The following is a 121,896-nucleotide window of genomic DNA, read 5'->3' on the forward strand; positions in this document are numbered from 1 at the left end:
AGTGCAAGTAGATAAATAGGTACCACTGCGGCAGGAAGGTAAACGGCGTTTCCGTGCGCTGCTCTGGTTCGCCAGGAGCGGCTTAGTCATGCTGGCCACATGACCCGGAAGCTGTACGCCAGCTCCCTCGGCCAATAAAGCTAGATGAGCACCGCAACCCCAGAGTCGGTCATGACTGGACCTAATGGTCAGGGGTCCCTTTACCTTTTATTTCGAACAACAACAACAACAATTTATTTGTACCCCGCCCATCTGGCTGGGTTTCCCCAGCCACTCTGGGTGGCTTCCAACAAAGATTAAAAATACATTAAAATGTCACACATTAAAAACTTCACTTACTGAGTACTCATCTGCCTGCTTACCCTTCTGTGGCATCTGAATAGCTGGGTCAAAGGCCACTTGTGGTGCCAACAAAAACACTATGACTTCTGCTTGCAGAACCCCATGGCAGCAACACAGCAGAGAAGAGAAGGTCATGACCAGTGGCGTAGCATGGGGGGTGCAGGGGGGGCCGGCCGCACCGGGCGCAACATCGGGGGGGGGGCACGCTCGCCGCCTCCGGAGTCGCCAAAGAGCCTCGGGCGCAGGCTGTAGCAGAGCCCCATGTCTCGCGGAACCGATGAGCTGTGCGCGCGTCCGGGCTGAAGGCGTCCGGCAGGCAGCGGCTCTCAGCGCTCGCCATGGTCCCCGCGCGCCAGGCAGCCCCTCCTCACAGCCCCCCCGCCGCCGCCGCTGCTGCTGCAGCTGCTGGGCCATGTTGCATTTTCCTCGTCTCTCTGCCCTCCTCCTCCTCCGGGCAAGCGGCGTCGTTTGGGCGGCAGCGCCAGCGGCAACTCACCTCAGATCACCTGACATGGACCCGCCGCCGCCGCCGTGGCTACCTTACCGTAAATACCCCAGCCCAGGCAGCAGCAAGAAGAAGCTGGCAGCGGCGGCAGGTTAGGGGTTAGGGGGCGCAAATTACTTGCCTTGCCCCAGGTTAGGGAGCGCAAATTACTTGCCTTGCCCCGGGTTAGGGGGCGCAAATTACTTGCCTTGCCCCGGGTGCTGACAACCCACGCTACGCCGCTGGTCATGACAGGCAAATAGGCCAAGCAGATAGAATGGAAAAGGCATAATGATAATAATAATAATGGAGAAATTTTGCTTTGCTAAGAGTCCACATATTAAAACCTCAGCTGGTAACATCACCAAGATCTGCTAGGAATCTAATGCTTTTAATACTATTTTAATAATATTTTCCTAATGAATGCGTTTGGTATTGCTAGTTTGTTTAGTATAATTTTAAGAGCTGGATTATTTGACCTAAAATCAGATCTGCATTTTCTTAAACTGATTTGAATTATGGATGTTGTTGTTTTAGATACTTTGATATCTCCTGAGCATCTTGTTCTGCACTTTTGCACTACTTTTTCATATATAATTAAAAGCGAGCGTGGGGGTGAGGAGCCAGGAGCTGACAACCAATTTAGTGGGGCTGTAATGTGATACAGGCCACATAGTCCAAGAAGCCCATTATGAAATTCTTAGCACTCACAGAGTTTTCTAAGACAATCCTTTTGGAATGCACTCAACTGTTCCAGTTTGCTCAAGCTCATTACTGATTTTCAAAATGGAACATTTTGCTCAAGTCCTATGTAAGAAATAGCTGGGACGACGGTGCTTTACAGCTGTTTTGGAAGTGTGTTCCATCTCAGCTAGAAGGTTCAAAGAGTTGTTTATTAAGCTGGAGCTTCTTGTTTTCGCAGGCTTTGAACTCTGCTGTTCTGAAGCTAACTAGATTTCTTTTTCGGGTGGGGGTAGCGAGTGAGCGCAGGGGAAACAGAAACGTGTGATATGCTGTCTCGTGAGACACGGTGACATTAACAAAAAGAAAAAGGAATCTTAGCTTCGGTGATTCATTAATATTGCATCCATATGCTATTCCAGTTTCAGAACTTCAGTCAGGGGGAAAGTGCATTAGGAATAGTTTGCCCTAAAAATTATGTTGGAAATGCAGAGCAAAGATATATTAGTTGAAGCAGCTGCTCCATGTGTAACATCAATTGTCTTGATAGGAATCTCATTATGAAGGCATAGTCCTCTGCTTAGTAGACTTAGCAGGGATTATGTCTTAGGCACAGTGCTTCTTCCAGTGGAAATCCTCAAATTTACTTTGTTGTTAGGGGTCCACAAAAAAAAATAAAAATAAAAATATGTCCAGGGTAGCAGGCGTAGGTCACTGGGCCTGAATGAAAACCCAGCAAGTGTGTAAGAAAATGGATTAAAGGATTTTGATGACCAAGCAACAGTTATGAGAGAAAATGCAGGAATAGGAGATGAATTTTGAAAATCATTAGACGGGATTGATGGAAGTCATGGGCTAACTATAGCCATAAATGTATAAGATGAGAAGGGATGGTTGTTTAGTCTGGAAAGTATGTTAAAACCAATAAAAAATTTATTGAAAGAAAGAAAGAAAGAAAGAAAGAAAGAAAGAAAGAAAGAAAATCCAGCAAGTGGCTATAGAAGATGGTCTAGGAGCAGGATAGGGGGGGAAAAACATGTTTAATACATTCAACTTGGGCACATTTCATATCCAGTGAATATCAGAAAAGCAGCGTCAGCAGAATCCCCTAATATAGCGCTCTACATGTTTTGGACTACAATTCCCATCAGCCCAGCCTGCGTGGCCAATGGTCAGGGATGATGGGAGCAGTATTTTCCCAGAGAAAAGACAAATCTAACCTGGGAACATTTTCATCTAGGTCAAGGGAAACCTATGGGCATCTTGAGTAAGGCAGTGTCACTTTTAAAGCACGTTCTCCTCCTCTGGAATCAGTAATATCACTTAGGAACAAGGTGGGCAGGCAGCGAGAATAGCCTCTTCCCTGTCCTAAGACCTTTCAACACCAGTATCAAGAAAAAAGCAAACTGCAAAGGATGCTGGATAGCTGAAAAGCACCCTGGGACATATTTTATTTTGGGGTGGGTGTGGGGAAGGGGACTCCAAAAGGCAAAGCACTGCCTTCAGAATAGATGTTGCAGTTTCTTTGAGTTGTCACAACAATTTATATGCTGTATAATTTTTCACTCTGCCTTCCCGGGGATGGAAATAAAGGAATAAGCTGAAATGACCCAAGTTCAAAAGCTGACCACAGATTTGGTTCCAAAAGAATACAGTGGTACCTCGGGTTAAGTACTTAATTCGTTTCGGAGGTCCGTTCTTAACCTGAAACTGTTCTTAACCTGAAGCACCACTTTAGCTAATGGGGCCTCCTGCTGCCGCCATGCTGCTGCAGCACGATTTCTGTTCTTATCCTGAAGCAAAGTTCTTAACCTGAAGCACTATTTCTGGGTTAGCGGAGTCTGTAACCTGAAGCGTATGTAACCCGAGGTACCACTGTAATTAATTAATGCAGTTACAAACTGTAACATAACATTCACCCCACTACTGGCTCTTCTAAACATCTTTGAAGTGAATGATAAATGATTACAGTGTAATATGTTGATTATCTGTACACTAACTCCATAATGGCCTAATTTTGGAGGGATCTAGTTGGAGCCTATATTTCTCACTGGTACATGTGACATGTTTATGGGAAGGAGCACTGCTAGAAAAATTCACATAACCTGAGACCTTCTAGAGATAAAATAAGTACTGTAAGTACAAATTCCTTTCTTTTTGGTATGATTTTATTGTTTATGTTAATAATGCAAAACATAACCAATCTCCCCACCGCACCTCAACCTATAGATGACTGTGGATAATACAATAAAGTAGCAATATGTGCAGATCTTCAGAAACAAAGCTTTGCTGGCAATGCATGCAACTCATCCCCCTGGAAAACAAAGGATATCCACGGAAATGGATTTTTATAGACTTGGTATAATTTCTATTATTTTCTTTATATAAAAAGTCTGGAATTTACTACAGTTTTCTCTGGTCCTCTCTTTGTTTCTGCTTCAATATTTCATTCATATTTTCCGTGATATTTTTGTTCTGTGATGTTTTTGATTTTGTATTTTAATATACGTATATATTTTTCTCTCTTTTTAAAATAGTTTTTATTTGACATTTTCAACATAACACAAATTAAAACTAATCAATTATTTATGCCTTCTGGACTCCCCCCTCCCCCACCCCCCGGTTTCCAATATCTCCCCTTTGTTCCCTTACACATCTTATCTTTTCCATTCAATCTCAAATCCATTAATAACCTTAATACATGTACTTCATAGATGCTATATCAATCCTGCTAACGTTTTTAACTCTTTACAATGAACTTTAAGGTATTCTATAATTTTCCCCCAGTCTTGTACGAACTTTTCTTCATCTTGGTCACGGATCTTCCAGGTCATCTTTGCCATTTCAGCATAGTCTATCATAGGACAGATGATAGAATATATATATATATTTCAAATGTTCATGTTCCCAGTGATTCCTCTTCCCTTAGGGGAACCAAACCCCTAAACACCACCAATGAAACATCTTCTCACTGCGCAATAATATGTTCTAGCCCTTCCATTGAAATCCATGGATCTTCAAAGTGTTGATAACCTTGGCAGAATTGTGCTCCTGCTGTGAAAAAGGAATGAGATTTCTCACACTTCCAGCATATGTGGGGTGCTTTTTCTGAAACGAGTTCAGATAGGTAGAGTTGCAAAGAGGAAAGTAACTCATCTGACAAGATATCAACTAGAACACTTTTTCATACTGTGAAATTATACACATCCTCTTCAGCTTATTGACCCAAGAACTACATCTGGGATTTCTCTTGTCAGAATGAACAATGGAGCCCCCTCTCCCACGCCCATATCCAATCCATTCACACCCCAAGCTTCAACAGCAAGGATTACAGTGAGAAATAGAAGTCTGGGTCATTTCCAAAGCATAAAGTATTAGATTGTCCGTTTTAAGTGTTCATACTTTTTCTTTCAATTGTCTGAAATAGGAGGAACCCGTATGTCAGAAAGCAATATGAAATATAGAACTGAAGACCATCTATTATGCTCCAAGTGGCTGTGGTATTGGGACAGCTAGCCAATCTTAATCATTTCCTACTTGAAATCAATGTGCAGTAAGTGCTGGACTTTGATAGGATCATGTCCATGCTACTGAATGTGTTGTTCTTTAATGCAGACCCTACAAGTTTGGTTAGGCTAAGTGGTGAAAAGTAGGGGACCTTGTGCATGAATCAGATTATGGTGGGTTTCCATGTTTTTACATCACTGTGTCTCTATTGTGAGGTGGTGGGGATGGGAAGAGAGGCCAGCAACTGCTGATATTTCCGAGTCTGGTCATTCTAACAGCAGGTGAAAAACAGAAAACAGAAAACTGATATCCAATTTACTGAGCTCTGCTAATTTTTATTTAAGTGTGGGTCCACAAACTGCATCTTCATTTGCTGGAGCAAAAATAAAAATAAAATAAAACCCAGTGAACAGATGAAGAAGAAAGAGAAAGAGGGACCTCTAGTCACATGAGAACTTAAAAGCAAGGGAGCTTTTAAAAGCAATGCAATGGGAAGAGCACAGGCTGCTTTTAAAAAATGAAAGGAGGAGAAGGGAAGAGCACATTTCATTTTTCTTTCCTCTAAAAGCAAGAATATAGTGGATGAGATTATGAAAAGTACCTGCTTGGCTTGTGTTTATAAAGGGAATCAGAGAGCCAATTTTCTCTCATGTCTCTTCTACCATACTCACAAAGCAGATCAGTGGTCTCTCTCTCTCTTTCTCTCTTTCTCTCTTTCTCTCTTTCTCTCTCTCTCATGTGGATGATTTGCCTATTTGGATCGCAGACATGCCCAAAGCTCTTCTGCTCTATTAGACTTTGCCACAGTTCTCTTGCTGCTCCTTATGAGACTTCCTCCCAGAATGCCTAGCAGCATCACCTCTTTCTCTTCCTTCCCTCCTTTTGATGTTCAGTTTTTTTGGCATAATCCTTAACACAGAGATGGAGAACCTCCAGGCCTTTTTATCTTTCCCTCAGGACTCTCCCCAGCTGCACCCCCTCCCCAACTTTACTCCCTAAGCCACATCCCTCAACAGCCCTGCTTTGCACCTTCCTTGATGGCTTTGGGCTGGCTGGAATGTGTCCTTGAACTCTCATGGTGCTCCTGCTTGCCTGGAAGGAGGATGGAATGGGATGTGTGAGTGTGTGTGGAAATTAGCCTACTGTACAAACGTAAAATTTGCATTCATTGCTCCACCCACTTTTTCCTCTGGCTCTGCCCACCACTGGCATGTGGCCCTCAGACTGAAAAAGTGTTCTGGTCCCATGGGTTACCTGAGAGGCGAGGTCCAGGTCCGGTCCGTGGTTAAAGGTGCAACATGGAGGCAGTCCGTAGTAGCTGAAGCTGGGTGCAGGGCAGGGAGTCGGGTGAAGTCAGGAACAGGCATACAAGCAGGGAGTCGGGGTGGGTCAGGAGCTCTGGCAGAAAAGCAGGACAGAGTTCAGGCAGGAACTAGCAACCAACAATGATGCTCCCGCAACTTGGGACTGGGGCTGGCCGGCTTTTATCAGCCCCGAGGCATAGCGTGGCCCTGATCCTCTGGTGACTCGCCTCTCCTGGCCTGGAGGCGAGCACTCCTCCTGCGGGAACTTAGTTCCCTCCGCCTCTCTGCCCTGAACCTCTGCAGCTCAGGAGAGGGTTACCAGACCCAGAGGCAACCTCAGCTTGCTCTGATGGGGCTGAGAGTGGAGCACCTGCAGGCAATGGGTCCTCCATCACCTCAAGAGCCAGAGCAGACTCAGCTGATGCCTGCACCTGAGTATCCAGCACAGGTGAGGACCCTTAGGCTCATGCCCCAGCCCCGGCTCACCTGGTTCTGGAGGCGGAGAATCCTGTGCAGGCTGGGATCCCTCAGGTTCAGCATCCGAGTCCGAATCCCAGGCCATCACAAAAAGTTCCCCCATCTTGGCCTTTACTCTTCTTCCTCAACTGAAACAAAACTTAAAGACGGCAACTTGTTCCATTTGAACTATGTTATCTTAACTCTCTCTCTCATTGTTCTCCACTGCCTGTTGTTTGTTACCCTTGCCTCTCCCTTCCCATATCTTCCGCTCCCTGGCTGAAATTAAGATCGCAAATTTCTCATAGTAGGGACCTGCCTTTGATGCTGATTTCAGTTCAGCACCTTGGAGAGTACCACTGCTGTAGGTAGCCCCTTGTCAGAGCAAGCCAGCTGTAAACCACACTGTGCAAGCAGGAGCTAACTCTTTTATCAGCAAAAATACGTTCTGCACAGGCGTGTCACATCTCTGGTAGCTCTTGGCCCCATGAAGCAGTTGCTGAGACTGAAGATCCTCATCTTTCTTTCTTTAGTCATGTAGGAGTGGATGGAACAGACTATTTCTGGTCTGTGTCAATTTCACAATTTCACATATTTGTAACTCCATTTCTTCATTCATTAATATATATATATTTTAAAACCCCCTCATAGTATTCTTATCCCAGTGTACATACTTTTCAAAGTATTTTATCCTAAAAGACACATTTTTAATGGCTTTAATGCCATTTACAGTCTCTCAGCCTAACCTACCACACAGGGTAATTGTGAATATAAAATATAAAGTGGGGAGGAACAGAACCCTGTTAGCCATCTTGAGTTCCGTGGAGGAAAGGTGGGATAAAAATGTAATAAAATGTAGGGAAGTTTTTAATATTTAATGCTGTATTGTTTTTAACACTTGATTGGAAGCCGCCCAGAGTGGCTGGGGAAACTCAGTCAGATGGGCGGGGTATAAATAATAAATTATTATTATTATTATAAAGTACTCTGCTAATGCCATAGATCATGGGTAGGCAAACGAAGGCCTGGGGGCCCAATTGCCTTCTAAATCCAGCAAAATGGTGTTTTTACATGAGTAGAATGTGTCCTTTTATTTAAAATGCATCTCTGGGTTATTTGTGGGGCACAGGAATTTGTTCTTATTTGTGGGGCACAGGAATTTCACAAGGTCTGAGGAAGAGTGGACTGGCCCCCTGCTGAAAAGGTTTGCTGACCCCTGCCATAAATTCTGCATGATTCAAACTTATTGTTAACTCACTTGTTTCTATATTCTGCCTTTTTCCTTTATGTTTCAAATTATTGCTCCATCTTAAGCATTGCCTTCCAGTATTGCTGCAATGGTGTGGGGTTGTTTTTTTTTAATGCAACATAAATTTGGTTCCTTGCAACACACCTTTGTTGTAAATATCTCCTCAAAGCTCGCATGACTTGCCAGGTGTTAACCCCAAATTTGCCAGTTTTATTCTTTTCGGTGAAATATTTTAGAATCAAGCCCCCAAATCTAGACTTTGTACTGGCATAAAATCTACTACCCACTCTCCCAAGGAAAAAAAAAGTGTTCCCATTCAGAATGTCCTGCTTTTTCAATATGATTGCTGATAAATGTCAGTGGAATATGACCCCTGCTAAATGGCATAGCAAGGCTCAGGTAATTCAGAGAAACTGAATTATACATAAGTCCATTACCGATGATTGATCCAAATTCCATTATGCTTCTCCATTGGATTTAATGTGTTTATGGAAGACCGTGGTGTACTGAAACTTGCCAGCGCTTTTGTCTCCCAGCACCATTAATACTATGCTGAAAGCACATTTACCAGCAAAATCTACACATTATGAACGAGAAAGCACCTGGAGGATATTTGGCAAGCAGTGTTCCCTCAATGGGCTCTTGTTCTTGCTCCCTTGCTGCCTCGTATTCTTGGAGCTGTTTCTCAGAACTGTCTGATGCCCCCCTCTACTTCATTCAAATCATCCTTCTAAAAACCCCTTTTCATGGACCCCCTAGTTCCCACTGTAATTAAGCCTAAGTCCGTGCAACTGAAACAATGGGATATTATTTCTCTATTTTCCCATCTCTCCACTTTTGTTCCCTCTGTGTTTAATTTTAGATGGTAAGCTTTTTGGTCTCTGTAAAGCAGGGGTCTGGCCAAGTTTGACAGAGCTGCCCACCTGTTAATCACCTGCTGACACAATAATGTCAGGTGAGCATTCTATTATTATTATTATTATTATTATTATTATTATTATTATTATTATTATTATTGCATGGGACTTGCAGAGTGCTTTGCAAAGCACTGTACACGTTAGCTCTCTAAAAGGAGCTTAGTATGACCCAGTTATCACCTGGTTGTCAGGTCTTGAGAAGCCCATATACAAGCATTCCACAAAATAGGTGGGACATGAACACAATAGCCTTTTCCTGCTGTTCCTATCAACTGGTATTCAGAGTTATGCTCCTTCTGACAGTAAAGAAGCCATTGATAGCATTATCTTCCATGAATCTGTATAATTCTCTTTCAAAGCCATCCAAGTTCATGGTCATCACCATTGCTTATGGTACCAAATTCCTTATTATGTGCAATTGGAATATTATTTCATTTTGTCTGTCCTGAATCTTCCACCATTCAGCTTCTCTGGATAACCCCAGATTGTAAGATTAAAAGAGGAGGGAGACCCACATCTCTGCCCATGCATATTTTTTCTATTCCTCTGACATGTCCCCTTTGCTGGCCTTTGTTTCTAAATTAAATAGCCGCCAATGTTGTCACCTTTCCTCTTAGGGGACTTACCCTGTGTCACTAATCACTTTGATTGCCCTTCACCTACACTTTATACCTCTCTAAAATATCCCGTTTGAGAGGTGGCAACCAGAACTGCACACAGTATTTCAAAGGTGGTTGCACCGTAAATTTCTATAAAGGCATTGCAAAATTGACAGTTTTATTGTCAGTTCTTTCCCCAACAGCTCCTAAAATGAATTTTGCCTTTTTCTTTTTTACAGCTGCAGCACACAAAGTTAATGTTTTCATTTAGCAATCCACTTTGTTCCAAGATCAAACTTGTTGCCACTGACCTGGAGTTGGAATGCAAGATCTGTCTGTCACTGTCTGGATAAGAAGAGGGTATGTTGGGTTACAGGGAGTTGGGGTTATGGGGTTGAGGGATAGAAATGAACAGGTGACTTGTGCCCTCATTTCCTGATTGCTGACCTTCAGCAGCCTTACAAAGACTGGTTTTGAGTTTGTCAAGGGCTATCTAATAGATGGTGAAAACGGTCTTTGGTAGACTAGATTGAGTTTTGGTTGCTGGACTTAAGAAATCAGGTGAAGGATACAGCAGTAAACTAACCATTATTATGGGGTCAAGTCTGTAATATACCCACTTTCTTTGAATTCATATTAACTTGACATGTATAGGATTGTACTATTATTGCATTATTACAGACTAGACCAGAACTTCAGCCTTTCCAGTTCCTTTCAGTTTCCAATGTTGTTCCAACAATAGAAAAGTTAATTTTGTTGGGCTGTAAATAAAGTGTGAATATATAAGTTTGCATGTGTATGTGTTCGATAGAAATGGAGGAAGGTACAGTGAGGCGATTCAATTCTGATCCTAAGAGGTGAGATTTATAAACCAAGATATCTCAGGAACAAGTATTTCACCTACTGTAATTGGAAATGAAGCCATTATTATCACAAAATTATTATTACAGAAAATCCCACCATTAGCTCCATTTTTAACATCTTATTTCATTCAGTTTGTTAAAAGATTGAAACTGTGGGACATTAACTGGTAGAAGGAGCACATTGCAAAGTTGCCATTTTTAATAGTGATTGATAATATTACCGTGAACATCAAATTAACTGTTGTCACTTAGAGAAGAATTAATAGATATTTTCCTTGTAACACCTCAATCAGTTCCACTGCAGTGATTATGATTTTAATGCAGATTATTCCAATTATCTTTTTAAAATGTTGATATCAGTGTGTAGTAGTAGATTTTGAGTTGTGTGTGTGTTCTGAGAAGTGGGGTGAGCATAACAAAATATGTTGATATACATGGAATTATGCTTACCCCACTTCTCCAAATGGTGAGATCTTCCAAGTGGTGATCTCCACAGAGAGAGAGAGAGAGCTTCCCAAGAAGGCTCATCCTCTGAGTTTGTAGATTCCAAAGCTGAGCTCTGTTCCTCACATGAAAGATACACACCCTTAGTTTACACCAGGGGTCAGCAAACTTTTTCAGACCTCGTGGAGGGCCAGACTATATTTTGAAAAAATAATAATGAATGAATTCCTATGCCTCACAAATAACCCAGAGATGCATTTTAAATAAAAGGGCATGTTCTACTCATGTAAAAACATGCTGATTCCTGGACCATCCACGGGCCGGATTTAGAAGGCGATTGGGCCAGATCCGACCCCCAGGCCTTAGTTTGCCTGCCCATGGTTTACATCAACTTTTGATGTGGGAGGAAAAGTATGCCCTTCCCCCTCCCTTTTTATCATTTTTCCTATTCTGAGCATTCCAGAGTGGTCCTGCATGAAGAAGCAATTATCTAAGAGTTTGCTCTGATGGAGACACATCACCTGAATATCACAGGCTATTAACATTCCTTTATCAAGTTCAAAACTCTGGTCAAGTATTGCCATAAGGGAGCTCACAGTGATAGCCCTAATTGCAGAAGTCTTCTACCTACCTGGTTACCAACCCAACCATCCATCCACCTATGTAATTATGCAACCATCCAGTGAGTGGTTTTACTCCTTGATTCCAAATGCCTAGGAGAACAAGATTGCTTTTACTTGTTGGCAGAATCCCAATAGATTTCTACTGTTGGGCAGGGACACCATGCAGCTCTATGTAGCAGGCCCTCCATTCCCCTGCTGACTGCAGAGTCTGGGGCAGAAGAAATGGGAGAAGGCACTTTGCGGACCACATGTGGTTGAAATTATTTTTTACCATAACTTTTAAGTTGCAGGCTGTGGCGTTTGCCCTCCTAGGTGTGTGACATCATACTGGGTTCATAGGGAAAGGGTTAACTAATTGTAAAATGACTAACCAATGGGAACCCAGGGGGTGGAGTTAACTGTGTATAAGGTTTAAGCACAGGGGTTTTTTGGGGGAGAGTTAGAGTTAAGGTGGAGAAGACAGTCTGGAGTTAGAAGAGACAGATAAGTCTGTGGGTTGGGCTAGTCTGGTATGAGAGAGTGAGAGAATTTGTTAAGAGGAGTCAGTCAAACAGTTGAGATAATCAGTCAGAAGGTATTAGGAAGGTATAGGCTGGTAAAGAAACTAAATTTAAGATACTGACAGGAATATTATCGGAGAAACCATAGGCTTGTTAATGTCTGTAAAATAAACTGGGGGGGGGGGTTGGTTCACTTTTAACAACTGTCTGGACTCAGTGCTTTACCAGAGAGTAACTGGTTGGAGGCAGCGGGGAAGCGAGCACAGTGGTGGCACAGGGATCAATAGACCTTTAAACGTCCGTGGACCCTGTGTGATCACCACACAGGCATTGGGGACAGAGTAAGAAAAGTAATCAGATATCCAGGATAATGTGTAATATTCATTAAATTGTTGGTGGAGTCAGAAAACAAGCACAAAGCCCACATTTTACAAGGGGAAACACTTGCAGAAAATGTCCTCAAAATCACTCACATTTTATTATTCACTATGTCAGTCCCACACAATATGTGTTCCAAGGGGCTGAGCACAGCCTCCCTAACTATTTACGATAGCCTGTCAGGGGCTCAGTCCAGGTTTCCACTGCCTGCCTTCAGCTGCAAAAATCCCGTCTCATTGGTTAGAGTGAGTGGCTAACTTGGAGCTGTCCATGGTTCAGAAACATCTGGCCGGGCTTTCCCTTGCCACTTTTCCCATTGGATCTGGCATTAGACCAGAAAGTGAGATTTGGTTACTGTCCTCTTGTATGCTTGGAAGCTCTATGTACATAGATGGTGCTATCACTCCCTATAATACTGGACTCAGTGTCCCCCATGCCAGATTGGGCCACCAACAAAGAAGTGGGAAATATCACTCTATCCAGGTGAATCTCAAGTTATGCAGAAGTACAAAACTGCCCACTCCAAATAAATAAATAGGAATGCTCCAAAAACAGAAATCAATATGCAAGACACACATGAGCTTTCTCATTAGCCCCCAAAAGCCACAGAAGTTTGAGTGTCAATGGGAAAGGAAAAGTGGAAAATGGGAGATTAGTGGAGAAAAGTGATTTGGCTTACTTGAGTCCTTAACTGCTTGTGCCATCCCAGAAAAACAATGGGGTACAGAATTATTCCAACCCAGCAAGCAATGGAGATCTAGCAAGCTGGTCATGCTTGTGGTGATATTCTTGCAACCCACATGGGGTGAAGGTCATGCTTGGTAACCTACAGTGTGTGCTGGGCCTGGGGGTTAACCCGAGCAACGCAGTCCAGGTCCAGTCCCAAATCCAAGGATTCCACGAGGAGTCAGTCCAACAGGGCCAAGGCAGGAAACCAGGCTAGGTCAGGCACAGGGTAACAGGCAGGTTCCAGCAAGCAGCAATGTTGCTCCCGCAACCTGGGGCAGGGTCCTGCAGCTTTTTATCTCTGATGGGGTAACGGCCGGTCCTGATCCCCTGGTGACTCACCTCCCTGTATTGCCCGAAGGCGAGCACTCCTCCTGCGAGTACTCAGGTCTCTCCTTCTCTCAGACCTGAGTCTTTGCAGCTCTGGAGATGTCGGTGGGTTACTAGACCCAGAGGCCGCCTCAGCCTCGCCTGACCCAACCGGTAGTGGAGCAGCTGCATGTGATGGCCCAGCAGAGGGCAACGAGGTAATTCCCGCATCTGGAGCCAGGGCAGGCTCAGGCCCCTGACTCGGCTCTGCTGGTGCTTGTTGCAGGGGAACCTGTGCAGACTGAGACTCCTCCGGTTCAGAGTCCGAGCCCTAGTCCCAGGCCATCACACAGTGATTACATCAGCCCCTCTGCACCTTGTAGAATCTATTCACTTTCTTCTGATCTGCAGTCCATGGTTTACTGCCCAGCCTGACAACCAAGATGGCTGCCAAGAATGGAAAACTCTCTGCCAAGAGGTGCTGTTCTCTTTTGCTAGTAGGGATTCTCTACATCTGCAGGCCAACTTTGTTTTTCTCCAGCTTCTCTGTCTCTCTTCTTCCCCCTTTTTTTGTACTGTTGTTAAATGGAATGAAATTGCTATGAATTATTATGTTTGTCTTGTATGTTATGTTCTTGACTTGGTTGTAGTTGAAGTATTTTGCATAAGGAAACCACTTTGAGGTGGGCACGACATAAAGTGGGATATAAAAGGTAAAGGTACCCCGACCGTTAGGTCCAGTCGCGGGCGACTCTGGGGTTGCACGCTCATCTCGCTCTATAGGCCGAGGGAGCAGGTGTTTGTCCACAGACAAACCAGAGTAGTGCACGGAAACGTCATTTACCTTCCCGCTGGAGCGGTACCTATTTATCTACTTGAACTTAATGTGCTTTCGAACTGCTAGGTGGGCAGGAGCTGGGACCAAACAACGGGCGCTCACCCAGTCATGGGGATTGGAATCGTGGCCTTCCAATCGGCAAGCCCTAGGCTCTGTGGTTTAGCCCACAGTGCCACCCGCATCCCCTAAAGTGGGATATAAGACTTCTAAAAAACCCCCCACTAAACAAACACTGAGCCTGTGGCAGGCCACAATAAATGCCCAGTGGACTGCATTCAGCTTGGTGGGTCACCTGTTGCATAGGCGCACACTGTTTTGAGCCTTCTAGATAGGCTAGAAGAAACTTTCACTGAAACTTTGTTCCAGTGAAAGTCCTTTCACATCAATATTTCAACACTAGAAAAAGTGTTTTACACTGCTGCCGAGACATAAATTAATATCATGCTTACCGGGATTTATAATTTTCAAGGTGAAATTGACTTAGCATGCTCTACCAAGTGCAATAAATTTATAATAAAGTGCCTTATCCGGTCTCCAATTTGTCCTTGGTAATGACACATATTTTAAAGGAAAGCCAACCTTACTAGTTTCCTCCCCTGCAAGGAAAAAGCACTTTCATGCAGTATTCTAATTTTGGATATATGTTCAGAATACTCAGCATATTTACTGTAACCCCAATCTGTGAAACTGCATGTGAAGCTGGAGGATGAAATTCTTTCCTTCAGCCTTGCTATTAATAGTGCTGCTTTAGGTGTGGCCGCAGGTGGGGTAGCCTTCCACACACACCTAGCAGGTGATCTATTAACAACAACAACAACAACAACACTTTTATTATTTATACCCCACCCATCTGGTTGGGTTTTCCCAGCCATTCTGGGCAGCTTCCAGCACATATAAAAACATAATAAAGCATGAAACATTAAAAACCTCCTGATACATGGCTGCCTTCAGATGTCTTCTGAAAGTTGTGCAGCTCTTTATCTTCCTGACATCTGGTGGGAGGGCGTTCCACAGGGAGGGCACAGTGAAGGCCCTCTGCCTGGTTCCCTGTAACTTCACTTCTCACAGTGAGGGAGCCACCAGATACTCCTTTAACCTGAAACACCAGGACTGAACTTGGAAATTTTGCCATGCAGAGCACATACTCTACCATTAAGTGATGGTTCCTCCACTTAAAAGAAACAATTTTGGCAGATAAAGACTACCCCATGAGGTAGGGGGGCTGCAAAATTTGAGTATTTGACCCCACGGGCAAAAAACTATAGAGACAGCACGGTTGAAACCTCAGCCTGAGTTGCACTTTCTAAAGTGAAATAAGTTTTGTGAAGTGTTGCTTCAGCGATCTGGGATGTAATTTATTCATTTTGCATGCTCACTGACAAATAAATCAGTGTGCACCGTATAGTAGTACTTCATGACTTGCACCAGCTGTGATTTTAACTCAAGTTTTCAGTATAGATTCATTGCAATTGCTCTTACACAAGGGATGAGCTTAGCCCACAGGCCAATATGCCAGCACATAACTGTCACCAAGATCACATTTTCTCTGTAGTTTATAGTTAGAAGTCAAGGAAGGTCTAATAAGGAGATATTAGAAAGCCAGGAGAAATATAGTGTGGAAAATATTTGACATATAGCTGGAATTAATCTTCTCAGGATTTGAGCATTTACATGTCCATGCTGTGCAAACTTGAATACTCATCCACATTTCTCACATTTGATTCACAGCAGAAACTCCGTTTTCAATATCCCTGTTATTCAAAATTCTTTGTTACTTTTATTAACTCTGAGTATTTTATTTCTCACATCTCCAAACTTTCTTTCAAGGAACTTCAAGGAATCCTGGGTTAGGCTCAAGAGTCATCTGCAATTTCAACCCACATATCTGACATCTAAGTCCATCACTCTCAAGTACACCATACTGACTCTCTAGTCATCCCATGTCAAGTTAAATAATTAACATTTCAGACCAATTGCCCAGGAAACCCTAGGGGAAATTGATTCCCTTTTTTATCCACCCTACAAATGTAATGGTTGCCCTTGCTGGGAAACCACTGCAGCTATCCTTCTGAAGGCCAGATTCAGAAGGTGTCCTCAGAAGGTATGGCCATGCCTGAAAATTTCATTCCAATGTCACTCTCTTGATTAATTCAGCGGTGTTGACTTAATCCTCCTTCTCCAATTAATGGTTACTGCTATCAGAGCTGAAAGCACTGACTATGTAAACTGGTGGCATGTCGATAGCCAGCTAGTGCCTACAAGTCCTCCAGGGGACTATATCACACCTATATTTTTTGGACAATAACTATCTCACAGTGCAATCCTATCCATATTTACTCAGAAGTGTGCCAAGTTGAGTCAAATGAGACTTATTACTGTACAAGGTAAACGTGTATAGGACTGCAGGCTCAGCCTGGTAAATAAATGTTAGATGTTAAGAGTACAGTAGTAGAACTTAATAACATTGGAAGAGTCTTGCTCAAATGCCCATCTAGTCCAGCACCCTGTTCTCTCAGTGTCCAAATAGATGTCAAAAGGAAGGCCACAAGCAGGAAGGACATCTTGTGATTCCCAGGACCTGGCGTTTGGAAACATACTGTACTGTCTCTGATGGTGAAGGTAGAACATAGTCATCATGGCTAGCAGCCACTGATACCCTTCTCTTCCATAGTTTTGTCTAATCCTCTTTTAAAGCCATCCAAGTTGGTGGCCATCATTACCTCTGGTGAAAGTGAAGTCCATAATTTAACAATGTGCTGTGTGAATAAGTACTTTCTTTTGTCTGTCTTGAATCGTCCAACGTTCAGCCTCATTGGTGTTAGGATCATCCTACTTGCATGTAGGACCCTGGTAGAGACACATGCCCGACTAGCATATTCTCTCCCTCCTGGTCGATCGTTCGGGAGCTTCAAAAGCTTTCTTCAGCCCGAACATCACAGCGACCGATGCCAAGAGCCAGTGTGGTGTAGTGGTTAAGAGCGGTAGTCTCGTAATCTGGGGAACCGGGTCCGTGTCTCTGCTCCTCCACATGCAACTGCTGGGTGACCTTGGGCCAGTCACACTTCTTTGAAGTCTCTCAGCCCCACTCACCTCACAGAGTGTTTGTTGTGGGGGGGGGGGAGGGAAAGGAGAATGTTAGCCGCTTTGAGACTCCTGAAGGGGAGTGAAAGGCGGGATATCAAATCCAAACTCTTCTTCTTCTTTTTCTAGCACGCTTTAGGATCCTGCAGAGTATTGGCGGTTTGCGTAACAGACTCAATAGCTCAGCATTTTGGCTAATCTACTTTATTTACATATAATACACTTGGAGCATTCTGACTTAGCTCCTTCCTCTTTCTCATCAGACAGCAAAAAGAGGAAGAACAAAGGACAATAGTCCCACTTCACGGAACACAGTAACACAAAACATCCTGTCTCCGTCACTTCCCACACTGTGGAATGAAAACATACACCGTCATGTGATAGACAACAATCTCATGACTGCAAACACGGAGAAAGAATCCTAACAATTGGATGGCCCTGAGTTGTATCTAGCATTATGAAGCAGTGCTGAAAATGGCTCCCTATCCCGTTTCCCACAGCACACATAATTTTATACACCTCTATCATGTCCCCTTTTACTCACATTTTTGCTGAACTAAAAAGCCCCAAATATTGAACTTTACCTTGTAGGGGGAGTTGCTTCAACTCCTTGATATTTTTTGTTGCCTGTTGAACATTTTCTACCTCTGCAATATCCTTTTTGAGATGAGAACTAGACACAGAGTTCCAAGTGAGATCTCACCATAACGGCATGGTGATATTAGCAATTTTATTTTCAATATCCTTCCTAATAATCTCTAACATAGAATCCTCCCCGCCCCCCGCAGTGGCCATACACTAGCAGCAATAATAGTAAGCAGTAGTAAAAGCATAGCTGGGTGGTTTTTTTTTTTAAGCTATTGGCACCCATTTAGTTCAAGGTTCAATTATATGAAAGTGTGATTAAGTAGAAATGATTAATGAATGCCACATTCAGTTCACAGATGAGGTTTCTGAGTAGAAAGAGAATTCCCTCAGGAGGACATTAAATGTGACTCCTATTATAAATTATGACTACCATTGTTGAGACCAGAAGATGTCTGTTGATCCAACAGCCATGCTAACATTATGAGACAAGCATGGGATTGTATTATTGTCTAACCTCATCTTGCTTGGGTGCCAAAGGGAGGGGGAAAAAACAATGTGCAAATGAGGAAGACTTGAGCAAATACATGTTAAGCTACTTTCAGATTACAGTTTGTGTTAAGAGATCTTGCTTTGACTCTTATGTATTAGTTATGGTATATCACAAGCCTATGCATCTCAGAAGTATGTAAACCTCATTGAATTATTGCCCAGGAGGATCCAATGGCTAATCTGGGTGAGCGGAGTCAGTTCAGAACTGGAAGAATTCTTCACTGAGAAGGCTGCAGTTCATTGATTCATCACACTTTGCAACAGTTCCCAACAGGGAAATCCAGATCTTCAAAATATCTTCAACGGTTTCCTCAAAAATAACCCTTAATCCTATGTCTTTTTTCACTACTGCTCATGGCTGTTTCCCCTGTCTGCTATTTTGGAATAGCAAACTTTTGTTTTTTGGGTCACATGATCCCAGCCAATGAGGGGACCATGCAGTTATCATGATGACGTCACAACCCTGCAAAGTCATTCATGGCTATGGAAGAATGTCACTGTGGGCAAACAAGACAGATTAAGGGCAGGATGAAACAGGAAGCTATGTCTACATGGCGTGATGGTTGTTTTTATAGTATTGCGTCGGAATAGAGCAAATGCTCAGAAGTCACTGCAATATTTACCAGAAGTCTTCCCTCTGGTCAGGGACTTATTGTTTCTTCAGATTAACTGTCAGCTGGTGAGACACTGGCTTTAGTTCTTCCCAAAGGACTGCTGCTGGAGTCTTTTTTTTCTCCTCTTGCAAACATTAGCTTTTGTTTTCAGTGATTTCAGCTTGAAGACTTGGCTCCTTCCCCTTTATCAGCTGCCTGCTGCCACAAGGATTCCTCAGCTCCTAGCCCCTCTCTGAACTTTTAACTGCTTCCAGTTCCAGACTCTTTCCAGGTTTACCTCTTCAAAGTCTCTTCTTAAACTGCTTGATTATTTTTTTTCACAGTCTCCCAAAGACAGGGGCAGCCCATCCCTTTTCACCGCCTGAGGCAAAACAGGAAGATGCTACCCTACATGTGTGCAGTGCACCATGTGCTCCTTGCTGCCCCTGCCAAAGCCTCATCCACTTAACAGGGATCACACAGCTGCAGCTTCTGGGTTCCAGTGAGATCTCACGTGCAGTTTCATGGAGCTCTTGTGAGATCATGCCAGAACCTGGAAGCCACTGCGGCTGCATTTCTCCAGTGATGGGGGAGGACACACCCCTAGAGATGTTAGAATTCCTGCTCTATGATTGCAGTCATGGGATTTTTGTCTATCACATCATGGTATATGTTTTGACTCCACAGAGTGGGAAGTGACGGAGACAGGATGTTTGTGTTCCTGTGTTCTGTGAAGTGGGACTATTGTCCTTTGTCCTTTTTCTCTTTGCTGTCTGATGCTAGAGAGAGAGGGAGCCATGTTGCAGTGCTCTGTGTGTGTGTTTATATGTAAATAAAGTAGATTAGCCAAAATGCTGAGTTGCTGTCACACAACGTACGCAAACTCTGTGGATCCCTAAGTGTGCTGGTGTCAGTTGGCATCAGTCGCTGTGATGTTTGGGCAGAAGAAAGCTTCTGAAGCTCCTGAATGATCGACCAGGAGGGAGGGAACATGCCGGTTGGGCATGTGTCTCTGCCAGGGTCCTACTCAAGTGTAGGCTGAGCTTCTCACAAGAGGTGCCCCTTGGATTCTGCCACCTGAGGCAGCTGCCTCAGTCTGCCTCGTAGATGGGCCAACCCTGATCAAAGGCTGCCCGTGTGAGACAAGTCTCCCCATTTATTTTCTACTCCTCCAGCCAATAAATAACAATGAGGTCATTTAGAGTGCGGATTAATGAGGACAGGTTACTTCAATCAAGAACAGCTGTTGCTGGCAAACTTGGGAATGTTGGGCATAGGAACTCCTTGCCACTGAGTGCCAGCCTCAAAGAGAGCCTCCAAGCTATGTACTTATCCTTCAGGGGAAGTGCAACCCCATCCAGGACAAGCTGCCTTCCTAATTCAGAGTCTTGAGAACTTCCTACCCATGACGCTTCCATCTTCTTGGGATTCAGCTTCAGTTTATCCAGCCATTTACTGGTTCCAGGTATTGGTCCAGTCTTTATTGATTCAAAGGAAAAGGAGAAATTGAGAAGAGTATCATATACAGTACATATTGACGGGGCTTTTTTTCATCCAGAACCTACTGGAACTCAGTTCCGGCCCCTCTCAGGTGGATGCCATTGCCATGATAAGAGAACAAGTGACATGTTCAATGTGAGATCTGACACTTCTTTTTCTAGAGAAATAGCATATTGCCTATTGATGACACTATACCCCAGATCCCTGGGTGACATCTTACAGCGGTCTCATATAGAGGTCAACCAGCACAGGGGTCAAGATGATCCCTGCGGGGCTACCAGCACAAGAGCCTGACAGAAGCCCTCCAATGCTATGGTTCTGATCGAGGAGGTGCAGAACATGTATTCAATTTGAATTTTAATGAGAACCCACCTAATTGGCACTTGTCCCAACAATATGCAAACCAAGGCATACCTATCCTTCAAATTTTGCATTCCTCCCAATTTTGTGATGCAGGTTTACAGCCAAATAAAATGTGTATATTAGGAGAAAGTGTGCATCAAAATTCACATATTAGTGAATGTAGCCTAAAATTCATTACATTAGGGGAAAGAACTTGCAAAGGTGTGTCTATTGCATCCAAAATGTGTATATAAGAACCAGTTTGCTCCAATACGTTGCTGAATTTCCATTAGGTCTTTTTTTTAAAAAATCCCAAACTTATGCATAAATGTGGAGAACTGAATTTAAGATTTGAAAAAAATGAGAAGCTGAGAGAAGCTGAAATTGATGGGTTCATCCATTCTCACTCTCTGGTTGTGACATTGCAGAGCAAAGCCACTTTGATACAGGGCCACCAACTCCTGGCCCATTGAGCTGTTCTAGGAAGATATCACAGTGTGGCACATCACTGAGGAATCCACAACAATCAACAGGATGCTGCTCCTCATCTCTGCCTCCTGAAAAAAAGTCATCTATCAAGGAGAGTAAGGTGAACCAAACCAAAGTCTGAAGCCAGGCTAAAATGGGTCTAGATATTCTATATCCTCCTGGTGTGTCTGCAGTTGACCTGCCACCACTCTCTCAACCACCCTGCCCATGACTTCTGCCAACCTGTTCCTTTATACCAAGAGAAAAGAGCACACCAAGAACTCGGGCCAATATAAGTTTCAATAGTGGGAGTGGTCCCTACTCGCAAATCAATAGTCAATTGTAACAAAAACTAATCCATTCAAAAGTATGTGTTCTGACAAGGATTACAAACTCGAATAGAGATTACAAACTCAAACAGAGATTACAAACTCAAACTCATAAGGATATGTATATCCAATTATGAATCAGAAACCAGTAAGTTCATGTTAGTCCATAGTCAGATTCAATGTGGAGGTCTTAGTTTCAATCATTGAGCAGAAGTTAGAAGTCAATTATGGATCAGAAACCAGGACAGGGCCCTGTTTCGATGTTTTCACCTTCATCAGCTGGAAGTATCAAATATTACATGCAAATACATTTAAATTCTAAAGTATCATAGATTGTAAAACAGTCATAAATTGTAAAACAGTATTATATAACATTTGGTTCCTTACCTAATTTTTAAAGGGTCGTGCAAGTTTGAAGAATTCATATAAATATATCCTGTTATTTTCTACGTTTCTCAGAGATAACAACAAGTGTGGAAGGGTACGCAAGCCAGGCATTCTTGCTGCAAGGCTTCAATTCTATACCCCCTGAAAGGGGGGTATCACCTGGCAGGCCAGAGCACATGACTGGTGGCCTTCATTTGACTTGGTAAAGTAGCAAATTGTTTCAGCTAGGTGTAAAGGTAAAGGTAAAGGGACCCTTGACCATTAGGTCCAGTCATGACCGACTCTGGGGTTGCGGCGCTCATCTCGCTTTATTGGCCGAGGGAGCCGGCGTACAGCTTCCGGGTCATGTGGCCAGCATGACTAAGCCGCTTCTGGTGAACCAGAGCAGCGCATGGAAACACCGTTTACCTTCCCACCCGAGTGGTACCTATTTATCAACTTGCACTTTGACATGCTTTTGAACTGCTAGGTTGGCAGGAGCAGGGACTGAGCAACGGGAGCTCACCCCGTTGTGGGGATTTGAACCGCCGACCTTCTGATCAGCAAGTCCTAGGCTCTGTGGTTTAACCCACAGTGCCACCTGGGTCCTAGGTGTAGAAAGACAAATATGTATGGCATATAGATGGCCATGCCAATCTCTGCTGCTGAAGTGGAGTTCTCTGCAGTTCCTCACCATGAAGGAAGAAGGGATTAACACTTGACAAGGTTTGTTTTAAAGACTTGGAGAATCTTGCAGGAAATGAATAACCGAGCTTTGGTGGCCCAATGTAACTTTGATACCACACCTTTTCCCTGAAACTTGGTGGGTTGACAAATGGAATGCAAAGCAACCAATTACTGGAAATGGCAAATAATACATCAGTACATGAGAGACAGCTCTTTGAAACAAATATTGACAAAGGGAAAGCTTTTTTTGCCCCCTGTAGCCAGCCAGACTGAATCAATGATTAATAAAGACCAATAGACTTGTACGCTAGATGGAGTCAGAAAACAACATGCTGCAAGGCGAAACAATTCACTTCTTATTCTTGCTGAAGGCGAAGATGATGAAAGCAAGCCCCCCGGGTGATTAGCATTAACTTCACACAAGCGTGTAAACGCCCAAGTTTCAGAACATGCAGTTCTGCTATTATGTATTTACAGCTTCTGTTATTGAATTTATTTCTACTTTTCTTTCTTTCTTTTAAAGCTGTGTTAGAGCTGATTCACGTATGCATATTCATCACTGGATGACTACAGAAATCAATGGTTGCTAAGTGGCAGGGGGAAGGAGGGGAGAAGGATGGAGAAGAAGGCCAGCCCAGTATACTCTCCTTCCCAACCTAGCTCACTGGGAAATCAGTTTCAGAACTGCTACTCTTCTGTTCCACAAACAAGCCTAGCACACATCCCCTAGCAGCTGCTCCTAACAGGCTCAAGGTGTATGAGTGAGGCTTGGGACGCCCGCCCAAATAGAGAGAGGCCACATTTTCTTCCTTTATTAAAAAAATGTTTCCCTGTTTCTGTTCAACTGTTCAAGGTGGCTAACGAAATCAAACTGTATAAAATAATTACCAAGGCAGCAATCTTAACCCCTGGGACTAGGTCCTATTTAATTTAATGAGACTTATTTCTAAGTAGAGGACATAGGTGGTGCTGTGGTCTAAACCACAGAGCCTAGGGCTTGCTGATCAGAAGGTCGGCGGTTCAAATCCCCACGACAGGGTGAGCCCTCATTGCTCGGTCCCTGCTCCTGCCAACCTAGCAGTTTGAAAGCATGTCAAGTGCAAGTAGATAAATAGGTACCGCTCCGGCGGGAAGGTAAACGGCATTTCTGCGCGCTGCTCTGGTTTAGCCAGAAGCGGCTTTGTCATGCTGGCCACATGACCCGGAAAAACTGTCTGTGGACAAATGCCAGTTCCCTCGGTCAGTAAAGCGAGATGAGTTCCGCAACCCCAGAGTTGTCCGCAACTGGACCTAACGGTCAGGGTTCCCTTTACCTTTACCTATTTCTAAGTAGACATAGCTAGGATCACCCTGCAAGTTAGTGCAAATTAAGAAAATGAGGGCAGCCTCCTTTGGTAGCTGGCAGCTGATGATGACTAATATTTGCAGACAGCATGTCAAACTGGGTTTGGACATAAGCAGGCCTAAGTCTATGGTGGATTGGGTCCATTGCACACAAGTCTGATTATATATTTTGTACGTTACAGCTTCGGTTTCTTTATTTTCACTTTAGGCACTTGATCAATGAAGTTGCAGTCTTAGCATGCTTTAGTTCCTAGGGGTTTTGTCCTTGCTCCATAAAGATCACTTTATGTGGATTGCCCATGAATACCAATTGCTGGGGATCACAAGTTGGGTGAGGGCCATTGCACTCAGGTTCTACTTGTAGGCTTCAGAGAGGCATCTGGTTCATAGCTGTCAACTTTTCCTTTTTCTTGCAAGGAAACCTATTCGGAGTAAGGGAATTTCCCTTAAGAAAAGGGAAACGTTGACAGCTATGATCTGGTTGGCCACTGTGAGAATGGGATAATACACTAGATGGGCCTCCAAAGTATTGGAGCCTCAGCTTCACGATCTGTCCTTCCAGTGAGCACTCAGGGCTGATTTCCTTCAGAATGGATAGGTTTAATCTTCTTGCAGTCCATGGGACTCTCAAGAGTCTCCTCCAGCACCATAATTAAAAAATATACAGTAGTACCTCAGGTTAAGTACTTAATTCATTCTGGAGGTCCGTTCTTAACCTGAAACAGTTCTTAACCTGAAGCACCACTAATGGGGCCTCCTGCTGCTGCCGCGCCGCTGGAGCACGATTTCTGTTCTCATCCTGAAGCAAAGTTCTTAACCCGAGGTAATATTTCTGGGTTAGCGGAGTCTGTAACCTGAAGCATATGTAACCCGAGGTACCACTGTACTGAATCCTCAAATCATAGACTAGCAGAGTTGGAAGGGAACACGAGGGTCATCTAGTCCAACCCCCTGCATTGCAGGAATATATTTTGCCCAATGTGGGACTCGAAGCCGCATCCCTGAGATTAAAAGGTCTCACGCTATACCAACTGAGCCTAAGCTTGTGTTTTGGAAACCACAGGACAAATTTCTTCAAACTTAAAAAAAGGGCAGGGAATTATTTTTTTTTAAGAACCAAATAAAATATATTCCTTAACTATGAATCCCCTTGGCATAGAGCTTGATTATCAGTAGTTAGGCTGGATGGTCACAAAATATACATCGGAAGCTGTAATGCACATATGGGCAATAGGCTCTAGAATGCAGAAGTTGCTTAAGGCTAGAAGAGTGCAGGCCTATGGAAGGGGAGAGAGAGAGGGAATTGCCACGTTTAAATGTCCAGAAGTGTCTGTCACTCCAAAGGATTACACTTTCTTCCACAGTGGCCAGGAGGGAGCTATTTAAGTGCCTGGAAGTGTCAAGCAGAAGAAGCACGGGGCCTTCAATAAAGATTATGATAAAGCAATGGCCAGAGGCAACAGCCCAAAGAGATGGAAATAGGGGGCAATGTAGGGCAAAGCCAACTGCGAAAGGAAAGAAGGGATAGTTAGTACCCCAAATACTACTCAGCAGCTTTATGGCTACATTTGAATACACATTCCCTCTGCTTGGTGGGCATCGTGTGTATGTGTGTGTGTGTGTGTGTGTGTGTGTTGTCTCTCTCCTGGTGATCACTCGTGGCCAAGTAAGATTGTCTTCCATGAACGCCGTCTTAGCAGTGTGTCCGTAAATGACTGTGGAGGACAATTCTGGATCCGCACATCCTTCCACAGTGGGGACATAGGTTTCTGGGCAATCACAATGAGGATTTGCCAAACATGCCTTCCTCTTAATTCATTTCTCCCATACATCCTGAATTCGTGTGTCTTCAAAATCCATGACGCCTTTAGTCGAGACTATTCTCCAATTGGAGTGCTTGCAGTCTAAAGGTAAAGGTACCCCTGAGCATTAGGTCCAGTCACGGACGACTCTGGGGTTGTGGCACTCATCTTGCTCTATAGGCCGAGGGAGCCAGCGTTTGTCCGCAGACAGCTTCCAGGTTATGTGGCCAGCATGACTAAGCAGCTTTTTGTGAACCAGGGCAGCGCACAGAAATGCCGTTTACCTTCCCGCCACAGTGGTACCTATTTATCTACTTGCACTTGATATGTTTTCGAACTGCTATGTTGGCAGGAGCTGGGGCCGAGCAATGGAAGCTCACCCCGTCGCGGGGATTCGAACCACCAACCTTCTGACCGGCAAGCCCTAGGCTCTGTGGTTTAGACCACAGCGCCACCCGCGTCCCAGCTTGCAGTCTAGTGTTTCCCAATTATTGGTGCTTATACTGCATTTTTTAATTTTTTTTTTAGATTTGCCTTGAGAGCATCTTTATATCTCTTTTGTTGTCCACCAGTATTTCGCTTTCCATTCTTAAGCTGGCAATAGAGTAGTTGCTTTGGAAGAAAATAATCAGGAAGCATATAGCCCAGGCACTGAAATCAAGGATTTTTTGGGGTTGGACAAGGTGGATGGGGTGAGCCTATTCACCTTATGAGTGCCTAGGTTCCTAGTTCAGTACCACTAAAGGTTTAGTTAATAATAAGAATAACAATTTTACCCCATCCACCCTGGGAGGCTTCCAGCATATACAGAAACATAATAAAACATCAAATATTAAAAACTTCCCTATACAGGGCTGCCTTCCGATATTTTCTAAAAGTCAGGTAGTTGTTTATTTCCTTGACATCTGATGGGAGGGTGTTCCACAGGGTGGGTGCCACTACCGAGAAGGCCCTCTGCCTAGTTCCTTGTAGCCTCACTTCTCGCAGTGAGGGAACCACCAGAAGGCCCCTGGAGCTAGATCTTAGTGCCTGGGCTAAATGATGGGGGTGGAGATGCTCCTTCAGGTATACAGGGCCAAGGCCATTTAGGGCTTAAAAAATCAGCACCAACACTTTGAATTGTGCTCGGAAATGTACTGGGAGCCAATGTAGGTCTTTCAGGACTGGTGTTATATGGTTAATGCAGTTATTGTTACACGTATATCCCAACTTTCTTCTAAGGAGCTCAACCTGGCATACATGGTTTCCCCCCCGCACCGTTTTATCCTGCAAGATAGCTTAGGCTGCGATTCAGAGATGTAGTGACTGGCCCAGTGAGCTCTATGGTTCAGTAGGGATTTGATCCATGGTTTCCCTGGTCCTTGTCCAATACTCTAAATGCCACACTACCTCCTGGGTGGAGCTGGTGAGAATTCCATCTTCCTGTCCAGGTAACTTGTTGTTGTCCACCACGCAAGTGGCAGCAGCAGCAATTCTCTCTTGTACCTTTGAAAGTCATACTGCATTTGTAAATGCAGAGGAAGAGATTCAGAAATAGTGAAAGCTGATTCTCTGCCTCTTAAAATTTCTGTTTGTTCTTCATGACTGTTGAATGCCCTTGTAAATGAGGACACGCTGAAATAAAAAAGGAACCAATGTACGGCTCCCAGACTTCTGCTTTATAATCCACATGGGCATGGATGTAAGGGGGGGGGAGGAGAAACCAGAAAGAGAAGAAGAAAAAGAGCTGACTTCTGTTCAAATGAGACAAAGCAGAAGGCAAAGCTTTTATGAGGCTGCTGTAGTTAGAGCCAAAGCATAAGACAAGAGAGAGGTAGCAGAAGTCTGAAGCAGCATAATAATCAGACTAAGTGCAAGAACAGGGGTAATAAAATGTATTCACCCTAGTCAATGGTGACAATAATTCATCCTGAGCTCTTGCAAAAGTAAATGCCTCTGAGTCACTAGATTAACACAAATCATCCAGTAAAGACCATTATTTTGAGAACTTACAGTTATGTGGGTAGACATTTTTTGATGCGCCCTCTTTCCCAATCACTTTTCAATTGGTCTTCAAAGCACAGGTTATTCTGCAAGATCCAAGTGCTGCTGCAACCTGTTGTTTCATTACTGTAATGGTATTTGAAGCACATCTGCACAACTTGCGACCCTCTCTGTTAGATGTAGGCCAACAACCATGTATGGTGCCTCTCCAGGGTCTACATGGAATATTTCACCTTGCCTACCTAAAAGAGCAAAATTATGTTGCAGGGGGCACCTTCAAACACCTGAGATGCCACAATGCATGAATAATGGGCTACATTCTGGCTGGAGGTTCATACATGGAGTGGTCCTGTTTTAAGGTAAACCAGCACAGCCATCTGGACAAAGGGACTCCTAGTCACCAAGGTCACCTGAACCTCCAGTGACAGGGCTGAATCCAGGAGCAGCCCCAAGCTGCAGCCCTGCTCCTGCCAAGGGAGTGCAACCCCATTTGAGCAGGCTGTCTCCCTACCTTCCTAATGTAAGACCCTGGGGCACATAACCCCTCTGTCTTTCAGGATTATGCTCTAATTTATTGTCCCGCATCCAGCCCATCATCATGTCCAAGCACCAGTCTAACACCTCAACCACCTCTCCTGATTCAGATGGAACAAAGAGATAGATCAGGGTGTCATTTGCATATTGATGACACTTTACTCCAGATCTCCTAATGACAGATCCCAGTGGCTTCAAATACATGTTAAATACCATATTTTTCCATGTATAAGCCTATATTTTTTCCTAAATTTTTGAAGTTTAAAATAAGGGGTCGTCTTATACATTGATAGTGCATAGTGCATTTTCTTAATTTTGGGTTAAGAAAATAGGGTCGTCTTATACATGGGGATGTCTTATACATGGAAAAATATGGTAGCTTGGGGACAAGATGGAACCCTTTGGGATGATGAAAGACCATGGGGCCAAGCAATAAAAGGATCTGACAGTTAAGTCCAGTCGTAGACGACTATGGGGTGCGGGGCTCATCTCGCTTTACAGGCCGAGGGAGCTGGCGTTTGTCCTCAGACAGTTTTTCCAGGTCATGTGGCCAGCATAACTAAGCCGCTTCTGGCACAACGGAACACCGAAACCAGAGCAGCACACGGAAACGCTGTTTACCTTCCCGCCGGAGTGGTACCTATTTATCTACTTGCACTTTGGGTGTGCTTTTGAACTGCTAGGTTGGCAGGAGCTGGAACTGAGCAACGGGAGCTCACCCCGTCCCGGGGATTCAAACTGCTGACCTTCTGATCGGCAAGCCCAAGAGGCTCAGTGGTTTAGACCACAGCGCCACCCGCGTCCCTGGCAAAGCAATAGTGCCCCCTAACTACTTTTTGGAAGCAGCATCTAAGGTAATAGTGAAGACACTGTAAGTCAATACCCCATCTCCCAGAGCTGCTCCAAAAGGATGCCAATAGTTACTTGATTTCTGATTATAACTTTTTGATATGCTTTTAATTTTACCAGTTTTATTTATAAATTTATAAATATATAAATAAATAAAATAAAATAAAATACCATGGGCAATTGTCTTAAAAGCCACTGCAAGATCAAAGAGGACATGCCCTCCTGTCCTGATATCCACATCTCTGTCCAAACAAATGTTTTCAATCAGGGTGACCGTAGCAATTTTGGTGCCCCAATCTGGCCTGAAACTGAATTGAAATAGGTCCAGATAATAGTTTATTGCACCAGGAATTCCTGAAGCCACCCTTCCAAGCACCTTGACCAAAGTGAGGATATTCACTTTGATAATTGTTAAACACTTCTGGATTCCGTGGAGAAAGCCCTCTCCAGGACCATCACTTTCTTCATGAGATGGCAATATGAGCAGCCTCATGGGGATAATGATTGAGACCCCAATAGTGAGGAAATTCAGAAGGTAAGCTGGAATCAAACTAGCATATGCAAGTGAAAGTGCCTATAAGATTACACTTCGATTTACAAAGGCTGGGGCCAGAAATGCATAACAAGTCACCTTTCTGCATTATGTTCTAAGGGTGCTCCAAAGAGATATATTTTATAACTACTGCCTCCAGCGGTTTTGAGATTCAAGTGTCCTTGTGTTAAAACTATTTACTTGTGACCTGAATGTTGCCCTCCTCATACAAAATTAAGTAATTTTTACATTACAGACTCTCGGCTCATTTTAAATGATTCCTGTTGAGTTAGAGGTCAACGTTATTTCTAAATAGCTCAACTGAGAAACATTTTACAGTTCTTATTACTCGATCCTAATAGCAGAGGTGCCCACAAAATGGAATTGTGGCAATTTTTCTTCAAACTGGAAAGATAGCAGATCCCCTCAGAGCCACAATGGTTGAACTGGGTAAATTACTTTCTGTGCAAGTCTTAAGTGGAGAGATGGAACAAAATGTACATAATTCATACCCTACATTATGATTTGTTTTATAATTATTTTTCAGAGGAAGCTTTATCACGTATCTAAGGACACCAGATCAGTCGTGATATTCTAGTGATTCAGCTTGAACTTAAGATAACCGTGGTGAATAATCACTGATAATTCAGAGGATGCTTCATACTCTCAACCGAGCATGCGATTCCAGTGCTGTGTGACACACCATAACAAAGTGGGCTGGGTTCAAAATGCAGGTGAAAACGTGGCTTGAGCCCTCAGTCTAAAATGCTTTGTGTATTTCCCCTCGCACATTAGACAAACAATGTAAAACATTTATACTGGAATCATCTTACAGGTTCAGATGCAGACTGATCCAGTTGTTGTTGTTGTTTAGTCGTTTAGTCGTTTAGTTGTGTCCAGAGCACGCCAGGCACTCCTGTCTTCCACTGCCTCCCACAGTTTAGTCAAACTCATGCTGGTAGCTTCGAGAATACTGTCCAACCATCTCGTCCTCTGTCGTCCCCTTCTCCTTGTGCCCTCCATCTTTCCCAACATCAGGGTCTTTTCCAGGGAGTCTTATCTTCTCATGAGGTGGCCAAAGTATTGGAGTCTCACCTTCAGGATCTGTCCTTCCAGGAAGCACTCAGGACTGATTTCCTTAAGAATGGAGAGGTTTGATCTTCTTGCAGTCCATGGGACTCTCAAGAGTCTCCTCCAGCACCATAATTCAAAAGCATCAATTCTTCAGCGATCAGCCTTCTTTATGGTCCAGCTCTCACTTCCAGTAGACTGATCCAGTAGACCCATCAAAATCAGTGAGCCCACTCCAACTATTATGATTAAATCTAGTCTCAATTCAAATGATAGCCACATACAGCAACATGCACTGACAACGTTCAGTTCTATAGGCGGTCCATAAATTTAAAAGAAAAGGTAACTCAAACAGGATAAGCAGTGAAGGATATAATTCCCTAATGATGTGAAATCCATACCAGAAGATAAAATAAGTTATTTGACTCCTGAGCCATCTGAAGGCAGCCCTGTATAGGGAAGCCTACCTATTTGGTAATCCGGCACTGCCGCAAATGATCACAATAACAGTTGGCTGTAAACATTGCTACAAACTCTGGTCAACACTTGTCGTCGTCATCACCATCATCATCATTTATTATTTCAACCCCCCCATCTGGGTGGGTTTCCCCAGCCACTCTGGGTCGCTTCCAACAAAAGATTAAAGGTAAAGGTACCCCTGACCGTTAAGTCCAGTCACGGTCGACTCTGGGCTTGCGGCACTCATCTTGCTCTATAGGCCGAGGGAGCCAGCGTTTGTCCACAGACAGCTTCCGGGTCATGTGGCCAGCATGACTAAGCCACTTCTGGTGAACCAGAGCAGTGCATGGAAATGCCGTTTACCTTCCTGCCGGAGTGGTACCTATTTATCTACTTGCACTTGGTGTGCTTTCGAACTGCTAGGTGGGCAGGAGCTGGGACCGAACAACGGGAGCTCACCCCCGTTGCGGGGATTCGAACTGCCGACCTTCCGATCAGCAAGCCCTAGGCTCTGTGGTTTAGACCACAGTGCCACCCGTGTCCCTAACAAAAGATTAAAAATACATTAAAATCATAATGCCATATATATTCCATACGCTCCAACATTTCTCCAATGAAAATTTTACTATTTATATCCCATACATCTTACTGGGTTGACCCAGCCACTCTGGGCAGCTTCCAACATATATAAGAACATAATGAAACATTAAACATTTTTTTAAAAAAACAACACCTTCCCTATACAGGATTGCCTTCAGACAGTTCAGGGGTCAGATAACTCCATACCCTCCAACATTTCTCCAATGAAAACATGGAAACAGGGACATCCTAAGGAAAAGTGGGACATTCCAGGATCAGATCAGAAACTGGGGCGGCTTCTCTAAATCAGGGGCAATCCTGGAAAATAGGGACACTTGGAAGGTCTGCTGTAATCTTGCATTGGCCACGTCGTAGTCGCCTTGAGTTTAAAGCTGGTATTGAGGAAAGGTAAAGGGACCCCTGACCATTAGGTCCAGTCGTGACCGACTCTGGGGTTGTGCGCTCATCTCGCTCTATAGGCCAAGGGAGCCGGCGTACAGCTTCCGGGTCATGTGGCCAGCATGACTAAGCCGCTTCTGGCGAACCAGAGCAGCGCACGGAAACGCCCTTTACCTTCCCGCCGGAGCGGTCTCTATTTATCTACTTGCACTTGGCGTGCTTTCGAACTGCTAGGTTGGCAGGTGCAGGGACCGAGCAACGGGAGCTCACCCCATCACGGGGATTCGAACCGCCGACCTTCCGATCGGCAAGCCTAAGGCTCAGTGGTTTAACCCACAGCACCACCCACATCCCGGTATTGAGCAAAGAGGCTATCAAAAGAACAAGTGCATAGGAATGTCTGATCATGTTCCTTGGATGGAGTCTCCATGCTGAACTGGCTTCTTATTCAGTGTCGCTGATACTGTCCTTATCTCCCACTGGCCTGTTCATCTTGAGCAGTGATGGGAAACATTGGCCATGCCGGCTGGGGGTGATGGGTGAGTCCAATGACAACTGGAGACCCACAGCCTCTCCATCTTAACTCCAGAGATATGCAGTGACTTGAGAACTATATTTTAAAAATCCACATTAATGGTTGTTTTTTTTAAAGAAAAAAAAATACAACCTCCCCCCACCCCAAATCTGCCCCTGATATAGCAGCAGTATTTTAATGTTTTAGTGCCATAAAGGAATTTCCCAGCTGTGATTGATCTGTTAATGTTTTTATTTTACAGTCCTTTCCCACCCAATACAGAGATTGCCAGAGATATCAGCAGATTAACAGCTTAATAAATGCTACAGAGAGAACTTTGCAACATTATGAACACTGCAGTTTCTTAATCTGTGTCACTTCTGTGATTGATTTTAAAGACTGATCAGTTGCAAGCCATTAGTGTCGTAGTTACATAACATTAACACCTGACATAAAAATCCTATATGCTGCAAAAAAATTTAATCTAGTTCATCAACAGGGGATTTTGCACTGATGTTGGAAACGACCGAGGAGACAATGGCTTTATATCCTAAAATGGCTTGTAGAAAATCCTAACTGGGAATTAAAGTTCAGGTTACGATCTCTTTTAAGTACTCTGATGAACTAGATTTGGGAATGAAGGCTTACTCTGCAGTTATATCTGGGGCACACTTTCATGCAGAGCTTTTTCATTGTGCATTAAAGGAATATAGCACGATGCTGAGGTCCAACAGAGGAAACGAACTAGCTCCTTTGAACTTTTATGACTTTAAATATCATCTTGGACGTACGTAGCACCAATGAGTTTAGGTTCACAGTTTTGGCCTTCCAATGTGTAAGGACTTACCGTATTTTTGCTCCATAGGACGCACTTTTTCTCTCTTAGAAACTAAGGGGGAAAGTCTATGCATCCTATGGAGCGAATGCGGGGGGAGGCAGGCAGGAAAAGCCCCCAAGAGCCTCACACAAGCTTCGTGCAGCTCTTGCGGGCTTTTCCCCAGGAGGGAGAAGGGATCGCCGCTCCCCGACCTGTTCTGTGGGCTGGGGTCGGGGGAAGCTCGGGCTTCCCCTGCCCCAGCCCCGCGGCTAAAAAGGAGAAGCCTGAAGCCCCCGGAGCGCAGCGCAAACTGCCGCTGCACTCCGGGGGTTTCAGGCAGCTATCCACAAGCCCTCGGAGCACATTGGGAGTTCTCGCTGCGCTCGGAAGGCTTGCGGATAGCTGCCTGAAGCCTGGAGAGCGGGAGGGGTCAGTGCACACCGATCCCTCTTGCTCTCCAGGCTTTGCTTCGCTGGAGAGGCGCTGCACAGTTTTCCCTCTCTGCGCAGCGCCCCTTCAGCGAAGCGGGAGGAGAAATGGAAGGGGCTCTGTTTCTCCTGCCGCTTCGCTGAAGGGGCGCTGAGCAGAGAGGGAGAGAAATTTTTTTCCCCTGTTCTCTCCCTCTAAAACAAGGTGCATCTTATGGTCAGGTGTGTCCTATAGAGCGAAAAATACGGTACTTCTATTCTGCTGAAAACAGAATTGAACGTAGTAAATAAATTGACAGGTTTCTGCACACGCCCAGCATGGCAAGCAATATTTTTAAGCCCATGGCCACATTTGCAAATGGTCGAAAGTGATATAGGCACCATATACACCCCACAACCAAGCATAGGCTGCAACTTATTATATTGCTCACTCTAGAATTCTTCTTTCAGCTCCAACTTCGGCATCAGGGGAGCCCCTGCAGACTCCAGGGGGGAACTCTATGGCATAGAGTATGTATTAATAATAATAATAATAATAATAATAATAATAATAATAATAGATGCACTTGCATACACCATGTTGGTGAGCCATGGCTCACAGTAAAGGAGAAGCCTCTAGAGATTTCAGACTCTACTGCATTTCAGTAAGAACTGGGGAATCTGGAATCAAGAACAGATTCAGGAAGAGAGGCTGAAGAAGTGTCAGGTTTTAAGAGATAAAATGTAAGACAAGTCTGAATAGATCAGAGTGGTTCAAAGCATTGACTGCCCACATGCTGGTACAGTGGTACCTTGGGTTATGAACTTAATCCATTCCGGAAGTCTGTTCTTAAACCAAAACCGTTCTTAAACTGAGGCGCGCTTTTCCTAATGAGGCCTCCTGCCACCGGTGCCCTTCTACCGTTCGGATTCCGTTCTTAGACCGAGGTAAAGTTCTCAAACCAAGACTCTATTTCCAGTTTTGCGGAGTTTGTAAATCAAATCGTTCTTAAACCGGACTGTTCTTAAACCGAAGTACCACCGTACAAAGAAAACAGAGATGAAATTATACATGCCCAAATGATTGGTCAAAAAGCAGTTTCACTAATTCACCGATAGGCCATGGTAAAATCTGAATACAGTGGTACCTTGGTTCTCAAACTTAATCCGTTAGTCTGTTCCAAAACCAAAGCATTCCAAAACCAAGGTGTGCTTTCCCATAGAAAGTAATGCAAACAAATTAATTCGTTCCAGACTTTTAAAAACAACCCCTAAAACAGCATGGATTTTACTCTCTAACGAGTCCATTGATCCATAAAATGAAAGCAATAATCAATGTACTGTACTATAAAATAAATAGGACAGTATTGTAGATGATGAAAATTAAAATTATTATTTTTTCTTACTTGCTCTGATGATAGTCATTGTTTGGAGGGGAAACTTTTATCCATTTCCGCAGTCACACAATCAATAAATCAATCAGCTGAACTGGGTTCCACACAGTCACAAAAACAAATCAACCAAAAAAGCCTCAAAAACACAAACGCAAAATAAATAGCAAAACCAAAAGCGCCAAATACAGTGGTACCTTGGTTCTCGAACTTAATCCATTCCAGAAGTCCATTTGACTTCCGAAATGTTCGAATACCAGGGCGTGACTTCTGATTGGTGCAGGCGCCCCAGAAACAATAGCCGACAGCTGCATCGGACATTCAGCTTCTGAAAAACATTTGAAAACTGGAACACTTACTTCCAGGTTTTCGGTGTTTGAGAACCAAGGCGTTTGAGAACCAAGGTACCACTGTATAGCCTTCTGTAACAACATAGTTGATAATGGAATGTAGTTTTGTTTTATGACTTCTCAGCCTGGCCTTAACATCTATCCATTTAGCTTAGGAAGACATTTTGAAAAACACAAAATAATCTAAAATCTAAAAATAATGATTGATAATCAGCTGTTATCTCTTTTCTTTCAGCTTGTATGTGGGTAGCAGTTGGGGGACTGTAGTTACAATGTAAAGACATAGGATTTTGAATCAGTGGGATATATTTTGTGTTGTCCAAAAAACAAATTGTCTCCACCCTAAAAAGAACATTCACAAAGTTAAGCCAACAGCAATTCTTCAATGACTCTACGAAAGAAGTAGATATATAAATATATTTTTATCCTTTGTGTTCAATTTGAAAAAAATGGATTACCCAGCAAAATGAAGCAAATCATGAAGGCTGATTCTTCCTGATCTGTCGTGTGCATCTCAGATAAGAAGCTTAAGTGCAGGATTATCCTTTTTGCATCTTTGAAATAGAGATTGTCACAAATCCTTTTGTCCACCATGTATATATGCACCATATTGAATCAGAGCATATAGTAAGTTCTTCATGTTTTGCAAGATGAGCATCCTGGTCCTTTGTTGTTGTTTAGTCGTTTAGTCGTGTCCGACTCTTCGTGACCCCATGGACCAGAGCATGCCAGGCACTCCTGTCTTCCACTGCCTCCCACAGTTTGGCCAAACTCATGCTGGTAGCTTCGAGAACACTGTCCAACCATCTCGTCCTCTGTCGTCCCCTTCTCCTTGTGCCCTCCATCTTTCCCAACATCAGGGTCTTTTCCAGGGAGTCTTCTCTTCTCATGAGGTGGCCAAAGTATTGGAGTCTCACCTTCAGGATCTGTCCTTCCAGGAAGCACTCAGGGCTGATTTCCTTAAGAATGGAGAGGTTTGATCTTCTTGCAGTCCATGGGACTCTCAAGAGTCTCCTCCAGCACCATAATTCAAAAGCATCAATTCTTCGGCGATCAGCTTTCTTTATGGTCCAGCTCTCACTTCCATACATCACGACTGGGGAAACCATAGCTTTTACTATACGGACCTTTGTTGGCAAGGTGATGTCTCTGCTTTTTAAGTTGGTCCTAGGGATGGACTAAACATTGAACTTAGTTTTATATTTCTGTTTTTACTTACTTTTGTTGCACTTAAGCGGCAAATCTATAGCTGGACTCTACCATTTCAGACTATAGGTGAGGGATCATGGAAGTAAATGCTCATCTAAGCAAAAAGGTCCTTCCATCCAGAAAACTGTTCTTCAGAGAGAAGAGTTTCAGACACATAGCTGAAATTGACGATTGGTAATTATTTTAGGCGCAACATACAACTGGATCCAAGAGGGGCTAGTGGAAACAATGAAAACAATGTTGTTGTTTTTACAAATATTTTTACTGTTTCTCCATAGATAGATGGATAGATCGATAGATGATAGATAAAATGCTAGGAAGTGGGCTTTTAAAAAACCAATTTGGGCTTCATTTGCACTATGAAAAGGCATCTTAATGCTGTAATTTTACATCAAAATGTGCCTTGGTGTGTGGGCTGCCTAATTACAATTCCCTGAACTTTATTTGGTATGCAAGTGTAAAAAGTAAACAGAGAAATATTTAGATGAGAATTTACAGGTCCACCTACTCTCTCCCATGCTTTACAGGAAAGACATCTGGGGAAATCAATTTGAATCAAGGAGGTTTACCCAGTTGTCTTTTTCACCACCCTTCATTATGGTTGGGGTGTGTGTGTGTTTGTGTGTGTGTGTGTTGCACTGCCCTCTACTGCACAAAACGTTCACCATTTGACTTAAATTGCCAGTGCTTGGAAAACTGGTACATTGGCGCATCATATAAGTCCCTTGACTGCTAATAGCTGCTGAAATTTGTCCCTTGCCTTGAGACAGAGATGTCTGGAAGAGATTCTGAGCCCTGATTTATTTTATTTATTTATTTATTATATTTTATTTATTTTATTTTATCACCTTATATATTGTTGGGGAGAGGAAGGGAAGAAAAACACCTTTCCCTTTCTCCAGCCAGTGGGGTATGGTGACCAGTGAGGTCATGGGAGAGGGGTGAGCGGTGAGGGGGTGGAGTTGGTGGCTGGGTGGGATGAAAAGGGATGGGAAGGAGACCTGGCCAGGTGTAAAGGAATGAGGGGTGTTGGTGGGGTGGGGGGTTGGCAAGCAACATGAGCAGGGGTGGGGGCTGTGTGTGTGTGTGTGTGTGTGTGTGTAGAGGGAGGGAGAGAGATTGCAACAGTCTCTTGGAATTTTGTATAAGGGTTTTATACAAATGCAGTTATTTCTCTAGGACTCATACTTTTAATGTTATTGATTCTATTGAAGTCCATTATGTTTAATGCATCTTTGCTAATTGGCACAGTAAGTTTCATAAAAGATGAGAACAAAACCTTTCGGAACCATTTTAGTTTAGCTAATTATAGAGCATCCGTCTTTTTTTTTTGCTAGACCATGTTGCACAGGAATACAAAAGGCCAGTTTAAGGTTAAAGGGAGCCCAGGATGGTATTATTATCAGGGACCACTCTGAGTACTATAACCCACCTCGGTGTGGAAAGAAGTTTGTCAAATCACAGACAAATAGATACAGGAGTTTTTGTGCTAAACACCTTTAACGTTTGTAATTTAAAAGGAAATGTCTATAACTATGGGGGGGGGTTGGCAGAACTGGATGAAATTTGCAAGCAAGGTTGTCCATTTTGCAGGCATGAATCACTTCCAAATTTCAGAAGGATAGCTGCCATGGTTTTTCCACATGGGCAGCCACTACAGTTTTTATGGTTGGTAAATCATAGTGTCTCTGACTGCTTTGTGGGCAATTGGTCTGAAAATTGCAACCACCAGACAGGTGTCCTGGGGCAAGAAACCGGCCAGTAGGAAACAAATAGGTCCGCCAGTTTTAGTGCTAGCTGCCTTTAAAGTTGATTTTGGATTGGGAAGAACAGAGAGAGATTGTTTTCTGGGTAAAGTCATTATCTCAGGTTACAAGGTTGACTTGTCTGTTATAATGCAGCTCTTCCTCTGCCCTGTTCTCCCTTTCCCTAGCTTTCCATCCTGACATTATAGTAAGCTTTTAATAAGTGATATGACTTTCACTTCCAGCAATCACTTATATGTATCTCCTCCCCACACCTTTCACCCCCTTTTTTGCTACCTGCAATGTACCAGATCCCAGATTCTGCTTCATCTCAGAATTTCTCTATATCCAGTGCATATCCTTAGTACAGGGCTATGCATACAGGTTTCTCTGCTGCACACACCCACACTCATCGCAACGCGATAAACACATGAACAAGGCTCATTGATTTTGTACCCTTTTTTCAGATCTATAATCTTCTTTGAAGTGGGAAGTTCAGTTCTTTATTTCAAATGTAGCAATTTATATTTTAGCTATTATTCTTCTGGCTGCTTTATAATCCCAAACACGGAATTTTAAAAAGAACCCCTAACATGGAATTTGCTTTTTTCATGACCAAGACATACCCCAAGATCACAAGGTTTCATCTGTGATAATTCAGTTGCTGTTAGAAAAGATCTGGCCCTTAGAGCAAAGAAAGTGGAAATACAACCGAGAACACTCTCAGACAATAATCCAATACTAGTTACGTTCCAGGGAGAAGAACTAGCATATAAAAGATGGAGGCTACAGGAAGATATATTGATTAATAAAGATACGATAGAGAAAGGCGAGAAAATTATTAAAGAATATTTTGAATTAAATTGTAATCAAGATGTTGACTTAAAAACCATTTGGGATGCAGTTTTCAGGGATTATTTAATCCAGCAAAGTGCATACCAGAGGAAAGTAAGGGAATGTAAGAAACTGGAAATATCTGACAAATTAATAAAGAAAGAGAAAGAATTGGTTAAAGGCCCAGGAAATAAAGAGAAACTCCAATAGATTACGTTATTACAGATACAATATTCAATGCTTGTAAACCATGAAATAGAAAGGAAAATTAAGTTTGTAAAACAAAGGAATTCTGAATTTGCAAATAAACCAGGAAAGTTACTGGCCTGGCAACTTTAAAAAGAGGGTAGACAAATGAACTGATAAAGGGACGCGGGTGGCGCTGTCGGTTAAACCACAGAGCCTTGGACCTGCCAATCAGAAGGTTGGCGGTTCGAATCCCTGCGACGGAGTGAGCTCCCGTTGCTTGGTCCCTGCTCCTGCCAACCTAGCAGTTTGAAAGCACATCAAAGTGCAAGTAGATAAATAGGTACTGCTGCAGCGGGAAGATAAATGGTGTTTCCGTGTGCTGCTCTGGTTCACCAGAAGCGGCTTAGTCATGCTGGCCACGTGACCCGGAAGCTGTACACCGGCTCCCTCGGCCAATAAAGCGAGATGAGCACCGCAACCCCAGAGTTGGCCACGACTGGACCTAATGGTCAGGGGTCCCTTTACCTTTACACATAAACAATCCAAAACAAATCAGACAGGAATGTGTGAGGTTTTACACAGATGTGTATAAAAAAGAGAAATAAGACTTTAAACTTATAGAGAATATAGTGGGAAGTAAGTTGGGAAATATTTAGAGTGAAAGTACAGAGCTATTAAATATGCCCATCTCCATGATGGAAGTACATCAGGTAATAAGCCAGGGGAAATCTGGAAAAGCCCAGGGACCAGATGGGCTCTTGGTGGGCTACTACAAAAAGTTTTGAGAATCCTTTCCTAAAAAACCCTAAGCATTGTTGTTGGGGTCAATAACAACAGAGGTTACCAAAATACAGAGAATTCTGTTCCAATACGCAGCAACGGCTGTACGTTATTAGCACAAAAGTGGAAAACAGATAGGGTACCGACAAAAGAGGAATGGCACATTAAACTGTTTGAGTATGCGGAGCTAGCAGGGATGACAACTAGAATAAGAAATCAAAATGACGAAAGATATAAGGAGGACTGGATATTGTTTATTGAATATATGGAAAAGTATTATAAGCAAACAATCAATTTAGCAGGATTTCTAAGGTTTTCAGCAGTGCAAGAAATAACGTAAGTTTACAAAAGTAGTTGCGATAGAGGGGGTGAACCAAGACAACGCGAGAAAAAGAGGTGATAAGAGGAACCATGGAAGGAGGGGATGGGAAGTTGGTTAAGGATTTTTTTTTTTAATGCATGCAGGTTCTTTGATATTCTAACAATGCTACTTCTTATTTACTTTAGAGATACTTTTCTGTTAGCACTGTTTTAGTTTGTTTTGTTGATATGGAATTCCTTAAAAAATGCAAAAAAAAAAAAAGATAATTCAGTTGCCGTTCTTCTTCTTATTATTAAGTTTGTAAGTTGCTTTATCCTGCCCAGGGCAATCTACCTAGGTACATTAAACTCCACCTAGGTACATTAAAACCAAGAGTAAAGATAAATACATTAAAAATATCCCACCCACTTCTAAAAGGCCTGGTTATAGAGAAACAGTTTCATCTGGTGCCTAAAGATATGCAATGAAGGCATCAGGTGAGCCTCACTGGGGAGTGCTTTCCATAAGAAGGGAGCCACCCTCTGGACCTCTTGCAAAGGAGGCATGTGAAGAAGGGCCTCAAATGATGATTGAAATGTCCATATAGGTTCATATGGGGAGAGGCCATTCTTGGTGTATTGCAGTACTGAGTTGTTTAAGGCTTTATAGGTCAAAACCAGCCCTTTGAACTGGGCCCGGACACTAATTGGCTGCCATTGCAGTTGGGCCAGGATCGGTGCTATATGTTCAAACCATCTTGCCTTAGTTCAGACCCCTTCCACTTATATGTGAAGCTGGTGTTTTTAAAATTTCACTATGAATCTCTTTGCATCTAGTTACAATCCAATCTCATTTGCCATTTTGTTGCCCAAACAATCCAGTTCTGCTTGGGGTTTCCATTTTGAGTACTGGTAATTTGCTATCATCTTCAAATTTGGCTAAGTTACTCCTGCATTATGAATAGATTGAATAGCCCCTGTCCCAACACAGCGCCTTAATCAACTTCAATGTTTACTTCCCTCTATGGACAGGAGCTTTCCTCAGCCCTGCTCAGAACTGGCTCAGTATTTACAAGCTGTTCCAGTGAGTATTCAGAAAAGCAGCTCATTGACTCCTGAGGATTCTCTTCTGGTTCATAATATTGGCACTGATGAAAATCCAATACTGCTCGGTGCAATGCAACTGAGTCATGGTTGTAACAGTATTCCAGGGATCAGAGATCTAAACTGGGGAAGAATGAGCTGGAGAATACCAGCCAGGTTAAGAGGGTGAGTGTATGTGTGGGAGTTCTTCTCCAGATCACTGTAAAGAGCTCTAGGGGCATAATAATCCATCTTGTTTTTAAGGTAAACATTACAAATCACTGTGTTTCATATTCTCAGTCAAAAAATTATGAAACTTGGTGACATCTCTGTTCCAAGTGTATGTATCTTTCAAGCTTTTTTCAGGCAAAAAAATAATGATCCAGCTTCTCTGCAATCTCCCTATCCCATTTCATCTCACCACATTTCACATAATGGTACTACTTTGCACCTACCCCACCGATTTTCTGCTTCATATATAAAACATTTTACTGCTTATGTTAATGTTTTTGGTAAAGTGCTCCACAAATTCTATTTTGCTTCCTTTAACATTTATTTACATTGTTTTTGCCAGAGATTGTGCCCCTTTTGATTTTCTTCATCTGGGCAAGACTTGCTAACATCCTATGTTTAATCTTTACTGATTTTGTTTAACCTTTTCTAATACTGTTTAAATAGCCTTCAACCATTCTGAAGAGATTTAAGTATCCTAACACTTTCAGTCTCCTTCCTTTCAACTGTTCCTTCATATTAAAGACCTTTTCTTTGATATGGAAAGCCTTAAACTGTTCTTAAACAGAAGGGGGGGGGAGAATTAGAATTCTAAACTATAATCATAATCACAGCAGCATACAGATACAATAATAAGATAGGAGTCAATGCAAAAGACAAAAGGAATCCAATGTAATTCAAATGATGTTTTATTGGAATCAGTGGCGGGTAGTAAATCTTTGAGCAGCACAGAGCCGTTCCCCCCAACCTGCCTCTCCGTGAACAGTTCTGTGAAGTTTGAAAGCTTGTTGGCCAACCCTATCAAATGTTTGCTTTAATAAACACTAACATCTCAGCCCAAAAAGAAGCTGGTGTTTCCTCTTTTAATTTTTTTAAGAAGGTATAATGCTAGAGTTCCTGGATTATTTTCCATTTACATATATGTTGAACTTGACAGTACTATGCTCATCATTCCTAAGTAACTGGTTACATGTACATTTCAGTACCAGACCCTGGTTGTAGTTAAGATTATGTCAAGGAATATCTCTTCCTTTCATTAGTTCCATAAGTCACTGTTCTATGGAGCACTCATACTGTAGCCTTATTAGACTTTACTGACTGGTGGGGTCTGTGTTGCTCCCGGGAGGGAGGAAGGAAGTCAAATGACACCGAGGTTGATTCAGAGAAAGAGTTTATTCTGCTCTCCAGATAGCAGAAGGCACTTGCATGGTCAGGCCACAGCAAGTCCAAAGAAATGAGAAATTTCATGCAGTATATATATCCTTCAGGCACCCTCTCCCCCCTTCCCCAGGAATCCAACCACGTCAGCTCATACACGTAAGTTGACATCCATGACCATAAACAGATATTCCTGTTCCGGTACTCTTGACCATAAAAGGTTGCTCCTGTTCCTATACTCTTATCTTGGGGCAGGAGGTCACCAACTCTAAGAACACTCCTGGCACCGTTCCCGGGTCTCTTGTCAGACCTGACAAGGTCTGTGCGTCTTTTTGTGGTCAGGATGTAAGATAAGACCCAGACGTGCCATCCCTGCTCCATGGAACTGGCAAGGTCATCCATTGCCGTCACGGACTGATAAAGGAGAGGGCTTTGAGCACTTGTTTATACAGCTGGATTTCTGTTTATACATTGACTCAAGAGCTCAAGTTAATGCATTTTAGAAATGCTCCCTTGGAGGAGGAAAAATGTGGATTTTGAATGAACATTTACCCAACATGTGGGTAATTGAAGCCACCCATCATTTCTTATTTAGTTACCTCCCTAATATGTTTCTCCACAGTGACACCACCTTGAGAGATTGGGTTAGGGGGCAATAATATGTTTCCAGTACTATATTATTTTTTAGGCTTAGTATTTCCACCCACGAAGATCACATGATGGTATTTGTTCCCTTTTATGGGATTCCACATACCCTTTGACACACAGAGCTATACTTCCTTTAATATGCACTTCACACTTCTTTCAATAGATTTCATATCGAGGCACAGCTGTATACTCAGTTTCTGATATACACACTTTGTAATATTTCTGCATTCTCTTTTACTACCAAGAGCTCCCAATTCCATATCCTTGGCCTTGAGGCTTCTGGAATAGGAACACCTAACACAAAAGCTAAGGAGCATTAATAAGAATTAATTCCTGCTGCATCCAAATTTGTTGCTCTTGACTTAAAGACGTTGAGGGGATTGCATCCAAGTTTAAAAGCTAAGGGGATATTTTATTATGAATTTGTGTTTGCTAGACTCCCCTGTGTTATGAGTTTTAGACTCCCACGTTATGAGTTTCTGGGTACCAAACACTGAACCCCTGGATTCAGCAAAGGTTAAAATATAAGCCAGGCCAGTTTTCTGAAGAGGTAATGGCATGGGAGATGGTCCATTAAGAAGACAAAAGGAAGGTAATGGCCCATTAAGAAAGCTACATGAGAGGGGCTCTGTGACTGGACAAATAGGAGGGGCATCTCCCTCCACCTGTTTAGTTAGTTAGAAAGACAAAAGCTGAGAGTCCTTGGAGTTTTTGCTGGTGTGTCAGGTAGAAGCCGAAAGCAAAAAGCTGCAGGTAAAAGGGAGTAAGCTGGAATAGAAGGTCAAGGGTACAATGGCTGATTTCTGTTTGGATTCAAGACTGCAACTATTGGATAAGCAAGACCCTTTTTGGGTGTTAATGCTGTGAACCCCTCCATCATAAGTTGTATATACAATCATACCTCATGTTACGTCCACTTCATGTTACGTGTTTTCGGGTTGCGGACCGTGAGAAACCCAGAAGTACCGGAACGGGTTACTTCTGGGTTTTGCCACTTGTGCATGCGCAGCAGTGCTAGATCATGCTTCGCATATGCGCAGAAGTGCCAAATCGTTCCGGTGCCTGTGCAGCCACGGCGCTTCAGCTTTCGAACGCTACGGGTTGCGGACGTTCCTCCGTCACAGATTATGTCCGCAACCCGAGGTTCCACTGTATGTGTAAATAAACCATGATTCATAAAGACACCACAGTCTCCACTGTGCCACATTTCCAAAAGGAAGCACAAACCCTGGGTAAAGTGCATCTGGAATCCTGCACCACTCAGAGATTGTGGTGGAGTGCAACAATATTATTCCATTTTATACAATGTTCATGGTTTACTAGATTGATGAAGAATCAGCAGCACTTATGGAGGTCATAACGACCTGTTTTTTATGGGGAAATACTTCTTCTTTTTTCAAGTCTTCTGTTCTCTCATCACCAGCATGTTTTTCAGCTTCCTGTTATGCTGTTGGGGGATGAATGAAAGAGGCAATGGAAGCAGCTCTTTCTATACTTTGCTCACCCCCCTTCTGAGTGCACCTTATGAATGCCAGTCTACATTGCTGCAAGCAAGACCCACTTTCCCCTCGTTTGCATTTCATCACCTGGGGGAAAAAGCACACAAAAAACACACCGAGACTCCAGAGGAGCGAGATCAAAGAGAGGCAAAGCAGAGGAGAACAGGGTGGCGGAGACCCAGAGAGCCTGAAACAGCTTCTCTGGTGCACATGGATCTGACAAGTGAAAGGCTAAATTAAGCAACAGCCCCAGCCGCCGCCTCCTCCTCCTCCAGCCCATCTATTCTCCAACATCTCCAGCAACTGCTGCTAGTGCAAAGCAGGCACGGAGAGGGACGTCCCCCCTCCGCCACCTTCTCCCCCCTTGCTTCCCGCCGCCCGCCCCAAATCTCGTGCCGATGCAAACTTCTTGGAAGAGCACGTTTCTTGGGTGTGTGAGCGGCCGGCCGGGATTGCAGTAACCTGTCTGGATAGATCAGCCAGAAAAGGGATGCGCGAGGAAGCAGCCGAGCAAGCGCCAAGGGGGCTGGGGGTGCGGGGCGAGCAGCTGCAATTGGGCAGCGGTGGGGAGCGCAACTCTCCCCACAGGCCTCCCCATCTCTCCCTCCTCCCCCTGGGAGGTTAACCCCGTTGTCTCTGCCCGCTTTGCCACGGGCTAAATGAGTGGGTGGGAACGGCGCCGGCTGCTTCCTCCTTCCCTCACGGGGAGACGACGCTCGCCTCAGGCCGGGCCGTTGCCACGCGAGCTAGAACCACGCACGACGCGGAGGCGTCTACCTCACCCTCACAACCGAAAAAGACCCCCCCCCCAAAAAAGAGCCCCGCCAGACGGCGACTCCACCGCCGCCCGGTTGCTAGGCAAGGAGGAAGGCGGTGGGGGGGGGGACACGATACGACGCCCTGCGTTAGGGCCCGGCCGAGCCGACGCCCCGCTCCCGGGTGCCTCGGGGCTCCTCCTGCCCCGCGGTGCTCCAGCTGCAGCAGCAGCAGCGGCGCCGGTGGACCACAAACGGCTCTTTCCCCTCACGGTGTCTCTCCCTCTCTCTGCGGCTCCGCCCCCTCACTGTCCCCGTCCCCCCCACGCCACGCACCCTCCTCCCTCCCGCCTTTCCTCGCTGGAGCCCCCGGGGGCGCGTGCCAGCTGCATCCGCTGCCTGCGCGAGCACGCGTTTGGCGCGCTCGCCCTCACTCCCTCACACACACACACGCACGCGGTCGCACACACGCAGAGAGGGAGACATACCCATATACCCCGGACTGACTGACTGACTGACTGCTGCTGCTGCTCTACGCCCGCCTCGCGCTACTGCTCGCCTGCTTTGCGCGCGCGCGCGCACATGCACACACACACGCAAACACACCGCCGCTCTGGGTCCGCTTCTCTTCGCAGGGGCTGCTGCAGTCGTCTGGAAGCCTCCCCCCTCCCTCTGCCAAGTTTCCTTCTTCTTGAGCTTCCCCCCCACTCTACCGAGCCTCGCTAAGGAGGACTCCCTCCTCAAGCTCGCCAAGTCCTTATTAATATTATTATTATTATTATTATCCTTTATGTTTTGGCTGCTCCTTTGAGCGCCTCCTGGTGCTCCCAAGGTAGGCTCCCTACTTGCTCTCCCTCCCTTCTTCTTCTCTCTGTCCCTCTCCCTCCCCTCCCTTGGAATGAGTGGAGAGTGAGTGGTTTCCAGGGGTATGTACCAGAATGAAAAGGAGATGGGTGTTTATGGGTGGTTTGCATTGGGGAGGGGGGGGTGTGATAGAGGATGCTTTGGCTTTGAACCTTTCCTCCCCCCTTCAGCCTATTTGAGTGAGACATTTGGAAGCGGGGGGGGGGGGGAGGAGGCTTCTGCAACTTTGCGCTGCGCCGCGACTGTTTTCGTTGTTGTTGTTTGCAAATTCCGCCTCTCTATGAATTCTCGCTCTGGACATCTATCTCCGTGGCTGTGGCAGTTATTATCTTTAAGCAGCTGTCAAACATGTTCAGCATTCGGAAAGAGCTGGGCTGCCTCGGTTCACGGCAGTGTCAGTGAACCCCTTTGCAAATGCCTCTCTCCAACCCCCACCTGACACATCTTCCTAAAAAATTTTTTGCTTGAAGATGTAGCGAAACCAGCCGAGGAATTACTGATGGACTTTTTTTAATATATGAGAAAAAGATAGGGGGAAGTCTTGGATTTCTTTCTATTGCATGGGAATGAGGAGGAAAAGGAACATTTGCTGCATCTGCTCATATGTCAGTTTTGATTATGCACTGCATGTAGAACAACACATGATCTGGGAGGAGGACGGAGATGTAATAACTTGTTAGTGTGGGGTGGTGGTTGTTTTTTTAAGCGGGGGAGTGCTTCAGCGACCCATGGGTCCAAAGTCTTCATTGAAGTGGCATCTTTTTGTTGGTTTGAATTGAAGGCATCGCTTGGTTGGAAACTGATTCAAAGCCAAGTGTTTTTTTTTCTCTCTCTCTTCTCCTCTTACATCGCTAGGAAAAGGAAAGGAAGCAGCTATGAAGAGGAAACTGATGTTCTACATGATGCAGTTGGTTCTCGTTTTGTTGGCGTGCTTCTCTGCAAGGTGAGAGGAGGTTCTGCTTCTTGATCAACAGCAACAGAGATTGCCTTGTTTGCTGCTAGTTGGCACCGCTCATGTACACTGGGGTATGGGCAAGAAAGCTGTTCTTTACATATAAGATCAGTTGGTACGCAGCACAGGTGAAGTAAAGGAGGAAGTCCTGAGGTTGTTGAAATGTTAATAACTTGTGTCAAACAAGTCTTTCTGAAAACCAAATGACAGTTTCGTGATTGCCTCTGGAAAGAAGAGCACTGTACGATCTTTCTGTGCAGCCTTTGAAGCCATGCAATATTTTCCAGAGTCATTGTGTCACTCTAGTTATATCACGCCAGTCCTCATGGAGAATAAGGAACAGGAAAGAAACCAAAACACTGAAGATAATGGGATATTTTGCATGTGGACGTGGGTTGGAATGGGGAGTATTTTTGGTCAACATAACAGAACACGGAGACATTTAATCTTTAAACCTCTAGGTGGAGATAGTATACAATTCCACAATCCCATAAAATAAAACAATAACCTGATACATTAATCAACTTTTGATGTTGCTTAATAAACTATATATCTAAAGTGATAGCATTATAAAAGGCAACCTAAAATGCATGCTTAGGTTTGATTTTACCTGGCACCTCTATGCATCCAATTAATGATGATTTCTAACTTCATTTTGCTCATAGATCACAGCTTGGGCTGCAGTAGCATATAACATATAACATATTTCTGTATTTTATTTTCCTCAAAATCATAAGAAACTCATCTGATAGTGAAAAGCAATGCATCCAATTTTAGCCAAGTAATTGGCAATATATTTCAGTGGCTAGAATTAAATGCTGCTTTGAGGTTTTGATGTTTTCGGTTTATCTAGCCAGCAAGGATGCTGCAGTATTAGTTAAGCCACAGTGGGCCTGGTCCTTTTACTCAAGTGAGTAAGTCTCATTGCTGCCAAGGAGTCAACATGTGTACCTAAAGACTACTACATTCTTCTACAATTTTCAGGATTAGACTCTAATAGGATTATCAGTGTTAGTTTTTATCTAATAATTTGCTTACAAAACTAGTATTTCTTTAATACTGGTAAAAATATCTGCTTGTATACAACATGCAAGTACTAACAATAGTATCTTAAATCTTATTGACAGCTCACATGTGAAATACTAAAGTCAAATAATTACTTGTAAGCGAAGGGTCCTGAAATACCACAAACTGCAAAAAACAACAACCCATAAACATTTAAATGCTTTGTCCATGTTGTTGAATATTCCTATTTTCTTAATTTCTCAATAATGCTTTATCCATATAAAAGTAATATTGTCTTTCTTGATTATTTATTTTGTTTTAGTTCAAACTGTGTTCACATTACAGAAATTGCCTCAGAAGGAGGATAGCATTAATCATGCATTCAAAAAACCCAAATGTCATAAATAACTGTAGATTGTTGGGGAAAGACAATGTATATCATATTCTTTTAATGCTAGCTGAATACTTGGAACTTGTAAGAAAGGGGCATCTAAGCATCATAAATTTCAAGCAAAAATTTGGTTGTTACTGCAAGGTTCATGGGAAAGATCCATACGGGGAGCAGAACTGACATCCAAAGAAATACTACAAGGCCTTGGTTTGGATTTTCCCAGTTTAAGAGACATTTGCTTTTCAGCACCAGTCTTAAGTGGACAACAAATGAAGAAAGTCACTGTGTTTGCTGCTGATTTTCAGAATGGGGTGAAGGGGGATCAGATTACTTTTCATTCCTTTTTTTCTCTATGGCATCTTCAAAACTGAATTTTAAGCTTTTTCTTCTTCTTTGCCACCAATGTTTATTATCCTGGAAATCCGTTGAATTAATACTTTTACCACTACTGCTACCATAATTTAACAGGATTCGTTTTAAGATCCATACGTATTTTAGACTCTCTTGTGGTTTGCTGCTTTTCTGTCTCATTGCAACTACCCACAATTTACAAACATCAGAAGCCAGTTTTATCACGACAGCTTCTCTCCATGTTTTGTGTGCTACATGGTCACTGAATGCCTAGTCAGAATGCCTTCTCAGAAGATGGCAAAGGTGGTCCAGGATGAAAACCATGCTTTTCACATCCTGATATTCCTTCCCATGCAAGTGTTCATTATAAAGAAATAGCTGCAGTATTTTGTTTAATTGTATTTAATGGTACAATTGTATTTAACCATAATGAAGAAAACCAGAATTTTCCAGTCTTTTCCAAAATTCCAGTATTTTATGTTTTTCTCATCAACAAACATAGTATGTGCGCCAGTTACATTGCAATTCTGCTTTATTTTTTTAACTTTTTATAGAAAAAATAAGCATGTAAATATTACCTGCTGGTCCGCCCCGGTTTCCCAAATATATTTATATTTCTCATCTCCTTGTGAAGGAGCACCAATAGCAGGTGTCAATGGCAAAGACCTTACAGTTTGCAACCCGTGTCATTGGGATGCATATGAATTGTTGTTTCCGAGGCCTTGTCACTCAGTGAATGCATCAAGGCCTATGAGTCCTATAAGGTGCCTACCAGCCAGTGTTCATTCCCTGCTTTGCTACAAGGTTTCTTGGAAAAGGAAGCGGATAGCAGGAGGTCCTGACTGACAGTGATCCAATTCTTTGAAGGACCTGAACTTTTATTAGAAGAGCTGTGGCTTAGTAGTAGAGCATCTACTTTATGCAGAAGGTCTCAGGTTCAATCCCTGTAGGTATCTCTAGATTGGGATGGCAGAATCCCCATTGAGCTAGATGGACCAATGACCTGACTCCATATAAGGCAACTTCCTGTGCCCCATGGTGTATTGGGCTTAGTGCACAAAGATCTACTCTTGAGTTTGCTGTTACAGGTTTCACCTTACTCTGTGCTTCTGGTATTGCAGGTACATACAACTGGATGCATCTCTTGTTTGTAGCACTTATTTCAAGTGTTGGCTTGTAATCTTGGTTGTAAGGAAGTGGACAAAAGTGATATGGGTTGCACCAGTGATTTTGCCACTATTTTCATTTGTTTTAAGTTTTTTAAACACACACACACACAAACACATGTTGCCTTGCTAGATCATACCAAGGGTCCAAGTTGTCCGGTATTCTGTCTCCAACAGTGGTCAGCCACTTTATTTTCTTTGATTGTCAGAGAAGAAATTGGAAGAAAGAGAAAAAGCATATCCACCTGGGGTGGGGATTTAAATATCTAGTAGGAAAGTTTTGGATAGGCTTGGCTGAGGAAGCAAGCATACATAAAACAGAGAAGGACATGGCGAATGAATAAGAAAAGGGAAATGGTAAATATTAACATTGCTCACATGATAAAGCATGGTGGCTAAAGTTGGGTCCTAAAAGTGAAAAGCTGATTATTCGCTAAGAAAAAGGTGGCATCTTCAAATAATTTGTATTCATTGCATACACAGAATATTCAAAGCTAATCAATACTAACAGTGTAGTAAATGTACACAGAACATACTTAACAGATTTTTTTTTAAATGTCTGTTTAGATCAGCATCGGTTGACCCCAATGAAGATGAAGCAAAAAATAACATCACCATCTTTACAAGAATTCTAGATAGACTTCTGGATGGTTATGATAATCGTCTGAGACCTGGTTTAGGAGGTAATGAATAACACTTCATTTTGAAAAACAAAAGACCTCATTGGGTAATTAGAATTCTGGTGCTTAACATGTTGATAATTTTGCCTGAGAATATTGACCTGTTCTTCAACCCAAATAGTGTCTACTGTTTTGATACTAGGTTTAGGAAAATTGATTCTGTTTATATTTCTGATAGTGTGACATTATTGTAGCATTTGATGTTTGCCATTTTGTTCATAGCCAGCATTATTTTGATTGGTGTTTTTTTTAAGAAAATAGTTTTTATTAAGGGATTTTATGTTACAAAACAAATAAACAGGGAAAGTTACATTTATTTGGTTTTGACTGCACCGGAGATCATTACAGCTGAGTAATCCTATATAAATAGTATAATCACCCCAAGGGTCTGATGTGGGTACTTTGTATTATACAGGGGTCAAGCCTCTGACCATTAAACTGCCACTGAAATCATTGGAAGGATTCCCAATAACATCATGGTGAAATAACAGTGTGGTTTTTTTCCTTTATAAGCATTTGTTAAGGTCAATAAATGGCAGCTCTGTTATGGGTTACCTTTGCCTGAGCTCAGAAAGAAAGAGGGTAAAATTTGGAAATGGCTCCTACAAATTATTTACATGTCCATCTTTCTCCTAGATGTCAAACAACTTTTCTTTTTTCTTTTTAAAAAGCTAAACTTTCTTAATGGCAATCTATCTCTTGCTATTCAATCGCCTCCATCAATTACAATGGTTAATAGTGTATAAACATAATAGCTAATGGCACAGACTGTTCAAGAAGATCAACTAGGTCACTCCCCCCCTCCAATCCTGTGGGACTTGTGTATCCAAAGCAGGATGTTTAGGTTACCCAAACCTCTTTCTTCTTGAGGACACAGAGCTGCTTGTGCCATAGATTCAAGATCAAAACTACTTTGAGCTAGAACTGCAGAGCTCGGTGTCAAAGCATCAGGTTCCTCAGATTCTTGTCACAGGCTCCATAGGTAAAGATCTACATAACAAGAGCCCTTCGGCTCTCACCTCTTCCTCAAGCAGCTCTCAGATACATACATACATGAGTACCTACCTACCTACCTGCAGGGTGACAGGAGCAAGACAAATAAACTCAGCTTCCAGGTTCAAAGTGTTTCCACTCCTGCCCTTTCCACACCAGCCTCTGGCCCAAGCAGCTCTCAAATCAATGCAAGGCAGACTGTTGATGGCAGCCCTGGAAACAACAGTCATCCCCAAAAGCAAAGCAAAGGAGGGGAGGGAAAGCACAGAATACAGTTGCAGCCAGCAGAAGAGTCTTCGAGCAGAAAAGAGCTCCCGCTGTTGTTCTTCATCCTTGTGCAAGGATCAAAAGCAAAGCAGCCGAGGCACAGTTAGCTGAAACAAGCTAATCTACCCCAGCTAAGTAGTTTTCAAATGGTTCCAAGGAATCTTAGTGTTCCTCAGAAGTTGATCAGGAGTTTCTCAATGTGAAGATGAATAAAGCTTCCCTCAAAGACGGTTGCCCACCACTACTATCAATTCCTCCCTTGCAACACACAGCTGCAGTTGTGCTGGGTGTGTTCTCTTGAACGCTCTTAATTCTCATGAAGCAATGGTGACACTCAAGATATATGGCCCGCACTGCACTTGACCTGAGCACGAACACTCATGTGCCCTTCCAGATGTTACTGCTTTCATTCCTCACCATTAACCATGCTAGTTGGGGGTCACAGGAGTTGGCATGAAACATTACCACAGGTTCCCTTCCCCGGTGTACCAAAGACACAGATCCCTTTACTTTAAAATGAATGACTTACTGGTGCTTATGAAACCATTACAGTTGTTGCGAGGTGTAGAATAGTAAGCATAAAATATACTTTAAAAAATGCAGTGTGGCTTGTTTGTTGCAAGTTCATCTCGAATATATCCAAAACCAAACTGCTCCGAGAAGCTTGCTTACCACAGTCCGCAATCAGAAATGTACAAGAGGACTATCTGTCCCCCACCAGATGCTGGGTTCACCAGCTGTTATAATAGAATGCAGGGGTGAAAGCTGGTGGTTTTTTTTTTTTTGGAAGTACTTAAGTTGCAATGAATGAGCATGTCAAGATGATGATACCATAAATGTGCAAGGTGGGCAAAAAGGGATAATGATCATATAATCACTTTTGCTATGCTGGCTTAAATAAAATTTAGATAAATTGCTATGGTTAGGTGAATTTTCTAACCCAGGAGTACTTAAAAAAATGGGGGGTGGGGGTGGAAACCTGAAATGAAATGCCAACTCCTTATATATGAACCTTCCTTGGTTTTGATTTTTTTTTTTTTTTGCTTATTGATGGAAATCCTGCAATGAAATCTAAACAGAAAAATTGTAAGCAACCTCACTTAGATGCAGTCTCTGGAGCAGTTTTGCTGAGAATAGAACTGAAACCAACAAGTGCTATTTTTATGCAAGGAGGCGAGGCAAAAGCTATTCTGCATGTGCTGGAAATGCATAGCATTTAGCACGGTGGGGGAAAATAAAATAAACAGAATATTTTGTTGGTGCACAAATTTGAAATAGCTGATTGATTTCTTCTTTGATGATGGGTGAATATAGAAAACCAGTTTTCCTTGTGGGGAAGCCTCCTCATCCTTTTCTTAGAAGTGTGCCAAAGCATGTTACAGTGCAGCAATATAGATGACTATGCCTGTTTTTGTAGTATTCTGTGGTTGCTTTTGCTCACTCCAGTTACCAAGTAGTTCTGTTGCCATGGAGAACCGATGTATTCTTCCATGTATTGCTGCAGTACGGCTTTGTCACAACTTCCTGGTTCTTTGTTTAAGAAAGTAGATGGTTTAATATGTTCTCACAGCCTTAACGTTTTGTTCATACTGATAATGGTGTTACTACAAAGGGCTCAGTAATTTCCTCCCCCCCCCCGTCTCTTTGGATTTATTCTCTTTCTGTAGGGAGGGGGACACCCAGTTTCTTTAAAAAACAAAAACAAAAAAACAGAAGCTTGCCTTACTGTTAAGTTCTAAAGCTAGATATTTTGTGCTATCCTAACTATTCATGGCAAAAAATTAAAATTGCGATTGAGATGGATGTGTGAATATGGGCACACCCAGGCCTAGCACTACCATCTGGAGGTGCCAGACAAATGTCTGACACCAATACAGTGGTACCTTGGGTTAAGAACTTAATTCGTTCTAGAGGTCTGTTCTTAACCTGAAACTGTTCTTAACCTGAAGCACCACTTTAGCTAATGGGGCCTCCAGCTGCCGCTGCGCCGCTCTTCCTGAAGCAAAGTTCTTAACCCAAGGTAATATTTCTGGGTTAGCGGAGTCTGTAACCTGAAGCGTATATAACCCAAGGTACCACTGTATGGCACTCAGCACTAGATAAGTGCCCCACTTTGGCCTTCTTGATAGCTCCAGTTGTAACCACCATCTTTATATCCACGAAAATGCATTTATTTATTAAACACATTTAGAACCTACCTTGTAAAAAAATAAAAATAAATGTGAGGGTGGAAACGAGAAGTGCCCATAGCAGCTGAATACAAAAAGACACAGGACAGCTTTAAAAACAACTACAAAGCAATCTTAATTCCAGGGTGGAGCAGTGTAGCTGCACTGCATCTGTAGCCCCATTGCTCACACTGACTAGGATGGAGGTTGGGTTGGGAGGCAAAACACTTCCATGGGCTGTGCCAGCCTGGAGCTTGCATGCTGGCCAGGCTCACATCCAGCACATTGCTGTCAAGTGGTGGCAGTAGGGATGGCTCAAGTTCCAGTAGATCAGGCTTCCTCAACCTCAGCTCTCCAGATGTTTTGAGACTACAGTTCCCAGCATCCCTGACCACTGGTGCTGCTAGCTAGGGATCATGGGAGTTGTAGGCCAAAAACATCTGGAGGGCCAAATTTGAGGAAGCCTGCAGTAGATCCTGGGCTGGGTCTAGCCTCATAATGCCTAACTTTGGAGCTTTCCATGGGCTACCAGTAAGGGGGATTTCAGCAGCAGTAAATCTACCTACCACGTTTTTGGAATGTGAAAGGGAGAGCTTTACATTAGAGGCATGGGGGAGGCCAGCGGAGGTTGACAGAGCTGTTTCTTCCCCTATCCAACCACACACAGATACATCACCAGCATGGTTAATCAAGCTGTAGTCTTAAGAAATCACCAGAGCAATAAAAACAGTTCAGTACAACAAACTTAAAATACCAAAACATATCAGTACAGGAACTAAAAGTCCTTCATGGCCAGAAAAGCATCCTAAACAGGATGGTTTTAGTTAGAAACTCAGATATATAATCTAGGCACCAAATGGCTCCTCAAACCAATGTTACAGTCACCAAAACAGAATGTCTAGTTGCCATTTTTGCGCAGGTCTTATTTTTCAAATGATGGCCTGATTGATTGATTATCTGATTGATCAGTTAAACATATGGCTAGTTCAGAAAACAATCTTGATCTAGGTTAAGAGCTTTGAGAACTTGAAGAAGATCCAGGGACAGTCCACATATAAATTGGCCTATTCTGACTTCTTTTTCTTAATGGCAATTCAAACCATTCATAACATAAGAATATTCTTCACAACTGTGAGCAGGGCAGTGAACTGGGGTAAGTGAACCATAGAATTATACAGTTGGAAGGGACCCCAAGGGTTGCCTAGTCCAACCTCCTGCAATTCAGAAATCACAACTAAAGCACCCATGATAGATGACCACCCAACTTCTGCTTAACAATTAACTATAACGGTTTTCACTGCTCTTGCTCAGGCTGCACAGAAAAAAACCACATTTTTAGTTCCTGAAATTCATTCTTATTGTGCAGGTAAAACACAACTGGTAGAATTCTTCAGGATGAAGTATTAGTGTATGAAAACAGTCAAGATCCAATGATCCCCAGGCATGCACCTCCAGATGGTGGAGGTGTCAGGCACCATCCTGGTGCCCAGGCATCTTCACTTCACTTCACCAGTGTTCTTTTGGAAGCAGCTTAGTTGTTTTTTAAACCTTTGCCCACATGGCCTATGGCTTAGGAAGGCTTGCTTTGCCGCTGTCTGTGTTGTGTTGCATTATACACAGATTACTAGGTGTCACTATGAGATGGAAACTTCAACATGAAATGTCTCCCAACTGTTAAAATGCATCCTTTGATAATGTATGCCAGGGTAGCCAACATAGCAACCTCAGGATGTTTCAGGACTACATTTCCAATCATTCCAGATTGTTGGCCATGGTGGCTGGGGCTGATTGGAGCCTGGCAACATCTGAAAGGGACCTCATTGATTGTCCCCTATCTATGGCCCTATGCCGTAAATTCTATCTTTGAGTAGGCAATAGGATTCGTTTTAAAAATGGCATTAGCTGTGTTTTGCTGATTTATTTTCTCCCTAATCATAACCCTTCAGAAGAGAAGTCCAATAACTTTCCCAAAGAGCAGACCATTATCTTTTCCTTACTATATGTATACATTCCTCTTATTCCTTGCTGCTGTTTGTCTTCATAGACAAATTTGTCTCTGGCAGATGAGAGGTGATCACATATTGAAGCAAACAGATGAAAATGTCAAACTGGAAAGTTTAGAGAATCTGTATGATAAGTTCTGAATATACATTTTCATTTTTGCCATTGACTATTTTTTTACGAAGGCGCCTCAGTCTCCAAGCAGCTGTGTAAGATACAATGGCTGAACTGTTGGGTTGCTCTACAACACACTGACTATGCAATAACCTGTTTATAACAATAGGCAAGGCATTTTGGAACTAAATTACTAAATAGTCTAATTATTTCTAATTATAGGATTCTGAGAATTGCCATCTTGTTCTGTGTTTTGCTCATGTTCTTTAATGCATGACTTATTTTATTTTTTAATCAGCTAATAGAGGAAAGACTTATTCTTGTTTTTTACACTTACTCAAAATCCACCAAAGCCAGTTTTGTGAAACTGGTTGATGATACGTAATTCCGCCAATATTTATCTAGTGAAAAACATTGTCTAAGAAAGGATTAGATGTGTTCAAGTGTAGGACATATCTGTCCATTGCTAACAGTTAAAAGAACACTCTACATTCAGAGACAGTGTATTTCAGAGTACTTGATGCTTTGGGCATGCAAAATGGAATGGCAATTTCCGTCTTGCTCTCTTGTGAGCTTCCTATGGGCATTTGGGACAATTTGTGTCACAGTTCTAGGCTCTTGGTGTGGTCAGAAAAAGGCATTTTAGTTCCAGAAATCCTGGTATGAAGTAATTTGTTGCAAGCACGCTGCTGTACACAAGGCCTTCCCTGTTCAACACATGGTTAGTGCTGGTGCTGTCAGCTTTGACGATGCCAAACATTCTGAAATGAATTTGGTGTCCAAGCTGATATCAGTGTTCGTATAGATCCACCTGAGGAGTCCAGAGCTAACATTCCAAGTTAAGGGAGATATAGTGAGAAAGAAGTTGGCTGTACAAAGGTCCACACATTTAAATTAACAAAAAGATGTGTGTAAAGTTTAGCATGGCACGCCTACATGCTGTTTTAGTCAAATCCGTGTTGCTGAAGCTGATGGGTGAATTTAGAGGTTATTTTCCTGAAATGTCATATTTTTTACTTTTACAATATTGCTAATTTTAGAAGTAACAAATGAAGCCAGCTTTAAAGGCAATGGTATCTTCCACTCTTCCGCATTTATTTATTTATTTGCCTAAAATACGGTCAAAATACTTTTGCTCTAGTTGAAGCACTGAAATAAGATCACGCACCGATTTATGAGTTGCGGTGTACTGATCAATGCAATATCCAGTTCCTAAATAGACATATTAAAATTGGCCTGTCCATAGGACATATGATCACTGAAGTTGTTTTCCTTAAGTGAGGTTTTCCAGAATAGGATCTGCAAGCTTTCTAAAGATGGGATTAGTACTGTATACAGTGATCTAATGTTGTGCTCATGCTGACCTCTAGTGACAGGAGATCCTTCACGTGAATGGCTATGATAAGACAAGTGTGGGCTTCTTTTATTACAACCACAGTTAGCTAGGCGTGACACATCTCTACAACAACTAGGATCACAGTCCGGCAATATTTACTAACCTGCGAATACTATTTCTTCAGTAGGAAAAAAAAATTAAATTCTATTCTTGTCACTATCGTTCACTTTCAAGATGGAATTAGTCTCAATAAAAGCAATAGAGCTGTGATTCTTTGTACATTTAACTGAGTGTATGGCCTATTGAACATAATGGGATTTACTTCTGAGAAAACATGCATAGGATTGCATTGCTAATGTTCCATAAGACAATAACATATCCTCCAACATTTCTCTAATGAAAATAGAGATGTCCTAAGGAAAAATGGCACATTCCAGGATCAATTCAGAAACCAGGATAGCTTCTGTGAATCTGTGACTGTCCCTTGAAAATAGGGGCACTCGGAGGGTCTAGAATAAGTATGTGAAAAAGAGTTCAAAACATCAGTGACAGGCACAGAAAGCTGTAATGAAAGCTCAGCAGGAAGTAAAAAACAACAACATTCTGTCATACAAGCCAAAATCTCAACAAAATTGTAGAGTGGTATGTCATCAAAGGAGGGGTCATCTGGGCCTCTTGGAGCAAAATGCCATATATAATACCACTTGATTATCTACTCTTAGAGGCAATGGCTTTACAGTGTCTAAAGCAGAGGTCTTTCCCATCAGTTGCTATGTGACCTCCTTGAATTTGGGGCCTTTCATGTTAAAATACATGTGTTCTACCTTATACATAATTGGAGAAGCCCTCTAGTTCAAACGAATAGGTCTGTTTCCATCATAAGTAGTACCTAATGGATGTTCCTTGATTCACGTTACTCCATCCTAGTTAAACTCTGTTAATGTGCCTATGCTATTTCTCAAACTTCAGTATGGCAGTATTGCATACTGAGCATTAGGCAAATATGCTTTCAGCCATCCCACTTCATATTAAAGGAGCTAATATTTTTATTTCACGGCCAAATTGAACAGGGGCCAAGTAGCCACCGTAAATCTTGGAATGATAAATCAGTATATAATGGAAGTTAGTTAGCCATAAACACACCAAGAAGAAACACATTTCTATTTCTCATCTTTTTTTGGGGAGATATAAAATTGAAGTTCTGAAGGATTATAACATTCTCCATCTTGTGGATGATATAGGCACACTGACATTCCAAAGAGGATATTTATTTTTGATCTAAACCCTGATCCCAAACATATTTATTGTAGTTCCAGTGTCTTGCTTCCTGCTATGTTTAAGCATTTTCTTTGTACATCTGTGGTACATGTATATCACAGCAATATGCTGTCCTCAAAACCTTGTAGGAAAATGTCTTAGAAAAAGACTGTCATACCTTTCAACAAGCTTCTGCCAACTGCATGATTCTCCTTGTTAACTTTTGAACATTAGTTCTATGTGAAGTGAACATGGAAGTCACCAGCAGTGTAGCACCCTTCCCTGACTCCCACAGAGCCCCATGCCACACTGAAATTTGGCTTAAAAGAATTATTATCTTGCAGCCAATAGAATAGCTTGTGCCTTGCCCTGCGGTGCCAACACCAGTCTCCCCAGTTTGCAAATGGACCCGGAAAGGTTGGCAACCCCTGATTTAACAATATTTTGCATGTGAAGCTTTTCATTATCCTTGTTTTCCTCACCATTTCAAATTATCTGATCTATTTACTGTGGTGCTTGCAAATTGCTACATGCACAGCTACACTCACAAATCTGCCAGATGGGCATTGCACATAGTGAACTGATTCAGAAGTAAGTTTGGGAGGGGGAATCTGTTTTAAGGACTGGACTGTTGCACCTGTACAGTTTTGAGAACATATTTTGAGAGACCTTTTTCACTACTTGTAGGCAGAATTAGTGAAGTATGTCCATGGAGATCATATGACAATGTCAGAACAATGTCAAAGGAACTTAAATAGTACTTGGGGATTTGAAAAGAAAAATAATTAAAATGGTATGAGAAGTGGAAGTGTCTGCAAAAGCCTGGAGAATCCTTTGATAGGGTTTTACCAGCCATTGCAATTTTTGGTCGGACAAAATTCTTTGTAAGACTTCCACGAAGCTGTAGTTGTGTGATGTTCATCCAGATGTTAGTTTGCCATCATCCGTACCTTATTAGAAGAAAACGCGGTACTCTTCAGCCATAAAGGTAAAGGGACCCATGACCATTAGGTCCAGTTGTGGCTGACTCTGGGTTGTGGCGCTCCTCTCGCTTTATTGGCCGAGGGAGTCGGCGTACAGCTTCCGGGTCATGTGGCCAGCATGACTAAGCCGCTTCTGGCGAACCAGAGCAGCTCACGGAAACGCCGTTTACCTTCCCGCCGGAGCGGTACCTATTTATCTACTTGCACTTTGGCATGCTTTCGAACTGCTAGGTTGGCAGGAGCAGGGACTGAGCAACGGGAGCTCACCCTGTTGCGGGGATTCAAACCGCCGACCTTCTGATCGGCAAGCCCTAGGCTCTGTGGTTTAACCCACAGCGCCACCCGCATCCCACTCTTTGGCCATACAAAGATAGTATTTGTTCTTGCTTCCAAAGCTGTGAAGTGTATGCCCCACCTTTTAACCAAGAGATGCAGATACAAATGTCAGGCCTTTATTTGTGAGGATGAGCATCAAGAATATAAATGGATACAATCTGGCAACAAAGGCTTATTACTTCATTACTGATTTATCTTCCACTTGAAAGAGAAGAAGGAGTCAGTCCAAATGTTAGCATTTGCTGGGCTAGCAATAGTGTGTAAACTAATTGGAAATAAGCTTTTGAGATGCACAGAATACTCTGTGTACTCAAGCAGAGGCAGAAATATCTCATCTAAGCCTGAAGTCTTCTTTTTTTCTAAAAGGCTAGCTTTTGATATTGTTTGAAGGTACAGTGTTTCCATGCTTCCAATGACAGGAGATCAGTAGAAATTTTATGATTTGTTGAGAAGTTAAACAACAAGACCATGCAAGGATAAGCAGGTTCAAATGTCATTATTACAGATGATGTTTCTGATTTTAATCCAAACTTTGGGTAAATAGTGATTTTCTGGGTAGGACAACTTGAACCACAAGTCCCTACTTTGATTTTTTAATATAATTTTTCAAATCTGCACATCAGCAACTAGACTTTTCTAGCATCATTTTGCAACAAAAACAGGATAATTCATTAACATAGATATTTCATTTTCATAGTTTAGGGAAGCTTTTAATGTTTAACAGACCATTGTATTTTAATATTTTGTTGGAAGCCGCCCAGAGTGGCTGGGGTATAAATAAATGAATTATTATTGTTGTTATTGTTGTTGTTGTTGTTGTTGTTGTTGTTGTTGTTGTTATCACTTTGAAATATATTTGGGTATCCATTTCTCAAAATGTTCTTTCCAGAAGGGTCATTGATTGCTTTTCTTCATTTTTTAAAAAGAGCTTTTTTTGGTTATGTATTTTAACACCCACTTTCTTTGTTCAGTGAATTCTGTGGAATATATGTGTGATTTCAATAACAGTTTTCCAGTGTACCAAATGTTAGGAAGGGAACCAAAAAATAAGTATAATATGGCATTATACTATGTTAAAGTATCTATGTTAAAGTATGGAAGACTTCGAATCTTATTCAGAGGGAAGTATTTCCAATCAGGTCATTCATAACATTTTAGTAATCGTAAATATTTTTTGTTTCTCAAGACATAGATGTTTCACATGTTTCAAGACATCAGTAATATCCCACTGATTTTTATCAGATACAGCAGAATATATGCTACTCTTGAAAGGCAGATTTTTTTTCTAAGGAGAGACAAAAAGCTGAGAGGCAAAAGTGGGGCAGAACTGCACTTCTGTGGAAAGAGGTTTTTCAAAGACATCAAATCCAACTGTGTCCAGATTGCATAACAGATTGTTAAAGCAATGAAACACTACTGCAGTAAGGCATTCTGCATTTAGAGTGTAATTTGGGAGAACTCCCCCAACCCTTAATTGTAAAAAAACCTTTAAACTATGCTTTGATATAGTAATTCCCATTCAGAAAGAATCCTCTTTCTGAAATTTTACAGTCTTTTAAAATGATATTTAAAACATGATGATTATGAAACAGACAGATTTCACATGTGCCCTTTAAAGCACTTATGAGACTTCCTTCTGTTATAAATGTAATTTAAAATGTATATGTTTCAGGTTTTTAAATTGATGTGCATGAAGGAAGGACACTTTATAATCACATTTTAAACATCTTTAATTTTGGTTGCCCTGTGAACAGATGCATTATCCCTAAAAGCACTTCTTCTATCCACCATCCTTCCAACAGACTTTCACACATTTAGGAAGAACTTTTTCCCATGTTAATTTTTGTCTCTATAGAGAAGTTTCTCTTGGCCACTATTGCAATGTACAGCTCCCGAGTTTACCCAATTTCCCCACCTTTTCCATGCTCACTGGCATTTATGGTATGGCCATTTACTTCCACTGTCTTCCACTGTCAGTAGAACTGACAAGATTGGAGAAAAGGCTTGTCAGTATAATTTATATAGAAATGCATGTGTCCCTATGTATCAAAAGTGTATAAGCACACCATGTTACTGCGCTTAGTAGTATTTTCATTTTTAAAAAAACAAAACAAAACACTGGTTGGTGAAATTAATATAGCTTTCCATAACTCTTAGAGCTATAAGATAGACCAGAGAGACGGCATTGGGTGAAATGTACATGGTTTTCTATGAAATTTGTCGTTGGTGTTGTTTAGTCGTTTAGTTGTGTCTGACTCTTCGTGACCCTATGGATCAGAGCACGCCAGGCACTCCTGTCTTCCACTGCCTCCCACAGTTTGGACAAACTCATGCTGGTAGCTTCGAGAACACTGTCCAACCATCTCATCCTCTGTTGTCCCCTTCTCCTTGTGCCCTCCATCTTTCCCAACATCAGGGTCTTTTCCAGGGAGTCTTCTCATGAGGTGGCCAAAGTATTGGAGTCTCAGCTTCAGGATCTGTCCTTCCAGTGAGCACTCAGGGCTGATTTCCTTAAGAATGCATAGGTTTGATCTTCTTGCAGTCCATGGGACTCTCAAGAGTCTCCTCCAGCACCATAATTCAAAAGCATCGATTCTTCGGCGATCAGCCTTCTTATCAGACCTAAATAAGGGATAGTGAAGGAAACGGTAGAACAGGCTGGTGGGAGTTTCAGACTATTGTCAATCATTATGGGATTAAATCCAATACTAGTAGCAAGGTGGCATGGGCTAATATCCAGGCAGGCAAGCAGTGAAACATATTTTCTCACACTTGCTGAAGGGGTTGCTGTGAAATATGAAACAAACCATAACTTGTGAAAAGTGATGCTCTGCATTAACTGCAGTGGTTGTCAATGCCTGCGTGATAATTAAAACTCTTGGAAATCTCTGTGTTATTTTATTTTAGTTTAAGTGTATGTTAAAAAAGCGTGGGGTGTGGAATCTTGCTTGTCTGTTTCTCTATTTCCTACATCGCCTTTTGAAATTAGAACTCTCCATTTCCTAGTGCAGCATGAAAAGTGTTTGCCATCTTTGCTAAAATAGGGACTGAATCTTCTCCCTAAGATTTACTTAAGTTCTTGCTCGTACTAAACAACTTAATCACAGGCATAGGGTGGGCACAGTTGTAAATCCATTGCATTTAATTTTCTAGTAGCATAGCAAAACAATTTGGGCACTATTCAGAAAGCAACCATTTTCCTTCACAGTGAATATATTTAACATAGTAAAGGAAACAGTGTACCAGGCACAACAGTTCTAATTCTGGAGAGTGGGGAGGAGAAATCTCTATGGAGGAGGCTACAAGATTCACAGGAAGTATCAAAGACCATTCCTGGTCATATGTTATCATTATTTAAAGCTCAGGTGTTGCGTTTATTTATTTATTTTTTAAAAAATGAATTATAATAATTCTAGCAATAGATGCAACAAGAGTCACTCCGTTTTATAGCAAATATATTTGTGTTTTGGGTATGCATACATAGGTCTGCTTTATTGTTTCTTACAATAGCCATTCAATGTGCAACACCAGCGTGATCAATATAGATCTCCCTGACAAATAATCACACGTGATTTGAAATACCTGTTTCCCCTGCTAAATGGTGCTTTTACGCATACAGTACAACGCTGTTTATTTAAATAATTGTGGAGTACTGAGGAGCAGAGATGTATACCTGGCACGCTGCCTCCTCCTTTCCTTTGTACTTTCCTCCTTTGTTCTCTTTTGTTTATTTCTTGATTTGCCTCTTTCCTCTCTGTATCTTTTAACCTTGTTCCCTCATATTTCGTGTCATGTTAGTTTACTCTCATCTCTAATTCCTTGCCACTTGCACTCACCGTGAGTGAAATTAAATCGAGCAAGTGCAACTGTGTCATTGGCCTTTAAGTCTGGTTGGTAGGGGCTTGTGTTCCATAGGAACATAGTTGGGTGCCAGCAGACAGGGCTAGAATTAGTGGTGCCTGTAAGCTGATTCACAAAGGCATGCCCATCACCTGATATCTCGTCATGCCCTTGAACTCTTTCCATCGGAAAGTACTGTTTTGTGGTGTTACGAAAGCTCCACCAGTGAGGGAAGTTTTCATACATCATCATCACTGTGGGTTAAACCACAGAGACTAGGACTTGCCAAACAGAAGGTCGGCAGTTCAAATCCCCGTGACGGGGTGAGCTCCCGTTGTTCGGTCCCTGCTCCTGCCAACCTAGCAGTTTGAAAGCACGTCAAAGTGCAAATAGATAAATAGATACCGCTCTGGCGGGAAGGTAAATGGCGTTTCCGTGCACTGCTCTGGTTCGCCAGAAGTGGCTGAGTCATGCTGGCCACATGATCTGGAAGCTGTACACCGGCTTCCTCGGCCAATAAAGCGAGATGAGCGCCGCAACCCCAGAGTCGGCCACGACTGGACCTAGTGGTCAGGGGTTCCTTTACCTTTACTTTAGACTTGATTTACTAATCACCTTCTAAACAACAGAAAATACCGTATTTTTTGCTCTATAAGACTCACTTTTTCCCTCCTAAAAAGTAAGGGGAAATGTGTGTGTGTCTTATGGAGCGAATGCAGGTTGCACAGCTATCCCAGAAGTCAGAACAGCAAGAGGGATTGCTGCTTTCACTGCGCAGCAATCCCTCTTGCTGTTCTGCCTTCTGAGATTCAGAATATTTTTTTTCTTATTTTCCTCCTCCAAAAAACTAGGTGCGTCTTGTGGTCTGGTGCATGTTATAGAGCGAAAAATATGGTAATTAAAAACAGTTCAACACACAAAAGCAACAAATACCTTCAAAGCAAGATTAAGTCCCTAACAAGTTCACACTTGTGGCAAAGTCCCATTTACCCAGCTAGGAAAGGCTGATGGAAAAAAAAAGAAGAGGTCTTCAGCTGTTTACAGAAAGCGAGGATAACGGGCACCTGCCATATCTTGACAGGAATGCCATTCTACAGATACATGCATGTCATCATTTGATAGCCAGGTCATCATGTAAAGAATGCATGAACTTGCAGCCTGTAACACTGAGGTAGCTGGTTGATGCAGGCTGTTTCAGGAGGCAGATATTGAATTATTTATTATTTTTAAAATAGTCTCCCAGCAGTGATGTCTTCCTTGAGTCTGCTACGACTACATCACTTCTCAAATAGTGTTCCAGATGTTCCATTTTAAATTTCTGTTTTTAAAATCATGAACAGCACACACAGTGCTGCACGGCAGGTGGTGAGTCGCAGAATCATGGATAAAGGTAAAGGTAAAGGGACCCCTGACCATTAGGTCCAGTCGTGGCCGACTCTGGGGTTTGCTGCACTCATCTCGCATTACTGGCCGAGGGAGCCGGCGTACAGCTTCCGGGTCATGTGGCCAGCATGACTAAGCCGCTTCTGGTGAACCAGAGCAGTGCACGGAAACGCCATTTACCTTCCCGCCGGAGCGGTACCTATTTATCTACTTGCACTTTGACGTGCTTTCGAACTGCTAGGTTGGCAGGAACTGCTAGGTTGGCAGGATACTAAGCTTCTAATCCATGAAGCCTGATGGCTCACTCTTAGCTCGCCATCACTTCCCTGTCCTGTTGGAGGCTGCTGTGCAGGCAGAAGGTGGAAATAAGTGTTAATACCATGAGTGTTAATACGATTGAGCTGCTCTCTTTCTTCTTCAACACCACTGACCGATGAACCTGCAGATCAGTACGAAGGCTGCCAAACTCCTTTGACTTGTGTGCTGAACAAACAGAATGGGGTAGTACATCGGGAAGAGGCATTGCCCAGAGGTAGACCACATGCTTTGTATGCAGAAGGTCTCAGGTCCAATTCCTGGCATCTGTGGTTAGGGCTGAAAGAGAAACTTGCCTGAAACCCTGCAGAGCCAGCACCATGCGGGAAAGACATACACAGCTAGATGGGCAGTTGGTCTGGCTTCGTTTAGAATCATAGAATCATAAAATTGTAAAATTGGGAAGGGACCACGAGGGTCATCTAGTTCAACCCCCTGCAAGGTAGGAATATTTTACCCATTGGGGGCATTGAACCCATGACCTTCAAATTAAGAGTTGCATGTTCTACTGACTGAGCTATTGAGGCAGCTTCCTATGTTCCTTCAAGAACTCCCTTTGGGGTAGCCATTTGAGCCACATCACCCAGTGTGGCGTAGTGGTTAAGAGCGGTGGACTCGTAATCTGGGGAACTGGGTTCGCTTCCCCGCTCCTCCACATGCAGCTGCTGGGTGACCTTGGGCTAGTCACACTTCTTTGAAGTCTCTCAGCCCCACTCACCTCACAGAGTGTTTGTTGTGGGGGAGGAAGGGAAAGAAGAATGTTAGCCGCTTTGAGACTCCTTTGGGTAGTGATATAGCGGGATATCAAACTCCTCTTCTTCTTCACCCCCAAAGCAGCTGCAGATTGGCATAAAAAATTACATGTGCTTTTTTTTTTTAAAGAAACAATGACTACAGGTATTGTGAACTTCAGATGAAGGATAGTATATAAACTGAATAAAAAACAACAAATTTATTTCATAAAATTTATATACCACTTGATTGTGAAAAAACTCAAAGTGGTTAATAAATACGAACTCACCATAGTGGGAGAAGACTTGTATGCCTGATGTTTAAGCATTAACTTTGGATGGGCAATTTCAAAGCCCCTGATCTCCTTTCTGATGGTTCTTTACCTTTAAACCGGACAGTACTTTAAAGAGAGGAGTGTCTTCTATAAAGTAGGGCACATGCCCACCCTGACCCCCTCTGACATATGCTGCTGTTGCCTTTCCCTGCAGACCCTCCTTGCTCCCACCCGGGGTGGGATTTAGGTTTGATGAGGCCCTAAGCTACTGAAGGCAATGGGGCCCTTTATATGTCCAGCTGTCCTTTGTCAACAACAAATTGTCACTGTTTTTTGTGTTGAATATATGGTAATTTATGGACCTCACAGGTATCTAAAGCCATTTGCACATAACAAGTAGGATCCTACACAACACAAAACACTGTTGCTGTATGTAGGTTTTATTTTATTTGTTTTTTATCTTATATTTTGGAAATGTACATCCAGGTTTTTTTCCTTTAAATTTTTTGGGGGGCACCCAAGAGAGTGGAGCCCTAAGCAATAGCTTGTTTAGCTTATACGTAAATCCGGCACTGCTCCCACCAGCACTTCATGTTTCCAGCTGCGCTGCTTGCCATGGGAAGTGTGTCTTAGTGGTTAGAGTGTTGGACCAGGACCTGGGAGACCTGGGTTCAGTTCCCCACATGAAGCCCACAGGGCGCCCTTGGGTCAGTCATTATTGTTGGGATACTGCCGGGAAGATGGCGGCATCAGGCAGGCCCCCAGCTGGCTCCAGCCACCAGCCGGCAGCTGGGCAATCACCGGTCTCCCTTGGAACAGCATCAATCAGCGACACGAGCCTCAGAAACGTTTAGAAGCTGTGCATGCTCTATCAGCAGAGTGAATAAATCTTCTCACAACGGGAGTGGCGGACAGAGTCATGTGTAAGCATATTTACAGCATTTATTCAGCATAGTTCAGGAACAAAGGAAAAAATATGTCTGCTTCCCTTCGTGTCCAGCTAAAAGCAAAAGCAATATACAAACAGAAGTTCCCAGCAGACTGCTGGAATGTAAACAGGCATGTGACACACAACAGTCATGCCTGTTCCCTTTTAAGGTGGAACGGAACTATATCCTAACAATTATCTCTTGGCCTAACCTACCACAAAGAGGTTTTTTGAGGGTAAAATGAAGATGGGGAGAACCACGTATGCTTCCTGGAACAACCCCCCCCCCCCAAAAAAATCCCACCTCCCTCTCCTTTCCCAACTGATATTACTTAGATAAGAAGTGAAACAGTGTGTTTGTTTCTATAATATAACACTACTTCCCTGCAGTTCCAAGAGGTGAGCAGTGGAGGGGTACTCCGCAGCAGTCCGAAAAACCTGTTCTCCCTGCCTTGCTTCTTCATGCTATGCTTGGCTTTGCCTGGGAGCCAAGAGGCAAAGGGGGAAAGTTTGATCACCAAGCATTATTTTGAAGCTGCGGTATGAAAAAGAAAATTGGCAACTCTCCCCCTTCCCTCTGTGTTCTTCCCTTCACTCCACCTATTCAACCCTAATTAAAACCAAGCTGTGAATTTAGCACCAGTTCCTCCCTTTGTACTACAAGCTGCAAATTGTGCATTTGTTCTTCTTCAAGAGCTCCAGGGACATTGTAAAAAAGGGGGGTGGGTTCCATTTTTGCTTCTGGGTTGAACTCTGAAGTGGCTGAAAGGAAATTGACAAACATTTTCACTCCGTGTGAAACGTTTGTCACTTTTTGATGATTTTTCAGGAGGAAAGAAAAAAGACTATGAACAGAGGTGGAAGTCTTCACAATGCAGCAACACAATGCTGCCTCTAATATAATGCCAATTCATAACATGGGCAATGGTTCCTTTTCTTACTCTGAATTGGTAACAAAAACAAAAACCAAGGAAGAATAGATGTTTGAAATAAGATTCATTTCAGAGCCCATGTGCATTTGGTAAGAATTGCTGCTAAAAATGTTCCCCAAGGGCAGATTTGCTTTGAAACGCTTTGGGCCTGGCATAAATATCATTTCAAGCACCTGGAATTCCTTCCCTCTACTTCCTCCCCCCCCCCTTTTTGCCTGCGTTCCAGTTTTGTGATTGGTTCTCTTACTCTGAATTGGCTTCATTATGTAACTAAATCTGATTATTTGGTTACTATGAGTGCTTAGCCAAGAATGATCTTCGTGGTTTGTGTGGAGTGAGACAAACTATGACCCCAAGTTCAGAAGTACAGTGGTACCTCGGGTTACATACGCTTCAGGTTACATACGCTTCAGGTTACAGACTCTGCTAACCCAGAAATAGTGCTTCAGGTTAAGAACTTTGCTTCAGGATAAGAACAGAAATCGAGCTCCAGCAGCGCAGCAGCAGCAGGAGGCCCCATTAACTAAAGTGGTGCTTCAGGTTAAGAACAGTTTCAGGTTAAGAACGGACCTCCGGAACGAATTAAGTACTTAACCCGAGGTACCACTGTAATGCTAAACCACACCTTGGCTTACCTCTGGGTAGCATAGTAACAGAACAACTGGGGAAGAAGCAAAGTGCCATAATTATTATTGTGAGTACTCTCATGCTCACACATTCACAGTTTGGCTTAGCATTGTAGGTTAACTGGACAATTGCCATAAGTTGGTGGCCACAGCCTTTTTGGTGGTGGCCTCTAAGCTTTGAAACCCCATCTTCTCAACACTGTGTGGCATGTGTGGGAGTGCACCCTTTTTAAGCAGGCACATAATATCTTCATTTATGGTCAGAGTTTGAATGATAAGTTTTAATGCTAGGCTATGGTTTTATTATGTTCTTGTATTGTATTTTCCCCCATTTGTTTTTATTTTTAATTGTTCCCTACTTAAAAGATAATTTTGCTTGAAAATGATATATAAATAGCCCAAATAAATATAATAAATAAATCTGTCGATCACCAGATCTGACTGGCTGTATGGCAATGTTGTGATGTTTCTATACTGGCTTTGCGATCCGTATCAGGTAGCAAGAAAGAAGGAGATGCTGTTTCCTAGGCAACCCAATTTAGTTTCTATTGACTTTTTACCTAGTGAACACCTGAAATTAATCTCTAGCTTTGCTAACATAATGAATACTATGTTAATCTTTACTTACCTTTGTTCTCTGCCTCTCAAGGGATCTCTGTGTTCCGATTACTGCTATAGGCAGATCTTTAAAATGGCAGAATCAGCCTTTTGTGTTTGTTTGTTCTAGTAGCCCTTCGTGCAACCTGTAAATCTGTTTATCACCCAGCAGAGGCTAATCTAATTAGGTCTGCACAACAACTGCTGGAATCCATTTTAAGACTGTTTTAGTTTGCAGAGTTGTGGCTTTAACATCATGCCATCTTTTTATTCATCCTTCTTGTTAGACCAACATGTAGGAAAATGAACAGTTTTGAAAAACTCAAAAGTTAGTTGACTGTGTTGGGACTTTTTGTAAGGTCCTAATAAAGGTATTGTCCTATTGTAGATTTTTGGCATTTTTCTATGGACCAGCATAATTTCCCTCCCTCCCTCCCTCTGAACAGTGTTAGCCACATAGGAAAAAGCACATGAACAAAGAGAGAGAAGTGTAGAAAGGAACATATTGGGAGTTAATGTAGATTTCTTGAGAACAGTTTTATTATTGCCTGGAAAATGTTTGGGGATGTTCTGTTTTGAGTGACCTGCAAGGGAAGGGAAGGCTTCAGTGGTAACCTGGACAGCTCCATGCACCAGAGGTCAAATCATCATCATCATCATCATTTTAATTGTATGCTGGGTATATAAATGTAAGGCTTCACAAACAAACAAACAAGCATGTTCCTTGTATTTGAAAAAATTGGTCTTTAGGTATATACAACCCATAGGATGGGTGTCCTTTGAATCCAATTCCCCCCAATTCTTTAAAGTCAGGGATGAGAGCCCTGTTGGATTCCAGCTTTCATCAGTCACACCAGCCAGCATGACCAATGGCCAGAGATGATGAGAATTGTGGTCAACAACATCTGAAAGGCCGCAGCTTCCCCATCTCTGCTTTAAAAAGAGAGACAATCATAAATCCATTGCTGTTCAGTAATCACTGAGGGACAGTCTATCTAGCCCAGGCTTCCTCAACCTCAGCCCAGATGTTTTGAGACTACAGTTCCCATAATCCCTGACCACTGGTCCTGCTAGCTAAGGATCATGGGAGTTGTAGGCCAAAAACATCTGGAGGTCCAAGGTTGAAGAAGCCTGGGCTAGATAGACTGCCCCTCAGTGATCTAGCCTTGTCCCCCACCACCATGGACTTTAAAAGTATAGGCAGTATTTTTTTTTTTACATCATATCTGTGTTATTTTGAATTTGTTGATTTCTTTATGTGGAGCTTTTGTGTATCTAAGGTATCTAGAACCTGTGGGTAAGGTAGAGGCTCAGTTACAATTGAAGAACAGGGAACCTTATTGCTCCAAGTCAAATCAGACCTAAAGACTAATTGATCCTCATTTGGCTCCTCATCATGGTTCTAGAGGGCTTATTTGTAATGTAAAATTAGTGTCTTATTTTGGGAGATGTGGCTGGATGCATTTTATCTGTTTTTACTGGCTCATAAAACACATGGAGAGAGAGAACTTTCTACTGTGAGTTTTTTTTACTGGGTCATGTTCAGATTTCATTTTACAGTGGAATCTTTAATGTAATTTAATGTTGAATTATTCCATTCTCTTTTATGGTTTTGCTTAATATTACTGTTCTAGTATGACGGCGATAAAATTAAATCTGCTTGCTTTACTTCCTTTCTCTTGCATCCAGTCGTTAGGTAAAGGTAAAGGTAAAGGTAAAGGACCCCTGAATGGTTAAGTCCAGTCAAAGGCAACTATGGGGTTGAGGTGCTCATCTCGCTTTCAGGCTGAGGGAGCCGGCGTTTGTCCACAGACAGCTTTCTGGGTCATGTGGGTCATAAACTGCTTCTGGCACAACGTAAACGTGACGGAAACCAGAGCACACAGAAATGCCATTTACCTTCCCACCAAAGCAGTACCTATTTATCTACTTGCACTGGCGTGCTTTCAAACTGCTAGGTTGGCAGGAGCTGGGACAGAGCAACGGGAGTTCACTCTGTTGCGGGGATTCGAACTGCCGACCTTCTGATCAGCAAGCCCAAGAGGCTCAGTAGCTTAGACCACAGTGCCACCCACATCCCTATCCAGTTGTTAAGCAGTATAGTGAACTGTGCCTACAGGAGAAGACAGATTTCACAGTCTCTTGTGCTCCATTCTTCCCCCCTGCCCTTTATTGCCATTTTCATACATTTCCTAGCACTTTGTACAGCTGCTGGTGTAGAACGTTTTCTCTGTGCTAATGAACTATCATAGATGATACAAATACTCTTCATTTCCAGTATATATTTGTGGCTCCCATATGATAAGTGCAAATACTCATAATAAAATATTGGCATCTTTGGGAAAGGAATTAATCAGTTATTTGTGTACAAAGATAAGAAAACTGTGGCATGCTTTAAATAAACGTCTATGCATGCCTGTTTCCAACTGTTTCCCCTCCCATGGGTAGGTAGAGGAGAAGGGAATTGCTCTATAGTTGTTGCCTAGGTGTAACGTCATTTTATCTTACCATTTAGATTAGCTGCTTCCTAAGTTTAGGGGCTGGTTTTCTCCTTTCACTACAGAAAACTTCATTCTTGTGTGCGGTTTAGGTTGCTTCGACTCAAAAGAATGACTCCAAACTGAAAAAGGTTTAGAAAAAGGCAATTGATCCCAGAATGTCCCGCTTTTCCTTAAGATATCCCTGTTTTCAACCTAGAAGTATTGGAGGGTATGGTAGGACCACCTTGTTTTCATCAGAGAAATGTGGGTGAGGATGGAGTTGTCTTCCCCCCAAGCCATTTGAAGGCAGCCCTGTATAATGATTTTTAAAAATGTTTAATGTTTTATTATGTTTTCATATACGTTGGAAGCCGCCCAGAGTGGCTGGGGCAACACACAGTCAGATGGGTGGGGTATAAATAGTAAAGTTGTTGTTGTTATTATTATTGCTGTATTATTGTTATTGCTATTAGTGAATAGAACATCCCTATTTTCATCGGAGAAATGTTGGAGGGTATGCTTAGTGAAAATAAACAACAAAGGCAGGAAAAAGGGAGGATAAAGAAAAAGTAAAAGCTCAAAAAATGAATAGAACTAAGAATCCCAACTAGAATGGTCAATGTGACTTGTCAGTGTTAGCAAAGTCTTATCATCAGTCTCACCAAGCTACATGTAAAATGATGAGTTGCTTTTCTCTGTGTATCTACCTCATAGCAACATCTCTTTCTGTAACACTGAGGTCCAGTGCTGAGGGCCTTCTGGTGGTTCCCTCACTGCGAGAGGCCAAGTTACAGGGAACCAGGCAGAGGGCCTTCTCGGTAGTGGCGCCCTCCCTGTGGAACGCCCTCCCACCAGATGTCAAAGAGAACAACAACTACCAGACTTTTAGAAGACATCTGAAGGCAGCCCTGTTTAGGGAAGCTTTTAATGTTTGATGTATTACAGTATTTTAATATTTTTTTGGAAGCCGCCCAGAGTGGCTGGGGAGGCCCAGCCAGATGGGCGGGGTATAAATAAATTATTATTACTATTATTATTATTATTATTATTATTATTATTATTATTATTATTGAAATTCTTACCTTCTCACTAACATAAATATTTATCTTACATTACATTTTAATAAAATGAAGCCTTCCCATTTTGTTTCTACCCTTGTTTCAAATATCTGAGGAAGCATAAACAGGTATTTTAAAAGCCAGCATTCACACCTTGATTAGTGGATCTGTGTAGCCATGAATTCTGCTTCTTAGGCAGAGCCTCACCAGCTGCCTATGGATGCATAAACAGAGCTTCCCCCTCAATAGAAGGAAATAGAACAGTTCATTTTTGAAGGAGCTAAGTGTGCAAAGGAGTACTTGGATATCTGGAGGAAGAGGAAGGGGGAAAGCTCAGTATGTAAACATGCAAAAAGCTGTGGTTTAGATAGAGTAATTGTATTGTAGTATAATGCAAAGTGTACATGATGGATCTCTTCTATCTCCACTGTTGGAGTCAATGCGTCTCTGAATGCCAGCATCTGGGAATCACAACTGCTTTTACACGCAGTCCTGCATGCAGACAACCGCAGGCATCTTGTTTGCCATTGTGAGAACAGGATACCGGACTGGACAGGCCTTTGACCTAATGCATTTATGTTATGTCCAAAATCCAAAAAAGTGTGTGATGCTCAAATAGGCATTAATGAGGAAAATTAGCTAGTAAGTTTTCTTTCTTGAATTAAACTAATAGTTAATAATAATAATAATAATAATAATAATAATAATAATAATATTTACAGTGCCCTAACTAGACTTGAAAATTATTTTGGTGTTGGTTAAAATGGGAAATATGTTAATCTAAACTGGAGCATCTGAGAGTGAGAAAAAGGGAGGAAACATGCTCACTTTACCTTTCTGCCATATTTTGTCTCTTTCTGATTTTCCTAAATTTTACTTTAAAAGTAAGCGTCCATCTCCTACTGTTCCAGGCATATGCTTATAGTAAATACATATTCTAAATCTCAAAAGCTAGAACCCAAAATAATTATATTGGGAGGCACAGGTTAAATCCGTGTCCAGGGCAGCTGTGTACCAGCTCCATCTGGTACGCAGGCTGAGACCCTATCTGCCTGCGGACTGCCTCGCCAGAGTGGTGCATGCTCTGGTTATCTCCCGCTTGGACTACTGCAATGTGCTCTACGTGGGGCTACCTTTGAAGGTGACTCGGAAACTACAACTAATCCAGAACGCAGCAGCCAGACTGGTGACTGGAAGCGGCCGCTGAGACCATATAACACCGGTCTTGAAAGACCTACATTGGCTCCCAGTACGTTTCCGAGCACAATTCAAAGTGTTGGTGCTGACCTTTAAAGCCCTAAACGGCCTCGGTCCAGTATACCTGAAGGAGCGTCTCCACCCCCATCATTCTACCTGGACACTGAGGTCCAGCACCGAGGGCCTTCTGGCGGTTCCCTCACTGCGAAAAGCCAAGTTACAGGGAACTAGGCAGAGGGCCTTCTCGGTAGTGGCGCCCTCCCTGTGGAACACCCTCCCACCAGATGTCAAAGAGAACAACAACTACCAGACTTTTAGAAGAGATCTGAAGGCACCCCTGTTTAGGGAAGCTTTTAATGTTTGATGTATCACAGTATTTTAATATTCTTTTGGAAGCCGCCCAGAGTGGCTGGGGAAGCCCAGCCAGATGGGCGGGGTATAAATAATAAATTTTATTATTATTATTATTATTATTATTATTATTATTATTATTATTATTATATAAAATATTGTGATTTCTACAGCATTTTAAAAAGGCTACCCCTAGATATCTCACATTCTGAGTTAAGAGATACAGAACAACATGAATGCAGTCTACCTATCTATTGGCCTTTGGGGTGATTTGCTTTTCAATGTATTTATGCAAATATGATATTTTAAGGCTGTTAGTTTCCTGCAACAAGAAGTCCAGAATTTTAACTGGGTCCAATTTTAGGGTGTGTTTCTACAGTGGCCGCCAAGTTACTCACGTCTGTATTTAATAATAATAATAATAAAATGCTTGTTTATTGTTGCATTTATTGAAGAAAATACACCATAGGATCTTTCTCAGCATACTTGTAAAAAGGGAGAAACCTACATCCTCACACTTGTTCTTATTTTCTTATGCCAGACAGTACAACTGAAGTCTTCACAAACATATATGTGACCAGCTTTGGACCAGTTTCAGATACAGACATGGTGAGTTCCCCAAAGCGAAATAAATTTTGGCATGAAATTATTTTGTTAAAAATATATACCCCCAACCACTTTACAGAAATTTCACAAGGAACCAGTATGCTAAATTGTATTACTGTATTATCTTGATGATGGCCAGGAACTTCCAAGGCACGGCTATGAAATCTGAGTATCAGAGAAGCACTCCAGACTTCAGGGCCAGTTGCCGTGCCATATCAAACAAAGCTCCATGAAGATGAGGAACTTTGATTGGCCAACCTCATTTTCAGTTGTAGCCACTGTGGTATAAAGTGAATGAGTCTGCAGATGGACTATCTGGTGGGGATGTTGGAGAGAACGGGTGTGCTGGAATTTATCAGCCAGTGTTGTTGACTTCAGGCTTCTAGTTTTATGAAAATGAGAATCAGCCACTGAGCATGGCAGCTTCCCATTCCAATAATAGACTGGCTGTAACTTCAATCACTGGCAATATATATTGTGTACTGTGTACTGTGTACTGGCAATATATATTGGTGAGCTGCTGAGGAACATTTAGTGAGATCTCTCAGCCTCCAAGAATGAACCATTTGGAGGCACCATTCTCTAATTGGGGCTAGAACACAAACGGTCTGATTCTAATAACAAAGATAACATAGCTTAGCTATAAAGGGTGTTTACAGGCATATGAGGCTTATGTGCTTGAAGAGGTGAATTCATTGATTGTGGGAGGGGAAGAGGGAAAAAATACCATTTCTGAAAGAGTCACTCAAAAGAAGATTAGTAATGACATTTTGACTTTTCAGGAAGCACATGGTACACAAATGTGTGACACACACATGGTGTGTTACCGATTCATTTCCGTACAGGTAAAACTAAGCAACCATTTTTACCACATCGGGGTGAGATATCAGTCCAAGGTAAAGGTCCAAGATATCAAACTAGCACTTACACATTTGTTTCCAGTAGTAATTACTCTTTCAACCTTGGAGAGCAAAACTCAAGCCTGACCCGGTGTCAGACTCACAGAATCCAATTACAGCAGCATTTTCTGTCAGGCACGGCTGAAGACTGAAGACCCTGCAGGCAGCTTAGGACATGCCTTTTAAGTAATCTACAATCTGGTAGTTTGAGAAGGTTGCCATCCTGGAGTCCATGAGACTTTGAGCTCTTCTCATAAGGATCACATGGAAGCTGATCTTAATATCCTGCGGTGTCAAAGAAATAATCAAATGTTCTGCTAGAGAAAACCATGGGCAGCAGGCAGTGTACTTGATCAACGCAAGAAGAGGCCATTAAGGGCAAGAATAAAATATTTGGAGTTGTAACTAACAGCTTATTTTGAAGGGCTTTAATGTGAAGTCGAAATGCTTCTCTTGGTGGGATGAAGAGTGTGACAGTTTTACCAAGGAAGGGTAATTGATATGCAAAGTAGCTTACCAGGATCAGAATAAAAAACAAGAAATGGCCTCATTAATTTGTTGACTAGGAAGCTTCATTACATGAGGACATTTGCTTTTCAACCAGGAAGTACATACTTCTACCATCTACCGAAAAGTAATTAATCATTCTAGTCTGTAGACCAAAGTTAGAAACACCACAGATCCATGCATAATTGCTATAGAGAAGTGTGCAATACAAATATAATACAGTAGTAAGCAACCGCAAGAGCCCATAAAAACTACTACGCTGATGACATGTTGTTATGAATTTCCTTATTAGAAACCTCAGCATTAAATAAGAATAAATAGGCTGTTGAGATTCATAGTTTTACTGAAGCAGCTGTTTGATAGAAGGTAGTGAGATCAGAGCATTGGCTCCCTTAATCACAGTGCTCCCTTTGTTAAACAAAAAATACAAACGACTCAACCTAGCCAATGTTACATCTAATGCAACTCTTGTCACCAGTTGTCGCTGAATTTGTCACATGTTTTGATTTCAGTCAAAACGGGTTCTTCACTAACATGAACACAGATTATTGATATTAGTATCATGTTGAGCTCCTTTTCATTACACCAGTGCTCTTCGTTTCTCTTGACAAGTGTTAAACGATATGCCATTTGAATTTGTCCAGGGCATTTCTCATTAGTGGAAGGGCTCTTGTTACACTTCTCAAATCCCTGCTGAAATAACATATACTGAATAAGGCACTTCAAGAAGACAACTGGCTATAGAGCATATGTGGTTTATGCATAATGATTAAGGATAGCAGTTAGTCAAGTGAATAGCAAAATTTTATCCATATGACACAAAGCGTTACATCTTACTTTAGCAGACGCATTATTTTATTGATATTGGTCACTGTGGGCCTGATTTGCCATTGCGGCACATGTTAAGTGTGAAACACATTTTTTTTTTTTAAATCTAGTGAGGTGGGTGGAGAATTCACTTGGCAGCATTTCGCACTTGCTTTGCTTGGGTGTAAATGAGAACATAAGACACACAGCAATGGATAACAGAATCCTAGTTAGCATTTACAGAAATGATTGTTCTCCAGAGAGCACTTATGGAAATGAAAATCTGTGCCTCAAAATGACAGCCACAGTCATTAGCTGTTGGTCTCAGTAGTCAGCTATATAAAAGTGGTTAAAGTGTTTACTAATGCCAAGGGCCGACATTAACTCGAAAATGTGAAAGTTACTTTCCACTTTTTAAAAATAAAAATGTTGGCAATGTTGAATAGCCAGCTTCCAGATAATTCTGTGCAGGGACAAGCCTGAAATAATATACCCCATACTTTAAAAGGGAAATTAATGAGAGATCTTCTGAGCAGGATTGCTTTTGGTGTGCAATGACACAGAAATACTGTGTTCAGCTTCTCAGTATAGTTGGGAAAATAAACATTTCTTTGGAAAGGAGATGCAATTAGGTTTCCTAGGCAGTTTTAATTTTTGCTTCTTTTTATTTTTTAAAGGAAGTTTTTTAAAAACAAAACAAAAACAAAACCTCTTTGTTTATAGCATAAGATTATTATTTTGGCATTGTCTTTCCTTGGTTTTCTGACTATCCATTGTTCAGAGCCACCTCATATGCATTTAGTGGTGGAAACACAAGATTGAAACCCCTACTCACAAAGCTTCCATGTTGGCTTCAGTCAAGTCACTATCTGTCAGCCAAACTGGAATCAAAGAATTGTAGAGTTGGGAAGGGGTCACTAGGGTCATCTTACCCAACCCCCTGCAAGGCAGGAATCTTTCACCCAATATGGTACTTGAACCCATGACGCTGAGATTAAAGAGTCTCATTCTCTACCAGTTGAGCTATCTACCTCAGAGGTTGTTGCTGTACACCACTTTAATGAAGTGTGAGCCTAATACATAAATAGAAGCGGAAACACAGGTAAGCTACCGATAAAACTATGATAAACAAGGCCATGTTTCCCCCTATTTGAATTACTTCTATTGTGGGATGTAATCCACTGAGAGCAGTCAAGTACAACATTCCTTGTTTTCCTAGAGTGGACATGCAAGGGAATGTTTGGCAAGGTTTACCAGGGGTTGGCAAGGTTTACCTCGCCTGGGCCTGTTCACTCCAGTGGAGATCCCCCTGTGGGCCGGATTGCGTACTTGCCCACGATTTCCGGCGTCTGCGCAGACGTGATTTTTTCCAGCACCGCAGAAGTGAGTCCCCCCACCACGCTGTGCCGGTTTAGCACAGTGTGAGGGGACTCGCCAAGCAGGCAGCTCGGTTTGGGGGTGGCTCGTTGGCCGGTTAAACATCCCCCGTGGGCCGCTTGTGGCCCATGGGCCTTAGGTTGCCTACCCCTGGTCCAGCCAGTCGAAACTTCCTGTTCCTCTTGACCTGGAGCATCCTTCCTTGCATGTGACTAGTGCGTGGGCTTGACCTTTCCAGACCTGGTAAAAGGCCAAGGCATGCTACCACTCTCTCCCCTTTTCCATCTTCTTTTCGTCCTGTGAACTTCCAGCCAAGCGGTCCCCCAGGCCATCTCCCTTATGGGGTAAACCTGTTTTTATACGTTTGTAACTTTAAGCCTTAAGCCTGCCTGATCGTGAGCAAACTTTCTTTTTATTGCTTATGAATAAGACTGTGGTGTCTTTATTCTTTTAGGAGGGATTCAAGGGGTTTTACCAGGAAAATATTAGAACACATTTCAATCTGGACAAGCCAGATTGAATTGTGTATTGTCTCAAGAAACTCACACGAGTTTGCAACTTGTTTTCTGCTATGTAAAGGGGAATGCACTCTGCTAAGTAAAGGAACTTGCTAGCGCAAGTTAGGAAGGGTATTAATAAACAATATATCCTCTCCTGCCACCCTGAACATCCGCACATCTACAACTGTTTAGAGTTCTGAAGAAAATGCCTATCATTATGATGGGTGGTGGGAACAGAGAAGTTCAGGGGAAACTCTCTCCCCATCCCTCCAACCTAGATGTGGCAATTTTTGACTTGGATTGCAACTTGCAACCTTTGTCTATTGAACTCAGAGAGAACCACAGAGAAACCAGCCCATCACCCTCTCTAGTCTTGCTGCTTCATCTCCTCCTTAACCTCCTCTGGATTCTCATTTCTTGAATACAGTAAAATGGGGCAAAGTGATGAAAGAAATCCAGAATCTGGAATGTAGACACATGCTTACTTACATGTTAAAGCTAATCCTAAAGCAATATATGGGACGGGAAAGGAAAATGGAGACAAGGAATTGGAGCGAAGGCTTTGGCTTCACTGTGTTCCTTCTCTTCCTTCCTCCTGTGCAAATTGCATAGGACATGCACAGCTTGTGTTTCCTGACATCTACCACAGGAACAGGGGGAGTATGGGTGCTACATGTTTTTCAGAGACAGAAAGGAGGTAACGTAAGTCAGATACTTTTCTGTGCTTTTAAAGATGACCACAAGTGGGATTTGAACTCTACCAAGCTCTTGAAGGCAAAAGAAATAGAATCTTCAAATAGAATCTTCAAAAGTTACTCTCTCCTGTGGAATCCTCAGTTTTCAATTTTGCCTTCAATAAAGCGGTTCCTTGTTACCTCTCTGAGATTTCATTTGTTGGTTCAGGCTTGTAGTTTTATTTTCTTTGTTTCCTCTCTCTGTTTTTGTGTGTTTGTTTTTGTGCTGCCTCCTTCTGTTTCTGAAAAACAGAATAGAAAAGAAGAGTAGTGTTTTTCACCTTCCCTTCCCTTCTGCCAGCCATTTTCCTTAGCCCTGAATTCCCTTCTCATTTTGTCTCTGTCACCCAGTATCGTTCACTCTTTCTCTGTCTCCATGGCAGGACCAGCTGTTTTTACCTCAGCCTGAAGATCCTTATCTGTGTCTGGGCACTTCATTTCCATATTCCATTTTCTCCAACCCTATTTGTTCTCAGTTACTGCCATACAACGTGGCGAAAGCTCTCAAGCAGTGGCGTAGCGTGGGGGGTGCAGGGGGGGCGGGCCGCACCGGGCGCAACATCTGGGGTTAGGGCAAATCCATGGGTTAGGGGGCGCAAATCCACGGGTTAGGGGGCGCAAATCCACAGGTTAGGGGGCGCAAATTACTTGCCTTGCCCCGGGTGCTGACAACCCACGCTACACCACTGCTCTCAAGAAGTCTTCCATTCCCTGCAAACAGCATTTGTGGGCCTCTCAGCTCTCTTGGTGCTAGCTAGCTTCAACTTCAGCCCCTGTGCAGAAAAAGAAAAAGGCAGACATAGTAATTTCCACTAATTCCTGCCTCCCTTGCATCAAAAAGCAACTGTGGAAGCCTCACAAGGCCCTGGTTCTTGGAGTGCCTTTAAATAGCTTTCCCCCCTCCATCTTTGAGTGCCAGACAAGGCTTCTTAGTGGTGTCTTCACTGTCCAGGCTGAATTTATACAAGCTGGGAGGTGGAGGCAGCAGCAGTGGGGTGAGAGCAGAGTTCTGTATGTCTGGATCCTAAACCCAAGTCCAAGATGGTGAAGTTGCCTGCCTTAGTCCCTAAGGTTATTGAATCTGAACTGGATACACCTCTTCAACACAACCGTGGCTAATGCAACGATCATTAAAGGTTGGAGCAACAAGTCATGGATCAGTTGCAAGGATAAATTGCTGCTTGTTGATGCACTGGTGACAGGATCAGCCCATCACATACTTCATCCTAAGGACTTGGATGCACAACAGAGCAGGAACTGGATTTGGGTCTCAAGTGAGTGCATGCGGGAGTCGGTGGTGTGGGTAATTTCTTCTGCCCCCATCTTTGCCAAAGCTTCTCTCTTGAGACTGGAGGACCTGCTGGATGAGGCTAACCCATAGCTCAATACTCTCTTAAGCTTTAAAAGTTGGCAGCATTTATTTCAGATGTGATTCAGTTTTCAGGTTGCTTATTGGTGGCAAGTGACTTGGTAAGGAGAGTTCTCTGGTTGTGCCACTGGGAGGTGGTTGCTCTCTTCTGCTCCAGTTCAGCTATGGAAATCTATGGGGGGGGCATGCTCTTAAGAGCTGCTGCACTCCAGGATGTGCTTGTGGAATCAAAGGATGAAAATAAGGCCATGCCCTCAAGCCCATAAGAAGGATGACAAGTGCTCCTTTCAGATCCTACCAGTCCTACCAGATCCTCCAACAATCCTACCAGGCCCTTTGATTTCTCAGACCCAACAGAAGTGGAAGAGAAGTTTGGTCCTCCTATTGCTCCTGGAATAAAGCTCGCAGGGGAACCGGAAGCCAGCATCAAGAAACATTCCTTAGATTTCGTTCATTCAACTAGTTCAGAAGATACAAGCATCAGTTCTGAAACCAGCCTATAGGAGGTCTTCTCTCCCTTGTACAGATGTCAGGCCATCATGTCAGACCTTTGGGTCCTGGAGACCATCGAACAGGGTTTTCATCTGGAATTGACATTCCTACCCCCCTCACAAAGGGGGATTTCTGTGCATGTAACAATATGACCTCCAGGCCTCACCTTGTTATATAGTTTTTTTCTTCCTGTCTGAGTTTTTTGAACTACGCACGGTCCAGTCTGTCTGAGTCCCCCCCCCCACTTTTTATTGGTTATTTATCCAGCAGAGAGTGTTTTTTGTTTCTTTGTTTGTTTTTCATTGGCTGTTCCTCTTATCTGTTCTGCTTCTCCTTCTCTGGCTTGTCATAATGGAAAACTGAGAATTTCAGATGAGGTAGGGATTTTTGAAGACTCTATTTGGAGCTACAGATTTGCCTTCAACCACCAGATGGAGCTCAAGTCCCACTGAGGCCATCTTTTTACATGTAGGGGGATCCCCTTCACAGGTAAGAACCCAAACGGTCTTACTTAAGATGAGTATCAAATGATATAGGTTGCCCTGCATATTAGTAGACACCTCTTGCTTCATGCCTAGAGTAATGTAATCATAGAATTGTAGCATTGGAAGGGACCCTGCTGATCATCTAGTCCAACCACCTGTAATGCAGGAATATGCATCTGTGTCAGCCTGGAGCATTAAAGAGATTCACTTCATTAGGTAAAAACTATATCTTATACTAAAAGGGACGTGGGTGGTGCTGTGGGTTAAACCACAGAGCCTAGGACTTGCCGATCAGAAGGTCGGCGGTTCGAATCCCCATGAAGGGGTGAGCTCCCATTGCTCAGTCCCTGCTCCTGCCAACCTAGCAGTTCGAAAGCACGTCAAAGTGCAAGTAGATAAATAGGTACCGCTCCGGCAGGAAGGTAAACAGCGTTTCCGTGCGCTGCTCTGGTTCGCCAGAAGCGGCTTAGTCATGCTGGCCACATGACCCGGAAGCTGTACGCCGGCTCCCTTGGCCAATAAAGCGAGATGAGCGCCGCAACCCCAGAGTCGGTCACGACTGGACCTAATGGTCAGGGGTCCCTTTACCTTTACATGTTATCCTGCAATTGCATGCAGTGAAACTCTGTATTTCTCAGCTGTGTATTCCCACCAGTACTCTAGATCTAGACCCATTTTATCTCACTAATCTAGAACTTTGCAGAGATAAAAGCTACTTGGTGGTGTGGTGCAGTTTCGGGGGAAATAGACTAAAGGGCAAAAGCTAAGCAGTCTTTTTCTCTCCATTTGCTTTTCACTTCACGGTGTACTAGGTACATGCAACTGCATGGTATTCTGCCCCCCAGACTCCTTCGAAGTAAGCTGGATGTCTCTATTTGTTCCCAATCTAACCTTACTTTCAATCACTGCTTTACACGTTTAGGCTCAGTGCATTAGTAACAATGCTTTGAGTGAAGGATGCAGAGATGATTTTCGGCTTTATTATGTAGAATAATAGAGACCATCAAAAGGAAGGCAAAGTGCAAGGATAAAGCAGATTGCACCTTTGGAGATTCAGCTGTCTTGTAGCTGTTTTTATGAAATGTGTAAGCTTAGTGTTGTGAGGAAAAAGCCCTAAAGAATTGCAAAGAAGCCAGCGATGTAAATTTATTCTGACATTAGCCTGAGAGGAAAAGCTGTGTTCACTTAAAAAAATTAAAAAGAAAGTTACTCCCCTAAAACACAAAACAGAAAAACAAATCAGGAACTCTGAACAGTTAATCACCATAATTGACAAAGGAAACCTATAACATTAAGTCCTGATTTAAATAGCTAATTGCATATTCACTTCGTTTAGAAAAATGTACAACACATTTCCTTACAATCAGGAAAAAGAAGGATGGATTTAGAAAATGTGTGGTATCCCCTGTCCCCATTGTCTTCGTTGCCATGTTGTAGGAATTCAGTGCTGCTCAAAGTATTTAAACTGTTAAATCCATCATGCATTGGACTCTTTCTGAAGCCCCAGTTTCACTGCAACAAGAAGGGAGGGTTTTTACTGACCCCTTGGTGTATTGGAGGAGTCTTGGCCATGTAAGACATATTTGCAGTTGCCCAGACTGAAGTTTAGACCCAGTCTGGCAATTCACTGGAGAGTTTTGGCAATGCAGATGGTGAGGCATTTTACAGATTCATCCCACATAAACTTCTTGTTCTACCCTTATGGTACTTTTTTTGGGGGGGGGGGACTGTGCCTCAGTGGTTCTCAGGCTGCTCACGTAATACAGTGGACGCTCGGGTTGCAAACGTGATCCGTGCAGGAAGCATGTTTGCAACCGGCAGCATCCGCAACCCGCAGCGCCACGTCTGCGCATGCACGGATCACGATTCAGCACTTCTGCGCATGCGTAAAGCACAATTTAGTGCTTCTGTGCATGTGCAAATGCCGAAACCAGGAAGTAACCCATTCCGGTACTTCTGGGTTCGGCGCAGAGCACAACCCAAAATCACGCAACCCAAAGCGTCTGTAACCCAAGGTATGACTGTACTAGAATAGGCTTTTAGAACTTCTATTCTGGTGAAAACCCAGTCATACTTTTGCTACTTGGCACTTATGAGGTCCTGATGTCAATTCTGAAGAGTGCACTGGGACATTGAAAAGACCCCTGTGCTGAATATATGAGAGAGATGTATGGAATTTTCAATAGTTCAGCATGTGTTGCATCCCTGAAACTTCTCGCCATTTGGGAATTGGTTGAGGAATACACAGTTACTATTAAGGATGGGAGAGAAATTCAGTTTGGGTCACTTTTCAACACGGACCTACCTAATCCATGCTTCTCGAAGCAATGCATCAACCGAAATGCAAGTAGTCGTCAAAATTTGCTTTTCTTTTAATTTTGTGATTTTGGTTCTGCAAACCCGCCCCTCCCTCAATGTTAAATTAGGGTCAAGTGTATCAAAAAAAGTGCACATATTAGTGCAGATAACAGAAATGCTCATAATATGGAAAACTGCTTGCAAAATGTGTGTATTAGAAGAAATATGCATCAGAATGCTGATGAATTTTTGTGAGAACTTTTCTTTTTTTAATCAAACTGATGCAGAAACGCGGCAAACTGCATTTAAGAGGGGGGGGGTGAGAAACTGAAATTGACAGATTTGTCTATCTCTAATTACTGTTGTTCAAGTTTATAAGTTTATTGTTCTGGACAAAAGACCATGACAAACATGTAGCAATAGTGTTAATAAAATAATACCGAACAAGCATCCATAATATGAATCAACATCTACGATGTAAGAGAGATAAGATACCAAAGACCCCAACCAGCTTAAATCCAGTTTGATTAATTACTGTTGTTAAGGAACTTTCTTCAGAATCCTTATTGATGTTTGGCACAAAGGTTAGAATTCATTAAAAGGGAGCAGTAAGGAATTACTCAGCAACAAAATGAATTGAGGGAGCCACACCACTTTTACTGAGTGTGTCTCACTCAGGTATATATCATAAAACATCTATGCTCAGATACCTGGCAGAAGTGTGTGCTTTGTTTTTGAAAATGCTGTTTGTGCAAAACGGCTTCATAAGCTTCCTAGATGGGTTTCTGATACAGTACAGTAATGCTATTAACAGTTCTGAAACTAAAACAAGGCAAAATTAAATTAGGAATGCTTATCACTAAATTGCCTTATGACTATGAAGATGGTATGCCAAGGAATTGTGTGTGTGTTTTTTTTTATATATATATAAAAGTTGAGAAGCAATAATTTGTAAGCAAAATATATATGAAAATGTCTGTGTTTACCAAAAGTATGATCCAAACACCCCTAACATGAAATGGGGGGGCTACAGTGATTTTGGACTAGTCATTCGCATGTCTCCAGATTCATCCACTCATCCAAGAGCACTGATATCTAAACTGATGAGCAGCTGGATTTCACTCTCTGATTTATCAGCCACAAGGGAGGTGGGCATATACTTTTATCACTTACAGAAATTTGCACATGCCAATATTTCACATCTACTTGTACCAAGTAGATTTATGAGATGCTGTTTAGTGAATACAAATGCATAACAGAACATCTGCAATGAAAGGAGAAGTTTTCAAGGTGGGAATGTTGCCATGGCCTACACTGAATCGAATTTGGAACATCACATCCCACACTCACATCCAAACCTTCCATAAAACTGAATATCTCTTCTATTGAATGTTGCATACAGGAGTAGAGAAAGCTCAGCCAGATTTCATCTTGAGGCTTTTAGGTTAAGTTGTCAATTTTTGAATTCAGTGGTGTGTGCGCCCAGCCAAATTTCATAGATTTCACCTTATAGAGAGCACTTCTGACTTTGAACAAGTCTGACTCTGTGCTATAACTGAAGAGGGTGGCAGTTCAACAAGAACTGCCCTGATCCACAAGCCCAAAAGGAGGGCCAGTGTGAGTGGGTTGGTGCAGGGGTTCCAAAAACAGATGTCAAAAACATCAGAGTGATCCGTGCTAGTGCTTTATTAGAAGAAGGTGAAACTGACAAGATAGCCTCCAGAGCCCTACTGCACTCCGAAACAGCAAACATTCATTATGTCTTGTCTGTGAGGGGCTAATATGTTAAACAAGCTAAGTAAGATGGCAATAATAATAATAATAATAATAATAATAATAATAATAATAATTTATTATTTATACCCCGCCCATCTGGCTGAGTTTCCCCAGCCACTCTGGGCGGCTCCCAATCAAATGTTAAAAACAGTACAGCATTAAATATTAAAAACTTCCCTGAACAGGGCTGCCTTCAGATGTCTTTTAAAGATAGGATAGCTGCTTATTTCCTTCACATCTGAAGGGAGGGTGTTCCACAGGGTGGGCGCCACTACCGAGAAGGCCCTCTGTCTGGTTCCCTGTAACCTCACTTCTCGCAATGAGGGAACCACCAGAAGGCCCTCGGCGCTGGATCTCAGTTTCCGGGATGAATGATGGGGGTGGAGACGCTCCTTCAGGTATACAGGACCAAGGCCATTTAGGGCTTTAAAGCTCAGCACCAACACTTTGAATTGTGCTCGGAAATGTACTGGGAGCCAATGCAGATCTCTCAGGACAGGTGTTATGTGGTCCCGGCGGCCAATTCCAGTCACCAGTCTAGCTGCCACATTCTGGATTAATTGCAGTTTTCGGGTCACCTTCTAAGGTAGCCCCACATAGAGTGCATTGCAGTAGTCCAAGCGGGAGATAACTAGAGCATGCACCACTCTGGAGAGACAGTCGGCGGGCAGGTAGGGTCTTAGCCTGCGTGCCAGGTGGAGCTGGTAGACAGCCGCCCTGGACACAGAATTAACCTGCTCCTCCATGGACAGCTGTGAGTCCAAAATGACTCCCAGGCTGCGCACCTGGTCCTTCAAGGGCATAGTTACCCCATTCAGGACCAGGGAATCCCCCACACCTGCCCGCCCCCTGTCCCCCAAAAACAGTACTTCTGTCTTGTCAGGATTCAACCTCAATCTGTTAGCCATCATCCATCCTCCAACCGCCTTCAGGCACTCACACAGGACCTTCACCGCCTTCGCTGGTTCTGATTATTTAAAGGAACTAATAGCCCAATTAACACACCCCTTGCTTAGAGGCACCTTCCCAACCCATCTCTCAGATAAGGCAGTCAGCACGAGAAGCCTCCCCTCTCCAAACTAACTAAACCAAAACTAAGGTTTCAAAGTTTCAAAGCCGGGGTTATCTTGACTACCAAGGTGACATTTACAGGCCTCCCAGGACATTTGCACCATTTGGATCTACACAATCTGCCCCATGTGTTCTTCCATAGTTCCCTTGGGGTCTCAAAGGAGGGGAGTTGTGTGGTGCATTTGTTACTCGGTTGCAAGCAAAATCCACAACAACAACAACAAAAATCAATCCTATCACTGTAATTGTTACAATAATAATTAATAAGCAGTGCCACCATCCTCCAAGCCTTTGGAACCTATATCACAATCCTCCATGTTTCTTGTTCCAGGTTGGCTGTCTTAGTGCTATCTTGATACAAAGCATGCATCCTTTTGCTTAGGAAGCTAGTTTATCTGGATATATATGCAGCACCCCTGCTTTATAAAAGCACAACACCCTCCTTGAGCAGCTGCAATCATATATAAAGCTAGCCTGTTTTGCATGACAGCTGCTTTCACGGCAGAGGCTTCCTCATTGAGGGCAGCCAACCCCAGTGCAGTGTGTTTAAAGCTGCCTGCATTATCTCAGCAAACTCATTGACCTTCATCATGGTGAATATAATTCCAGCAGGTGGAATCAATACTATCAAATAATCACCATGGTTAAAAACTGATCAAAGTCCATCTTCCTTTCCAGGTTCGCCAATTTAATGCCCTGTCACTAGACAGGGCTGGCATCATCTGATACGGTACCCAAGGCAGACCCAGGTAACATCATCCATGCCACCCTGGGGGCAACCACAGCCAGGCATAGTTCCCACATACCCAATAGGTACCATTTGTTCTCACCCAGTAAATCCCAGGGGTCTGGTCCAGTTAGTCCCAGGCCATAACATGTCTGTAGTGGTCCTGGCTCCAGGAAACAACCCAAGGGTGTTGATCCCATGCTCCATATAGGTTCCCTTTTACCAGGTCTACTGTATGTTGCATTTTGTTGGTCCCAACAAATCCCTCCAGCTTGACTGATGGCATATAAAGGAGTTAACCATATGACCCCATCCCACATCTGCTTAGTATGACCCTAATCCCTTCAGGATACATTTTCCCTTCTTGTCTCATTGCATTGACTGAGAAGGTAAGATTAGAGAGCAACTCTTATACACGCTGGGGTACTGATGGATAGGACAGGGTGCACTTGCTTAGCATAGCATTCAAATAACATTGCACCACACAATAATCATTTTTATCCAATGGCTTGAAATATGTTGGGGAAACCACCATGTCCTTGCACTGGCATCTGTGTGCAGATCCAGCAGTTATAAGAGCCAGTATTTTCTGCTGATCAATGGGTCCAATTGAGGTAGAGATTTCCACCTCCACTGTGGGAGTTGATGACAGCCAAGCTCCTGGTCTACAGGAGCTACAGAAACATCTTGGCACAAGTGTGGATACAGTCAGTAGACGAACCCTGGGACCCTTCAGATTATGATGGCTGTGACTGCTGCTATCCACTCCAGGTGCAACCTTTGAACAAGCAGACAATATCATTTAGGCACAATTCTAGGCACATCTTCTCCTTGTACCAGTACTACACAAGTAGCTGTCGCAGCTGAGCTCAGCATTTCAGCAGCTTGCAATTTGCCAGAGGGCTTCCACCAGCGGGCTGAGTTGAGCCAAACCCTTTGCTTCCCCTGACACTGCAGCCACTACAGCCTGTTCCAATATGAGTTGAAGCAACCTTTCCCCAGCCTGATAGGGCAACTTCTGTGGAGCCTGGAGGATCAGTTTCACTTCTTCTTGGTAGTCTGCTAGAACTTGCACTGCTTTCAAGGCCCACCCAGATCTTGGGGCTGTTCTTGCATAAGTGCCAGTAGGAGTTTGAAGTCCCAGTCGTAAGTGGAGCGGACTTGCCATTGCCTGTGTATGCCATGGGGGTGTTCTACCTCCACGTCTGCTATTGCTCCCCAAGCATCTTGATATATGGCTATAATCCAATCAAGCAAACAGTGATTGCCTTGCATCTTCTGAGACCCATGCAGCTGCTGCCTTGGGGCTGGGTGTGGAGCCACATTGCTCACTGCCTCTCCCATCAAGAGACTCAAACTGCCCTCTCCTTCAACCCACAAATGTAACAGCCAGGCCAACAGTGTTTCACGTGGCTACTGATGAAATTACTTAGCCAGCTCCATGAGCTCACCAGATTTATCATCATGAACAGTATTCACCTAGATTGGCAGGGCTGGAGCAGCACTAACCCTACACTATTTCACTTTAGCCAGCATCAAAGGACATGCAGCCAGCCTCATTCCCTCATCATCATCACTACTTCCCCTTCCTCATTCAAGGTGCTATCCTCAGCTTTATCATCCCATCCTGATGGTGACCAAGCAGGTCGACCAAGAATAGTTGCACCCAAGGGCTATGCAAACAGTGTCCCCTTTTCTGTGCACATTGAGAAGCCAGTGTGAGCAGCTCCTTTTCCTGCTTCTCTAACTTTCTGCCTGAATCCCTTAGAACTTTACAGACGGTAGCTTGCATATCTCTTTCCCGAGCCACATCCTCCTCAATGGCCTTCGTCCACTCCTGCAAAGCCTTCAAGTCATCTCCCTGCATTTTCAACACAGGTAGAAACAGTCAGCCCACTGCTGAGGCTGCTTATCTTTCCCCAAGGGCTTTAGTGGTTAAATTCAGCCACTCATAGGCAACGTTTATAGCTGCTGGATCTCCTTAGACAGGTGACCAATCCTGGGAAGCTCCAAGCCCATCCAGCACCTCTGCCACAGGCACCCACCCAATCTTCCTAACTCCAGACAGGAATTTGCCATCTGGCTGCTATGGCTCCCCCAACGCATCCTTACTCTGGAATCCTGCTAACTGTGCCTATTGTCCTGATATTTTATTATGTTTTTGTATGCGTTGGAAGCTGTCCAGAGTGACTGAGACAACCCAGTCAGATGGGTGGGGTATAAACAATAACGTTGTTGTCATCACTATCATTATCATCATTATCCACAGATCAAAAGGAGGGCAGCTCCCATTTGAGTGTTAAAAACAATACAGCATTAAATATTAAAAACTTCCCTAAACAGGGCTGCCTTCAGATGTCTTTTAAAGATAAGATAGCTGCTTATTTCCTTGACATTTAATGGAAGGGCGTTCCACAGGGTGGGTGCCACTACCAAGAAGGCCCTCTGTCACGTTCCCTGTAACCTCACTTCTCGCAATGAGGGAACCTCCAGAAGGCCCTCGGCGCTGGACCTCAGTGTCCAGGCTGAACGATGGGGGTGGAGACGCTCCTTCAGGCATACTGGACCGAGGCTGTTTAGGGCTTTAAAGCTCAGCACCAACACTTTGAATTGTGCTCAGAAACATACTGGGAGCCAATGCAGATCTCTCAGGATCGGTGTTATGTGGTCCTGGTGACCACTCCTAGTCACCAGTCTAGCTGCCGCATTCTGGATTAATTGCAGTTTCCGGGTCATCTTCAAATGTAGCCCTACATAGAGCGCATTGAAGTAGTCCAAGCGAGAGATAACTAGAGCATGCACCACTCTGGTGAGACAGTCATTGAAACATCAAGCGTTTGTCATGACTTGTCCTCGAGGGGCTAGAGGGGCAAACAATATCCATGCCAACAGTGCAATCCTATCCATTACTCTTACTAAAGAGTAAGCCTCATTGAGCTCAATGGGACTTACTCCCAGGTAAGTGTGTGGAGGATTGTATTCCAGGTTTACCTATTCTGATGATATTTCCCTGTTTTCCAGGCTGCTGAAACTGAAGTTTGCATTACCAGAAGAAAATTAGCAGAATGGAAGTGTATCAAATGCTGCACTGTACTCCTATTAAAAATATTTACTGTGGCACAAATTAACAAGAAGACCTCACTTTTTTTGCAATTACTCTACTGAATTGCAAGGAACTGGGACTGTCGATACGCAAAGCAACCATCATAGAATCACATTAGCTAGCAAAATTAAGTTGGAACACATTAGGTAGTAAAATGAAGCTGTATGTTTATCATTGTGTGTATTATTAATGAGGGGAATAGCTAAGGCAACAAAATTCTTTAGCATAGTTTTGCAGGATTTAATTTTTTTGTATTTTGGGGGATATCCTATTAAAGAACTTAAAACAACCCTTTAAAACAAAACATTCAAAAATGTTTAAAATCGAGAAAAATATTTTGAAGGAGGTAATAAAATTGAAGGGTGGAATAAATTTATTGCTGTCTGAAAATATGGCATCTAATGTATAGGCCAATTTTTCTGCATCTGTTTTTCATGAATGCAGCGAAGTGAATATAATAAAGATATTAAACATATATTGAGTTCCATTATGATCTTGCAGATCTGTTTAGGATATCTTCTTAATGATACCAGCAACTTCATGAAGTCATGGCATGAAGAGAATCATTTTTTGGTTATTTTCTACCCTTCATGCTATATTATCCACTACAGACTCACCAAAGTCCAAACTTAAACACAGTTTGGAAACATTGTACACAGCAAACTTCATGAGCCATGCAGACGTGCAGCAAAACTTTGAAAGTATGCGCGCGCACACACACACACACACACACACACAATTTCTAAATATGTATTGATTGTTCTGCCTCTCCTTGCTTTTTCTCCAAGTTGGTAATTTGCTACTTTCACTTTATTGATATGGACTGATAGTAACTAACTTTAAAACACTTTTAATATCCCCCCACTTCAGGAATACACAATAGATGTTTTCTTCCGCCAAAGATGGAAAGATGAGAGATTAAAGTTTAAGGGTCCAATGAACATTCTTCGACTGAACAATTTAATGGCCAGCAAAATCTGGACTCCAGATACATTCTTTCATAATGGAAAGAAGTCAGTAGCTCACAACATGACAATGCCAAATAAGCTACTACGAATTCAAGATGATGGGACTCTCTTATATACCATGAGGTGCACATTTTATTTTGTCTTTTGATCACTGTCCTGGTAAGCTGTTGTCACTTTAGCATGTTCCCTATTATTAACACTCTCATTTCACGGCATCCTGCAGCAAACACTCGGGTAAGCAGACTCCTAACATGGCAAAATACGCCATCCATTTCCCAGAGGTACTGGATGCAGAAAAGAACTGCATCCTTCCCAGGGCCCTGTTGATCTAAATACCTCCCTAGTAGCCTATTCACACATACATACCACCCATTGCATGCTATGAAACTATCAGATGAATAGTTTTTGAGATGCCCCAATACAGGTGGATCAGAGATCTGTTACATTTGCAAAAAAATACATAAACTTATCAGTTTGCAAATGTTGGTTCATTTTGCATGAACATGTGGATTCTAAAAAAGGAGACTGCAGCCACTGCACTCCTCTACTGATATTTCTGCTGTTGCGCTATCCAGGGCTTAGCATTTGAACCTAGGCTCATCTCTTTCAGCCCAACCACAAGCTGTAAACCAAGCACAAACCTTGTTTGCAGCACATGGCTTGTCTAGAATGAGAACACCTATGAGCCTGAGTTCAGATGAATCAATAAGCCAAAGCAAGAGGTCCAAGGAATTAGTGTGTTGCCCATGGGAACCCATATGCTTGTACGTTCATGCTAAGCCATGGTTTGACTTAGTGTTTCATGCAAACCAGTTTGCTGCATGTTTCTAGTTTTGCTAGATGAGTTTTTGCTTTGATGCATTTATTTTCTGGGGTGCTTTTATTGAAACAATCAACATTAAATTATTTATCAGTTTTATTTAAGGTACGTGCCTTTAATAGGACTTCTGTGTTCATGTGGCACATATTTTTGAATTGAATGTTAATGGGTAACCTGTAGTTCCGTAATTTGCCATTTTATTCAGCTGGCCTTATAGTTTTGGGATCCGTTTTGTTGTGATGAGGCAGTATCCTCTGAAGGATGAAATAAAACAAATAAAGGACAAATAGAGGGTTAAGTTTTAATTGATTTTGTGTAATTAATCTCTGCAATCTGTAAATTCAGTTTATTTTTATGGAATTGGTTTTCATGACTCTTTAACAGCAGACTTAAGTATACAGTGGTCTTTTCCCTTTTAGGCTTACTGTCCAGGCTGAATGTCCAATGCACTTAGAAGACTTCCCTATGGATGCCCATTCATGCCCATTGAAATTTGGCAGCTGTAAGTAACATGGCTAAAAGCGCAGCCTCTAGCTAGTAAATATCTTACGTAGTTCAACATCTCATTTCTGCTCTTGGACTTGCTCACAATTTATGTATGCTTCAGCAACATTGTGCTGCATTATATGTTCTGGGTTTTTTATATCTAAAATAATTCATTTCCAGTGCTTTTGTCTTTGAACATGTTAGCTAATTCCCTGGGTTCTTGTTTTTCCAGAAGATATTATGGCCTAATTGCAGCATTCATCATAAGTAATGTCATTTATTGACCAATAGGTTTAAATCGTTATAGTTGCTGAATGACACAATTGTTAATACAGCACCTGGATAAGAATAATTACATACCTGATGCAGCGTGGAAAATGAAATAAGATATCTGAAAAACATGTGCTTTGAAATTACGCCAATGCAGTCCCTACACAAGCTGAAGTTTATCTTAATGTTTTGTTCTTTTGTACTTGTATGAAGGCTGTAGCAGGTAAAATCTTCTACAATACTCTTCTAATGCAACAAATACGCTTTTTAAATTGTACGAAATAAGTGCAACTGAAAATGCATTTGCACTAAATAGTGAGCTGGTTCACACATCACTTTAAATCAAAGTTTAGTTTAACTATGATTTAAAGGTGACTGTGTAGAGAGATTGTGCATGGGATTAACATTGTGGCCCTTTGCTTATACCCAGCTCCTGCTTCTGTTGGGCTGTTTGGAGCTTTGCTATAGTTTGGCTCAGTGTTAAGTTCAACCCAAGCAAAGAACAATCCTTGGTTACAGCACATGTTTTTTTGTAGAAAGAAACGAGCCAAACCATTCCACCCTGTGCACCCGCACACTGTGCTTAAGCTTAACTATGGTTTAAAGTGATGTGTGAACCAGGCTAATATGAGGATAGGCTAACTGGTATGAGTCCATGCTTAATTCTGTTTGTGTGGTGGAAAGGTGACAATATATCTCACTAATATTTTGTTCTTCCTTTGAGAAGTATAGACTTGGCTCAGACACTACACAAAAAACAATGGCTTGTAAAATCACATGGGTTGTTGTGACATCTGAGCAGACATTTTGTGAATCAACTTTGCTTTGAAGCTAGTTTGCAGATCACACTTTGTGTAATTCTTTGTGATAAAATGTCCTTCACCAAACTAGTAATAATATACATTTTTATTGTGGTTGTGAATTACGTTTTATACATTGTGCTTTGAACTTAGGCATCAGCCTCTCAGTTAGATTTAAGCAACCGCATCTCACCCAGGAGAAAGGATGTCTCTTTTGATGTGAATGCTCTTGCAAGTTTTCAAGGTAAAATAGGTTGAGTCACCTAAGAATTACATAATGAAAGAATCCTTTGTTGACACTTTTAGTCCACACATGGACACAGACAAACAGGAGAGCCTCAAAGGGCCTTAGGGAAGGGAGGCATTGGTGACTGAATAGGATCATTGTTTTGTCCAGGGTTTCCCAAACTTGGGTCTTCAGCTGTTTTTAGACTACAAGTCCCATCATCCCTAGCTAGCAAGACCAGTGGCCAAGGATGATGGCAATTGTAGTCCAAAAACAGCTGGAGACCCAAGTTTGGGAAACCCTGGTCTAGTCAGTTAAGGAAGGACTCTGGATGCCTCAGATTTTAATTCCTGGACACGACCTAAAGAAAAAACAATATGTGCTCTGGTTAAGATCTAGGGAGCAAATAAAAGTAGATAACACTGATGTGTTTGAACCTTTAATTTGAATTTTTGCTGAGAGTGTGTAAAGCAGAAATCTTTTTCCAAAGCATCTCTTTGGGTGAAAAGCTTCCTTTTTCAAAGAAGAAAATGCTAATGTATAATGCTGAGAGTGTCCAATGGTTTGATGAGGAGTGCAGTTTGATGGGGAAAGGCTCTAAAAGGCTCCTGTTTTTCTTACAGGAAGTCAGGGCTAAGCAATCTTTCCTTTTGTTATTTTCAATTAGGGAAAAAAAATTAAAGGCCTTATTACCACACAAAGAGCACCAGGTTTTTGTGATCCATGGATGCTGCTTTCAAATGATTTCCTTAATAAAGACCATAAAACCTTCTGGCAAGTGGTCTCTGGAGTTTTGCATTCTTGATCACAAGCTCTAAACCGTTGTATCTCAGCGCATGTCTGAGGACCACTTTAGAGCCAACTTTACAGACACAGATGATACTATTACATCTTATTTAGGCTCTCTGCTTGATGCTGTGCTATGAGTCACACCAAAATGGAACCCAGTTTCTGTAAAAGAAGTCTTACCTGTGATTCCTCAGATCAAGAGTGGGAAGGATCCAAGGATTGATTAATATCCCTCTGAAACTTATAAAAGTAAGGCAACTTTGGTGGGCACAATTGTTGGATGCCCTTTTTACTACAATGAATTGTTCTGGCATGACCCTTTCTAGCTGGAAGAAGCAATAGTGGTACCTTTTTTTAAAAAAAAGGGTCAAGCTTGTGATCTGGGAAACTGTAGACCTATTAGCCTGCCATCAATCAAGGGGGAGTTGTATGCCAGGTTCTTAAGCAATGGAATGATTTCTTTCTTAGAATCTGAGAATATACTTACTGATTCTCAAGCAGCATTTAGAGAAGATTGTTCAACCCTTGATCACTGTCTGATCCTTGGTCACCTTCCTGAAAAATATACAAGAACCTTGTGAGTGAAACTGTTTGCTGCCTTCATGGATTTAAAGGTAGCTTTTGGTTATATTTCCAGCATCAAGTTATGGCAGAAAGTGGATGAAATTCTTGTTGATAAAAGACTTCTCACTTCTTCCTCTTTTGCCTTTGTATTGCAATAGTCTTTCACAAATCAGATGTGGTAATAAGGGACAGTTTACTAAAGATAAACCCACAAGCAAGGGAGTTAAGCTGCTACTTTGTTTAATTTGTTCCTAAATGATCCCAGAACTGTCTGAAATGACCCAGATGGACTCCTACCAAAACTAGGTAATAGGAATGAATGAATGAAACTTTATTTGTGTCAGCCGTTGGCCATAGCACCAAAAACATTGTGATATACATAGAACAAAATAAAAAGTAAATTATATAAAACACAGTTTAGGGTCCTGAATCAGCAGGTAATAGGTAATAGGAAAATTTGTATCTTACTTTATGCAGTTTTTCCCTCCTGCTCTATACTTGGGCTAAAATGACTGTTATCTCAGTTTTTAATCTACTGTAAGCACAATTGTTTAAAGTTCAATTATGGAAAAGAAAAGATTTTAGCTTTTGGAAACGGCATTTCCCAGCATAGGTGGGTTTTAGATGATCAAATTATGGAACAAGTTATATTGGGGGTAAAATTCAATCATGCTACATTGTGGTCTACTCACAGATACCTGGAACATGCTTTATAGAATAGAAATGTAATTGTTATTGCATTTCACACCTAATTATTGAAGCTGAGCTTGAGCAATAAGATGAGATGGTGTTTATTTATTCATCTTAAAGTATCAGATACCATGTTTTCAGAACAATTGTCTCACAAAGTGGTTTACAATCATTAAATACATCAGCCGTCATTAAAATACAACAATAAAATTTCTGAATTTGATTAGAATAAGGCAGATGAACAAATACTTGTTTGTCAAATGCTGTACACCTCAGTCTGGAGCTGGAGCTGGAGGTAGGAGAGACACATACACCTGTATATCTAAAGTATAGGGTATGGGCTTCTGAGACCTTTAGCTGAGCATCCCAGCCCTTGGAGACCTTTCATTCTCAGTTCAGGGATGAGGTAGTTTTCAATTGACTGTCCTAAAAAGTGTGCAAGAGGGGATGTTCCATAACCTCTGTCCCATGATGGGGAAAGTGAAAGTCTTCAACACAAAAAAAATGGAGCTCACCATGCACGCAGAGACTGGGGGGGAAATGAGTAAGAAGCTCTATAAGAAGCTAGCACCATTCCTGTTGGATGGGAGAAAAATGACCCCTGTGCAGCAGGAGACAACGATTGAAGAAACATCCAAGGACCAGCAATATGAGTCTTTAGCCCATTACCCTTGACCCAGATGACATTGAGATGTCTCCCAGCACTGATCCAACAGAGGCATCCATTCGTTTACAACAGCTAACACATCCTGCAATGAAGCCACAGCAGCACACATTGCAGAAGGTTGTTGTGCACCAGGAACTATTCTGGAGGAGCCTATAGGACACAGTAGGTCAGTGCAAGGGGAGCTCCTAGTGAGCAGCTTGCTCTAACAATAGCTATTGGTGAACTTTTCGACCCTCTGCCTGCATCTACCTCTCCTTTGTCCTGTTCCCTTCTGAAGAACTAGAGTCTGTTAAAAGGCCAACGCTCATCTGAAGGGAGGTATGTTCCCTGAGCTCCACAGTCTCCAACCTAATGCATTTCCTGTGCCTGGTGCACTCAACACACCCTTGAGAATCCTGTCTCTGATTCTACAGGGACTGGTACTACGGGATCTCTTCTGCCTGCTAGCCTTGGATTTCACGATCCCTGATCTTCAGCATGAGATGCATAGTCAGGAACCTAGACCAGCTCCTTGGCCAGTGACACTGTAGGCTCCAACTCAGTGCCTTGGTCACTGAATGACTCGGGGATCATGGCAGGTACCTGATATTAGGGACTAGGTACGCTGATTTCCTGAAGGAAGTAAAAGGGCATGGGGCAACAGTGGCAGCTATATGTTGGTCTAACATGTTGTTCAGACTCCTGCTCACCAGTAATTCTCACTGGTGAAACTGTGGGAAAAGCCTGCATCACTCTAGGCAGGATCACTTGAGGTCCTGTTGATCCTGGAGTGCAACAGTGGAAAGCACCTTGTGCAATGATGCCTGAGAGATGCAACCCATGGTTTGGAATGGCAAGATGGATCCAACGTTGCTGCTGCCTAATGTCGGTGAACCAGATGTGTGGGTCATCTCTCTCTAAACCTCCAGTTCTCATTTGAAGATTTATTCTTAACTTTCCAGAGTTAATTCTACATAGTTTCTGATGAGAGCAGTCCCTGCACACACCACAGTTCAGTCCTGGTCAGCCTCTTCTGCTTTCAAGTTTCACAGAGTTACAAGGTGAGTCGTTTTTTGTTTTTTTTACACCTCTCTTAAATGCCCTCCTCCTCCTTGCTTTATTGCCAATGCTATATGTGAAATTTAAGAACCTGGTTCAAACTGCAGCAACTTCATGACACCTAGGTGCGCCGTGAATGTAGTGTTTCTCAAAAGATGCTGACAACTCCTACATATACGTTGCAGCATATACATCTCTCACAAAATATAGGGATTCCATTATACTCATGGAAATACTCACGGAAATACCCCTGCATTCCCTCAAACAAGCAGCCCTGAAGTGCATGCCTGAGTCATCATTAACAATAGAGAACCTGCTGTGCTTACCATATTTGCAACTGAAACCAAACATACCTTGAATGCTGTTTATCCACTGAAAATAGAGAGGGTGTAGCCTACTGACCTGTCCTTTATTTCATGCACAGGTGTAGACGAAGTAAACCCAAACATGGAAGAAACAGAATGGAATGTCCCAGATAGAAAAGTATTTGCGACACCCCGATCTGTGGAAGCGGAGTTTGTTGGAGAAGAAAACACCCCAAGATGCAGAAACCAAACTAGCCCCACCTTCTCCTGGTGCTAGATAGAGTGGCCAACTAAATACTCATATTAAGCAGTCAACCTGAGAAACAGGAGGCAAGTAGATAATGATGTCTGTGAAGGACCTGGTCATCAAATGGCAAAGGGCAGGTGAAAGCTTCAGCTTCTTACATGAGCAGATACAAATAAGACACAGAGATATGGTTTGTTTATTTAATCAAATTAAAAAAACAACACCATGACTAACATCTTAATATGTAACAGGTACCATTTTCATTATCACATTTGTGCCACTCATTTGGAAGGTAGGGACAACAAAGCTGATTTTATCAGCATGTCCTGGATAATGTCATTTTATTTTCCCCGAAAGCTCCAAACATTGATTGCAACATGCTATTATTTACTTTAATATTTAATAAATTATAATGTTGCTTTAAATTGATCTTAACTGTGATCCTTTGTGTTTAAAAGTACAGTTAAGACAATAAAGAGCTCATGGATATTTATGTAATGCCATATTTTGGAGATAAGATAACCAAGCATTTTTATTTCTGAAAATGGAAGGGTCAGGTATTTCAAAATTACTCTTGTGCTATATATATTCTTTGTTTTTACTGTTATTGTTTATGTAAATTTAAATGAACAATAAATAAATAAAGGGCTGTTTCACTGAACACCTCCGGTGGTTTGTTTGTTTGTTTGTCTTTTGCCACGTTTGTGGGTCATGAAACATCCACTGTCTCTATTTCCAAGCAAACTGAAAACATAGTTTGGTCAACGTTGTTCAACTGAAACAAAAATGTTTTGAGTTACAAGAGAAAAGGCGCTGTAGAAACAACAATTTGTGGATGAAACTGAATAGAAAGTGCAGAGCAACTTTAATCCGATTGGCTTAAGATAAATGCTTATTGTTTAAGCTTATTGTTTAAATGTCTATAAACAATAAGTGGGGTCAGTAAGAGAACCGCAGTAGAGGGCAACCCAACAACAGAGACAGGAGAAGCATTGGGGGTGTTTTTTTGCTTCGTGTTTTCCTTCTTTCTCTCCCTCCATGATGGGGTGGAAAACCTCCCTCTTCTCCTCTCCCATGTGCAGCCATCGGTGCTTGACAAGTAAGTAAAGGGTATAGAATGGGGATGTTGGGAATTCACATTTTGATCGTAGCTGGAAATGAATTTAGGGGCTTTGAAAGCTCAGCTCTCATTTGAGATTGGCTTCTCTGAGCCTCCAACTTCGAATTCAAGACTGGGGGTAGGTGCCATTGCTTTGCAGTGATGCCAGTCCTCCTTGGATGGTCCTTTCCATGGGGTAATGCTTGGGCAGTGTTCTTCGGCTCTGTGTAGCTTTCAATGTGGGGTTCCTCAGGGTTCAAATTTATCCCCTATGCATTATGTGTAGGGCTGCCTCTGAAGAAGGTTTGGAAACTTCAACAGGTGCAGAATTTGGCAATGTTAGCTTATCCAAGCAATTAATTTAAGCATATTACGCCAATCTCATGGTGTAGAAGGCTGGATGTCCTAGAGTATGATCATTGCCAAAACCAAATTATTGATGGCTTTCTGAAATTTACACAGAGGAAATACATGTTTTAGGACAAATTTCCAGTTCTTTGGGGGCAGTTTTCTAATATCTGGCCTGGAAATGGCTCTAATATTGCAGGTACAAAGAAGAGGTTTGCTATACCTGTGGAGCAGAGAATTGCACAAGCTATGGCTATAAGAACTTCTGCAACCTGCTTGCAGCGTTTTTCTGTACTGCTTATGTGGTATTCTGTGAAATGGTTTGAGTCTTCAGTAGCTATTTTCTAGATGATGTGATCATGTTAGGGGTTAAGGAGAAGGTTATGGTTGAATTCCTTGATTTGGACTTCTCATGAGTAGAACATAAGGACACAAAAAAATCAAGGCACAAAGAAATTGTGATGATTTTTGCATCCACAAGAATTATGATAGTATAGTTATCCCAGTACTCTGATGCTAAAGGTTTATAGTTTGCAGTTGTCTGTGTTGGTATCTCTGGGCAACATTAAGGTGTGCTGATTTTCACATTGATATTCATATTGAAGCAGGAATTTCTTCTCTGGATGATGTGTCCATGAAGCCCTTCATTATTAGTGATCAGACATATGTCATTCTGCTGCGGTTAGTGATAGTCTATAGCTGGCATCTCACAATGTCAAAGGATTCTGGATCAGCTATTGTAATAGCAATGTATAGTTGTTGTTAAACCACTTTGCTTTTTTAACGAAATATGTAGCATATAAGTATTTTTAAAAATTAATACATAATAGCAGTCTTCTTCCTTTCTTGATATATACAAGATTGTTTGTATTATGGAAATACATTTTGCTTTCGTACACTGCAAATTTCAGTTTCTGGTAGAGTCTATTCTGTCAAAAGTTCCTGTAATTCAAATCTGGTAACTTACTTTCACAACTGCAAACCAATGTGATTTAATGCAGATACAATAACATGAATTCCCTTAAATCTAAATTAACAATTGCCTTTAGGAAAAACTAACAATTTTATACAACTGAACCCATGTTTTCCATTGTAGGAACCTTCCCATTCTTTAAATATCTTTGCTCCATGGCATCTCCTGAAGGCCCATCAGATATCAGACTTCTAGGGGGCGAAAACATGAATAGATGTGGGGAAACTTTGCCCCCCCCCCCAGATGTTGCTGATCTTACAACCCCCATCATACCTGGCCATCTGCCATGCTTACTGGGACTGACTTGAGTTGTAATTCAACAACATCTGGAGGGCCAGAGGTTCCTGACACTTGCCCTAAGATGTTCATGGGAGATGTTTACGCTGAACAGTCTTTTTTAATCAATTTTGAGATAAATATGTTACATCCTTAATCTATTTTGAAAGCAGATATCCAGTATTTCCACAATCACAAAGCAAGGAATTTTGGATGCAGTTATGTGCTCCATATGCCCCTTTCTTCCCATGTTGTTCTCTCACCTGCTTCTGAGCAGGTATCAGCTGGACGTATGTACATAGGGTCTGCCATCACTTGGGTGACAGTTAAGGGGAGGGAGCCAGCCTACGCCCTCTCTCTTTCCCCAGTCTGGCTTCTCATCTCTGCTGAGACAAGCAGCGCAGGCCCCTGGGGAATACTGCAGGTCCAATGGATGGAGTGGGAGGTTGTGGGTTGCTGCACTGGTGCCAGCACTGATCCTAACCATCTCTGCATCCTGTCCTCTGCACATGGAGAACTGCTTTGCATCCTTTATGTGTTCTCTTACATCGGGGATTGGGGAGTTTTGTTTCGTTGAGGGTCACATTCCCTTAGTGGCAATCTGTCAGAGCCATGTGCCAGTAATAGGTGGGTCCAGAGCTCAAAGTGGGTGGGGCCAGCCCCTTCTCCCTTTTACGGCCACCCCTTTCCCCCCTCCCTCTCTGTCTCCCTCCCTGTCTCCTAGCTAAGTTGATGGCAGAGGGCCAGGGCTCTCAATGGATTTGCTTGTTGACAACTTCTCCCCTTCTTCCCCCATCACTCAATCCATTTCAGGTTTTGCCCTTCCCATCCTTTCCCCCCCTACCCTCATGAAACTGGGCCAAGGCCTGTATAGGTTCTTCCCCTCTGTCTTATATAGACAAGGCACTTCCAAGTGCCTACTACTTAAGAAATCAAGAAAGTCAGTGAATATCAGAGGCTGTGCTGAATTCTCTGAGCAGCTATTCCCAAATAATTGCTCTCTTTGGAGCTGATAATGTGTCTTCTTATTTCCCCCCTATAGATGCATATACATCTTCAGAAGTGACCTACAAGTGGACCTTCAATGCATCTAATTCAGTAGAAGTGGCCCCGGACGGTTCGAGGTTGAATCAGTATGATCTCATAGGGCAAACAATTGGAGAAGAAACAGCTAAATCAAGTACAGGTTAGTAAGACAAAGAAAAACCGTTTGAGTCCTTCTTCCTTCAGCCACTGGTGCACTTTTGGCCATACATTCAGACTACACTCTGTGGCCCTGCCAGTTTGACTTGTGGACATAGGAAATTATAGATGCTAGAACTTAATTTAAGATTCAGTATTTATATACCACTGAATTACCAAAGTCTCTAAGTGATGTTACTATAATATGCTATATCATAGAGGGCTTCCATATGGGAGCTCTAGGTTGCAAAATGGCTCGTTTAGATATAATTCTCTCTGTGTTAATTGGAATGTGAACGTCCACATGCTCCATTTTTTAGTTTTAGATGCCTTTCTTTCCGAGTGACCTATCATCATATGTTGAATTTTTCTGTGCTATACTTTGTGGTTCTTTGCCATAATCATTACTCCCTACCCTCCACCACCTTTTCCTACTTGTGGCATGCACATAGATATTTATGTGCCTGTGCACATTAAAAAAAAAAAATTACCAGACATTCACAAGAGCAAACATTGCCAATCTTTACGTATCATGTTTCATGGTTACTTACCATGTTTCAAGGTTTTTTTTGGGGGGGGAGTGTTGTTATCTATTTCTACAGTGGTACCTCGGGTTACATACGCTTCAGGTTACATATGCTTCAGGTTACAGACTCCGCTAACCCAGAAATAGTGCTTCAGGTTAAGAACTTTGCTTCAGGATGAGAACAGAAATCGTGCTCCGGCGGCGCAGCAGCAGCAGGAGGCCCCATTAGCTAAAGTGGTGCTTCAGGTTAAGAACAGTTTCAGGTTAAGTACGGACCTCTGGAACAAATTAAGTACTAAACCCAAGGTACCACTGTATTGGGTTTTTTTTAAAAAATAATTAATAGGTCCTTGGAACTGGATTGCTCAAATTCAAATGTACCTTCTGCATGTGGGAAGTGGTACAAAAATGTGTGCTTTCACCACTTGGACTACCAGAATCAGAATGGCTGGAATGTGTTCTAAAAAGTTACCACACACATGACAAACCATACGCCCAAAACAGTGTGCTAAGGAGAAATAACATGGGTTATTTTTATTTAACAGAATTTCCATTGTAAGCAGAAATCTGGATTAAATATATTTTTTTTAAAAAATGGGCTGCCATTTTGATGATGACAATGTCAGGTGGACACTGCAAGAAACTTCCATGCATGAGTTGCACAATAAACCCCCGTCTAGGAAGCATCTGGAGTCATAGTTCCGGATGATTCAACGATAGTAGATTCAACATTCACTTTTGTAGAGTCTGCAGAGTAAAGGAAAATGTTGACATCCAAAGAATTGTGCATTTAGTTCTGTACTCTTCCCCATCACGCAAATCCCTTTTTAGACCAAAGTGAGCTTTAGGTGCAGCTTTTAATGCTTTGAGGGGGTGCTGCTCAAAATTAAACTATCAATCAATCCAGCCAGATGGGCAGGGTATAAATAACTACTACTACTGCTACTACTATGGTCAATGACCAATATTCAATATGAAGCTTTGTCCAAATATATAAAATAGTATCAAAACAAAGTAACTAACTATAACAATAGCATTACTAGTAACTGTATCATACTATAAAACGCCAGGCATAGAAAGCAAAAGTATAAATTTGCTGAAATTAGTTCTTAGGTGTGCTTGTGTGGGGCTCAATCTTTGTTTGGATTTACCGACATACAGCTTTTTTGAGAGGGGCGTGTGTGGCAATCTGCAGTATGCTTGCCTTGTTAAAGCAGATGTCATGAAAAATGGTTTATTGTGGAGGCAATTCATAATTATTTCTAGCGCTCCTCCTAATTTGATCCATTCATTTCTAGGTGAATACAAAGTAATGACAGCTCATTTTCATTTGAAGAGGAAGATCGGTTATTTTGTGATTCAGACCTACCTCCCCTGCATCATGACAGTCATCCTGTCCCAGGTGTCATTCTGGCTGAACAGAGAATCTGTCCCGGCAAGGACGGTCTTTGGTGCGTATTGTGATGGACACCTGGATGTTGTGTTAGTTAGCATTGAAGGCAGCTCAGCATTTCAGGTGCCAACTACAGCACATTTAGTTCATCTATCTTTTCATTCTTTTAAGAATGCATTCTCTTTTTGTGATTGAAGTTCATTATGCAGTGTGACAAACTGTGGCTATTTGTCACTAATACTACTTTCAGGTACAGGCCACAGAGCTCCAGGGAGTTGGAAGGGGAATTAACATATGAAAGTGAAGCATGTAGAGTCAGTATTCTGCTGGCATTGGAATACGGGAGGAAAAAATGTGCCTGGTTTTAGGAAAGTTCTGATGGTAAATGTTTTCAAGCCCAACTTTCTCTCTTGAATTCTGGTCTGCCATTTTTATGCCATGCAAGTAGAGACCACAGCCCATATCAGGAGTGCTCCCATGCCCAAAGGAAGCTCAGTGCTTCAGTGCAATATGGAACTCGTCATACAGCTTTGAGATTGGGATGACTCCATGTCAGAGTCTGGGTACCAGCAAGGGGCATTTCCCAATCATGTTCCTGTTGTGAAAGAGGAGAAAAGTCTGGTGGATGTTTGGGTTGCTATTATTATGTGTACAAAGTGATGACCTAACATCCCATGTGCCCCTGCCTCCAGTCAAAGTCCCATTAGAACGATACTACATCATTACTTGCTTTTCCTCCAGGGGCATTAGTAGGGTGCAATGACAGCTGCCAACCAGCTGCCACCGAAAGGAGTTTCATCACTACTAATGAAGAGGAAAAGTTGAGGAAGCTGCTGCCAATGGCAACCTCTTCTAAACTGAACCCATATCATTTCCCCCCACTCAGCCCAGTTTTAAGAACTCGTTTTTTGCGCCTTTCATTGCAGTCATATCCCTTCATTACATTTTTTTTCTTTCAACATAATATTTTCTATGTATCTCAGCCTACACCACTCCCATTTTGGCAAACATCACACACATACACACACACACACACACACAGAGAGAGAGAGAGAGAGAGAGAGAGAGAGAGAGAGGGAGATATTTCAGGGCTTATAGGGATTTTCAGTACCAACAATCCAACCTTCCCATGGGATGGATGGAGGGGAGTACAGTTTCAGCGCAGTGAAAACCCCATGCAGAGGCAAGTGGTACCTCGGGTTACATACGCTTCAGGTTACAGACTCCGCTAGCCCAGAAATAGTGCTTCAGGTTAAGAACTTTGCTTCAGGATGAGAACAGAAATCGTGCTCCGGCGGCGCGGCAGCAGCAGCAGGCCCCATTAGCTAAAGTGGTGCTTCAGGTTAAGAACAATTTCAGGTTAAGAACAGACCTCCGGAACGAATTAAGTACTTAACTCGAGGTACCACTGTATGTCCAACCTGCATTATTTTTGCTTGCCTAAACATTCCTCAGCTGTTCTGACTTGAAACGTAACCTCAATATCTTCCTTGAATGCCACTTGAGTTAAAGTTACAGTGGAGAAACATAAGGTGTGCCTCCTTTGTGTGTTTGCCTGGGGCAGGCAGGGGAAAACCCTGGTAGCTTCCCTATGCTAGCACTGGGTTAGGAATACATCCAAGCACAATTGACAAAATAGGAGTTGCATGAGGACCATTCTCAAATCCAAGAGCAGATGTGCTTGCAGAATAGTGGGTGTGGTGATCACACAGGGTCCCCGGACGTTTGACGGTCTATTGACCCTGTGCCACCACTGTAATTGCTTTCTTCATTGCCACCAACCCGTTTCTCACAGGTACACATGGAGTCCAGACAGTTGTTAACATTAACAAATAATCAAGTTTATTTTTATAAGCATGAAAAAGCTTATGGTTTCAGTTAATTTTTCTTGGTAGTTTCTTAATCTTAGTTTCTTTACTGACCCAATGTTCCTAACAACTTCAAACTGATTATCCCAACTAACTATCTGACTCCACCTAACAATTCCTCTCACTCTCTCACAACACAACTCAACCAGCCCACAGACTATTCCTCCCTCTTCCTTCTCCAACTCCCAACTCTCCACTGATGTTCACACAACTCCAACTCTCACTCTAACTCCTCCTATCAGTTTCCACTGGCCAATCACGTCACACTCATTTAACCCTTTCCTTATGACCCACCTAGGAGGCAAATGCCACAGTGGTGTATGAGCCAAATGTGGACTATTACAACTGTGCTTATCCATGAAAAGTTTCTTCTTCTTCTGCATTATGCACATGAGTGAGCTTGCTTTTTATATTGGAACACACCCTGAAGCAGCCTAAAAAGAAACTATTTTTAAAAACTGAGATGTTGAGTATTTCTTGTCTGAGATCTACTCTCTGTCCCCCCTCTCTATTTCACTTTGCTCACATAATGTACTTATAAGCAGTAGGTTGCATTTAAGGACTTGGGATAATGAGGCAGTTTTAATAATCACGCTCTCCAGTTTCTTTCATTTATGACATCTGTTTAATGTGGTTGACCTAAAGTGTCCATGGTGAATTACGACCAAATGATTTGTTGTCTTTGCCTTGCTTCAAATTAGCCTGTGTAAAAAGTTGCAGTGCTGCTAATTGGATAAATCTTGACTATGTTCTTCATAGAAGATGCATTTGAAAAGCATTTGATTGTGCCTTCAGGGACTAGGCATAAAGCTGGCACAAAATTGTTTGGTTCAAGATTCCAATCTCTTTTTATTTCTTAAGGTATCTGTGCCATTTGTGTTTTTTCAGCAATGCAAGTCAATGACTCTGTGCTGCTAATTAAATGCCAACTATTTTTTAAAAAAGAAAACTTGCAAAATGCAGACACATTAAATACACTGGGTATTAAAAAAGCATACAAAGGATATCTAAGTCAAAACCTTCACCACCTTTGTTAGTACACAAAGTAGTTTTTCAGGTATAGGATCTAAAGTCCTGGGCTACATGTGCTGAATATTGACTTGTATAAAGAGCAGGTACAATTTACCGCATGACATGCCAGAGGACCTTTTCATAATCTGTTTTGGGTTCAACAATAGTTTCATTTCCAAATTGGTATTTCGGAAGCACAAGTCCAAAATTACCTTTTGTGCAGAGAAGAGTTTGCATGCCATTGGTCAATCCTGACCAAAATGTTCTTTCAAAGAGCAGGCTTTGACTTAAAGGTAGAGGGACCCCTGAGTATTAGGTCCAGTCATGGCCGATTCGGGTTGTGGCCCTCATCTTGCTTTATTGGCCGAGGGAGCCGGCATACAGCTTCCAGGTCATGTGGCCAGCATGACTAAGCCGCTTCTGGTGAACCAGAGCAGCGCACGAAACGCTGTTTACCTTCCCGCCATAGTGGTACCTATTTATCTACTTGCACTGGCGTGCTTTCGAACTGCTAGGTTGGCAGAAGCAGGGATCAAGCAACGGGAGCTCACCCCGTTGTGGGGATTCGAACCGCCAACCTTCTGATCGGCAAGTCCTAGGCTCTGTGGTTTAACCCACAGTGCCACCCGCGTCCCTAGCCTTTGACTTAGATCACAAATATTTCAATTTTAGAGGTCAAGTGCATGAACAGGAATTTATAACCTGATTGCACAATTTTGTTAGCATTGAGAAATCTATTAAAAATATGAGGACTGTAATGGTTCTAGGGGTTGCTCGTGCGTAAATCGACGCCACACCTGGCTGGGTTACCTGGGTGAACCCTTTCTGTCCGGACAGCCACTCACCCGTGGCTGTCTCAATCGCTGGCAGAATCCGTCAGTGGGTGTTTCTTGAACTTCTTCCAGCAAAGAAGCTCTTTGATGCCTAGTCGCCGCCTACTCTCCCTGCGCGGAAGCCTTCTGCGCAAGGAGGGTGTGGGCAAGCAGAGGACCCTTACTCTCCCCGCTGGTCCCCGGCAAGGAGTCATGGAGCCACCTCGCCGATTCCCCCATCTGCCCCCCTTCTCCACTGGTGCTACGCTGAATTCCTTCCCCAGAAGATGGGCTGCTTCTCTCCCTCCCGGGACGTTCTCCGGAACCCCTCTGGAGCCCTCCCTCTCCCTCTGGCTCCGATGGCAGTTCCCTGACAAGGACCAAATAGTGACTACTACTGCTGCTTCTTTTTCTTTGCCCTTCAGTTGAAAACTAGAGTTGTGAGAAATGTTAACAGGATCCCCAAGTTGCTTAGAAATAATACTCAGATAGATATGGAGACATGTTACAAAATTCACTGAATTAATCCGTGTGTGTGTGTGTGTTTGTAGTGGTATACATATCTTTTGTGGTAAGAACTTTTTCTAAAAGATTGCCATCTCTGTGATACAATAGAGATTTTTTTTTGTTTTTGTACTAATTATGCCTTCTTCCTCAGCATTGCTAATTTTCGTACAAAGGCAGGTCAGACAGTAAGCCACAGGCAAATCATCTTTGCATAGTTCTCTGTCCTGGGGGAGGACAGATAATGTGGAGAGTTTCTTATTCTAATTAAACTTAATCAAAGTATGTTATATTTGAATGAAAAAATCACAGCTAAAAATGGAAAGAGTATTAAATATTGGACTTCTGCTGTTTTCAGATTACTATCTTTGTCATTTGGAGGAGACTAGACTCTTGGCATCAAGTAATTTATTTAATGACTCTCCTAAACCCTGCCAGAAAACTACCTCACGAGTTTCAGTTTATGGACAAACTACGCATAACAGATGCAGACTCATTTGTTGAAGCTTGAGTCTTCCTCCCCAAATACATATAAAGCAATTACAAATTTTAGACAAAAGGTATGGGGTTAGCTATGGGACGTGGGTGGCGCTGTGGGTTAAACCACAGAGCCTAGGACTTGCTGATAAGAAGGTCGGCAGTTCCAATCCCTGTGACGGGGTGAGCTCCCGTTGCTCAGTCCCTGCTCCTGCCAACCTAGCAGTTCGAAAGCACATCAAAGTACAAGTAGATAAATAGGTACTGCTCCGGCGGGAAGGTAAACAGTGTTTCCGTGCGCTGCTCTGGTTCGCCAGAAGCAGCTTAGTCATGCTGGCCACGTGACCCAGAAGCTGTACGCCGGCTCCCCCGACCAATAAAGTGAGATGAGCGCCGCAACCCCAGAGTCATCCGTGACTGGACCTAATGGTCAGGGGTCCCTTTACCTTTACCTTTATGGGGTTAGCTTACAACAGAAAGATCCCAAGAACAAAAAAGAATTAGAATTGTTTATATAAATATGATGTGGGCGGGGGGGAAATGCCAACTCAATTTACAAATAGCAGATACCTGCAACCTAACAAATAAATCTGCGTGTTCTTCTCTTGAGCTTTCATTACACTAGTGGGGAAGCTCTGGCCCTAATAAGGCATGGCAGGCCTCTCCATTTGGCCTGCAAGGCCTTTGGTGCAAGCCACGCCCACCTGCCCATCACCTGATGTCATATGGCAGGCATCCCCTGACCCCACCCTCCAGCTGTTTTGGGACTACAACTCCCATCATCCCTAGCTAACAGGACCAGTGGTCAGACATGATGGGAATTGTAGTTCCAAAACAGCTGGAGGGCCGAGTTTGGGGATGCCTGTCATATGGTGTCAAACATGGGATTGGTAAAGCTGCAGTTTCAAAGGTATACTTAGGAATGCACTCTAAACCTTAGAATCTGCTCCTAATAGCACCAGAATAGACCCATGGCTGCCAAGGAAATATTGTGAATGTGTGACTGTTTATTTGCACCTATGCATTTAATTCAATATTGTTTGAATTTGGTGCTTTGCCCTGTCGTACCTTTTTCAGCATGGAAAGGCACTGAATTCATAGAGCACTGAATTCAAGCCACTGTGTATTAGCAGTTCAAATAATGTATTGGATATGGTCAGAGGGATAACTCCTGATATCTCAAACAACCCCTGAAAAATAATAAATAATTGACTTGTGCTCACCCCACCCCCGCCCCCCACCCCCACCTGTTTGTAGTTCTTGTGAAACATGTCAAGCAGAAACCTACTCATCTGCCTTTTCATTTTGCCAGATATATGTGAAGCTCATTCATTTTCCTGCAGGAGAGAAGCAGAATTGCATATTATCTGTTGGTGCTAATTTGTCACATTATTGCTACCCTAAAAAGCAGTAGGTGGTATCCAACTAAACAAGGGTGCTTAGCAGTGCAGTGGCATTTCCTTGTCCTCTCTTCTACCCACACTGTTCTGCAGAACCTGTAAATCGCTTCTTGTCGATTCCCCAACCCTCTGGGGCAGATTTCCTCAGGGTGCAGAAAGAGGAAAGGGGTTCCACGGCACAGCCAAAAGTCCTTGTATAAGTGGAACCGTTTAGTTGGCTACCACCCAATGTATCTGCACAAAGATACAGTGGTACCTCAGGTTACATACGCTTCAGATTACAGACTCTGCTAACCCAGAAATAGTACCTCGGGTTAAGAACTTTGCTTCAGAATGAGAACAGAAATCGTGCTCCAGTGGCACGGCAGCAGAAGGCCCCATTAGCTAAAGTGGTGCTTCAGGTTAAGAACAGTTTCAGGGTAAGGACGGACCTCCGGAATGAATTAAGTACTTAACCCGAGGTACCACTGTAGTATCAAGTTTTGTGCATATAATCTTGCATACTTTCTTAGTCACAATGTGCATCTTAACTGTGACTTCTGTAGAGCTTTATCTCTCTCCACTGAATTCTGGATCAAGCCCCCATAGTGTTGTTATTAGCTGCAATCAGCAGCTTTACACTAATCATTTGTAATCACTAGTTTTTGCTCCTGATGATAAATATTCCCCCCCAAAAAAAAAAAACATTCTGAATTACCCTGACCAACACTTTATTTTCCTCCGTTTTCTCCCCAGGAGTCACAACTGTGCTAACAATGACAACTTTAAGCATCAGTGCTCGAAATTCACTGCCCAAAGTAGCCTATGCCACAGCTATGGACTGGTTTATTGCTGTTTGTTATGCATTTGTATTCTCTGCCTTGATAGAATTTGCCACTGTAAATTACTTCACAAAAAGAGGATGGGCGTGGGATGGGAAAAGCGTAGTCAACGATAAGGTGAGTGATAAAGAAACGTGCTTAAAGTTCCTTCCAATTCTAAGAAATCAATTTAGTAGCATCTACAGCTGATAGCTTTCTATTACTGAAAAATAATTGAAGTCTTAAAACCAATATAAAGGCAGAGCAGATTAACGCAGGAGAGGAAAGGAAAAGAAGCTGACAGTTTGAGCACACACTTCAGCAGAAATTAAATTGTACATATGGAGTCTCCTCCATCTGCTTCATCTTGGAGAAACAAATATTGTCCCAAGGCTGCCTACAAATTAAACAATAGCCCATTTATGCCTGTTAAATATCCAAAATAATCTTAGGCAGCATTTCATTATCTTTGTCAGTTTGTTGCGCAAAAATGAATGAGGCCAAAGCTACTTTCCTATGACGAACCTTAATCAGGATTAATGAAACCCCACACTTCATATTTCAGCCCCACATTTATGCTGTTATGTGAGAAACCTGGTACTTGCTGTTTTAGCTTAAACACTTCTCTGGTGTGTTTGGTTCTTTTTTATAAAAATAAATAAAAATAAATGTTATTTCTGAAAACTGCACCGAGAGAGGTTTTTTTGCCCTGAAAACCTGCATAAAAATATCAAAATAATTAGTTCACATTGGAGCTAGTTTCAAACCAGTTAGTGGTAGAAAGTCAGCAATTTTACTCTTATTTTACTCCATTTTAATCTGCAAAGCTGCATTAAACCCTACTTAAGAGCCCTGTTCCAGTTCCCCATTTGGAACCTTTCACTTCACCACAGAAAATAGGGATCTTCTTCATGGGGGCTATTTTTCCCTGTGCGAAGCAAATAAATTACGTATTTATTATAGTTGTTTACCACACTTCCTCCCAAGAAGCTAGGGCAATGTAATGTGGATATTCTGTGGGGCAGAGATAGGGGCCTATGGTCATCCTTTTCTTCAACTCTCAGAGCTGAGGCAGGACTTTGCCCAAGATGTTCTAATCACCACACCAACCAGGTAAAGGGTGTGTGTGTTTTTGTTGTTTTTGTTGTTTTGCCAACTTGTTGCTCAACCTGCTAGTTTGCTACATACATGTCTCATGTGAAAGCAGTGGCGTAGCGTGGGGGGTGCAGGGGGGGCCAGCCGCACCGGGCGCAACATCTGGGGGTTAGGGTTAGGGGGCGCAAATCCACAGGTTAGGGGTGAAAATTACTTGCCTTGCCCCGGGTTCTGACAACCCACGCTACACCACTGTGTGAAAGTAGAACTTGTGTGTAGATTAAATTTGCAGGCTTAAGGAATCCGATTGTACTGAACATCAGAGAAGTTCTAAGGTTAGGAACATCACAAAGGTTTTCTGGATGTGTCCCATAATACCCATGGATCACAAAAGATGGAAATTGGAAATCTTCATTGGATATTTTGGAAGATGTATTAGCATTTAAAGCAGCAACTCAACTGTTGGAGACAAGAGATATTTTTTATTGGGGATGGTTCCTGCCCCCAGCCCTACATAGCCTTATGTTTGAGCATAAGCACTAGTTCACTAAAATCTTTTGGGCGGGAGGAGATTCTGAAGTTTCCAAAGGAACACTGGAACATTTTCAGAACATATGTTATTGACTGTGCAGTCAGATTCCTTGCAACATCTGTCTCCCTCCTAAGCCTATTAGGATTTTGCATCACTTATACAAGGCATCATTTTCTATTCTGTCCTGTATTTGTCAGTGGCAACTTGCCGATTTTATCACTTGATTCTGTAGATGTGTATTATTTGTGTGTTGGGGAGAAGAGAAAGATTGGAAAGATTACCAAGAGGCTTGCTGAATCTAGGCACACATTGCAGCCGATGTGGGAATTACACATGCTCCACATTATTAGAGCAAACACCTGAGATTAGAGTTGCTATGTATCAACAAGACCTGAAGGTATGCTAAGGTACTCTAAGAAGGCAGGTGAAATTTGCATGTATCCCCACTCAGCTATACATTTGCACAGAAGAAAGAGAGAGCCTCGTCAAAATAATTCCAGTTTCTGCAAAGCCTGTTTTCACGTATGCACTGGGCGAGATTTTCAGAGGAAAGCAACTACCAGGAATACAACTACCAGACTTTTAAAAGACATCTGAAGGCAGCCCTGTTTAGGGAAGCTTTTAATGTTTAATAGATTGTTGTATTTTAATATTCTGTTGGAAGCCACCCAGAGTGGCTGGGGAAAACCCAGCCAGATGGGTGGGATATAAATAATAAATTTATTATTATTATTATTATTATTATTATTATTATTATTATTATTATTATTAGTGCCTGTTCAATGCTGCAGTGTATACATGCCCCTGAAAAGGAGCTTACAGTATTTCATACACCCAGGGGGAGGGGGAGGACTCAAGCAAGGGTAAGTAAAACTACTAGCCACCATTGTGACATAATGCAAGTACCATGATTGGGTAATCAAATGCCATTTTTGTTCCCCCACAGAAAAAAGAAAAGGCATCGGTTATTAAGAAAAACAACGCCTATGCAGTGGCAGTTGCCAATTATGCACCAAATATCACGAAGGACTCTGTTCTCCCGACAATCTCCAAGAGCGCTACCACAACAGAACCCAACAAAGCCAAGCCGGAAGCCAAGCCACAGGAAGCAAAGAAAACCTTCAACAGTGTTAGTAAAATCGACAGGATGTCGAGAATAGTTTTTCCAGTCTTATTTGGTACTTTCAACCTAGTGTACTGGGCAACATATCTAAACAGGGAACCTGTCTTACATGGGTTTTAGGAGCAAACCTTAACTTTATGCTGAGGGCGTATAACATCATTATAATCAGATTGTTTTCCTATGTACAGTACGACTAATAACTGCTAACCCGTGAACCGAGATGTACAGAATGTATATAGGTATCATGTCCATTTATCTCCAAAGGAGGTGCACAGAGTTTATTCATGGGATCTGTAAACAGATGGCACCCATGGCAAATATAGCCCGCTCTCCTATCCGTGTGAGTTCTCCTAAACTGGTATTCAAATAATGCTGAATTATATCCATACAACCGCATATGGTCCTACATAACTATTTAGTAACACTATTTTTTTAATTTAAAGTTTAAGATATTTTTCTATAAAATGACTGATTCTACTTTAATGCAAAGAAACTATCATTTAAAAGAGAAGGGTTTTTTTATAAGAAGTAACCTTAATTTCTTACGGTAGCAGTGCCCATGTAAATATTACAGGTGTGTGGTGAGCTCAAGTATTCTCTTATTCGCAACCATTATGAATGCAAGATATATGTAAAGGCTATTGGAATGTCAGGGTTAAGCACCTCTTTACTTTTGAGTCAAGCGCTGAAGTTGCTGATTAACAGTTAGATCTGTGGTACGGTCAGCACTCTGTTCCTGAAGCAAAAGGATTGGGTGCTTGGGCGGGTTTCACAAGAAAAGAAAAGTTTCCAGCCTAGCCCCAATGCTGGATTCATATCAATCATTGTAGCAAAAGTGTTTTTTCTTTCTTTCTGTCCAGTGCTAAAGTGTTTTATAAAAGCAGTTGTGCAATGTGGGGGGAGGGATATCGGGGGCAAGGGAATTGATGCTGAGCCAACCTCTCCATGCCACACTGTGGTAAAAGTTGACAACATACTTTTTAAAAAATAAAAAAGTGATGATACACCAAAGTAAACAACACAAACCTGCTTGCTCCTAGTGAAAAACATTGGCCAATATTCATCCAGTCCTTAATAGTTCTTCTAGCTGTTAACAGTTCCCTGATTTGGGCCCAGGAGGGGTGGGTCATATGGCTCTTTTTCAATATGAATAAAAAGAATCATATGGGAAAAACATGATTAGGGGCTGTGTTAATTAATAACAATGACTTCATACATTATTTTCTTGGCTAATCACAGATGTTTTCTGTGGTGAGCTTTAAAGGCACTTCCTTACATAGCATTGCATGGGCTGTTTTGGCTCTGATATATTCAGGTAGATATAACAGGAAAGGGATGCTTGTCTGGCAAGTGGTACAGAACAATCAAAGTAGGATATTTCTTTTTTGCTGCAGTTGCACAGAGAAGCAGAACTTACTCCCAAATAAACATTCAGGGTCAGGGGTGTAAATAGTGCACAGTAAGGTGAGATCAGGTATTAGAGTTGTTGTTTTGTAATTCGTTGATATGCAGAAGGAGAGCTATTCTCCTAAATAAATGGTAAACTCTGGATCTTTCAGATGAGCAGTCCTAGGGCTGGTTCACATGTTACTACACTTGGTTGCTGTGCAGTTGACTACTTGCAGCTGAATGTACAAATGGAATCCATTGATTCAAAGCTTGCCCACCTACATGCAGAAGCTGTCTTCTGCTCATGGAGGGACTGTTTGGCACCGGAGCGTCGTATGAGAAAAGCAAAACTGAACCCAAATACGTTCTTCCATTTGTGCAAGCTCTTGTAGTAGCGGAAACGTGAAAGCTGCTATAAAACCTACCTGTTGCTAGCACTAGGAAAATAACTGTGCAAACATTTGGAGGTCAACACATCTGAGAGCTTATCTACATTTACCTTTCCTCCACTGCTGTTTGTTGCACTGAGCTTTAAAGAGCAGGTTTATGCTCCGGGGTGGGGAGAAAAGAGCTCTCAGGCATGAAACTTTAAAGCATGGATCTGTCCCTGGAAAGGGCAGGGAAAAAGTTGTGTAGATAAGCCCTGGCTGTTTTAATTATGCTTGGTCTTTGGATTCGATCCGTTTGTTTGAGGCGATAGTGAGAAATGTTATAGCTGTGTTTTATATCGGCAGTGACCATGCATTCACAAAGGCAAGTCATTCATCCAGATGTGCTCCCACAAAAAATTCCAGGGACCCAATACAGATGGGAACATGTTTTTGCAAATGGTTCAATTTGCTCTCTGAAATTTCACAAAGAGCAACATTCCAGATTCTTAGCTGTAGGTTTACAAGGTTACCCAGTAACATACTGCACATAGTAGCCATTCACGATGCAATTTTAAGTATTAATCCCGTCTTGCGAATTGAAACTTTTATAAATTAAAGAGAGAGAGAAAAAAGCCAAATGTCCAGAAAAAAAAGCTTTCAGTTACTCTTCAGGGTTTAAGCATATTGGTAATATAAAACTTCTGTGTACTACTTTTCTGAAGTACAGTTTCCATGAAATCTGCCTTAAAAGGTTAACTTCGTGTATCCATAGCAGCCACTGGAAACCGTTCTTTGGGATTTCGTTTTCATGAGGGGGTCCTCATGATTAAAGATTATTGCTGCTTTTGTAAATTGCAAGCTTACACTTTGCTGGCATAAATTTACAATGACTTTATATATTAGAAATAATTTTGCTAAGAGGAGGTCTTTTTTTTTAAGAAAAGAAAATCCAGTGCATCATCAGTACTTAAATGCAAACGGAAACAAAACTGGAGCCTCTGTTTGCAAATTTTGTATAATATTTAATATTGATCCATTAACTATTTCTCATGAAACCTTTGCAAATATTCCTTATACCCCCAAAAAGGCCCTGTAAATCATACTACCATAAATAATTGTGTACTGTATTTAGATTTTAATAATACATTTGGCCAGTCAAAGGTATTTTGATTCACGTACATATTAGCAGTTATTAGTTGACCTTAAAAAAAAGATCCACCTTTCTGATGGTGTCTTTATAGTAGAAGCATATGTAGTCGTATAGTGTCATTTATTGCAGTTTTGTACAGTACTTGAGTATAGTGCATAACTAGATATTGCAAAGTTTAACAACACTGTTTAAATATTTCTAAAACAATTTTAAATTACCTTAAGAAGTGGAAACACACATGCACAAAAATCAAACGATATTTCCATTTGCTGTTTTATTTTCTGTATTGTTTCATTTTCCTTTAATGTGGTTATGGTCTTTACTCTGCATGAGAAATATTGATGGCAAGGTCACAAATGCATTTTATTGGTTAGAACATTGAGGTAAAATAGATCTTCTGAGATTAATAGTTCAATCCTTTACATGTAAACTCAGAAGTAACCCCACTGAGTTCAGCAGGACTTACTCCAAAGGTGACCATGTGTAGGGTTGCAGCCAAAATCAGGTAAGATACTTAACACAATGAGAATAGCTTGAAAGGATAGAACATTACCTTCCCCATAATGTATACATTTGATCCCCTCTAATCAATTCATCCTCTTCAGTAACAGTAGTTGGGGAAAATGAGCACTTTATTTGAAACATTAAAATAGAAAAAAAATCCTTATTTTCATACCTATTTATATATAACGTAGATCTGTGTAGTACAGAAATGTGTGATAAAGTTGTGCAAGTTTTGAAGGCAAGCAATAAAAAAAAAGTTATTCATGGTACAGTTATACATATCTTTAAAAAAATGTTTTATTTGTAAAATATAAATATACCCTTTGATGCTACATTTTCCAGGTACAAATAAATATATAAATATGTACATATGTAAAGCACTTGTAAATACTAGTAATATAGACAATTTTATTCAATTTTATCTTTGATTTTGGCAAAGGGCTCTGACAGCATGACTTTAAAGCAAGGCCCATCTCATCAGTTCTTGTCCTGTTTAAACATTACATTCTTGGGAGAATTCTCCATCTGTATTAATATCGGGCATATACAAGCCCACTGCTGCTTGTCGGGGGAAGAAAATAACTACCATATTTTGTTGGCTGTGACACCTCTCTTTTGGGCTACCCAACTCAGATTCATTCCAAGGGTGGACCAGGTGGTTAGAGACACGATTTACTCAAGTAATATGATAACAGTCCAGTTCGTTTGTTGCTTTCTTCCCACTACAAAGAGCACAGGAGATCCAGAGTTTGTGGTCAGTGGGTTGTGAGAGCACCCAGGAATGTAATAATTGGAGCTTTGTTGCTGGTGTGCGATGTGCAAGCTCTTTTATTGCCAAATGCTACGTGCTTTCAATCTCATTAATTACCATGGGAGCTGACAGCTCTCAGTACCGCATAGGACTGGGCCTTGAAATAAGAAGGCCAATGACTATATTTTACATCATGTAATCTAGGTGGACAGCTGAGATGTTTTTCTCTTAAACAGTATAAAATCAGAACTTTGTCTTCTAGAAATTGGCAGAGGGATGAGTTTAGCATTGGTTACTCAGTAAGGCACATGTTCTTAAGGGACAGTAGACCCATAAAAAACCTACAGAATCAAGGAGGTCCCTCCTGTTCTTCCTTTGGATCAGTGCTAATATATGTGCAAAAATTCAATTCCTATTTATGGATAACTGTTCGTTTTGTAAATTCAGTCTGCACCAAGGGACCGATCTTCGCCCTGCTGCAGTTGTCAGAACTGTTGGAAGCCAAAGCTAGGAATGCTGACTTAAACAGAACTATTTAATACAGTCTGTCATATGTCTGAACTCTTAGTATACAATCCTATGCACACTTAGCTGGAACTGTAAGCCCATTTGAACATCATGGAACTTATTTCCCAGAAAACATGCATTAAAAAATCGAGCTAACCATGAACCATGAACATCCATAATTAAACAGAACATAAATTCAAATATCACATTTAAAAGCTTCCTAGAATAAGGAAGTCTTTGTCATGCAGCTAAAGTTCAGCGAGGAGAGGGCCCTCTCTAATTGTAAATTGGGAGGGAGTTGGGCCCACAACAATGAATGCACAGCTTCTAGTAGTTACAAGCTGTGAGTCTGAGCCATGAGGGACCACCAACAGAGACTCTCCCCAAGATCCCTTGTGATTGGGCAGGGATATAAAGGATCATCTGGTCCTTAAGATATCCTGGACCCAAGTTGTTAAGGGCCTTGTAAATTCGAGCCTGGAACCTGGCCTGGTAACACACGGGCATCCAGTGCAGTAGTATGTCCCCATCAGTGGAAGCAGTTTACATCCACACTAATAATAATAATAAACACCATAGAATATTAGTAGATTCACTGCAAAGGCACAAACCATAGCTTTGCTTATACCCAGGGGCCAGCAAACTTTTTCAGCAGGGGGCGGTCCACTGTCCCTCAGACCTTGTGGGGGGCCGGACTATGTGGGGGGGAATGAACGAATTCCTATGTCCCACAAATAACCCCGAGATGCATTTTAAATAAAAGGACACATTCTACTCATGTGAAAACACGCTGAGTCCTGGAACATCCACGGGCTGGATTTAGAAGGTGATTGGGCCCCCGGGCCTTAGTTTGCCTACCCAGCCTTATACCCATCCCATTCCTACTTAAATAGACGAGGCAGTAATTGTTACGTTGTTTTTAGCAAAAGCATACCTCACGGAAAAATTAATGCCTCCAAATTCAACAATAATACCCTGATTCTCAAGTTATGGGTAGCTGTAGTGGTGGCCCAGTGCTGGCTACAACTACAGAGCTACAGCTATGTCCTGCACAGAGCAAATGATGTCAGTCTGTCCGGTGCTGATGCTTGTGAACTGTGACTGCATTCTAATAGGATATAGATGAGGACAGTTGCACTCATATGGATGGCACTGTGTCCAGCACTTCCTAAATGTATGTTAAGTAGTAATTTTGGTGGTTATATCACTAGCTCCTAGCTAATTAGTTCTCTCCCCTCCCTTTGCAGCCATTCTCAAAAGCAGGAGAAAGATTATAATGCTTTTTTTGGGGGGGGGGTTGTGTGTGTGTGTTGTTGTTTTTTTGAGAGAGAGAGAGTTGGAGATTGCATGATAGAACCATTGTTGCCTGTTGTATACTTCATTTCATTTTGATCGCTATCGTCTCGATCAAACAAGTTTTTC

The 121,896-nt window shown here is 42.3% G+C and overlaps 1 protein-coding gene and 1 long non-coding RNA gene across 5 annotated transcripts; both read left to right on the forward strand.

Annotated features, from left to right (window-relative positions):
• Positions 1-46,550: 46,550 nt before the first annotated feature.
• On the forward strand, positions 46,551-118,897 carry GABRA2 (gamma-aminobutyric acid type A receptor subunit alpha2). 4 transcript variants are annotated; one of them, XM_083630652.1, is made up of 10 exons: positions 46,551-47,017; positions 47,905-47,992; positions 51,482-51,597; positions 76,304-76,371; positions 93,384-93,604; positions 94,721-94,803; positions 104,122-104,265; positions 106,086-106,238; positions 112,988-113,190; positions 115,626-118,897. In XM_083630652.1, the coding sequence occupies exons 2-10, from the start codon at positions 47,925-47,927 to the stop codon at positions 115,920-115,922; spliced, it is 1,353 nt and encodes a 450-aa protein (XP_083486778.1). In that variant the 5' UTR covers positions 46,551-47,017; positions 47,905-47,924; the 3' UTR covers positions 115,923-118,897. The 4 variants fall into 4 exon arrangements, with proteins under 4 accessions (XP_083486778.1, XP_083486779.1, XP_083486780.1 ...); XM_083630653.1 differs by lacking the exon at positions 46,551-47,017 and adding an exon at positions 47,093-47,111; XM_083630651.1 differs by lacking the exon at positions 46,551-47,017 and having other exon boundaries at positions 47,560-47,992.
• LOC310770342 lies at positions 83,231-92,762 on the forward strand. The gene is made up of 3 exons (XR_014552090.1): positions 83,231-83,542; positions 89,362-89,432; positions 92,432-92,762. It is a non-coding gene; the product is annotated as an uncharacterized lncRNA (long non-coding RNA).
• Positions 118,898-121,896: the final 2,999 nt, after the last annotated feature.

This window comes from Podarcis filfolensis (genome assembly GCF_964270895.1).
Source record: "Podarcis filfolensis genome assembly, chromosome: 9".
Taxonomy (NCBI): domain Eukaryota; kingdom Metazoa; phylum Chordata; class Lepidosauria; order Squamata; family Lacertidae; genus Podarcis; species Podarcis filfolensis.

Excerpts from the sequence above, each read along its gene's own strand:
- GABRA2 (XM_083630652.1), top strand. The coding sequence starts at position 47,925 with ATGAAGAGGAAACTGATGTTCTACATGATGCAGTTGGTTCTCGTTTTG. Across the intron at positions 76,372-93,383 it reads CAGTTTCAGATACAGACATG|GAATACACAATAGATGTTTT; the intron begins GTGAGTTCCCCA and ends CCCCCACTTCAG. Across the intron at positions 106,239-112,987 it reads CCCGGCAAGGACGGTCTTTG|GAGTCACAACTGTGCTAACA; the intron begins GTGCGTATTGTG and ends TTTTCTCCCCAG.